General features: G+C 42.6%; 3 protein-coding genes and 1 long non-coding RNA gene across 7 annotated transcripts; 1 reads left to right on the top strand and 3 right to left on the bottom strand.

The window, feature by feature from the left end:
- Positions 1-29,449: 29,449 nt before the first annotated feature.
- LOC135254433 (uncharacterized) lies at positions 29,450-94,230 on the bottom strand. 3 transcript variants are annotated; one of them, XR_010329886.1, is made up of 5 exons: positions 94,069-94,230; positions 92,762-92,940; positions 40,938-40,999; positions 36,290-36,392; positions 29,450-30,160 (listed from the first exon to the last, which is right to left on the bottom strand). It is a non-coding gene; the product is annotated as an uncharacterized LOC135254433 (long non-coding RNA). The 3 variants fall into 3 exon arrangements; XR_010329885.1 differs by having other exon boundaries at positions 92,762-92,943; XR_010329887.1 differs by having other exon boundaries at positions 92,762-92,897; positions 94,089-94,229.
- LOC135254432 (homeobox protein HMX1-like) lies at positions 41,568-44,163 on the top strand. The gene is made up of 2 exons (XM_064334562.1): positions 41,568-42,395; positions 43,119-44,163. The coding sequence occupies exons 1-2, from the start codon at positions 42,107-42,109 to the stop codon at positions 43,736-43,738; spliced, it is 909 nt and encodes a 302-aa protein (XP_064190632.1). The 5' UTR covers positions 41,568-42,106; the 3' UTR covers positions 43,739-44,163.
- A 436-nt stretch (positions 94,231-94,666) lies between the features above and the next one.
- LOC135254430 (carboxypeptidase Z-like) lies at positions 94,667-105,790 on the bottom strand. Of its 2 annotated transcripts, none has more exons than XM_064334561.1 (11): positions 105,237-105,790; positions 104,369-104,404; positions 103,112-103,486; positions 102,637-102,852; positions 101,504-101,700; positions 98,901-99,062; positions 97,289-97,447; positions 96,930-97,065; positions 96,440-96,579; positions 96,193-96,292; positions 94,667-95,836 (listed from the first exon to the last, which is right to left on the bottom strand). In XM_064334561.1, exons 1-11 carry the CDS (start codon positions 105,328-105,330, stop codon positions 95,496-95,498), a joined length of 1,956 nt encoding a protein of 651 aa, XP_064190631.1. In that variant the 5' UTR covers positions 105,331-105,790; the 3' UTR covers positions 94,667-95,495. The 2 variants fall into 2 exon arrangements, with proteins under 2 accessions (XP_064190631.1, XP_064190630.1); XM_064334560.1 differs by having other exon boundaries at positions 101,471-101,700; positions 105,237-105,788.
- Positions 105,791-106,301: 511 nt separating this feature from the next.
- On the bottom strand, positions 106,302-112,983 carry LOC135254435 (G-protein coupled receptor 26-like). The gene is made up of 3 exons (XM_064334564.1): positions 110,839-112,983; positions 110,397-110,510; positions 106,302-109,679 (listed from the first exon to the last, which is right to left on the bottom strand). Exons 1-3 carry the CDS (start codon positions 111,504-111,506, stop codon positions 109,442-109,444), a joined length of 1,020 nt encoding a protein of 339 aa, XP_064190634.1. The 5' UTR covers positions 111,507-112,983; the 3' UTR covers positions 106,302-109,441.
- Positions 112,984-116,924: the final 3,941 nt, after the last annotated feature.

The following is a 116,924-nucleotide window of genomic DNA, read 5'->3' on the forward strand; positions in this document are numbered from 1 at the left end:
TCAGCATACACTGGGTCCATAGTGTGGCACTAAAAAATATATATAACAATAAATAAAAATATAAAAATAAAAAACAGGGAACCAAATGTTCAGTCAGTATCTTCTTGTATAAATTAATAGAAAAAAGTTTAAGAGCATCTCCTCTCTGACACACTGCACACAGCCACTCAGTTGCACGTAGCAGATTTTTATATTGTGCTGCGTCACCCTAATCCAAAAAGACCAGCACAGACAGCGGCCTTGTCTGCTTCTGCTAAGCAACCAGCATCGCAGGGATGGATTAAGGATGCGGGTGGGTTTAATGCTGCTCTCCAGATACCACGGACACTCGTAATCATGACCTCCCGGACCCGGAAACTGCACTACATACACTAGACCCGTCACCTCGGAATTACAAGTCGGAAAGTCGGAAAGTCGGCTATCGTTTCGCAACTCCGAGTTGCCCAGTAGGAGGAAACTGACGTCATTCAAAATGGCAGAAATGTCGAAACACACAACGACGGTAACATCAGTTAACTCCTAAGTTTTTCTATATCTATTGTACTGTTCCCGACAAACAGTGTGTATTACAAAGTAGCTTTGCCACCTTTGGTGCTCAGAAAGTGTCCGACCTGGTGACAGCTTTGAGCCAGCCGCCAGGTTATTAACGGTTGCTACGGGGTAACCACGGGAACGTTCCGAGCTCGCGACTCCGAGCTCCCACGTCGAGCTGCCAAGTTCATGTGAAACGCGGTACTACAGCGGAGCAGAAATTAGGATGGGGCGCAGCACGTGGGCCTAACGACCACCCCAGTACGGGAAACAGCTCCGGCCTCATTTAAAATGAAAGGCGTCAGTAGTCTGCCGGTAATAGGTTTTCAAAGTGAGGGTTTTTCTTTGCAGAAATTCAGCTAATTAACACACTGCCCACTTACAGTACATTCCTTATGGTTTTAATTATTTTTATTTATTTTTGTTTTTTATTTTTTGGGGGGGGTGATGGGAGGTTGGGCGAGGGAGTCGTTTCTGTGGCAATGAATAAAAACGAGAATCCGTTTTTCTTGTCGACATTACAGCGTTTATTCATGCCGTACCACAGAGTAAAATTGAAGAATTGATAACTTTTGCAACGAAACACTGCATCTAACTTCATTAAAAACCTGTGTTGGTGGTCAAGGTTTTCTCCTCTTTTAGACAAGTCCAGTTCCTACGAGGCTGTTATTGAATTTGCTCCCTAATCTTTGTGAAAGCATGAAGCAGCTGCATCATTGGCCTTCAAAGACTTGAAGGTCCTTACATCTTTGGCTGTCAGTTCTGTTTTTGATAGATAAATTGCTTTAAAAAAAAAAAACTATTGCCAAAGCCAGCAAGATAAAATACTTAAGATGACATGCATATACAATATATGTACACACAAATTAACAACCACGCGTCAATAAATAATGACCCCTAAAGCACACTTGGGAATCAATAGCTGTTTAGTTTATGATATTTTATTTATCGTTTATTTTACGAGGCAGGCCAATTAAGATCAGAATCTTGTTCACAATGATGGTGTAAAATTTCAATGCGGTGTAGCATATGTTGGTCAAACCCAGTCAGACAGAACCGGTGCCAGAAACACCGCAGTCGTCCCAAAGGTCATTCGATAGCTGATATGTACGATCAAACCTGCTTATCATCAACATCCATTCCAGGATGAAGACACCATTGCCAGGAACCAAGTGCTTTGATTTAATCTGGAAGGTAATGGAACGGTATACACTAAACTAGCAACTGAGACACCAATTAGCCTGGCCCGAGCGTTCGAGGAGGGTCAGGGGGGGGGCCGTGTCTGGTGTAAACATACCACACTGCTTTGGGCACATCTGGGGCACGGCTGTTGTTCAGTGCACTGGGTCGTGAGAGAATGCTAATTACAAACTTCTGGAGCTCGTCACAGTGTTCTGTGTTCCACACCAGCGCAGGTGTCCTGTGAGATGATGTCATTAACCCTGCCCCCCCCCCAAAAAAAACCCTCCAAAAAAACAAAGCAGAATTAGCCGAAAATGCCAGAAATTTAGGAAAACAGAGCTTTTTTTATTGGCAGGAAGTCCCCAACGTTCTAACACAGCCTAATGTGGACGGCGAATACACTCATCAAACAACCCCCCCCGCGACCCACCTGTTTGTGCGGGGAAATGCGGGAGGGAAAGATTTATCTCATGAAGGTCTCGCATAATGACAAGCACACAGCGTGAGTCACGGGAAAAGAAAGATCTTCTGCAAACTACACGGCGGATAATTGCCCGGTATAATAAGGGAGACGCAATGGTGGAACGGGGATTGTAATAGAAGCCACGGGGATGATTAAAATGACACTCCGTGTGTGTGTGTGTGTGTGTGTGTGTGTGTGTGAGACGCAACCGGTACGTGAGCAACTGGAGCAAGGGTCATATACAGCAGAGGAGATAAACAGAATAAATTGCCTTGTTTGTCCTGTGATTGGTAGGAGAAACGGGGGACGTTACCCCACGTTCTCGCTCTCCTGCTCATGGGTAATCACGCGTTGGTGATGATCCGCTGAATCACACACTGCTCACGCAGTACTTACGTGTTACTCACGCAGTACTTACGCATTACTCACGCAGTACTTACGCATTACTCACGCAGTACTTACGCATTACTCACGCAGTACTTACGCATTACTCACGCAGTACTTACGTGTTACTCACGCAGTACTTACGCACTACTGAGGGGCGGCAGTGTAGTGTAGCGTAGCAAGGACCCGGTCTTGTCACAGGTTCAATTGCCAGGTAGGACACCGCCGTTGTAGCCTTGAGCAAGGTACTTAACCTGGAGCAAACAAATGTTTGTTACATTTGTTAGGCCTGTTTGTTGGCGATATACTATATCAGAGCCATTTATCATATCACGCATAGAGAGAGAGAGAGAGAGAGTGAGAGAGAGAGAGATAGAAAGTCAGAGAGAGAGAGTCAGACAAAGAGAGAGAGAGAGAAACAGAGACAGAGAGACAGAGTCAGACAGAGTCAGACAGAGAGAGAAACAGAGACAGAGACAGAGAGACAGAGTCAGAGAGAGAGAGAGAGTCAGACAGAGAAAGAGAGAGAGAGAGTGAGAGAGAGAGAGAGAGAGTGAGAGAGAGAGAGAAACAGAGACCGAGAGACAGAGAAGCAGAGACAGAGAGACAGAGTCAGACAGAGAGAGAGAGAGAGGGAGGGAGGAAATGGGTCATGCCAATGAGCGTGAGCGTACAGTCGGGAGACTGCAGTGTGCACGCCACAGCACCATTCATCATAATTATAGCGGCGTCTCGGCTACATGTTCCCCTACATTAATTAGCGGGTACATCCGTGACCACCGCGGGTGACGCGGGGGGAACATTACGCACTGCACTACAAGCAAAATTATGCCAACCTTAATTAGAGCACAGTTTAAGGGTCGGTCACGTTACCGGGATCCTCTCTTTCCTCGCTTTTTTTTTTATTGCGGTGGTAATGATGTCGCTGGAACGGGGCAATAATTTATCAAAAAAAAAAAATAAATGAATGAAAACCCACGGCTCGGAGGGCTGGAAAGTGAAGCCCGTTCCCCCGTCATCAGAGACAGGGAGAGGCCCGCGCCGGGGCCCTCAGCGGGCGGCCAATCAACGGAGAGGAGCGCTCGGCGAAGGCCTCTCTCTCTCTCAAAATGGAGTACAAATTACTCGCCGCGGCAACGAGGAACCATTTCGCGCCCGCCAGCACTCCATTCTCCCAGGTCCCTCAGACCCTTAATTCCGGCTCTACAGGTCTGAGAGGCGCACCGTGTTCCCGGAGACGCGTTAAGCGCGTCACAGCTCGCTCCGTGGAAAGAGTTAGGGTGGGATAATTGGCGTGGTCGTATGCGCAAGCCCTTTCTCCCCCAGTCCTCAGGAGTTCAGCTCGATCATCTCTGAAGAGGCCGGAGAGTATTGTTCACCTACACGGGGCTCAAATTAGTTTTTATTTTATTTTTGAAAAATAATTTCCTCTTGAAAATGTCCAGCGTGATGCGAAGTGCTGTAAGAAATAACGATGACTGATTTACAGAGATCACGCAGTGACGCGCTGAGGTCTGTCCAGTCATCCGGAGAGCCAGGCCTCGCACAGCGTTCTCCAGCAGGGAGACACCGCGTCTGGAGTCCGCTGGCGGTCTGGGGCTGGCTCCTGCTTCACGTTCCATAAATATTTCACCTGTCCCTGAAAACTGCACACGGATCCAGTGAAGAAATGGCACAGGCAAGGTAAACCGAAAACCCCGAAATTCGAAAAATCTGTCGCTGCCAATTTCCGGGACGAAGGCTGAAAAATCTACTTCCTTCAAGGTTCCATTTTCAGCTCCACGCAAAAAAAAAGTTAAGATCTGAAACAATCTAACCAGTCACTCGGCTCTGTAGTGACAAGTTGACAGTTACCCCCGGCCTGAAATGAATGTATCTGTGCTGAGATTATAGGGGTGGCACTAGCAGGGGTGTGTCCGAAATGTGTGTGAAAATCTTTGGCTGAAATGCTCGTTTCACTCATTTTCACAGTCTTCGCTCAAAATGGACATTTTCTTTTGGCAGTTAAAGGATACTGTCTTGTGTGCGCTTCGTGCTTCATGTGAGTTCACATTTTAAAAGGCACACGCTGCTACAGCAATCACTCAGTGATTTTATTTCAAACCTACATGAGCAACATTTCAAGTCCAGTGGCGTAATATTTTTTTATGTACCCAATCTATTCTGTTTATGAGACATAATGAAGAGTGAAAAATATTCTGTGACAAGGAGTGATTAATACACAACTTGGACAGATGGACATGGTTTAATCTCTCTCCTCCAAGGAGAAAAGTCACTGTCATCCTACAAAATGCAAGGAGCAGTTCTTTCAGCAGCAAACAGGGGTTTTTTCCTTTTTTATTATTGAAAAAGTGAAGCAGACAAATGATCTTATTGGCCGTTACAGGGTGGAAGCTCTGCAGCAAACAGATTCTAAGTGATCATACTTCAGTCTTACTGCTTTAAGGTGGAATTGCTTTTGATCTCAACAACTGTTTAATTATTTTTTTACCTCACACAACGTACAGCGGTAGAGTGAGGTGGCACAAAGATTTAAAAAGCAAACTGGCACCTACATAAAACAAAACGGAAGAATAAAGACAACTTAAAATGAACCTTATAAATAAGGCAGATAAAGTGAATCACTTGCTTAACATTCATGGCGGCACAGCTGGGCCTGTACAGCCGCCATCACACGAAAATAAAACAAACAATACATTAAGGACATAATTATCATGCATTAGCAAAGGTGTCCAGCGAAACATGCTATGCCCAGATCAACTGTGACAGGACGCAATGTAGGTTTAATTGAAAATACGAAGTGTGGTAATATTCAGCCAAAGACAGCAAAACGCAGTTCCTGCAGTGACTAACAGATAAGAGTACAGCTGAATCAGCTCTTCACGGGGCTGCTGAGAATGCAATAATAATCAGTAGCTGAAGGGCTGGAGCAACGATGACTTCACAACTTCACAAGACTCACACCTCACACCGTCAGTGCATCCACCGACTCATACTCCTGAGCCAATGGTGTGTGAAGTACTGTCACTGTAAGGGGAGAGAGAGGAAGAGGGATGGAGAGGGAAGGAGGAAGGGAGAGAGACAGAGAGGGGGGGAAGAGAGAGAGAAGAATAGGGAGGGGAGAGGGAGAGAGAGAGAGAGAGAGAGGGAGAGAGAGAGATGCAACTAAACTACAGCATTTTTTTTTCTGTGTTGATCAATGAAGAGTGCCCTAATCTTGGATTGCCACTAAAATCAAGAAAGGTCCTCCTGCAAGATGTAAGATGGGGCAGGTTCAAGAAGTCTCCTAGCAACTGTGGGAGGTTGCAAGGAGTGAAACAGCCATGTGATGAAATTAAAAAAGAAGAGTGCAGCGTCCCTTCAGAGGTTTCTGTGCGAAACTGTGTGTCTTTTACCGGCCCTAAACTGCGTGAATCTCCGAAAGCCTCGACGCTCTCAGACAATACAAATAGGGCATCGAATTCCGTTAAGCTTCAAAATGCACGCAGACTTCCGCAAGAGAGCATCAAAGGGGAAAGATAACCATCTGATAATTTACCACCGAGCGGCGCGAAGCCTGACAAGCTAAACCAGAGTCTTAACGGCTCCCCACAGCGAGTCAACAATGTGCCCCCGAGTCTCCAGAGATCGAGAGATCGCTGGCAGATCGCAAACGCAAAAATAACTGTGCAGAGAACGTTGGTCAGAATGATAGCGATTCTCTGACTCGTTTACAGCTTGGCTGGTCCGTAATGGGACGTAGTAACCAACTGGCAGTGAACCCATCTTAAATGACTCGGAAAGAAATTGTTCCAGATGAACTCAGCAGTTTTTAAAAAAAATTTATTTATTTTTATATGCATTTTTTTAAAGAAATCCAAGCATTTCTACGTATCTGTATATATTATTATACTTTTTATGGGTGATGTAGAATGGAAAATGCGAAGTAAACTGCATTTCTCAATCCTAGTCAGCTAGACAATCAGGAATTCAGTGCTTGATGTCTAATTATAAATTAATGCGGAACATCTGCAGTTTCTGTAATTACACAGGATATCTGAATAACTCTATCCTTACCTCTAGTATATCACACCCATGAACTATAGCTCTAATCCTATTCTCACACACAAAAATTCTAAACTCTCCGTGTAATAACGCCATTTTTTATAATTGTGTTATACGTTTTTGCTTTGGATGCTTTTAATTAAATCTGCGTTTTCACAGAGGGTTTGGCATACCTTGAGCTGAAAACAATCCCAGCTCAGTCAAACCAATAATTACTTTTTTTTTTCCAGAGAATTCTAATAGAATAAAATAACCTTCTCAGCAGGAACTCTATGCAACTGAAACAGAAAAACTAAACTCTAGTTCAATCAAAACTATTTATAATAAATAGGCCTATTAGACACACAATGTATGCAATTTATGCAACATATTCAACAATGACACTGAAGGATGCCAACATTGTTTGTGATAACTGCTGGATTTTTGTCCAGTAAAATTAAGTTTGCACAGCAGGATTACAGTTAAAATGCTCCATACTAAGTCTCTTTCCGCACAGATCAATTTACAGCAATTTGTAGAGCCTTTACATAGCTCCGAGCATTGCCTTGCAATTCTATACACACATCTTAGATCGTATTACTCATTTTCATTTAATAATGAAATTGTACAAAATCTTTTTAAAAAGGGTTCCAGAAAAATAGATTATAGAAATTGTTTATGTGAACAACGGTTTCGGTGCTTCTATCAACGTCATTATGGAGACTGGATTGCGCGATTTATAGGTAAATTGGTTTGAAGTGCAGATATAACCGTTACCGCGGCAACCGCGGCTTGCCGTTGGAGCCTACTGGCGCGCCAGCAGGGCTGCGGGAACTAGCAGAATAGCGGCTGTGTTCAGTGGGCGAATGAACCACGGCCGCGAGCAGCTCTTTGTCCATGATTACCCGGACCTTGACAGATTTCTCACTCGAGTCGCCGTTGTTCTCGTGTAGCGCAACTGACGCGCGGGTAGAACGAGCGCGCTGATGAGGTCACCACAGGCCCCCGAACGAGAGCCGGCTGTCAGTACCGCTGTCAAACATCCCAGGTTCATTCTCGCCAACGGCTCGCGCTATCGATTGTGAAGCAATACTACGCGCTGCCTCTCCCTATACAGCCACGGTTCTCTGGGCGGATGCTGTCCTGTGCTCATTTGCAAAAGAGGGGGAAAAGGTGCCTTTTAGATGGGGTCACACCCTAATATTCCAGAACATTCCCTAGTCCATACTGCATCTGAGGGCCTGAAGTACGTTCAGATCATACAAAAGATAAACCTGTTGAATAATGGCAAATGTGAGTCAGATGTAGCCTCAAATACCAGGTACCATTTTTTTACACTAAGCCCCCTCTGTCTCTGTTTGTCCCTGACGTTAAAGGCTGGAATGGATTTCACAATGACTGAGAACACAAGCAATAAATGAATAAATACAATTTAAAAAAATGTTTCACAGTCAACTCAAAAACAATGAGCAAGATCTAAATGGACGCATCAATTTATTTGAACGTTGTAGGAGTAACGCTTACAGCAGTTCAGACTCTGGCTCTCTGCTGCCCATGAATAGTTGCATTATTAATAAAGTACAGTAAAAAAGGACAAAGATATTTTATGCTACATAGTGCTATGAAGAATTTAACTTTATACGTTATATATGTATTAAAATGGAATATACTTTATGTACCTAAATCTAAGGTGTATCCCGCATACACACGCACAAATACACACACGAGAAACGGACGCATGCATGCTGGCTCCCACACGCACACACACACACACACACACACAGACACAGTTTATTGCTGCACAGTAATATAACAGTAAATGCCTCCATCCTTCTCTCTGCACTTTTATATATAATCTAGTTTCTCCTCCATACACAAAGGCCATGTGAAAAAGAAAGAGGTAAATAATTCCAGTCCTTTAACGCAGAGTCAATAAGCCAGAGGCCTGTGATACTGCTGCAGAAGAATCTTACTTCCACCACAGAGCTCGCTTCCACCACTCATTCCTTGAATAAGTGCCACAAACCCCATATAATCCAAACACAGTCTATAAAAGCAGAGCAGCACAATATCGATCCTAACGTTCCTTAAAATATTAGCGGCTGAACAAAACAAAACAAAACAAAACAAACAGGAAAGGGAAACACACGTCTGTCCTGCCATTTTAGAACTTTCTTCTCAGCTGTAATCACAGCTCAAATAACCTCTCAGCAGAGCTGTTCTCTCTTCCCAAACGCTTAACTGCATCATAAGCCATAATAGGCATCAGCTCACTTGCAATTCCCACACAAAGTCAGAAGTCCCAGATGAACATGGTAGTACCTGCAGCCCAGTTCGTAAATGTTTTCGTACCTGCAGTGAAATTTGATGTCCATTTTGGGAGGCAGAGAGGCATCTGGCTGCTTCTGCATGGTGAGGCGGGAAATGACCTGTGAACACCATGTTTTACGCTTTGTAATAAAAGAGCATGTAGACTGGCAACCCGCTGTATCACTGCAATATTTATTTATTTATTTATTTATTCATAAATAGAAATTTGGCATCTCCAATCCCGCCTGAATTTGGAATGTCCGATTTGCGACCTGCGTCCAAGCATGCCCACACACGCACGCCCCCGCTACTACTGCTGGCTTGGGAGAGTGAAGACAACTCGTGCTCCTCCCCTGAAACTCACACGGTGCCAGCCAGCTGCTTCTTTTCACACCGCGGCCACCAGCTGGGCACGCGCAGAGCGGGGGCGGAGGAGAACCAATCACATACGTGCGTAGAGACAAAGCCACAGGCACCCGGACGGCCAATGTCATTCGAGCAGTGAACACACCTGTCCCCGCTGACTGAATCCCTCCCGTGTCTCTTTTGGGCGATGTGCAGCCAATCGTGCGCCGCCACCGCAGGGCTGCCGGCCACAGTCGGCACGGACACGGGCCGGGTTTGATCCGAGTCCGCGGCGCTCGCTTGTGCGCCGCGAGCGGCTCTTTTACCCAGCAGCCCTCAGTGTCGCTGCATTACTAAGTTTCAGTTACGTTTAAATGCATCATTACACAGAAACGCAGAACAAAGAGACAAGCAGACAAGCTTCCCTGGAGGACACCTGGGGGTTATGTCAAAGCTGAAGCAAGGTTCCGTGAACCAGAGAGGAGTGCTGAGGGTTTACAGCCAATCAGGGACATCACTAGGAATTCTGGGACCCCTGAAAGAATATTTCTCTAGCCCCCCCTTTTTTTAATAAAGCTAATTAAACGTTATTAGCTGTGCCTGCCCCCCACCCAATCCGGGCCCCTCCCATTACTGACTGTGACCAGGGCCCTCTGAGGTCAACATAGCACCCCCAGGGAAGAGAACCCAGAGGGCTGACCAAATATAATGGGCAGGGTGGGGGTGAAATCCTCCAGAGCCCAACACCTTTTAGGCCAGTGCCCCCCTGCCCCTATGCACCCCCACCCCCCTAAACGGACGGAGGGCATTTCAGTGACATGCCTGTGAATAACATTGAGGGTCCCCCCAGATATGAGAAAAAATACAAACAAATAAATAAATAAAATAGGAGATTAAAAAAACAATACAAGTAATACATTTCCACCTTTGTATATTTATTTAACCACCGGCTGTTTTTCCCTGTCATTAATTTAACAACACGCGGTACAAACAAACCCCAGACCAGATAAACACGATTTATGCTACCCTTCACGTTGAACAGCCTCTCCTGGTAACGCTCTCTCTGCTCTTCGAGATGGAGAGGGCAGTCGAGCGGCTTTTCAAACTGATCCGAGTCCTGCCTGCCCGTGATTGGTCCCTCGCGCACGGCTTTTATCCATACGCGCATTAAACCAGGAGCCTAATTAGTCCCTGAAAACACTTCCAGTCTAATGGCTTGAATACGAATACGATGCGAGATGTGAATTAAATGCGCTTTTGGAGATACAGTGCTAAAACAGGGGGAGAAACAAGGCCTGTAACACCGTTAACTGAGTCAGAGCCGTGCTTTTGGTGCTGTACACTGTATATCCATTAAAGACATGAGAGTGATGTCAGCACTGGGACCCGTGAATATTAAGGGCTGTTGTTCCATATTTTCAAAACGAGTGACCTGTCCAGTTTCGTGCGTTGCCTCAACATGCACTCACACACACCGACATGTGCACAGACACACACACACCCACACCTGAGGCAGAAGCATCACCTCATGTACACATTGTTCCATTAGTCAGCAGGGGTCCAGTAGTAATGGAACAGGGACAGAACTGAAATAATGGGTCATTGTTTTGTTTTTGTGCCCTGCCTCCTTCCTCCTCGCCAGCTGAGCCACACATCCTTCATCATCTTCTGAACTGACTGCCATCCCGTTCCTCTGCGTGCGATTTCAGTTAGCATGTGAGCCGTTAGCTCAGCTTGCACTGCTGGGTCCAGCCCAATCAGATTCCTTTGCCCAATATCCTTAAACACACATACAAAATTCCTGCCTAAAGACACACATGCAGACATTAGCATGGGTACGCCCAGGAGCAGCTTGCTAAAGATGCTAACTACATCACTACAGGTGTATTATAACTCTTTAAACCTGCTGAACACAGCCGTAAACTTGCCTCGACCCTCAGACTTATCGTTTTCATAACCCTAACCCTAAGTTGAGCCCTAAAACGTAATTGAAGCCATAGAAACTTTTGAAAACATGTGATTACTCATTTAAAATTGTGGATAAACTAAGTCAAGACTGTGAATTCCATAGTACAAATGCTAAAAAATATATTTGAGGCCTTAAAAAAAAAAGTATATACTCCATATCTTTTTATGGTCATAGGTACCTATACTAGTATATACAAAATTTTTGGCTCGTCCAAAATCAAAAAAGAACCAATGTCCTAACCTTTCTTTAACCTGCTGAACACAGCCGTAAACTTGCCTCGACCCTCAGACTTATCGTTTTCATAACCCTAACCCTAAGTTGAGCCCTAAAACGTAATTGAAGCCATAGAAACTTTTGAAAACATGTGATTACTCATTTAAAATTGTGGAAAAACTAAGTCAAGACTGTGAATTCCATAGTACAAATGCTAAAAAATATATTTGAGGCCTTAAAAAAAAAAGTATATACTCCATATCTTGTTATGGTCATATGTACCTATACTAGTATATACAAAATTTTTGGCTCGTCCAAAATCAAAAAAGAACCAATGTCCTAACCTTTCTTTAACCTGCTGAACACAGCCGTAAACTTGCCTCGACCCTCAGACTTATCGTTTTCAAAACCCTAACCCTAAGTTGAGCCATAAAACGTAACTGAAGCCATAGGAACATTTGAAAACATGTGATTACTCATTTAAAATTGTGGATAAACTAAGTCAAGACTGTGAATTCCATAGTACAAATGCTAAAAAATATATTTGAGGCCTTAAAAAAAAAAAAAGTATATACTCCATATCTTGTTATGGTCATAGGTACCTATACTAGTATATACAAAATTTTTGGCTCGTCCAAAATCAAAAAAGAACCAATGTCCTAACCTTTCTTTAACCTGCTGAACACAGCCGTAAACTTGCCTCGACCCTCAGACTTATCAATTTCATAACCCTAACCCTAAGTTGAGCCCTAAAACGTAATTGAAGCCATAGAAACTTTTGAAAACATGTGATTACTCATTTAAAATTGTGGAAAAACTAAGTCAAGACTGTGAATTCCATAGTACAAATGCTAAAAAATATATTTGAGGCCTTAAAAAAAAAAAAGTATATACTCCATATCTTGTTATGGTCATAGGTACCTATACTAGTATATACAAAATTTTTGGCTCGTCCAAAATCAAAAAAGAACCAATGTCCTAACCTTTCTTTAACCTGCTGAACACAGCCGTAAACTTGCCTCGACCCTCAGACTTATCGTTTTCATAACCCTAACCCTAAGTTGAGCCCTAAAACGTAACTGAAGCCATAGGAACATTTGAAAACATGTGATTACTCATTTAAAATTGTGGAAAAACTAAGTCAAGACTGTGAATTCCATAGTACAAATGCTAAAAAATATATTTGAGGCCTTAAAAAAAAAAGTATATATTCCATATCTTGTTATGGTCATAGGTACCTATACTAGTATATACAAAATTTTTGGCTCGTCCAAAATCAAAAAAGAACCAATGTCCTAACCTTTCTTTAACCTGCTGAACACAGCCGTAAACTTGCCTCGACCCTCAGACTTATCGTTTTCATAACCCTAACCCTAAGTTGAGCCCTAAAACGTAATTGAAGCCATAGGAACTTTTGAAAACATGTGATTACTCATTTAAAATTGTGGAAAAACTAAGTCAAGACTGTGAATTCCATAGTACAAATGCTAAAAAATATATTTGAGGCCTTAAAAAAAAAAAAGTATATATTCCATATCTTGTTATGGTCATAGGTACCTATACTAGTATATACAAAATTTTTGGCTCGTCCAAAATCAAAAAGAACCATGTCTAACCTTTCTTTAACCTGCTGAACACAGCCGTAAACTTGCCTCGACCCTCAGACTTATCGTTTTCATAACCCTAACCCTAAGTTGAGCCCTAAAACTAATTGAAGCCATAGGAACTTTTGAAAACATGTGATTACTCATTTAAAATTGTGGAAAACTAAGTCAAGACTGTGAATTCCATAGTACAAATGCTAAAAAATATATTTGAGGCCTTAAAAAAAAAAAAGTATATATTCCATATCTTGTTATGGTCATAGGTACCTATACTAGTATATACAAAATTTTTGGCTCGTCCAAAATCAAAAAAGAACCAATGTCCTAACCTTTCTTTAACCTGCTGAACACAGCCGTAAACTTGCCTCGACCCTCAGACTTATCGTTTTCATAACCCTAACCCTAAGTTGAGCCCTAAAACGTAATTGAAGCCATAGGAACATTTGAAAACATGTGATTACTCATTTAAAATTGTGGAAAAACTAAGTCAAGACTGTGAATTCCATAGTACAAATGCTAAAAAATATATTTGAGGCCTTAAAAAAAAAAAGTATATACTCCATATCTTGTTATGGTCATAGGTACCTATACTAGTATATACAAAATTTTTGGCTCGTCCAAAATCAAAAAAGAACCAATGTCCTAACCTTTCTTTAACCTGCTGAACACAGCCGTAAACTTGCCTCGACCCTCAGACTTATCGTTTTCATAACCCTAACCCTAAGTTGAGCCCTAAAACGTAATTGAAGCCATAGAAACTTTTGAAAACATGTGATTACTCATTTAAAATTGTGGATAAACTAAGTCAAGACTGTGAATTCCATAGTACAAATGCTAAAAAATATATTTGAGGCCTTAAAAAAAAAAAGTCTAATATATCATATCTTGTTATGGTCATAGGTACCTATACTAGTATATACAAAATTTTTGGCTCGTCCAAAATCAAAAAAGAACCAATGTCCTAACCTTTCTTTAACCTGCTGAACACAGCCGTAAACTTGCCTCGACCCTCAGACTTATCGTTTTCATAACCCTAACCCTAAGTTGAGCCCTAAAACAGTAATTGAAGCCATAGGAAACTTTGAAAACATGTGATTACTCATTTAAAATTGTGGATAAACTAAGTCAAGACTGTGAATTCCATAGTACAAATGCTAAAAAATATATTTGAGGCCTTAAAAAAAAAAGTATATACTCCATATCTTGTTATGGTCATAGGTACCTATACTAGTATATACAAAATTTTTGGCTCGTCCAAAATCAAAAAAGAACCAATGTCCTAACCTTTCTTTAACCTGCTGAACACAGCCGTAAACTTGCCTCGACCCTCAGACTTATCGTTTTCATAACCCTAACCCTAAGTTGAGCCCTAAAACATAATTGAAGCCATAGGAACTTTTGAAAACATGTGATTACTCATTTAAAATTGTGGAAAAACTAAGTCAAGACTGTGAATTCCATAGTACAAATGCTAAAAAATATATTTGAGGCCTTAAAAAAAAAGTCTAAATATATATCCATATCTTGTTATGGTCATAGGTACCTATACTAGTATATACAAAATTTTTGGCTCGTCCAAAATCAAAAAAGAACCAATGTCCTAACTTTCTTTAACCTGCTGAACACAGCCGTAAACTTGCCTCGACCCTCAGACTTATCGTTTTCATAACCCTAACCCTAAGTTGAGCCCTAAACGTAATTGAAGCCAAGAACTTTTGAAAACATGTGATACTCATTTAAAATTGTGGAAAAACTAAGTCAAGACTGTGAATTCCATAGTACAAATGCTAAAAAATATATTGAGGCCTTAAAAAAAAAAAAGTATATTCCATATCTTGTTATGGTCATAGGTACCTATACTAGTATATACAAAATTTTTGGCTCGTCCAAAATCAAAAAGAACCAATGTCCTAACCTTTCTTTAACCTGCTGAACACAGCCGTAAACTGCCTCGACCCTCAGACTTATCGTTTTCATAACCCTAACCCTAAGTTGAGCCCTAAAACTAATTGAAGCCATAGAAACTTTTGAAAACATGTGATTACTCATTTAAAATTGTGGAAAACTAAGTCAAGACTGTGAATTCCATAGTACAAATGCTAAAAAATATATTTGAGGCCTTAAAAAAAAAAAGTATATACTCCATATCTTGTTATGGTCATAGGTACCTATACTAGTATATACAAAATTTTTGGCTCGTCCAAAATCAAAAAAGAACCAATGTCCTAACCTTTCTTTAACCTGCTGAACACAGCCGTAAACTTGCCTCGACCCTCAGACTTATCGTTTTCATAACCCTAACCCTAAGTTGAGCCCTAAAACTAATTGAAGCCATAGAACTTTTGAAAACATGTGATTACTCATTTAAAATTGTGGAAAAACTAAGTCAAGACTGTGAATTCCATAGTACAAATGCTAAAAATATATTTGAGGCCTTAAAAAAAAAGTATATATTCCATATCTTGTTATGGTCATAGGTACCTATACTAGTATATACAAAATTTTTGGCTCGTCCAAAATCAAAAAGAACCAATGTCCTAACCTTTCTTAACCTGCTGAACACAGCCGTAAACTTGCCTCGACCCTCAGACTTATCGTTTTCATAACCCTAACCCTAAGTTGAGCCCTAAAACTAATTGAAGCCATAGAAACTTTTGAAAACATGTGATTACTCATTTAAAATTGTGGATAAACTAAGTCAAGACTGTGAATTCCATAGTACAAATGCTAAAAAATATATTTGAGGCCTTAAAAAAAAAAGTATATACTCCATATCTTGTTATGGTCATAGGTACCTATACTAGTATATACAAAATTTTTGCTCGTCCAAAATCAAAAAGAACCAATGTCCTAACCTTTCTTTAACCTGCTGAACACAGCCGTAAACTTGCCTCGACCCTCAGACTTATCGTTTTCATAACCCTAACCCTAAGTTGAGCCCTAAAACGTAATTGAAGCCATAGAAACTTTTGAAAACATGTGATTACTCATTTAAAATTGTGGAAAAACTAAGTCAAGACTGTGAATTCCATAGTACAAATGCTAAAAAATATATTTGAGGCCTTAAAAAAAAAAAGTATATACTCCATATCTTGTTATGGTCATAGGTACCTATACTAGTATATACAAAATTTTTGGCTCGTCCAAAATCAAAAAAGAACCAATGTCCTAACCTTTCTTTAACCTGCTGAACACAGCCGTAAACTTGCCTCGACCCTCAGACTTATCGTTTTCATAACCCTAACCCTAAGTTGAGCCCTAAAACGTAATTGAAGCCATAGAAACTTTTGAAAACATGTGATTACTCATTTAAAATTGTGGAAAAACTAAGTCAAGACTGTGAATTCCATAGTACAAATGCTAAAAAATATATTTGAGGCCTTAAAAAAAAAAAGTATATACTCCATATCTTGTTATGGTCATAGGTACCTATACTAGTATATACAAAATTTTTGGCTCGTCCAAAATCAAAAAAGAACCAATGTCCTAACCTTTCTTTAACCTGCTGAACACAGCCGTAACTTGCCTCGACCCTCAGACTTATCGTTTTCATAACCCTAACCCTAAGTTGAGCCCTAAACATAATGAAGCCATAGGAACTTTTGAAAACATGTGATTACTCATTTAAAATTGTGGAAAAACTAAGTCAAGACTGTGAATTCCATAGTACAAATGCTAAAAAATATATTTGAGGCCTTAAAAAAAAGTATATATTCCATATCTGTTATGGTCATAGGTACCTATACTAGTATATACAAAATTTTGCTCGTCCAAAATCAAAAAGAACCAATGTCCTAACCTTTCTTTAACCTGCTGAACACAGCCGTAAACTTGCCTCGACCCTCAGACTTATCGTTTCATAACCTAACCCTAAGTTGAGCCCTAAAACGTAATTGAAGCCATAGAACTTTTGAAAACATTGATTACTCATTTAAAATTGTGGAAAACTAAGTCAAGACTGTGAATTCCATAGTACAAATGCTAAAAATATATTTGAGGCCTTAAAAAAAAAATATATATCATATCTTGTTATGGTCATAGGTACCTATACTAGTATATACAAAATTTTTGGCTCGTCCAAATCAAAAAGAACCAATGTCCTAACCTTTCTTTAACCGCTGAACACAGCCGTAAACTTGCCTCGACCCTCAGACTTATCGTTTCATAACCCTAACCCTAAGTTGAGCCCTAAAACTAATTGAAGCCATAGAAACTTTTGAAAACATGTGATTACTCATTTAAAATTGTGAAAACTAAGTCAAGACTGTGAATTCCATAGTACAATGCTAAAAATATATTTGAGGCCTTAAAAAAAAAAAGTATATATCCATATCTTGTTATGGTCATAGGTACCTATACTAGTATAACAAATTTTTGACTCGTCCAAATCAAAAAGAACAATGTCCTAACCTTTCTTTAACCTGCTGACACAGCCGTAACTTGCCTCGACCCTCAGACTTATCGTTTTCATAAACCTAACCAAGTTGAGCCCTAAAACTAATTGAAGCCATAGAACTTTTGAAAACATGTGATTACTCATTTAAAATTGTGGAAAAACTAAGTCAAGACTGTGAATTCCATAGTACAAATGCTAAAAAATATATTTGAGGCCTTAAAAAAAAAGTATATATCCATATCTTGTTATGGTCATAGGTACCTATACTAGTATATACAAAATTTTTGGCTCGTCCAAAATCAAAAAAGAACCAATGTCCTAACCTTTCCTTAACCTGCTGAACACAGCCGTAAACTTGCCTCGACCCTCAGACTTATCGTTTTCATAACCCTAACCCTAAGTTGAGCCAAAACGTAATTGAAGCCATAGAACATTTGAAAACATGTGATTACTCATTTAAAATTGTGGAAAAAATAAGTCAAGACTGTGAATTCCATAGTACAAATGCTAAAAATATATTTGAGGCCTTAAAAAAAAAAGTATATACTCCATATCTTGTTATGGTCATAGGTACCTATACTAGTATATACAAAATTTTTGGCTCGGGCCAAAATCAAAAAGAAACCAATGTCCTAACCTTTCTTTAACCTGCTGAACACAGCCGTAAACTTGCCTCGACCCTCAGACTTATCGTTTTCATAACCCTAACCCTAAGTTGAGCCCTAAAACGTAATTGAAGCCATAGAAACTTTCTAAAACATGTGATTACTCATTTAAAATTGTGGATAAACTAAGTCAAGACTGTGAATTCCATAGTACAAATGCTAAAAAATATATTTGAGGCCTTAAAAAAAAAAGTATATACTCCATATCTTGTTATGGTCATAGGTACTATCTAGTAATATACAAAATTTTTTGGCCGTCCAAAATCAAAAAGAACCAATGTCTAACCTTTCTTTAAAACCCGCTGAACACAGCCGTAAACTGCCTCGACCTCAGACTTATCGTTTCATAACCTAACCCTAAGTTGAGCCCTAAAACATAATTGAAGCCATAGGAACTTTTGAAAAACATGTGATTACTCATTTAAAATTGTGGAAAAACTAAGTCAAGATTGTGAATTCCATAGTACAAATGCTAAAAATATATTTGAGGCCTTTAAAAAAAGTTTCCTGAAAAAACTGTATATATTGCATATCTTGTTATGGTCATAGTACCTATACTAGTATATACAACATTTTTGCTCGTCAAAAACAAAAAGAACCAATGTCCTAACCTTTCTTTAACCTGCAACACAGCCGTAAACTTGCCTCGACCCTCAGACTTATCGTTTCATACCCTAACCCTAAGTTGAGCCCTAAAACGTAATTGAAGCCATAGAAACTTTTGAAAACATTGATTACTCATTTAAAATTGTGGATAAACTAAGGCAAGACTGTGAATTCCATAGTACAAATGCTAAAAATATATTTGAGGCCTTAAAAAAAAAATTTTCCTGAAAAATCTGTATATATTCATATCTTGTTATGGTCATAGGTACCTATACTAGTATATACAAAATTTTGGCTCGTTCAAATCAAAAAGAACCAATGTCCTAACCTTTCTTTAACCTGCGAACACAGCCGTAAACTTGCCTCGACCCTCAGACTTATCGTTTTCATAACCCTAACCTAAGTTGAGCCCTAAAACGTAATGAAGCCATGGAACTTTGAAAACATGTATTACTCATTTAAAATTGTGGAAAAACTAAGTCAAGACTGTGAATTCCATAGTACAAATGCTAAAAATATATTTGAGGCCTAAAAAAAAAAAATATATACTCCATATCTTGTTATGGTCATAGGTACCTATACTGTATATACAAAATTTTGGCTCGTCCAAAATCAAAAAAGAACCAATGTCCCAACCTTTCTTTAACTCTGAACACAGGAACTTGTCACCTCAGACTTATCGTTTCATAACCCTAACCCTAAGTTGAGCCCTAAAACGTATTGAAGCCAAGAAACTTTTGAAAACTGTGATTACTCATTTAAAATTGTGGATAAACTAAGTCAAGACTGTGAATTCCATATACAAATGCTAAAAATATATTTGAGGCCTTAAAAAAAAGTATATACTCCATATCTTGTTATGGTCATAGGTACCTCTAGTATATACAAAATTTTTGGCTCGCAAATCAAAAAGAACCAATGTCCTAACCTTTCTTTAACCTGCTGAACACAGGCGAAACTTGCCTCCCTCAGACTTATCTTTCAAACCCTAACCCTAAGTTGAGCCCTAAAACATAATTGAACCATAAACTTTTGAAAACATGTGATTACTCATTTAAAATTGTGGAAAACTAAGTCAAGATTGTAATTCCATAGTACAAATGCTAAAAAAATATTTGAGGCCTTAAAAAAAAAAGTTCCTGAAAATTGTATATATTGCATATCTTGTTATGGTCATAGTACCTATATAGTATATACAACATTTTTGGCTCTCAAAATCAAAAGAACCAATGTCCTAACCCTTCTTTAACCTGCTGAACACAGCCAGAACCCTCGACCCTCAGACTTATCGTTCAAACCCTAACCCTAAGTTGAGCCAAAACTAATTGAAGCCATAGAACTTTTGAAAACAGTGATTACTCATTTAAAATTGTGGAAAACTAAGCAAGACTGTGAATTCATAGAAAATGCTAAAAAATATATTTGAGGTTAAAAAAAAGTTTACTTATCTTGTTATGGTATAGGTACCTATACTAGTATATACAAAATTTTTGGCTGTCAAAATCAAAAAGAACCAATGTCCTAACCTTTCTTTAACCTGTGAACACAGCCGTAAACTTGCCTCGACTCAGACTTATCGTTTCATAACCCTAACCTAAGTTGAGCCTAAAACGTAATTGAAGCCATAGAACTTTGAAAACATGGATTCTTTAAAATTGTGGAAAACTAAGTCAAGATGTGAATTCCATAGTACAAATGCTAAAAATATTTGAGGCCTTAAAAAAAAAAAGTATATACCCATATCTTGTTATGGTCATAGGTACCTATATAGTATATACAAAATTTTGGCTCCCAAAATCAAAAAAGAACCAATGTCCTAACCTTCTTTAACCTGCTGAACACAGCGCTGCCTCGACCCTCAGACTTATCGTTCATAACCCTAACCCTAAGTTGAGCCCTAAAACTAATTGAAGCCATAGAACTTTGAAAACAGTGATTACTCATTTAAAATTGTGGAAAACTAAGTCAAGACTGTGAATTCCATAGTACAAATGCTAAAAAATATATTTGAGGCCTTAAAAAAAAGTAAAACTTTCATATCTTGTTTGGTCATAGGTACCATACTGTATATACAAAATTTTGGCTCGTCAAAATCAAAAAGAACAATGTCCAACCTTCTTTAACCTTGAACACAGCCGTAAACTTGCCTCGACCCTCAGACTTATCGTTTCATAACCCTAACCCTAAGTTGAGCCCCAAACAAATTGAAGCCATGGAACTTTGAAAACATGTGATTACTCATTTAAAATTGTGAAAACTAAGTCAAGTAATTCCATAGTACAAATGCTAAAAATATATTTGAGGCCTTAAAAAATATATATTCAATCTTGTTATGGTCATAGGTACCTATACTAGTATATACAAATTTTGGCTTCAAAATCAAAAAGAACCAATGTCCAACTTCTTAACCTGCTGAACAAAACTGCTCACCCCGACTTATCGTTTCATAACCAACCCTGTTGAGCCCTAAATAATGAAGCCATAGGAATTTGAAAACATGGATTATCATTAAAATTGTGGAAAACTAAGTCAAGACTGTGAATTCCATAGTACAAATGCTAAAAATATATTGAGGCCTTAAAAAAAAAGTATATACTCCATATCTTGTTATGGTCATAGGTACCTATACTAGATATACAAAATTTGGCTCGTCCAAAATCAAAAAGAACCATGTCCTAACCTTCTAACTGCTGAACACAGCAAACTTGCCTCATGACTACGTTTCATAACCAACCCTAAGTTGAGCCCTATATTTGAGGCCTTAAAAAAAAAAAGTTTTCCCTGAAAAAATCTGTATATATTGCATATCTTGTTATGGTCATAGGTACCTATACTAGTATATACAACATTTTTGGCTCGTCCAAAATCAAAAAAGAACCAATGTCCTAACCTTTCTTTAACCTGCTGAACACAGCCGTAAACTTGCCTCGACCCTCAGACTTATCGTTTTCATAACCCTAACCCTAAGTTGAGCCCTAAAACATAATTGAAGCCATAGGAACATTTGAAAACATGTGATTACTCATTTAAAATTGTGGAAAAACTAAGTCAAGACTGTGAATTCCATAGTACAAATGCTAAAAAATATATTTGAGGCCTTAAAAAAAAAAAGTTTTCCCTGAAAAAATCTGTATATATTGCATATCTTGTTATGGTCATAGGTACCTATACTAGTATATACAAAAATTTTTGGCTCGTCCAAAATCAAAAAAGAACCAATGTCCTAACCTTTCTTTAACCTGCTGAACACAGCCTTAAACTTGCCTCGACCCTCAGACTTATCGTTTTCATAACCCTAACCCTAAGTTGAGCCCTAAAACGTAATTGAAGCCATAGAAACTTTTGAAAACATCTGATTACTCATTTAAAATTGTGGAAAAACTAAGTCAAGACTGTGAATTCCATAGTACAAATGCTAAAAAATATATTTGAGGCCTTAAAAAAAAAAAATGTTTTCCCTGAAAATATATGTATATATTCCATATCTTGTTATGGTCATAGGTACCTATGCTAGTATATACAAAATTTTTGGCTCGTCCAAAATCAAAAAAGAACCAATGTCCTAACCTTTCTTTAATATTTAACCCCCTTCATGTAAAAAGGACAGAGACAAAAAAAGGGGCACAAATGTTTCGGTCTGGCTCGGCATGGCAGCAACATTCCTTAAGACAAGCTGCTGGGCCGAAGAGAGGAAAAAATGATCGTCCTTCCTCGTTTGAAAGAAGGAAAGAAAGAAGCGAGAAAGAAGTAAGAATCCTCTTGTCAGGAGTGCAGATTACCGAGATGTCTCGCTTTTATATCGGTAGCCTTGAGCCAACATAATTAAGTTTTTTTTCTTTTCTTTTTTTGTCAGCGCAAGGTCCTTCTTTTCGACTCTTCAACACAAGTAGCCTCTGTAGAGGTTTTTTGCCACGACGCCGTTCGCGTTGACGCAAACGGGGCGAAGGAGAGGAGCGGAATTCGCAGCTGGATAAAAAAGTAACTATAGCGAGCCGCCTCATTGACACCAGGGCTGCGCGACTCCCGGTAATACCTCGCATTCACACGCAGATGCATTCATAACCGAGCGTAATGTACCGCCACTTCAGACGCTGGCTAAATGTTTGCGTGACCTCAGTTTTTATTGAGTGCCCACGTGTCCCACTAATGCAACCGGACTGTAGCGGTGATAATAACGGTACTTAACATATTTCAGCGGTTGAAATTTTAAATGTCTGCACCTGGGGCCTTGATCGCACTGCACAGCTGTTCGCAGGAGCCCGGCTGTAATCGGCCTGAAATGCGCTGAGCTCGCCGTGTGATCGTCGGTCAGTGGCACTGACACTGGTCACTACTGGCTGCTCTAATCACTGTGAGTGGCACAGATGGTTTTTTTTTTTTTGCCGGTTTTACCGCTCTGTGAATTTTGAGATGCAGCCAAGGTTGGCTGAAGCTGAATGAAAGACAGAGCAGTTGGCTTCTGATACACACCAGGGAAGAGACAGAGAAAAACTAAAGAGAAAGGAGAAAGAGGCTAACGAGCTCTCCTTCTGTGGCAATGCAACGGGAAGCAAACGACTCGCTATTGGCCATTTCAGCACATTGATCGCGCTGCACCTTCAGTTCAAGCCTTAAGTGATGAAGGTGATCATCATCAATGATCGATCATCAGTGACCACAAGGGTGATCATTACTACCTCGACCTTCAGTAACAGAAGCGGCCAAATGAATCCCCCCCCCCCCCCCCCCCCCCCCGGCTATTTTTTGCTGCTTCTTACCAATCATGTTGATTGTTCTGCTGTAAGGTGCGATATGAAAGGGTGTAAGACGGAGTGGGACCTCACTTCCTCAGGTCATGGCGTTGGACTGACTATGTTTGACTATGACTGGCCCTGAATACCTCCCAAAAAACAAATATTGCGCCAAATATTGGGGGGTGGGGGGGGGGGGGGGTGGACTGCAATCCCGGATCGGGGAACTTACAGCTGCAGAAACGTACATTGAACATTTTTTACAATTCAAATGTGCTCCAGAATAAATTTAAAAACGTGAATAGCGCAGTCCGGGGGCAGCTGTGTCCCTAAATGACTGCGGAGAGTGTTTATGCAATGTGATGTAATGCTTATGCCAGCAGCCAGCTCCGATACCCATCTACGCCGGAGGTACCCATCCATAATGGCTGGCAGCGGGACGGAGAATATATACACTGCCTACCGCCGCCAACCAAGCATGCAGGCACTTCAAAATAAATGTCTAAATCTCAGGGCATCGGTTAGCTTTGCTCACATATTTCTTTTGCAAGTGCATCCTCCCAGAAGATAAGAAGTCCAAGAGCATGCTGTTTTTTTAAAATAATCTTTTTTGGCTGGACCGCAACAGCGGGGCCAGCTCTACAAACGCGAGTGTCTGTGATTGAGTGAGTGACTAAGTGACTGAGTGAGTGAAGTTACATCATTGGTCGGCTGAGTTATGACGTCACACCATTGGTCGGTCGGTCCAGCCATATACTAGGTTTTGACCTGGTCTTGTTTTTTAATTTTAATTTTATTTTTAATCTGCACTGACGTAAAAAAAAAATGCTGGAAACCTTACAACTGTGGATAGCCCCTTTCTATGGACTGCAGAATGTGCCCATCCAACAACAAAAAGAAAACAATTCATATGACTTAATGTATTCAGCAGAAGTGAAATCTATACAGTATGTGTGCACTCAAATTCCACATGTTCGTCCGGCCAGAGACGCTAACATGATGCTACAGGGCACCAGCCAGCTGAAACGCTGCGCTGTGGACGCCAGGACGGTGCCGCTCAATTGAACGAGAGCTCAAATTAACGGGGCTCCAAACAGGGCGTGAAGGCCGCATTACTTCCGTCAGCGTCTATTGATCTGAAATTCAAAAGAGAAACGAAAAGGTCCGAGATATTGACTTGCATTACGGTGGGCATATCTTTCTGTTCTGGAGATTACTTTGTGTGATCTCACCTCATCCTTTCCCCAAGACAAAATTTCTGAGGATAAAGGATAACTAATGATTTCTTCACCCACCCCCCCCTCCATTTTGGTGTGATATCCTCTGTTTTTCAGGCGCTTGCTCTATCTCAGTACTGGGTGGGGGGGGGGGGGGTGAACAGACAGGCTAGCTGTACAATAACAGCAATAACCCAGCCTTCCTGTCTAATACATTAGGCACTAAGTCCAGGTCCTGCTCCGTCAATCAGATTAGGGTCATAACAGTGCTTTTAGGAAGGACACCACTGTGTTGAAATGACGGATGTGGCCTGCCCCCTCTGGAGCTCTTCTCTGCCGGGACCCCAGGGGTTGTCAGGGCTGACCTGAAACAGAGGCACCTTTTCTGGCCTCCCGTTTGGGCGAATTTCAGTCCTTTTATTTGATGGACGGATTTTTAAAAAAGTGTCACTCTTTTCCATTTGCAGCTGTGTGCGGTCAAGGTCAGCAAAAAAAAAAAAAAGTAAGACGTCCATTGGACGAGATGCACTTTCATTCGACAAGATACAGGCCGTGTTCGAGCAAAGTGTGGCCTGCACCAATTCAAAAGAAAATAATTGATTTTATAGTGATTACATCCTTGGTACACTGTTTCTTCTGCTGTGCTGCTTCTACTTCCTTTACAGAACAAAGACGTACATCGATTGCGGACTGGGCGAGAGGGAGGGGCCACTGATTATCATGGATGCCACGCGTGTTTTCATTTATATACATCTTTTTTTCATCCCCCTTGGTCACATCCACACGAATAGCTCTTGCAACACAGGCAGTCCAAAGCCTGGTGGTCCAGGATCGGGCACGAATTAAGCACCGGGCAATGTCGCAAAGACAGTAGATAACATTGTAGCCTCACGACACAGGAATATGATCGATAATCAGGAGGTTGCAGGTTTGAATCCCAGGTCAGTCAAAGCCGTTGCAGCCACCAGCAAAGTATTTACCCCCAATCGCTCTGATGAACAGATATTTACCAGCATATATACACGACAATTAAATTATAAGGTACATATTATGCACTGAATAAGGATGTCTGATAAGAAATATGACGGACCCATGATTCAAAGAGATTGGATAGACACGTGTATTTTTGCCCTTTTGAATCATTCGGAAGATTTGTTCTGATTCTACCAAGTACAGGAAAAACATACATTTGCTCCTGCAGATTCTGTTCCAAAGAGTATCCACAACGGGGTCACAGAGTTCATTTGGTAATTGGAGCAGATACACCTGAACAGAAAGTGACAGGGAAGGTGGGGGGGGGGGGTCCCTGCTGGTCTGACAAACGCCCTCATCTGTGTGGTAACTGAAGACATCTCTGTAAAAATAAATGAGTGCAGAATCTCATTGACCCGACTCCATGTGCGGCTAGTCTGCCAGCTGTGCTCAGCCCAAAAAGGACCTGCTTATTCACTCCCTGAATGATCCCAGACGTGCCAAAAAGATTTTTATTTTTTATTTTTTAAAAGACTCCACATTACAGTAAAGTACGATGACTCATAAGATTTTTCTCTTAAGTAATTACTCCACATTCTTGCTGAGCAGGAATTTTAGCAGAATGACAGAAATACACCAGCTCATTATTTATTTAAATCCAGAGGAAGTTAGGCTCTTTATCCATTTGCAGCCATTTTGCAGAATTAAACCCCTACAATGTTCCCTCCTTAAAATGACAAGCTCAGCTATCACTAAAGTGACAGTGCCTGCGCCCCCGCCCCCATCCACTCGAATATTATAATTACTGTGGTCGTTCCATTTTTGTTTAGAAAATATCCAAGTGAACTTTAATAACACATATAACGGAATATTATAAATCATAGCCTTCTGTGCCTTGGCATTAAGAGGAGACATTTGAGAGCACAGGTGCATACACCTACCAGGGTGCTTCAAAGGACTGGGGGATGTACTTTAAGTGAGGGTAAATAATAATGGTTCATCATTTATTTACCTTTCCAAAACTCAGAATCCCACACCGTCTTCTGACTCTCCCTTAAAACACACCTTTTCAACCTGGCATATGAGCAATACCCTGCAGCTCCCTCACCACAACCCCCCCCGCCCCCCACCCCTCAACACACACACACACACCTTTCTCTTTTCATCCCCCAGTCAGCCCCCTTCTACCCTATGTACACTCTGTCTCAAATTCTTTATTATTTTTTTAAGATATTGTAAATCATCCTTTAATCCTTGAAACATCTCTATACAAGGGCATAACTTCAGTTTGAATATTGGGGATTGGCGGGGGTGGGGGTGGGGGGGGGTTTGAAATGCAAAAACCCCAATGGTGAGCCAAGGTCAGCTATGGTGCAATACCTGTAATGAGTCGCAGATGGAGGGAAACTGCAGCATCCATAAAACATAAGGCCAGCCTAGAACCGTAAAACAGATCACAGATTCATACACACCCACGTGAAACCATTAAGCGCACTGTAACGATCTGAAATGCAATAGCAAAAAAAAAATGTGGGCGGCAGTGTAGCATAATGGGTAAGGAACAGGTCTTGTAACCTAACCTTGTAATGTCAAATCGGAGATTACTTCCTGAATTCCCAGATGGAGGCCGAAGACGACTGACCGGGGTCTTCATCGGATGCGGGCACCTGCGGGTCACCTTGATCCTCTCAGGTCATCTGAGGTGACCCAGCGTCATCTGTGCCCCTCTGTGCCCCCCCGCCCCCTTTTTTAACAACGCTAAAAAGGTATGTCCTGAGCTCCCTCTAATTCTGAGAACAAGGTTACTGAGGTAAACCTGCGTTCTTGTGTGCTCATATAAGGCAAAACACTGGGCTGAATAACCAAGTGCAATACTCTGTATGACACATAGCGAAGGGAGGGGAGATATCCGCACACTCACTTTTTTATGAAGAAAAACATCCAGGGTAAAAGGGGGTCGCAGCGTAGGGGTCGCGGGTGATTTACACCTGGTTTCCACGGAAACCTGACGGACGTGACCTCGGGGGCAGCCAGACGCCGCGGCGGACGGAGAAAACGAAATTACGCGCGGGGGCCTCGTGAGGAACGAGAAACCCCCTCAAGCAGCGTGTCCTCCAGACCGTCTGCGCCTCCACCGTCCAGGAGTAACGGGGAGGAGCCAGATAAGATCAGCACGAGCTCCTCCGGGAGAAAAGGGCTCAGCCACCAATCGGAGTCGAGCATTTACCGCCCGCGCTCGAGGCCCAGAACCTGCGTTCGTTACAGAACCAAAAGCGCGGGGCACGGCCCGAAACTGCCTCCTACAGGTGGCAGGGGACACCCCTAAAGGTCTACACCCTGGGTTATCAACAGGGGAGTGCAATGGCTCTATATAGATAGATTCCACTGACAGCATGCACACTCACAGTAAGATCCAAACCGCTTTCTCAAAGATAGCATGCACATTCAGAGTAAGTCAGCGTGCGGAGGAGAAAACCCACAACCGACATGGTCATCGCCAAGCGTTCTCCAGTTAAACAAGCCAGGGGCCTTCGTAACATAAAGCGAGTGTGGTTAACTAAAGAGAAAGGGAACAGGTGGTATCAAAGAAACGGTGGCAAAAGCATTCACAGAATGTCTTGTAACACGCGTGTCTTACAGAAAAGATTATCGACCAGCGTCAGTGAGGCAGCAAGGTTACACCTCGCTACACACAGCCAAGAGGCCATCGTTCGGCGGGCGGGGGGCGGGCGGGGGGGGTGGTTAACCGCTTGTTAATATGGCGCCAACGGTTTTTCCAGTAGCCTGGGCATTACGTAACCCTTCAGCAATTTCGGTGCGGCTCCAACGGCCTTCATTCCAGAACGGCTTCGCCCCTCCAGAAACAATGGCTTTACAACAGCTCCACCTAGTGGACATAAAAAATAACGGGAGGACTGAGCAGAACAGCCCGGCGGACACATCATGCTCATTCTAAATATTTATTTTCTTAAGTACTGCTTTCAATCAGGGCCGACTGAAATTCTCCACCAACACCAAACCGGTGATTTGATAATATACAAGTAGGCAAAGTTTCATCGTCCGCAGAAATATGCAAATAATGGAAGCACATGAAGATACAAATACCAATAATTTGTATCTTGACATGGTCTGTTCGGTGATTTGTGATTTTAACATATCTTTGACATAACTTTTGTTATATCACACAAGTATGCATGCATGTGGACACACACACACACTGAAGATCACAAGCCTTACATTTCATATCGCCATATTAAAAACATTAGCCTAGAGACTGACCTCAATGGTCATTCTTTGATGTAGCCACCAAATAAGTGTCTGAATAAGAGTTTATATTTCACATAATTTACCTTTGTCTATTTAATGATTGCTTCATGTGATACTGCAGACCTGGTTTGCCACTACAGGACGCACGTGAACCAAATGACTATTTAGCACTGCTGTAAACAGATTATCCGCACGATTACACCACCTCTCCTGCTGAGCTCAAATGTCTTCCTAACGCGGATTCACAGCTTAAACGCCACTTCTCATTTCCCCCCAAAGATGATTTAATATAAAACGTACCCAAGCCTGCCATGCCCGTGTAAAATATGTGTACTCTGGCACCCTCTGTAGGAGAAAAAAGGTATTAAATAAACAACAGCATTTTAATACTCCAATAATTTTTGACTACGCGTTATAAACAAATGGTTGCATTGGATAGAAATACGATTAGAATTTCACTACAGAGCATCATCTCAAAATCACAGCTTAAAAAAGAAGAATTTTACACCAATAAAAACCCTTGAAAAGGTATATGCCGTAACTTCCATGTGACCAGACTGGGGAAAAAAAGCTACTGTGAAAATTTTATTATTGAGCCAAAAGAATACAGCTATTGTGTCTGTTTTATAAGCAGTCCGTTATCAAGCCAAGCACAACTCTCGCTGAAAGCACACTTACAATGCAAGTCAATGGAACATACAAATCTAATAAGTATGTTAAAATATATTTGATTTGATTATTAAAAGTACATTTGATTACTAAATAGCAAACGTACGAAGACAGTGGTTGCTTCCATTAAAGATTTAAAAAGTCCTCTAATCCAAAAAAAAAAAAAAAATAAATAAAAGACATCCTTTTCTCTGAAGAGTTCCTGATTCTGTTAATAGTGTCCTTTATGGGGTAACTGCATTATCCATGTAAGCGCACACCAGTCTATTCACAGCCTTTTTGGTGAATAGATTTTTCCTTCTGTCACAACACCAGCGAGTGCAGACGACGGCTTTGTGTTTGCTCAGACAGCGTGAAGGGAGGAGACGTGCTGGAGGATGGGAGCCAGAGACGCAGATCTCATTTCAAGGTCGAGGGACAACAAACGGGACATGTTCCTTAGGATTTTTCTTGGAGAGGACACTAAAACCTCCACCCAATACAACGTGCTAATATGGGGTGGGACTATTTGATCTTTTCCCAGAGTTTGGGGGGACACCCCCCCGCCCCCTCTCCCTTGGATGTATGTCCATGATTGGACCTGACATCGGAATCCCTCTGAAAAGGCTCACTGTCTGGGGAAAAAAAGAGCAAAGTTTGGCTATCCAATCAGTGACCAGACACCTTGGTGCCCGTAGCAACAAATACATATCCAGCGCTTCCTGACCTCCAGCCTGTTACTGGCTAAAGCGTCCAGTAATACTGAAAATATGCACGGGTATCTTATTATTTTCAAAAAGGTATATGACTGTAATAATAATTCAATACCTTTGCCACACCGTGCTAAGCAGCGCTACCATTATCCAGTGACTTAAGCAGCTGCTTAGAGCCATGTGACCACCAGGGGGCCCCCTAAGTACAATTCTCTCAGAGGAGGCATTTAACAGGACAATGTGAAGAACAATTGGTGAGTGGATCACTCCATTTTTAAACATTAAGTATTTTCATTGTTTTCAACTGTAAATTAAAAGGTATATGTTAATAGACTGTATTTCCACCACTGTCTGGCAGTCGCCAATAAGCTGATGTGGGTTTTTCTGTAAAATAAAAACGAACCCGAGGTTTTGAGACATGTTTTCCATTTCTCTTGCCAGGGTGTCAGCAAGCTTGCTTGTCACACACTAACAAGCTTGTTGTGAACTCGCAAACTGGACAGAACTAGGTTAGGATTATCCAGTTTGATTTCAATCCTGCCATCTGAATTACTGGTTATTAATCATGGAATTACCCTGCTTCCTTTGGGTTACATTACAGGCAAGACTCTACTGTGCGACATTGGTTGCAATGACACAGCGAGCATTGCAGTGAGAAAAACGATCCTATGTTTACATTGTGAGGATCTGCGTTGTTCGGCTTATCATCATTTGGAAACTTTCAGCCAATCAGATAAGTGAACTCTCACCCAATCAAGTAGTGAACTCATGAATATTAATACATGCAACTGAAATGATATGTTGGCTACGAGGGGAGAGAGGGGATGGAAATTACATTATCTAAAATATGTAGGGACATTTTTCATTCAAATACCCTTCACTCATTTAATTTGTAGATATTCAGGAATGATTTAAATAGCAAATAAAGCTGGTTTATGGGGACTTAAAGATCAGAAAACATTCTTCCACAAGCTCCAGCTGCCAAGGAATCAGCTTTATTTATTTATTTATTTTCACAAACTTTTCCATCATTCATTATTACCCTTCCGATTTACATTTAGTACATTCCAGTTTACATCAGTGTTACATGTACAATTTACATTAGTGTTACATGCACAGTTTACATTAGTGTTATATGTACAGTTCACATTATCATTACATGTACAGGTTACATCAGTGTAACGTACAGTTTACATCAGTGTTACATGTGCATTTTACGTTAACCGTCATTTAGAATAATAGCAAAAACTCATTATTTTACAGCCACCCCATAAAATAACAAGATTTATACAGTTTTTACCTTCATGAAAAGTTTATTTCACCACTGGCAACATTGCTGCCATTGTATTATAGGTCATTATTTATCTTATTTATTTTATTTTCAATGCAGTTTGCAAATTTACAAATACTATCATGTTTAAATTACAATTTTTGTAACTTATAAAAAAATTATAAAACCACGGATGACCTGAAAAATCTTTAAATTATTTTATCACATGTATTGAAATTCTGATTGAAAAACTTCCTTAATAATATCAATATGAATGAGAAAAAAGGGAAAATAATATTCAAAGGACATCCACAAAATGTGCAAATAAAGTTTACTCTAACCTTTTGAAAATGTTCTGGAAATTAAACATTTCTATCTGCATACATATTTATACTTGATATACATGTATTAAAATTCAGAGACAGTTGAAATCATAATGTGTAGCAACTGGAAAAAAAAAAAAACAGTGAACAGGTGATTTTAAGTTTTTTTAAAGATTTAATTTAATATATTTAATTTGGAAAGAATATTGAACAAAACAAAGGGACAATACATTGATTAGTTTACTCAAATTCATGGTATAGCTTATTTTTGAAAAATGTCATCTTAATGAATCACCAAGTTAATATTCTGTAATAATATTTTGATGCAAAATAAAAACCTACAGACATTTGGTGAATGACTGCAGGATGAATTATCTTGACAACATGATTATGTTTTAATAATAATTAAAATAATATACTTATGAATAATAATTAAAAAATCATGGCTATGAACTCATTTTATATCGGCTACACACAAATAAATATAATTTTACAGAGATTACGTACATCTATGTATAGTATACACCCATATATGAATGTATTTCTTTCTGTATTACTTGTTGGGCAATTGGCCTCACCATAGTATGAATATTTCATCTGTATTGATTTTATAATTGTCTCTTTTTTTATATTTAAATGATCGCCTGTTATTACTATGTCTAGACAACTCCTACCTCGTACAGTTCCTTCGGCATGGGAAAAAGCAATATAATAATGTGAAGACGAAAAAGAAGACGACGACAGAAGAGCATCATCATCCTTGTTGTTCTATTGCTGTTGTTGCAAGACCTATTACTGTAAGTGTTCTTTTAGGATGACAGACGAACAGTCACTCAATTACCCTTTTCCATTCACACAAATACACACGCAAATACAAATATTCTTTCCTGGAAGATATTTTATTCCAAGTCTACGAACTATTTCTAAATTAAACGGCAAAATACAACCCCAGCAGAGGAAGTTCCTGTGCGTTTTATTGGACAAAGCTTCAAACGCTGCCTGTTTGCACATCTTTACTACAATGTAGCTTCATGCACATTATGCTTACAATAAAACTTCAGCCTTTGCGTTTATATGCTCTGTGAATTTGCTCATGTTTTTTTCCGGGATTAAAATCGAGTCTATTGCAACTACATCGATATTAGTAACTGTTAGTACTAACTGCTGAACTGCGTACACTTTAACAATATCGTTCTAACCATAAATATAAAACTTAATACGATCAATACATATGGATCTCTCTCCGAGTGGCTTGAGGCAGGCGCCAACAAGCCCTTAACTATATCACTTCAGCAAACTTTACAATGCAAAAAAATCGATAGGAATAGTCTGAAATTTCGCAGAGCAGTTCTCTAGCCTACACTTTTCAGTCGCGTGTTGACATAAATTCCTGGGAACTTTAATTGAACAAACAAAATCGTGCGCTTCCCGCCTCATGAATAAATTAGAAGCACTTTGAATGCTTTAAAGCCCGGAGCCGTTTTTTATTGCTCCACCCTCAATCGACTAATTGGCTAAAAAATAAAAAATAAATAAATCTCTTCCACCCTGTCACAAGGAATAGGGCCAGCTCGGACTCAGAGGAAGACGCAAAACGCGGTTCCCGTTGAGCGCGAGAGAACTCGCGTGACAAAAAGTGGAAAACAGGAATCTCTGAAGCAGCCAGCTATCCCCGAGGCGAGCATTAAAATCCCACTCTTACATCTTTTATGTCGTTATTGGTTTACTTCCTATGCCCCATCTTAATCCACAGAAGTTTAATCATATTGGATCTACGTCAGCCAACAGTAGGCTACCAAAGTACTGGAATTCCAGCTGTAGGCCAGCACGAAAAAGCCTACATAGCCTAATGAAGAATATTTTATTTTCCGATTCCGTAACATGACTTCCACCCACGTAGCACGTGACCACTGTCTGCAACCTCTGATCCCATTCGCCCAGGTCCCGGTTTCTTCATTTTGGCGTCTAAGAACATGACCTATTTCCAGTCGGGGGACGTACTGTAGGCCCAATTTCAAATCTTATGAATCTAATAACAAGTTAACAAGAATGAGGAGGAGGGCGACGACGACGACGACGACAACGACAACAACAGTAATAAACGAGTATAATCTTATCCAAGATTAACAACGAGGTCGACATTTATTTCTTTTAATAATTTACTTGTTATACAGTTTTCTCCCTCGGTGAAAATTATAGCTAATATTCCCGCCGACACCCAACCTAGTGGGTTGTGAGCGCTCACTGAAATTAATGAAACTTGAAATACGACAGAAAAGGAAAAGTAATTCATTAAGACGTTGCGGAAAGTAATGTTATTTGGAATCGCATTGGACGGAATATGGTACCTAAATTCGTTTTAATTGTTCAATGCAATGAAAATGATCTCATTATTGCATATAAATGTAGTCTTATATAATACTACACATTTTCTTAGTCACGAATAAGTATAGTTCTTATCCACATTCAGAAAATGGAACAGTGATAATATAACTATTTTTCAGTCAAATCAACTATAGAGAATAGAGATAGAGAATCCTACATTTTATTCTGACGAAGTTGGCTTGAATATGGGAGCAAAACTGGGGTAATTAATTCTGCTGAATTGAGTTGAATTTTAATTCTTCTTTCGGTACATAAGTGTCACATGGACTTAAGCCAATGACTTTCTCGGCCCGAGTGCGGCAAGTTGATCATCAACCATCAATGATCAACTGGCCGCATTTATATTGATAGCCATCAAAACTATATAGACTGTGTCCGTTTCAATGATTAAAATTATAATGTCACAATAAACCTACCAAAATAGACGCTTGCATTCTATAGGCCTACTCGAATGGGTCTTACGCACTGTATTATAACCGTTCCTCTGACGTAACTACACCTCAAGGATGAAGCCTTTTTATTGATTTCACAACAAAGGAGGCTCCTATTTTGGAAGAAACCCCTACCACTAAAAGCCCAGGGCAGAAATTCAATAACTCACCGGTTTGTGGTTGGCCTTAGCGTTGAATAATAAATTTCATCGGGTTTTCTTTTTTTAACTCCTTCAACATTTCAAATACGCTTCTATTAGATATATAAATACACAGGCAGATAACTTTTTTCGATGTGTCAATAAACTGCCAAGGAAGAAGTTTGAATTGCGTGCCAGCTGTCTCTAATGTTTGTTAAAGTCGAGATGCATTAAATAGACCAGTATAATCAAATCTACTGGATGCAGTGCTAGATTCTAATCGCACGTGACAATCTTGCATTCTGATTGAATGACAGGACAGGAGTTCGCCTTGGACTTTCAGCAACGAATTTATGGACATCTTAGACGCTGACGTCACTTGTTTTAACACTGAGGCTTTTGTAGTGACAGATGCTGTTAGTTTGGTTACCAAAAAATGTTATCTTCAACAGAAATAGAACTGTAAAGAGTACAGATAATGACAGCAATATGTTTCTTTTAAATTGAACTGAAAACATTGTTTGTATTCGTGGTAAAAAAAAAAAAAAAGTGTATCTGCAGAACTATAATAAAGCAATAAGCCACAAGAGGCCGTGGTTTACAGTGATTTTACAGTATTTTATTATTATTATTTTTTTAATGGCCGCAATTTTTATGAGGGTATAAAATGCCAATAATATCGAATGATTATTATTACATCTGTAAATTATATTCGTGTTTATAGGCACCATTTTATATTTTGTTTTACATTTATATTAGCTTATTACAATAAACATTACTAAACTCAAGTCACTATTACAAATATTTTCACCAACTGCAGTGGCACACTTTCATAATAATTACTACTACCACTACTTTCTAACCACTATTAACTACAACCTAGATAATAACAATAACAATACCAATTACAATTAATTAATACTACTACTACTAGCCTACTATAATAATAATAATACCAAAACGAATAATAGCAATAACACAACAACAACAATAATAAGTATTATTATTATTCTTGTCGTTATTTTTATTATTGTTGTTGTTGTAATTATCATTATTATTATTATAATTATTGTAATAGAAGTAGTATGGGAAAAGAAGAAAATCCGTATATGGTCAAAAATCAATTATGCAAGCAGCGCATTTTTTTAAACGAACCTGGAGGGAAATAGTTTTCCCATTTGACCACCGTTCCCGGCACTTTCAAAGCTTACTACATATTTGGTATTCTTGCAGTAAACTGGCGCATTGATCTAACTTCCCATAAGCCTCTTTATTCTAGTGCTCAGTCTGAAGTGTAGCCTGTTTGAACTGCGTGTATCTGCGACCCTGTCCCGCCAGCCGAGGCAGATTATCTAAACTGCATGCCCGCGTCTTTAAGAGATGGACTGGAAACTACACAGGACAACACACGGAAACATAGATATCTCTAACCTAATTTATGCAGTAATAATAATAATAATAATAATAATAATAATAATAATACATATGTTTGAAGTACTTACCGTGTACCTTCGCCGACTTTGGGGCGCGTGATCTGTGATTGGGCCAGGCGACGGTTAAAAAGTCAACCTTTATAATCCATCGTCTGCAGCTGACGAGTTCGTCCTGACAGAGGTCAACATTCCGTAAAGAGGTTAAATAAACGGACAGTTGCACTTATTGCCTTCAGACCGTGGACAGACATTCAAGCACATTGATGTTGTGGAACTGAAAATTAGTTTTTTTCGTTGCTAATGTTTAAGCTATTTAAATGTGAACGTAAATGTAAACGAAAACGCAAGGAAAGCACCGAAACAATGTGAAATCATGGCATGCAAACATGTGCGTCAAAATAGAAATATAAAATAAACAGTTTATACCAGGATAAAGCCGCGTTCACTACTCAAATGTTTACTATGGCCAATTAGATACCGGAACTTACTGAATTCTTAATCCAAATCACTTTCCGGCAGTGATTTGAATCAAGAATGATTAGGTAAATACTGGTTGGGAGTTTAAAGGACAACCACAATCATAACTGTCCAACAAGGAGGCACTGGCTTATCTTTATACCACACAGTGAATTTTTTATTCTTTATATTGCACAGGCACTAACATACACTGAGAGATATATACCTGCAGGTGCTATGGGGTGCCTACAAATAGCACAGAATGAGATGAGAATTATACCGGAAAACACTAGGATCACTGCTCGTGTAGAAGCAGAAGGATGAAGTGATAGATCCATAAATGACACGAAACCTTCACAGATGAGGGCCTTCTGCTTGGCTTCTGCTTGGCAAGTGTTGGAGTTAAAATGTATGGTTTGATCATAATTGTATTTACATACGAGTATTTTTACTAATACAAATAATTTTAATATTATATTAACTAAGACAATAACTAATCAGTGATAGTCATAATTGGTATTAATCACTAATACTGCAGTCTGGATAAAGGTAGCCTAGATTGGGTGAAGGAGTTCTGCTCAGACTTTCTCTCCACAATAATAAATTCTAACCTTAACCTTATTTATCAGTAGAACATAACATGTGATGATTTGCTAAAGCCTAATGTTAACATGGGCGATGTAACATATGATAAATACACAGAGGGACTGCCCCTCTGTGGGATTTTGGACATACATCTTGTTGTGTGAATTATTGAAATTTTTTGTCTCTAACTCTATTTCAACCAGCTTTTAGGGCCTTACACATTAGTGGCATGGTATCTGCACAACTGTACAAAGCAGACACACGCGGTTAGGGTTCACAGACCTCATCAAGATGGCGTGCTTCGCAGAAAGATGAGCCCTGACCCGATCATCCTCAGGACAATAATTACTTAAACAAGTCTTTCTCTCAACTCCCAGTTAAAAAGCAGCACCGGATAATCCCAAACAGCCAGCTCTGACCCAGAAAAAGCCAAATTAGGTGTGAGTAACTAGAAGCCTGGGTCAATTACTGAGGTGCTTCTGGAAAAATTACAAGGGGAAAAACACTCAAAATATCATTAAGCCCAGATAACAATAAAACTGTACTGTGTAACAATACAACATATTCATACATACAATACTAGATCACCAACATAAATGATATCTACAAATTTAATCAAATGTTCCAAAGAAATAATGTGAATACTGCACAATTCTTGATCTGCAAAAATATGTTATTTTTAGAAATTATTTGAATCCTCTAAAACAACTGAGCTGGTATTGAGAGGAAAAGTCCTAGGCACATTGTCTGGAAATCCTGACAAGTGTTTTCTAGTCTTACAGTGAAAGCTCAGTATGCCTTTGGAACTGTTCAGTTTGCACAGCACAAGGCAGACCCTTCATTTGTAATTTGATTTAAGTACATACACTAAATTACAAAGGGCATTAAAGTGAAAAAAAAGAGACAACAATAATTTTGCACTGTCTGAACAAAAGCTTACATATTCTTGAGCCCTTTTTAAGAGGAGTGGAGCATGCGTAGTTTATCAGAGCTCACTGCCTGACTCGCGGGAGCTTTGGGGGGCGCGGGGGGGGAGGGATCTATTATCCAATTAACGCTCACATTATTCAATACGAAATCTGCCTGCAGTGGCGACACAAAGTCTGTCTCGGAATGTTAACCTCCGCTAATGCTGGTAATGGAACACAGCACAGCGTTATTAGGCGGAGTAAATCATTAATGCTTGAAAAACAAAGGGCGGCTAAATTGCTTTTTATCCGCAGACGGCAATCACGACATTATGCCCTTGTAAGCACCGTAAGGTACCCAAAGTATTGTTTGAAATTGCACTATTAAGAGTCAACTATGACATACAAGCTCTCACAAATGATAAAAAAAGGACTGAGAGTCTGATCAATATTACCGCAAAGTGAACTGACTGCAACTCTCGGGAATGCATTACACAAGTGTTTCTTCGGTCCTTTACAACAATCTTGTGGTGACAAAACAGTAATACAAATTATATACGTATGAAAGCTTAAGGCTTCTCTGAGAGTTAGTTAGAGACAGAGAGAGAGAGAGGAAAACAAGGAAGGGTTGGTGTTCATTTAATTTAGCCATTTAGTTGCACTGTTGTTAGTCAGAGCCTTGACAAGGAGCCTGTGAGCTAAATATGGGCAAGTTGATGGGCAAATATGGGCAAACTTTCTTTCTGAAACTGCATGTTGCATTACTCTTGCAGATAAACCATGTGTTTTAACTTCTTGACCACCAGAGGGCACAATATCCACACATTCTATCAGTATCGTATTCACTCCAGGCATGTCAGATGAATTTATAAATAAAACAAATGGGGTGAAAAGGGAAAACACAGTAGATGAAATCATATTCTTAACACACACAACAGCTGTGAGGAATGTCATACTTAAACGTCTTGGTTATGCGGAAAATAAGTCCCAGCCTCTGAGAAGCAGTGACAGCAGACGTAAAGACACACGCAGACAGGGGTGTCCGGTCTTATCCTGAAAGATTACCCTTGTGGGTGCAGGTTTTTGAATTAGCCCAGCCCAACGACACCGGATTCAACTAATTATGGTGTGAAATCAAGGACCTTCATAAGCAGAATCAGGTGTGTGGTTAAGTGTTGGGCTATAACAAAAACCAGCCCCCACACCGAACCTTTTCAGAGTAACACCGGACGCCCCTGCGCTAAAACGAGGCCATGTGACTTGTTCAGCAGTGAGGCACGGCATTTTGGGAAATGTATGCATCTGCTCACGGTAACCCAGGGTAACAACTGGGACCCCAAATCCCCAGCCAAAGAGGTGGTTTACCAGGACAGAGCTGAAGAGTCTGAAGAGCGCACATGGGCAAACAGTAAAGGTCACGCCAGGGCGTATAAAAATCAGCTGGGTCACATGACCTAAGAGGACAGAACTGTCTGCCCACGGTGCTGGGGGGGCGGTGGGGGACTAAGAGCGGCGATGTACACAGAGAAATACGAGCTAAGTAGCTAATCGCGTCCAATCACAGTCACAGGGAGATCCAAGGAAGAGAGAAAAGGCCAAAAGGAGATCGCAACTAACGCCAGCCTCGCGTGGGTGAGGCAGTGGGTGCAGAGTTCGAACCCGAGCTCGCAGGTCAACGCACGGTGTCACCCTCTTCAAAACGACAGAGCATTTCTTCACCAATGCTTTTTCACAAACAGAAAGCATTTTGCTTTACGAAACAGAACTGAGTGAGAGGATTAACAGCAGTACCTGTCATTTTACAGGTTATGCAAGTGTCATGTGCAATAATTTTGAATTGATCTTTTCAGCTTCAAGTGTATGTGTCTGTAGAGGTGTATGTATTCATGACAATCATATGCATTTACTCCAAGTGCAGGTTACTAAGAGAAGGGCATGCTTTATGAAACTTAGGATGTCTCTGTTTTTGCATAATTTATGGTCTTGTGGACACACTGAGACATTTTTTACACTCCAACTTTAGTAGAAACAACAAAGTTACAGACTTGTTTATCTTCTTAACTTCTGCTGCTACTACTAAAAATAATAATGTGATTTATAAGGACTTTTGAGTTTCAGTTTTATTTCAGTCTTATATACAGTATAAGAACACTACTAACACATTTAGTTTCAGTGAGTGCCTAACCAATGTAGTTACAATAATTATATAAATGAGGAACAATCAATAAACCAAATCTAGTGGGGGGATATATTCTCAAGGCCTAGCTTAAGATATATCTTGTCCAACATATGAGATGTATTTATGCGTTAGTTGTCCATTCCTAACGTGTATGAATTTTATATGTTGGCTACATACATATCTGTCTTATTTCAATAATTACCCCAGAAATAAAAATATTCGCCAACCCCCCCCCCACAATATCGTCAAATCATGTTATGGACGGTTTGTAACTAGTACTATACATGAACAATTAAATGGACGTTGCAGTTATTTTTCAGTATTTTCATTTAACAAATGTGACTCAGGTGATAATAAATTCTTCAATTTTATATATAGCTAAAAAAAAAAAAAAAAAAGATTAACTCTAAGCTAGTGGCTTCTGTAGGCCTATTCATGTCACCGCTTGATCACACGATGTCTAATCTACGCAGTAAATTTATATTTAGGCGACTTAAGCAAAGTAGAAAAATCAGCAGAACCAACGCTTGCACTCGAATTTTAGTACCCACCGTATCTCGTACGTGCGCGACGTGGAAGGGACACTTACAGTTTTTAGGATCAGCCTGAGTTGATCCTATTTAAAGGCCATCGGTAACTCGTCCTGCATTCCTACAAAAAAAACAAAAAAACAAAACACAAATTGGTTACGTTATGTGCAAGATTACTGCATTTGGTAACAATTGCTCACGTTCTGAAATATTAATAATGCCATACAATTAATTTAAGCTCGTTAACTATTCCATCAAAAATAAAACTTCAAGAGGACACGTTTAACGAAAAAACAAATACAATTAATAAATTTTGCACGATAAAGGAGCGGCTTCCAAATGCATTTATAAAAACAAAATACAAATGTTTGAAGAAAACGCCCATTGTATAGTGGGCTTTAAAAATAATAAGAAGTTCAATCAATTTGTCACGCTCGAAGAATACATATACAAAAATAAAACCGATTTCGCGGTTCAGTAATAGAAAATACTTATTCGGCCTACCTTAATTATTAAAATTAACAAAACGGGGCATAACAACTCTGTTAGAATAGGGTAGTATGATGTAGCTAAATAATTTAAAAGCTCAACAATAATAAGCAGTGTGTTTTTGTAGTCAGAATCAGACAAGCTGTAAAGATGAAGAAATATCACGGAGATCGGAGCTCGTGGGCGTCCAGCGTGTCTTCCTTCCTTCCTTTAACGGCCAGATGCAGAGACACATGTAGCCAATAGGAGGTAGCCTACTCTAGCGCGCTCAGCGAAAACTCTTTCACTTTCTGCGGAATTCGAGACAAAGATAGCGCTATCTGTATTTTGATTTGCTGCCTAATTGACCCAAATAAAGCCTCTTGCTGACATGATTCCTCTACCCCCGAGGCACGCTATCAAGCAGAGAAGTGAATTCATTGCAAGTAATTCCCTTTCTTGAGTAATCCCGTTCGCAACCGTCCAATCGCAGAATGCCCTTTGCTTGTTAAGCATTTGGACTTGACTCGCATTTTTCTCCCTTTACCATTACCGGGGGACTCCTACGTCGCGGCGCTTCGGACGACCCGTGGCTGTTCGAAGGACTTTCATCGCGAGAAACAGTTGAAATGATCGGTCGGAACTGGCAAGACGCGCAAAAAGGAATCTTCTACTGCACGTGGAAGTGATAACGTCGCCAAGTAACCGGATGCGGGTGCTGCGAGGACTTCGAAATTGAAATTAAATAGAAAAAAAAAATATGCCCGACAATGCGTCAGACAGCCAGAATTCAATATCACCGCGGGTTTCTTCGTTTTTCATCGAACATTTGCTCGGCTCTAACAGAAATCAGGACACAAAAGACGATATTCGCAATAACATCACAGGATATTGGCGCAAAGAAAATATTTCTCACAGCGGACGTGCCGTTAGCCTTCGCAACCAAGTATCCGGCGATGGACTCCCACCGGACAGCCGTCCCCAGCGCGACTCGTCGTTAAAATGGTGCAAAACAACACTGAACAACAAGGCTTTAGGAAGGCCCAGGAGTAAGTAAGAGTTGTTTCAATTATATTTTCCAAGAGGACATTATCCTTCGCAAAGAAAGCCCTGCACCGAATAGACCTATATATCTTACCACGTAGCTTAAGTTTTTGTTTTGTTTTTGCGTAGGACGCCTAAAACTACTACTATAGACGGGATACGGGCTGATTTGCCATATGATGGATGGCAAGCACGCAGACAGCGTCACAATGGTACCTCCAAATGATTAAGCCGCTTGGCGACTCTCCGCACGCGATTTGTGCTTCATTAGGTTAAACTAACAAACGCAGCAAGGGCGCGCCGATGCTCTTTTTTTCAAACCAACACTGCGGCTCAGTGTGAAAGGGTTCCCAAACACGTTGGCTTGGGTTGTCAAAAAGTTTATTTAACCCTTAAAAGTTTGAAGCAAATTCAGAGATTCATCTATGGCGCATCCTAACACAAAATAGGCATATAGTTTAGACATAGGCAGACAATACACAACTTGCCCTTAGAATGCTACATCACTTGGGACAATAATTTTTTAAATAATGTCTGGGAAGAACGATATGATTATGACTATGTCTAATTCAGTTGATTGAACTTTAAATGTGTGGTGAACGATTTATTTTTATGGCGATCTTAACTGAGACTACTGGCTGTTTGTCTTTCAGATAACATATTCGCTATTATTTATGTTGTTAAAAAATGTTGCCGTGCCAATTCACAGTTGTGCGCTCATTTTCTAGGTCCAAAGGAGGGTCTACACAGTACACAATGTTCGGATAATCCCTGCAGTGATCTGACAACCTGCGAACGAGATTCCCCGGTCGGTTCTGAACCTGAGGGGCTTAATGACGACACAGACAAGCCAACGGAAAGCGGTCTGACAGGTGACAACGAAGAGGAAACTCGACACGCTTTCGAAGAACGAACCGAACGGGAGGCTTTAGATCGCGGCTCGGGGCGCAAGAAGAAGACCCGAACGGTGTTCAGCAGGAGTCAGGTGTTCCAGCTGGAGTCGATGTTCGACACGAAGCGATACCTGAGCACGTCCGAGCGCGCGGGACTGGCCCGCTCGCTTCGCCTCACGGAGACGCAGGTCAAGATATGGTTCCAGAACCGAAGGAATAAGTGGAAGAGACAAATGGCGGCAGACTTGGAGGCGCCAAGCGCGTCTCATTCAGCTCAGAGGATAGTCAGGGTTCCCATTTTATATCACGAGAGCTTGACGCAAAGCGCGTTGGGCTTTGGGTTGCCGCAAGTGTCGCCCCCAGTGCCTGGATTTTTCACTACCGCGAACTGTCCAATTTCGTCTTTATCCCATTCCGTGTCTTTACTGAGATCACAAATGACTGGCCTTGTATGATATTAAGCCTAAAGAGCAAAATGTCTAGAACTGAAGGATAGTGGGCTATTATTATTATTATTATTATTGTTGTTGTTGTTGTTGTTGTTTTATCAAATAGCTGCAATACTTTACAGGGCCACAGACAACTTTCCTTCAAAGAATACAAAACGTATCAATGAAGACCATGATCATATACATAAGTAATAGTAATGAAAAAACTATTTTTGTGTATTTTTCCTACTTTTGTACGCAATGCTCTGTTCGTGGACACGTTTGTTTCCTAATGAGCGTCTGTGCTAATGGCTCAGAACATCCATGTACGTTATGATGAGGATAAGAACATTATTTTGTAATGGAATGCTGTGAAAATACTGTCTTCAAACTTTGTCACTTTTCCCACAGTATCAATTTGAATAGTCTCCAATAAAATAAGACGTTACTTATGATGTTGTCGACCCAGTTTCCGGCCGAACTCCCACGCGGACACTTCATTTCTCTGAAGAATATTCCACCCCATTAGTCGCTCTCATGGTGATCGACGCGTTCTAAACTTCCTGTCTGCAACATTTCCTCGTATGCAAGTGTTGGTGCCATTATATTAAAACTATAATGATAGTAGTACATCAACCACACTTGGGTTGATCGGAAATTATAATAACTTCAGGGAATTCTTAAGTGTCTCACTTTAAACCTCAGTCTATTGTGCTTACTTTTCAGTCACTGTTTTCAGACAAGCAGTCAAAAACATTAAAAAAATTTTTAAATAACTTTTCATAAATGGAATGACACTTATTGATTCAAATCAGTATATAAGCAATACATCTACACCATATATATATATTACACACACACACACTATATATATATATATAATATATACACACACACACAATGTATTATATATATATATATACACACACAATATATATAAATATATATATATATATATATATATATATATATATATATATATATACACACACACACACACATATACATACACACATCAGTATATAATAATAATATTTATATATACATATTTTTTAATTCTAACACTGTTAACACTGTTCTAAAGAAGAATCACCCATATCCCTACATATAGGTTCAATATTGTGTTAATTGCAGGCTGCATTGTCTACATGCAACACCATCATTAATAGAATTATAACGTTGGAGCAGAATGGATGCATGCAGCATCACCTTCACATGCCGGTGGATGTTCCAGCCACATTTTTGACAATCATTAAGAGCTAAGAGAATACATCATATGCTTTACGTATTGTCACTATTAGTAAAGTACCAAGTATAGCTGTGTGTAATTGTTATAAGGACAGACTGCGCTCATTAATAATACGTAGAAACTTGAGGAATAAAAAGCCAACGATTAAAACAAAGGGGGGAAAAGTAACAAAATATATAAAACATTGCCCCGCTCAAACATTTCTTGTAGCACAAGAACTTCACAGCACAGCCCTATATTTTGCATGATCTTTCCAATATTATAAACTTATTTATTCATTTTTTTGTTTATTTGTTTATGGTTAATCTAAAAAAAAAAAAAAACCCAGCTAAATAAAGTAGGTGGAGATTCCTTTCAAAATACAGGATAAAGGGCATCTTATTTTCTAAGAATGTCTGCTTTGGGCTTAAACACCACTAAACACCACTTAAGCATAAACAAAATTGCTAGGGCTGCATTTGGTCACGGATAATAGAGTAGGAAGTCAAAAGTCAAAAGTTTGCTATTTAGAATTGTATTATGTTGAGCTACACGCCGGAGTAGGTTACTTAAGGGTTTCTTAAGCAACGTATAAACTTAAAACATAGCGTAAAGTATTGGAATAAAGTAATAATATCACTACTACTATTAATAATAATAATAATAATAATAATAATAATAATAATAAACCACACTTTCGTGTCTAAATATTTAATATATGTATTATACTAGGCTACATGAAAAACAAACATATTTAATATGCAAGCGACAGAACGCGTGGGCTTATTTGGTTTAAGTGTATATAAAAACTCAGTTAATATACTATTGATTATAATTAAGACGCGCATAGGGCAATAAGCGTTCACCGCAATTTCGGGCAAGCAACCACCCACGACCAGTGAATGAAAAGAAAATCAATAGTAGTAAACACTACAATCTTCTATGACTAAAACGACTCATCAATAATCGGTTGTGCAGATTCCTTGTAAATTCTGTTTAAACGTAGGTAATAAAATAGGGAGAGGAATGTCAATTGAATCCGCCCTCAATGGGGTGCTAGCCAAAGATGCTAGCACTAAAGCGTATAGCCAACAGAAAGCTTACACTTGGATGAAGGAGCAGGTATTGTCAATGGCCTAATTTCCGCATTTAAGGGAAATGCGTGCCGAAAAAAATCCCCACATTTCCCGTGGTATAGCGTGGTAAGACTGCATTAATTATGATTGTGCACAAATTACAGTAATTTGTAATTTAGTAAATTATCTCATGTATACCAGCTGCACGAAGGCAGTAACATTCAACTCCCGCCCTCTCGTTTAATTGGCTGCCACATTCTGTTTACCATTTGACCATTTGATGCCTGCGAAACCACGCTCTTCCGGTTCACAGAGTAACTGTCAGCCGCTGCTACACGGACCCACTCGCGGAGCGATGGTGCTTGGAGAATCAAGACGCTGCAGCTGTCTGGGAACGCGGTGATAAACTCGGAGCGCAGGGAATCGTACAAAATATCGGAGAATATGAACAAGGAAGAAGGGGCGCCATGCCGACCAGCTCCCTTGAAATTCACAATTGACAATATTCTAAATCTGAAGCACAACAGCAAGGAATTTGCAGGCTGCCATCCCAAACTTACGAACGCAGCGGACAGCAAAAATGATTCTCAAGACCAACTCGAAGATCACGAGATTATGCGCAGGCACGAAAACGACTACAGACTGCACAAAACAGGTATGACTTCTTTGCCCCAGCTAAAGTTCTTTCTCAAACTGCAATTTATTGTCGACACGGCCAGGCAGCGTAACAAAATATTGCTCGATTCAAATGAAGTAGCATCGCTACTCTGCGATTATGTTTGCTTATATTCAATATCGTGTATCAGAGCATTGTATCTACCCATATAATGTCGTTAACGTTTGGCAACAATGCATTTACGTGCTGCCGTTTCATTTCACAGAACAAATAAACACACGCTGCTACAACGCGACTGCTCGCGCTCTGCAAGTCTGCAGGGAGGATGCCCTAAAGACCAGTGACGCATGTCCGAGAACAGACATCGGGGACAGTGGTGACGACGGGTCGGCGAAGAACAAAACCAGCAAGAAAAACAAAGTGATGGCGAAAAAGAAAACGCGCACCATCTTTTCCAAAAGACAGATTTTCCAGCTGGAATCTACGTTCGACATGAAGCGATACCTTAGCAGCGCGGAGCGGGCTTGTCTGGCGAATTCCTTGCAACTCACCGAGACTCAGGTCAAAATATGGTTCCAGAACCGTAGGAATAAGTTGAAACGACAGATATCCACGGAACTCGAAGGACCTGGCGCCGTGGATCATTTTGCTGACGCGGCGAAGACGGTGCAACTTCCGACACTTTATAAAGAGGGCAACATATTGGGCAGATGCTTGTTACCGATGCCCCTTCCCATTGTATATCCTGGAAGCAGTACGCCTTACCTCTGTTTCTCTAACGCCAGTAAATATTTTAGCCTTTTCGATGGAGATGTATGACTGTTGCGTATCTGTCTGGAAAGTCACCCCAGAACGCACTCCAATGGCTAAGATCGGCATACAAAACATCTTTGGTTTTTTCTTTTTCTTCTAGGTTCCACTGTTAACCTCCGCTGTAACGTGTCGGGTGCATTTTTAACTCTGAAAGGCAAGCAAAGAAGGCACCCGTAACATGGAAAGGCATTTTTCATTGCTGCAAATTCCTGGTACGAGATGAACAGTATTGATCAACCCGATATTCCACTATACTTTTGCTCTTAGTTAGCCTATACCCGAAGTGTAGCCATTTCAGTGCAGTCTGACACAATAGCTTGTAGCCTGTACTAAGTTAATGGACTACTGTATTTATTTAAAATAGCATATCATATCATGTTCACCATGTTCACAATGGTTTCTGTTTGCTTACTCAGAAATTATTATTATTATTATTATTATTTCATTTTTATTAAATAATTGAACACCGCCAAAGATAGTTCGATCTTTGCATGCATTTACATCATTCGATTTAAAAAAATGATTCCTTCAAAATAATGCAACTTAGTATTTAAATGAATGTACAAAAAGTTAATTTTGTTTTTTTTATTTGAAGCATGTCTTTTAAATTGTATTTTAAATAGAAACATAGCCTATAGTTTTCTTCCATGCGTCCTATGCCCAGGTAACACTATTTACACTGTCTTGAAAATATTAAACCATTAATTTTAATATAGAACCTAACGACTAAAATTTATTTTACTTATTCATTTCCTAATTCAGTAAAATGCACGCTTTAATTAATATATCGGATGAACGGTGTTGTGGCAAACTGACATATTCGGTTAAAGTTACAGTAAAGTTTGCCTTTTTTTCACGTTATCTGCGTCTTGGAATCTTATGAAAATAACATTAATGATGCCAATATTGAACTATATTTCAATAGTTTCATGAATAAAAATAGGCTACACTAGCCTGGTTACTACCACATGGCGCCTTAAGGTACCCAGAATCTCAAAACCTGTCCGCGAGGAAAACAGATGCTATAAATCATGTGCAGGTTACGGGTCACATGTCTGCAAGGTGAGTCCAGAGAAGTGTCATTAAGCCTACAAGCAAGGACCTTTTGTTGCGCACGCGTTCAATTATGCATTTGTTTATCCGCCCAAATGTGTGAATAAAGGTTGCGTGCCATCATTCCCTGGAACGGATAGGGGCACGCGATGTTAGCAGGTTAAAGCGAGAAACGCGAGCGCGCAAATATGTTCCCCAAAGTCTCCGAGTTAGAAGACTGCGACGCAACTTTTGGTATTCTAGTGTGGAACAAATAAAATAATTCCACGCCGGTGAATTTGGTTATAATCTGCTCTCAGAGATATAGCATTTGGTGTGCTAATGGCTTGATGCGATTCAAGCGAATGCACGAAGTATTTAGCAGAACAAAAAACAATAATTTCAAATCAAAATTATACAAGTAAAGCTTGAGGTCAATTATTCCACAGTTACTTAGCTATGGTCGTCAATTTTAATATCTTGATATGCATATATTACAAATTTGATTAGCACCAATCACAAATTGCATAATTGGAGTTGGATGTTGGGGAGGGAATAGACCACTATTAGACCCATACAATTATAGGTTTGGAACGATAGACTACACGTCTAAGTTCCAAAATTTATTGGATACCCGCACAATATTGCAGACGACATTGGTGGTTTAGGTAGGCCCTTTCCTGTGCTATAGGACTACACACAGAAAGCATGACAATGCTACTGTAACTGGCAGCGGACACAATCTATGGATATTAAGTATGACAAAATTAAAAAAATTAAAATACACCAATATTTATACTGGTGTTCTCTACATTTAGTAATAGGCAGGACAGGAAACACGCAGGTGAGAATTTTGCATTTTTAAATAGACTGTAAAAAAAATAAAATAACAATGAGGCCCTAATAAATACCAGATATTATTCTTAAAATAGATTACGGACCAAGTTGTTTTGCTTTTACAACAAAAACGGGAAAAGAGTCTTGTTACCATGGCTAAGCAATGTCATGCGTATTTTCAGAAATTGCACGGTACCTAGGAAAACGAAGCTTTATAACACGTGAAAATAAATAAATAAATAAACGTTAGACTATGGCATTTGGCACATGGCACGTAAATATAATCGAATTCATGAAAAAATTCACCGTGGAGTTGTGAGTGGCTACTCAAAAATATTCCCGTAGACCTACATCAGCATTTACGTAGCCTTTCTGGTTCAGCTGATCTCGGCTAAATTGAGTTCCTTGCTACTTCGACCATTTTCATGCCTACATCTGGTTCATTCAACAACTAAGAAAAAGTTACACTATTTTAATTTAATTTAATTTAATTTTGGATTAAATCAACTAACATCCGCTTTGAATGAGGCTGCATGTAGATAAGCCTGTGTATTAGTTTGCTTCAAGTTGATTCTCTGCAGAACCCACAAAAACATGAAATTCATTTTTCTATTTCATGTTTTGAAATACTTCATAAATACGTCTAAATGCAGGTATTTTCCAAATGTCAGTGACAATCTTCATAATCTAGCTTCCAACAATGTTCTTAATGACAATTAGAATACAGATATTTCCTAAACCAATCAAATTATAAGCAGTTAATAATGAAGGGTGTTCACAGGACATAACAGAAAACACCTTGGTAGTGTGGTTATTTCTTGGTTAAAAGCTGAATACACAGTGGAGTAGGTTCTCAGGGCAAATTATAGTTTACTAACAATTACATAACATAACATAATGATGAGAACAGGCCATTCAGCCCAACAATGCTTACCATTTCCCTGACTAAATTAGTGCTCTGATTACCTACAGGCTAAATAGTATCTGACACTGTATCAAGCCTAGTCTTGAAAATCTAGTCTTTGTGGATAGCAGGAGGGAGGACACTGTATTTTTCTGTGACTGAAAAACACTGGGGATATTAATGGAACTGTATTTTGAAATTCAGAATGTTTATGTTTTCGGAAACTGCCTGGTACAGACCTAACAAGGCCTAGGATGTGTCTAGATGTCACATTTCTAACACTGAGTGGGGTACTCATTTGTGAAATGTTAAAAACAGAGGGAACTCCCTTACGTTGCATGGTAGTGTATTCATGCATACATTTAGATTGACAGTCAGTGGAAAACCACTCAGAATAAATCAATCTGAAAAACAGCACATCAAATTTAAACTTTCAAATTCCATTTGCGCTATAATGACAATGAAATGGAAACTGCCTTTGATTTGAACTTCCATGGACAGCATGTATATAATCGGAAGACACACTTACAAACGTTAATATAGCCGAGCTATTCGGAAGGGGGAAAAAACTGGGCACTAATTCATAATTGATTAATTCAACTGGCGCCTAAAATAATTTATATATCATTTTGAGGGAGTAGCCAGCCAAAAATGGCTTCAGACAGACAATAAGAAAATAACAAAAATCACAAGTCTCCTAGACCTCACAGTGCAGAAAACTGGGAAGCAGAAACATCCAGCAGTGCTGTAACTTATTTACAAGGGGGAAGTCTATATATTTGCAAGGGAGCCTGTGGCTCCAACAAGCATCATCCACAAATTCACCAGCCTGCTCAAGAAAATAAAACATGACTTTCGCATTTGCTCTGCGTGTTTTAAACAAAGCGGTATTTTAAAATTTTGCGAAAGGAATGCTCGCCCATGGCTCCTGGTTCACTGGTGGTACCCCAATTCCCCTCGGCCCCCCAAACGATTTCTAAAACCACACATTTCAGAAACCCTGACATCCGCGGTGATTCGCCAGAAGAACAGCCGCTACATGCAAAGCTGTGGGGAGCCGAAAACCACTACAATGTTTTCAAGGCATTTTCTGGTACAAATGCGCACATCATCTTCAAAATAACACAATGGAACCTTTTTACTGGGCACACTGCCTGCGCTGAACAATGATGCTTAGAGCTCTTGTTCCACTGGGGCAAATACTGAGGTTTAATACAAGAATGTACAGGATTATAAAGATGGTTTTTAATGGGCACTGGAATTTGTACTGATAAAAGGTACAAATGCTTATATTGCTTATAGGCCTTTACTCAGTGCAGTTATCTAGATAACTCAGTAATCCTGCTTTGTGAAACAGGGCCCGAGTCTTGCACAGCATAACTGCATAACCCAAGACATTTTTCAGTATTTGATGAATTTCCCCCTGGATACCTTTTCACATTAACCTGTCCTCAGGAGGAGGCCATAGCAAACCTTCAGTGGAGGACGACGCAGGTAAGGAAAGTTGTAATCTTGCCAGGTAGACCTACTGACACCACACAGGTGATCACGGCACAGGTTCACTGGAGGCTCGCTGTGTCAGTATCTCTTCTGCTGCTTGACTGACCTTCAGAGGAGCCTGTGCAAGTAATGTGTCCTTAGTGTTCACTTTGCAACAATGTTGCCATTATGAACCAGAGACCTACATTCCACAAAGATTGCGCAATCATACAGCATGTATTGTGGAAGATAAAGATATTCAATGCTGGATTCAACTGGAGTCAAATATGCGACTGAGAAGGTATGCGCTTGCATAAATTTTGTCAACATCAATTAGCGTATTATAGCTTTGTTTTTAACTTTTACTGAAACACAAAAGTATGAAAATAAGGTACTGTGGTTTTTTTTAAATAAAAAAGGACAATAAATTTGAAATTTATGAAACAATCCATCCTTATCTCAGTGACAAAAATGTTAATTTCAGCTATTAACGGCTGCATGAATTGAACAAAGACTCTTCAGCCTCCTTTGAAAAACAACCCTTGAGTGGGGATTTCAAACTGGTCCTTTGAGAGCAAAGGGGAAACGACCAAAATCAATGGAAACCCCCCCCCCCCCCCTTCACTGCCTGCAGAGCTCTACTGAAAAGCATATTTCTCCCAACAATTTATCGGCCAGGACAGGCCTTTACCCAGCCAGGATTACACTGTAACCTATCTAACGGTTATCTGCTGTAAGTAATTCAGTCAGACTGCATCGCGGCCCCTCTTCCTTGTCTCCTGTTCTGCTCAGCGGGTCTAACCCCGAGTGGCCAGGCACCAGGGGGGCCTGATGCAAAGGGCACGGATAAGGAGATAAACGTCTGGGATCTCACCAATACAGCATCGACAAATTCCTCCAGGATTAAAAAAAAAAATTATAATAATCTTTAAATTATTTGATGCATACAGTGCACATTTCTGAAATGCATATTATCAAATAAGTCCACAGGATTGCATTGCATCTTACGTCATTAAAAAAAATATTTCATTAAATATTCTTTCAACAAATACGCATTGTACTGAAGACTAAGGTGAAAACTTTCGAAACTTGTCCTGCGCAAACTTCTCTGCCTCTCCGTGTGCAAAAAATGCATTGTTTTATTTAACTTAAGATTTATCTTAACTTCAGTTCAATTTTACTAGATATGAGGACACAAAAGGGTTCCAAGAGGAGTAGATCTAAGGGTTCTGAGGTGCCAATCCAGCCTCATCCAAACAAATATAAAGAGTTGTGCCACACGAAAAGAAAATCAAACTACACTTTGTGCACGCCGGTTTATAAATAATGCAACCACACGGTGGAAAATGTCTATTTCAGCACACACACTATAAAAGAACATCCATATTCTTTTTCCAGATTTCTATTTTAAATTTGTGCGGTAGCTGTTTTATGTATCGGAAAGTGCAGGGTGTCAACTTGTCTGGTCACGTCGGCTGCCACCTCATGCACGTAAACACAGGGCACTTGGCAACATCAGAACAGAGCAGTTTTAAAAGTGAATTGCAATCTTTTCTTATTAAACTGACAGCATGATAGAACCTGATCTTTACATGCGAGCACTAATTTTAAGAAGGAATAGTTATGTTTTTTCAGCACTTACACAATGTTGTGGAGTTCAGAGGCTGTAGATGATAGGGTGCATAGTTATATACTACTCATTAGATGATAGCATTGCGCAACTACATTGCCCATAATGCACTGCACAATTTGTCCTAACATGAAGGCATATGAAAGAATGTCCTTGCCTTTAGATATCCCTCAACTAACAAACAACATAACTATGTATTATGTTGTTTAAGTGAAGGACGTCATAAGGGTAATTCAGTCTTTTGGATACACACATATATATAATGTTCCTGTAATTGGGATCACATGGCCTGTTTGTGCTTCTGGTCTTATAATGTGGCTTGGGATTTAGAGAAAAGGAAGGCTTATGTCCCCAGCGGGCTCAAACTCCTTGAAGCTATGGCTGTTTTGTGAGCTGAAATTACAGCAAATGTCAGCGATTAAAGCGAAACAATATGGTTTCTGACTTTGGACGTTTTGAAAGCTGACTACAGCAACCTCAGAAAATCATACAAAACTCTTCCATGTGTTTTTACATTCACTCACCCTGTAAAGATACATATTGCAAAGACAAAATGTAATTTTGTAACAAATTAATATCGTTCTGAATCAGATGTTCCCGCATACATTTTTTATGATGGCTTCTTCAGAACTCTTTCATTGTGATGTCACACAGCATCTGCTCAATGTAACTCATTAGCAGTTGGTTACATCCAGAAATGAGTGAGCACGGAAAAGCATTTGCGTTCTAGGCGATGTTTTTTAGTTTTAAAAAAAGTACAAAAGTTAAGAACCTATTCAGCCAAACGTGAGACAGCCAAAGATGCGCATGTACAAAATGATCGCAAAAAAAGAGCAAGTTGCTCTCCCCATAGCCCTCGCATACAGTAAATACTTGGCATGTGGAAAGAAAACACATTATTTCCTAGTAAAATACTGGAATTAACAGAGGAATCAAGTACTCTTCTATCAACTGAGTAAATCTTATTGCCTGTGCGTTTATGCTTTAATCTATAAATCAATTACGCACAGGCCAACAATAGATTTGTCACCACGAGCCTATAAAACCTTAAACATGGCGTCCGAAAAGATATATATCTTGTATATCTATAACATATATATCTACGTCAAATGGTCTGCTGTCCCGACATAATTTTTATACATACATGTCAATCTAAAATCCTCTAACACAAATTGCGTATCTGCACCAGCGAGTCACGGGCGCCCCTGCTCCCAGTTTAGGACCAGACGGCAGCAGCGAGAGTTCCGCGAGGAAGGTGGCGCGCGATGTCCGTGGCTCCAATATTGAGTTTCCGCCGGCAGTCTCTTAAACCCCATTAATGTTCCTGATCTGTTAATGGTCAGGGTGCGCGTGCGAGCCGGCAGACTTCCTGTCTCTGTCGGCGAGCGGTCGCGTGCGAGCGCAGGGCAACCTTCTGTCGCCTGGCAAACCGCGCGCAGACCACAAGGTCCAAATGACCTTCAGCCACTCTCCGTTGTTTTCGGAGTTGTTTTGCATCAGTGATTGTCAAGAGGGGAGGAGGGGTTGGGGGGGATAAAAAATCTATTAAAGGCCTTTACCTGATCAAAGACCTTGGGCATTGAAGACACACCATCTGTACGCATTTAGAGATATCCATGACTACAGTGCATAATGGATGGTTTGTAGCGCTTATTGATTAATGTCGCTGGTAGCTATAAAAGACACGGCGCTCTATTAAAGCGCAGTCTTGAATTTCGTGAAGTTACTCGACGCCGTTCCAAATATCGTCAGCGTTATTTAGTTTTTTCCCACCCAGCTCAAGGGTTTCAGAAACTGTCATCACGTCTCTGAAGTTTGACAAATAATACGCTCTGCTGAGCACATGGTTCCAATTCAATGCTAAAATGGCACATTTTTCAGTCTGCTGTCTGGCATCACAGCAGCCCAGAATAAGAAACCATTATCCCTGAAACACTTAAAATCCATGTTTAATTTTCAATGAAGTACACGTAATAAACAAACGAACAAATATGTTGCTGGTCATCCTCATTAATTATTCTTGACAAAATCAAACATGACATATCTTAAGCGAAGTCACGCTTGCATTTTTAAAAACTGTGCTATGACATTTCTGAAGGTCTAACTGCAATATAGTATACCCAATAAAAAATATATTTCGCAAAAATAAAAAGTAAAAACATTTACATAAAAACATCAAAAACCTCCCATGTGGTCGTCTTTAAATACAAAATGTATGTGCACTCGTATTCATTGATACAATAATCAGTGTAAAGGCAATATTTTAAAATTAATATTTTTTTATAAAGCATTTTTCTTTTCTAATAAAAAATGAAATGCTGCAGTACAGTTGATAATAATTCCGCATTTTATCACGCGCGACTTCAATGCGCTTTCCCGCGGCACGCATGGTAACGCGTGATCTTATCGCCATGTTTAACGTCTAATAGGTTGTTTGGGTGCAGGGGGCACAGCGTCTCCTAAAGTGCCCTTTTACCGCCGCTGGAGACGGCTCGAGTTTCGGGACATTCTGTCAGGCCCGCGAGGCGAAGCTTCCAAAAACGCTCAGCGGCTCCAGCTGCAGTCTGCGCGCGACCCACAGTCTGCAGAGCGATGAAGCGCGTCCGTTAGGTTACAGTCAGAGAAGGCGGGAGGGCCTGGAAAAAGGTGGGTGTGTGCACGCACACACACACACACACACACAACCCTGTCACAGTGCATCAACACTATGTATTCCAAGAGCCTGGGCATAGAGCATGACCTGCCCCCCTCCAAAGAGGTTGGAATACCCAACCTCCACCCCTGTCCCCACCCCCACCCCATCCTAAGCTGAAAGAGGAAGAAGCTCTGTGCCATATAGTTTGTACTCCTGTTAGAAACCCCAAAAAAGCCCCATTAATTTTTACTCACAGGGTCGATGGGCCACCCAGCCCAGTTCAGAAAGGGGAGCTGAACTTGTTTGTTCGTGACTACAGGGCCCCTGTGGGTCAGCTGTGCCTCAGAATCACCCCTCAGAGCTGACCTGCCTGCCCTCTCCCAGCGACACCACACAGACCACTGTCTCCACCAATCAGACTGACACCTGCATGGAAGGCCACTGTCTCCACCAATCAGATTGACAGCTGCATGGAAGGCCACTGTATCTGCCAATGAGACTGTCGGCACCATGGAAACAGGCAGGCGTAAAGGTGAGGCAAGATCAGGATCTCAAGCCAGCTTTAAAAAAGGGTCCCTTTATTCTTTTCTACATACAGAAGAGGTATTATTTTAGAAGTAATTAAAATAAGACATCAAGTGTTGTCTTCAAAAGAACATACCTCATGCCCCTGATAATAGGCGCTCAGAACAACTTGGTATTACAGTCACATTGTTTTGTGGAATACAATTCAGCTTCTTACAGTACCCACGATTATCAAAGAAAATGCTTCTCATGAACGCGACAACAGAACAACACCCCTTCCACCCTAAACACCCCATCCAACCACACCGCCCTCACAAATGCACACACATCAAAACGGAAAATGAATCATCAGGCCCATTAATAATTAAAGTAATTAATCAGAGGTGCAGCAAGAGTACGTCCCTGAAAGTCTCACACCGCCTCCATTTCACCCTGATGCGTTTCTAAAGAGCCCCCCGGTCCGCTCGCGCGTCCTCCCCCCTCCGAACGGAGTGTCTGCTGCCGGCTCGTTAGCCTTGCGTCCGATGTGGCTAACTGCGCGGAGTGTTAATCGGACACGCATCGAGCCTGGTTTGGGGAGGAACTCGCGGGGGCCGCGAGCGCTATTCTGGGTTTTTGGCGGGAGAGTAACAGTAGGGAGGCCCCCGGGGTCAGTTGGGTCAGCCGCGCCCGCCGGGGGGGTCTGAACGCCTCGGACCGCATGGTTCTGCTCAGAGAGCAGAGGGACGGAAGCGCGGAGGCCGACGGTGTTGGCAGAGATCGCGAGCCGGGGGTGCCAGCGCAAGAAAAACTAAATCGTAAAAAGCTATCCACGCCGCGTGAATACCGAACAATTAAAATGTATTTCAAAAAAATAATTATAATCTAAAAAATACATTTTACACCAAAATTGTGTGGCTGTGTCCCCAAACGACCGCACAGAGCGCTTGTGCCAGCGGCCAGCTCTGATATCGAGCTCCGTGTCATCGCGAGCTCGTGCAGACGGACCCGGCGATGGCCGCTTGTGCCCGAGGGCCCAGCGAGGTGAAGAGATGTCAAACACCAGAGTGACCGGAGGTCACGACCCCGCCCGCCCCCTGCCCCTCAGGCCGCCAGACTCGCAGTGCAAGGAAGGCTGCCAGATGTCGCCAGGCTCCGAGCCAAAATGGAGGTCCTCTCCAAACAGGCCGCTCGGTTCAGAGCCGAAATGGAGGTCCTGCCCAAACAGGCCGCTCAGTTCGGAGCCAAAATGGAGGTCATTTTTTTGCAGTGATTTTGCTAGACAGGTTTCGTATGGTTTGTCCAATATACTTCTGTTCACCACCTATCTTTCAAAATAAAAGTTCATCTTGCATTAAAGGAGTAAATAAAAATTATAGCTAAATTTAAAGACCTGTCAATCAACACTGAGGATAAATTGCAGTCACACTGAATCAGGAGGGCACTAACTTTAACTTTGCTACATATCACACGCACAGCATATGTGCTCTCAGCCAACGGTGAGATCCAGTCTTCACCAAACCTCCCACTGTCATTTTGAGGGAGCTAATGAAGACAAATGAAAAACGAAACGTAGACAGACAGCCTGAACGATCCTGAGAACTAATGACTCTAAACAAGTCGTCAAACCCCATGACTGAAACAGTATTTGTCGTTCGGAGATGAGGTGCTAACTTAACTAATGGGTTGCTCTTTTTTTGCAAAACACACATTTTTTCCCATTAATTTTGGTGATTGCATGTGAAATTTGGTGAAAATGTTGACTGAATGTACACAGTGGTGTTTGACACTTGCACTACATGCAACGGTGGTCAATGGAAATGTTACTGTATGTCTTCAGAAAGTATGGTGTGCCATCCTAACTTAAATGTGACATGTATGAGAGTAATATTTTCCAGATTATTCACTTGATTTTATGCACATGAGTAAGCTAAGCCTACATAAAATATATTTTGATTTGGACACAGGGTATAATGAAACAAACTGCGCACAACAGACAAATTCAGCGTGGTTTTGTACAACCTCCAAACAGCATTATCGGTAGCAGAAAACTGCCCATTCCAGAAACAAAGACCCTGTTTCTCTCTCTCTCTCTTTCACACACATACACACGCACAGACAGAGAGAGAGAGAGAGAGAGAGATTGCATTAGCCCATTAATAAATTCCGTAATCTTACAATAAGAACTACGAGCAAAATTTCATAAAATGGGAAGAGATCCTCATCGAAGGGTGGAAAAAATCAATCAGTGAGTGAGTGAGTGAGAGACGGACCCAGAGTTTTCCCATGAGCCTCTCTAGGGTCCTGGGGGGCGGGCCGGTAACAGGATCTCCGTGACAGCGCGCATTACAACATAAACAACATCCTATTCGTTAAGACCTGAGAGGAACCCGGGGCGCTTCAACGCTCCCCGAAGGATTTCGGATTGGCCCATTGATCCATTAATTTAGAGGACTTCTGAGGCCCGGAGAGATGAAGAGAGCAGCGCCAAATTGAAAGGGGGCTAAGGGCTTAAAGAGCGCCCCCGTCCCGAAAAAAAGGGGGGGGGAGGTGGGGAAGAAGCAGAGGAGGAGAGTGCCTCCGCACGTATAAATAAAGCCGTAGGTCATCCTGCTTGGCGAAGGCCCCGTGCACTCTGTCCCAGGACCAGTTTGATTTCTTTCTTGTCTTCTTCAACCAAACTTGCTCATCTAATTTCTTCCCACCATGCCCAAATACAACTCAAATACATTTTTGATCTCTTAATAAAAAGGGAAACCCCTTATCCAGCTGGCCAGTCCCAAAGCCAACCTGAAAAGGGTCTTCCTCAATCCCGAAGCATCTGCCCCAAATCCGAGGTATCTGGAAGCCCTCTCTGGCAGCGGATAGCCGCTGGTGCATTATGGGATGGATAGGTTAAGCACGCTTACGTGGTATTAAGAGATAACGCGAGGCGAAGTGGTATTGTCGCCAGAGGTCAGAGTTCGGAAAAAATAAAATAAAATCACAGCATGGTGGACCCCACGCCCCAAGCCCTCGGATGGACAGACAGACAGACACATCCCCTCACTGTCCTCGCCATTTTAAGATGACTCTACACTTACTGTAGAGGACTGGAGGACCAAACAAAAAAAAGAAAAAAGAGAGAAAAAAGAAAATCGATGTACAAGCTGAAGAAGACAGAAATGTGAGCCGCCTAATGGACAGAGAATTAAGGTGACTGGGCTTAGGGGATGAAATTCATATTAATATGGACATGCAGTGGCCATCCTCACCCCCCCCTGGCCACCCACCCCCCATCACAGGTCAGTTTGACAGCTCATCCGCTGTTAATGGACGTGTATCGACAGGGCGGTGTGAAACCACAGCCAATATTACATGTCGCCTGGTGGCGCGGAGTCTATGGTTTTTATAGATCTCTGTTCCAGCGCCACGGCACTAACAGGCTCAAGAGTGCCTTCTCCCCCCCCCCCTCCCCTCGCCTCACCCCCCCACCCCCTCGCCCCCCTCGCCCCTGCCCCCCACCCCCTCCTCGGTTTGATCAATAATTTGTTTTTAGTAGAACATTACCGGCACATTAAGACGATGTGTGAGGCGGACGGAAGGGAGCGGGGCGAGAGCTCTTTAATTAATAAACATGTTCCGAGGCATGAAGTGGGACACGCTGTGTGCTCGGTACCGCTCTGGGGCGGGGGGGGGGGGGTGGGGGGGAGCGGTCCGCCGCGCGCGGAAATAGATTCCGCCCGCTACTTAGTACCTACTAAAATTATACCTGACAACTGGGATTCTCAGCCATTTCCGTACTTGGGCCGGGCACTTTTTTATTTTTTAAATGGTGCACGCAAGCCAAACATGTCCCTTGTGCCATTTATAAAACAATAAAGAAATAAGATTCATTTTATATTAATGGGTGTGAATAAAGTAGGTGTGGGCTTAGAATATGAAGATCTATATCCTGTCGGTCTGTCGTTAGTGTACTGCTGACACCGTGCAGATTTAGGCCTCTAGCAGAAACAGAATATACTGCAATATATTGGATATATGTGGATTGCAATAATAAATATATTTCACAGAGCTGTATCAAAAATACATTTCAACGTCTGAAAGAGGTGATCATTTATTGTGTAATTTATCTTTTCTGATAATATATATTTATTTCAGTATGTTCTATTGCTGTTAGGGTGGACATAGTCATAACTCGTGATACTTTTTTTAAAAGATCAGCTCGCTTACATGAGACTGATTCCTTCACAGAATGCGATACACTGCAGAACATGCAGATATTTCTCCAGCTGAACACCAATCTAATCTGATCTAAACTGAAAGCATAACAGGTCACGCCAAAGGTGACCACCAGCGTTTCAGAGTCTCAGGATCTTGGCATGCTCGCATGAGTGCACACACACACAGGCCAAGTGGGCAAATAATCAAAATCTAAAACACAAAAGGTGTTATTTACAAATGTGCCCATGTGACCTGCGCATATGGGAGGGTACCCAATCAAAATTAATTTCAATTTTTTCTGGCGCTCAGAATAAGCCACCACGAGCGTTCTGAAATTTCACGGTAATCGGGTTACACAACCAGGAGTTTAACTCTCAGGGCAGATAAAAAAACACTGCAGAGATCCAATGCTCAGTCTACTCTCAGGCCTTGTGTAATCACTCTCAGTAATCGCATCAAAGGCAAGAAACAGCAGAAGTTCATTAAATCTGATATAATCATACTTTTATAAAAATGTAATGGCCATGCAAAAAACATTCTTACTGTAAATTAACTGTGCTTAGCTAACAGATTACATTTATTGTACTTTACATGGAAAAGAATAAGAATGAAGCTTAAGTTTCATACATACACACAGAAATGGAGTGTGACTATTTAATAATCTAGTGATATTAATATTGGATGTTTTTCATATATAAATAACATAAATTTTATCATATGGTGAAACTAGGTGCAAAAATAATACATATTATTGTCCAATTCATTGTCCTATAACGTAATGTACTGTATACTGTAAGATAAAATAAAAAAAAACGGCAACTATTTCTCAGTTTCTCATACACATATTATTACAACCTAGATGGGTTTAAGAAGGAAAAGCAAATGGAGTCAAAGTGCTGAGACAGACTTTTTTTTGATTGACATTATTGAGTGCACATGCCCCTCATTATCCTGACCTCTGACCCCTTCCTGTTGGCGCTCACAGAAGGCATCCCCGTACCGTCAGGGGAATCTCAGATGAAAAGCTGATTGATTCCCATGTGAGAAAGAGACAGTCCTTCCTGTACGTCAGTGAGAGACCTCGGCATTCAAATCCACTTTGGTTCAGCTGTCTGCTCATTTAAGAACATTTAAGACAATGGCTGACATATCACCTGCATATCACCATTTTCTGCACAAAGTAATCTACTTTTTAAAAACCACAAAAAAACTAAAAAAGTCAAAACACATCCAGCACTCAAACCCCCACTCCTCACGGTCACTGCATAATTTACCCGCCCAATATGAAACCGCACACATAATTTAAGAATATTGTATGAGATCTTGAAGTCAATATAACTTGCAGAATTGCATTGGCCTAAAAGCTTCGGTTGAGTCAGTGTGCCAAAGTCTAAAACATTAAGCTGACGACCATCCACCTCATACTCTTAATCAGTAAGACAAAGATACGCAACACCCCTGTGATAGAAGTGTGTGGTTTAAACAGAGAATAAGCAGTCCTTTGGGACACATACTGTATTTATAATCGCATTTGTGATTCAATGTAGGAGAAGCAATTACAATGCGGGCTTATGTATTTCAGGCTTGAGTACATCTAAGATGGCCGCACTGTCACTACCCCTTCCTCTATTAGCAGTTTTTAGTTTATCTTTCAACAATTATTCAACAGCTGCTATCTTACAGAACAGTAAAAATAATAGGACATCCAATGACAAGGTGACAGCAAGTGTGTGTACTTCTGCACCAGGGTTGGAAATATATAAATTAGTCTCCCAAAACTTGAGAGGTCTTCAGGACCACGGACAGTGGTGGTCTCACCTATAGCCGTTCCTCGCTGACTGTTTGACTGGCAGTTAGCCCAACTGTACATTGGCTTCATTGCGCCTGATTATGAAGACAATAAAAATTCTGAATTCATACAAGGGGATGTGCTGTGGCCAGCCAACAACAACAACAACAACAACAACAACATTCAGCAGCCTCTCCGACTCAAACGGAACCAGGCTCCGGAACCCAATGGCGGTGAATGATTTCCGAATCCTCTGCACAGCGGAACTCATGTCGGGGGCGTTCAATCTCAGTGCCCCCCCTACCCCCCCGCCCCCCCGCCCCCCGCCCCCCCACTGCTGTGTGGAACCAAAGGGGGACAAAAACAACATTGCGCCAAGACCCTTAATTGGACGCATTTGACAACAAGCTCTATGTTAGGGAAATGAACGCATAAAAAAAACACATCCATGTTCTGTCAGAGACCATGTCTCCCACCCCCCCCCTTTACATTATTTGTTAATGAACACTATGAATCAATCAAATTAGCAAGTGGCGCCATGCCAGTAATGATATAAATTACTGGGCTAGGGTGACATTTCTGATGGAGGGACCACCAGTGTGACACAATGTGTGTCATCTCTGCAGTTCTGTCAGTCCGCATCAGTGTCTCTCTCCTTGTGGAAGGAGACTCACACAGGGCAGCAAGACATACGGGACGTATGCCTGTGCTTTATTCAAATATTTGAATAAAAATATGCTTAGATAAAAATGTTTTTTTTTGGCTAATGTTCATGATGAGTGATTGTAAGTTCACTCTGTATAACCTAGAGCCCTAATCATAGTCAGATGGTGTCAGGTGATTCATGGTCTTGCCTAACTCCAGTTCTTCCCTGTTAACCTATCGGATGGCACATCTTGTGGAACATATATACGTGGGTGTGAATATTTGTCCTATTAATATAAATCATATCATAAAGCAGAGATCAATCCAAGGCCACTTCCTTGTTTTGTTTTCAGTTATTTTATCTAACACAAATCTAGATGGAAATGCTCACTGACAATTTTGAAGCTTGGATGCGAATAAATGTTGTTGAATATCAGATGGCAGCAAACTGTTTCTCATCGACTTAAAGGCGGAAACTTGACTCGTTGTGCTACGGGACCATAGAAGGCTGTCCTGAGTATGATTCCTAACTCATTGTGCTACGGGACCATAGAAGGCTGTCCTGGATGCGATTCCTGACTCATTGTGCTACGGGACCATAGAAGGCTGTCCTGGATGCGATTCCTGACTCACTTGTGCTACGGGACCATAGAAGGCTGTCCTGAGTATGATTCCTAACTCATTGTGCTACGGGACCATAGAAGGCTGTCCTGGATGCGATTCCTGACTCATTGTGCTACGGGACCATAGAAGGCTGTCCTGGATGCGATTCCTGACTCATTGTGCTACAGGACCATAGAAGGCTGTCCTGAGTATGATTCCTGACTCACTTGTGCTACGGGACCACAGAAGGCTGTCCTGGATGCGATTCCTAACTCATTGTGCTACGGGACCATAGAAGGCTGTCCTGGATGCGATTCCTGACTCATTGTGCTACAGGACCATAGAAGGCTGTCCTGAGTATGATTCCTGACTCACTTGTGCTACGGGACCATAGAAGGCTGTCCTGAGTGCGATTCCATCAGGATGAACAGCTATGCGTGATTCAGGCTAATCTTCCACGAAGGTAAACAGCCATGAATCACTGAACTCACCCTTTCTGACAGCTCCGTGTCTGAGCTAGTCCAAACAGCTCAGCGTTCATTCAGGAACATGATCGAGGAGGAGGAGGTGGAGGAGGACATGGAGGAGGAGAGGATGAGGAGTAGGAGTGGGCACAGTCCACATGCACGTGCACACACACGTACAGACTGTCACATACATACAGACTCTCACAAACACACACACACGTCACCACAGAAATAAAGACTGTCACACACGCTTGTGCACACACACACACATGCGCATACATACACACACACACACACACGCACACACACGCATACACACACACACAATAGATCACAAGTTCACTTTCAGTTAAACATAACATACACACACTTATATATACATTTATGGTCAGAGTCAATCTTACAGGATATGTGGTAGCAGTGATCAACGAGAGCAAAGAACTGGCAATGACAACATTCCGAATATCGGTCCCGCATCACCATCCGTAACATCAGAGGTGAACAAACCGTCACCTCGCATAACCTGTTCACGTAAGGACTGGAGATGCCCAATAAGCACAGTCACTTTTCCCTGTCAAAAAACTGTCACGTCAAATAACGTGCTCAAAACCATTCCGTGGGTTAGCACATGCCCGGAGAACGGCATGATGATTATGGCATGTCAGCACGGCAGTGATGTCGTCAGTAGCCAACGTTAGCGCTTCTGAACTAGCGCCACATTCTTCTCCAGCATTGCACAGCCAAACCACAGTCATTCCCTGTGACTGTGTTAGGAAAACAAAACAGACATACTTAGGCTTTGCATTGTGTTATAAAAGTATCAGTGTTCCTCATTTGCGTGTAATGGTTAAACCAGTGTTTACGCCAAGTTACATTCACTGCAACACCACTGCAGTGTACTCCATACACGCACGTGAATTTAACAAGGCTTCAGGAAAAATGAAGTGAGGAAATCTAGAATAGAGTTCAGACCACTCAGTGTAGCCAGAAATATTCATGTAGTTGGGCATAGAACTAGGCGGGTCAGAATTACATATAGGTGGACACTGATAATTGGGTGTGGTGGTTCAGCCAAGGTAAATGTGTGGGCCATTTAGGATACAACTTAGGTGACCGTGGTCTGCGGGGCCAACCCCAGCCCACCTGTTCCTGCGCGGTCGAGACAACCGAGCAGGGGTTCACGAGTCCAGCACATCCACTATCATACCAATGCCACTGAGCACCTCAAATCTGTACGGAACGGCACTAGAAGGCAGCGTGCTGAATGCACTTCCAGGGTTCCATTACGTGCTCACACAACAGGATGGGTACGAACACGGAGCAGACTGAGCTCCGCACCCAACGACTTTCCCACCACGGCCCCCTCACACATCTCCCACCCCCCCACGGCCCCCTTGTCCCAGGCCTGGATGTCCTACGCTTTTAACACACACAAAAAAAGAAAAAAAAACCCCAAAGCTTTTATGCCCCGTTTCAGCCTGGCTTCATCACAGATTCAGAGCCCTTTTCTACATTACCGCTTCCTCCGCTTATCCCTGTCAGTTTGAATCAAACGCACCCCCTTCTCCCCCCGGCGACTGCAGCCTCACGTGGTTCCCACTCGCCACCGGCTATGATTCGGGAGTTTTAAAGTGGCCTCTAATAGCTCCCGATAATTGTAGATGGGGAGAGAAAAAAAAAAAAACTATTCCCCGGAAAAAAAAAATAAATAAATAAGATGAATAAATAAAAAGCTTGTGTCCGCAAAACGCGCGTAGAGGGGAGGGCATGTGTTCCATAATGAATATAGATTGGATGCTGAAATATTTATTTTGCGGAGAGAAGTGGTCGGCTAAATGGCGCTTGTTTTGGAAGCTGGGACGATAGTATTAAATGGATAAAAAAATAAGAAAAATCACGTCTCGAGCGGCTGTGGAAAATCCCTGGGCTTCCGCACCTGCAGCGCTCAAATTCCGACTGATGTCATCGGACCCGGAGAGTTCCGCGCGCTTCGCGGTTCCTCTGCAGTCAGAACTATGCAGGCGGACCGCGAGATCGGCCGCATAGTCGCACAGTCATCAAACAGCCGCGGGAAAACTGCGCTAAACAGCTCTCCGTTCAAACGCTGTTTGTCCATTACCTACATCGTTGCACTAAAACTGACTGCAGCATGTTGTTGGAAACAATATTCCTTATGGATGTTCTTTAAACAATGTTCCTTATAGATTTTCTTTAAAGAAGGTTCCATTGAGATGTACTTTAAACAAGGTTCCTTATAGATTTTGTTTAAACAAGGTTCCATTTACATGTAGCCTACTTAAACAGGGTTCCTTATAGATATTCATTCATTAAACAATGTTGTTTATGGATGCTCTCGGTCAAAGGAGGTGTGAGGCACAGAGGTCCAACACTGGAACACATTAACTTACTTGGCACTTCCAGCCTCGCATTAATGTAAAATACATTCATCGCAATAATAAAATAGTCAACATGGGAATTAAATCTAGCAGCTTCACTCAAATGCTCTAACGAGAAGGTAACTGAGCCACGTGGATCTAGATCCAGCACTAAAGATAAAGCTTAAACTCAGGTCAGTAATCAGCTCGGTTCTGCAATCATAAAAAGAGAAGTGTCACAGTATTAACCACAAAATACCACAGGGGAAGAGAGCTAACTAAGCAGGAAGCAGTGAATAATATTTCACAGACAATGCATATTGCTTTTGACAAAAACAGGACATGGACGAACATTGGGGTAAAAGATATTAGGCTTTGGGTCAACAAGCATTTTAGCAGTGGTGAGGAATACAATCTTGTCGTCAGTAAGAATGCACCAGAAAACTAAGAATAACATTGGGCCTGGGGTGAGCTTCGAGATTCAGTGGTCCATAAAGTTTTTATACATATCCAGCTTGTTTGGAGTTTACTGCCACATTTAATGCTCTTCAGTCAGTTCACAACACAAGACAAGTGCTCCGATGATGATGTATTCTATACTTCAGCTTTTTTTTTCTCTTTAACACAGAAGGTGATAGATATATGCATGTTTTATTATACTATAATCAATAGAATATTTCAGCCAAGTCATTATAAATTAATGATGCTACTGCACTTCACAACAATTAAGCTCGTGTACGACACGAGAGTGAACGGCAGATCAATCATTCTGAAATTTATCTGAGCGCTGGGGCATACAATAGCCTTTTCATATCTTACATATAAAATATGCAACAGAAGAAAAACATGCCGCACAAAGGAAAAAGGGCAGGTAAAATTCCCCTTGAACCGATATATCTCTCATCTACTCATTACCACACAACTGTGTGCTTTCATAAAAGTTTATGGAAGACAAAAGGGAGTTAGGAGATCAGCAAACATTTCTGTAAACCTGCATAACAACAACTTTTTGCTATGCTTTTGGTAGGTGAACCAATATGGATTGTCACATTTGTCACCCAGTAGTTTCACTGGCCAAAACTGAATTTCAGCCATAAGGAGAGAAATCATGTGCGATGAGTGCGATTGAAGATTCCTTTGGTAAATAACCAGTTTTCCGAGGACTTGCACAAAGGGACTTTGCAGTACATTTTCAGGCAGCACCCGAGGGCATCAAGAACATTAAAACTAGACAAACCCAACTGAAAAAAAGTCAGTTTTCATTCAACTGTAACCTGAAATGCTTCAATGACAGCACTTATAAATCATTAAATCCCCCCTCTCTCTATTCATCCATCCATCCATCCATCCACACACACACACACACACACACACAGTATACATAGAGGAGTGCTAGGGGATTTGCTTCACGATGGGAGTGTGTTCATGCTAATAAAAGGACAGGCCTGGAAGTGCTTTATCAGGGACATGGACGGCACTGCTAGCTGCACGTACGTGAGTAAATGCTAACGGTCCTTGCGCAGAGCGGACACGCCTTCCAGATGAACCCTTTCCCACGCGTTTCTCTGCAGCGCGGGTCAGTGCTGTGCCTCCCAGGCCATCACAGCGCCGCCTCCACGGCAAACAAACTGAACGATTCCGCAAAGCCACCGTACGTTGAATACGGTAAACGTCCAACGCAAGGAGAAAATGCAACGCACCTCCTCAATCCAATTAACGAGAAAGGGAATTAAAAAGAAGCCTGACGCTAACACTGCACACATAATATGAGAATATGACTGTATGATATGATATGAAGTCTGCATTATAATTCTAGCATTATGGTTTGAAGCTTTTTTTTTATTCTCAGTGATTTCAGGATTTTACACACACACACACACACACTCACACTGTCAGTTTATCTAAGGCTTTTTTGCCCCTCACCATCTGAAGGCTCTAATACAGTAATAATTCTGGTGCATTTTGCATGACCCTGGGGCTTTTGGCTTGGGCCTGTCCGTTCCCCTCACATCACCCGGGCCCACTGGAACGGTCCCGGGCTGCAGGTTCTCTGCCTCCCCTGGCAGAAAGGGTCTGTGCCACATAACATGCCACAGTTACACTGGGGCAACTAATATTGCGTAGACGGCAGTAACAGGAGGAAATAATAATAAAAAATAATAATAATTATTCTTCATTAATCCCATGTCCGGGCAAATTTCACTGGCTGTTTGGCATTATGCATACTGTAAAATGAACACAGCACAGCACGGCACAGCACGGCACAGCACGGCACGGCACAGCACAGCACAGCACGGCACGGCACAGCACAGCACAGCACGGCACAGCACAGCACAGCACGGCACAGCACGGCAAGCGCGGCACGAGCACAGCACAGCACGGCACAGCACAGAGAATACATGCGAGAGAAGAACTTGGATCCAAACAACTTGTTTGTCTGCCGATTCTCTTCTAACAAATAAAAAATGTACTTGGTTTGGATTCAGGTGAGAAAAAAAAGAACACGTGACACACTAAAAGGCCAGTAACAGCCCTGAATAGTTTTCACACTATCTGGTGGGAAAATGGAGGGAAAAATAAAAAAAATCAAGCTTTTCAGCAGCGCGAGTCACACCAGAGTACTGGAGTCTCCGAATTAGACTTCACCGAGCGACTCCGGACATAAATATTCAAAGTTCCTCTTTTTCCCCACCTCTGAAGAGGACTGGGGAGTCCTTTAGTCGATTAGTGTCTGTGGGAGGCATTAAATACTAAACAGCACTATATTCGAAGGAGCTGAGCGCAAGGTTGTTTTTTTTTTTTTCCTTCTTTTTTTTTTTTGAAACTTAATGCACATTTAATGAGGCTCCCTGGCCGGCCCGGGGCGAAATAAGAGGCGAATCACATCATTCAGAGCGACAGGCCGCAGAGTGAGCTATGAATTATTGCTTATTAAAAGGCCTGATTACGCTCGCCATTCCTGTGCAAGATTTATTAGACAAAGGTTACAATTCGGGGCTGATGGTAGGAAGATGAAGCAGACCGCAGGTAAAAGGATAAAGCGTCTGTTTTCTCCAGACAGGCCGGCTGCTGTCTTCACAGCGAAACACAGAAAAGGCTTTAGCCCCAAAAAAATTCTTTTTAAATCCCTCATGCAAGCACAGGTGCCTAGCCAGGCCATACAGACGCTATCAGGAAAAACAATATGACTGACCACAACCTGTGTGTCCAGTGAAACATTTCCAGCTTCTGGTTACAATTTACTTTTACAATTATTTTCTTGTGGTAATAAATGCCTCAACATTTAATAAAAAAGTTAAAAGAAATCCAAAACTTAAAAAAAAAAAAAAAACTGTCAATTGTATTTTAATTTGTTTTATCAATGAACACTTGAATGCTTAATGTATACTTGTCTACCTGCTTAGTTAGCATATAGCTGTTGTCCAATAGTTTTTCCATACTTGTAAGGACTGTAGCATCTATTATGTTAGACATAAAGAAAAATTAAGTGAGAGCAGTTTTCTCAGTTTCTCAGCACTCAGTTAATCTCAGAAAATAAATTCAGTTACATCTAAACTTACAGCTCTCTACCAATCATAAACAGACCAGATGCATTTTGAAGTGCAGATACATCAACAGGAACATTTCAGGTTTGAGTGCCAACAAGTCACAACTGCTATCACTCAGCTGCTAAACTGACCGGTAATGGAAAATTGAAAAATTCAGAAGAATAAATATTAGATGTGATCCTTTTATTGTCCAGGTCTTGTAGTATCGCTTGTTAAGAACAAAAACTAATGTGCCGTAGAGAACTGCATCACTCAAGGGGCAAAAGCTGGGAGAGCTTCATTTTTAAGCCCTGCTTGAATGAATTTCCCCTAAAAAAAGCCCACAAGGTGTTTTTCTGAACAAACACTGTAAAAGCTTTCAAACCTGAATCTAGAATTTTCAGCCTAATCAATAATGTAAACATTTAAAAACTTGAATGTTCTGAAATGCATTTGTTGATGTGTTCAAGTACTTCTGCCAAATTGCCAAATGTCAGGTATGTGGGTCAGAAGGTCAAATTTTACAAATGATATTTAGGTATGATTCTGTTTATGATTCGAGCCAAGAGACAGATTTTTAATTACAAAGTTCTTATATCACCTGAAAATGATTGTAACATTGTAAATGTTTAGGCCCTTGGGTAGGTTTGAACTGTCATTTGAGTCTGTTGAAAAAAGAAAGCAGTGATTATCAAACATTGTTTGAGAAACACTACTTCCATGTCCTTTTGTTTTTTAAATGAAAAATTAAACTGATGGACTATCCTGTTTCTTAATATTTTTTTCACTATCCCTTGACAACCCTCAAGCAATTTCTGTAATACATTCTTTGATTACAGTAAATGTGAAAAGATTTGTTGACAAGTGACAGTTCTATTACACAAGCGATTTTGTAGTACGGCCAGGACCTGAAATGGCATTCTCATTTTAAGCAGAATAATTTGACAGATGTGGAAGAGTCAGATAAGGCTGCACAATACTTCTTCAGTCCTTGCTCAATAAACAGGGAGTCAGATCGGCTGCCAGTGCAGACATCCCAAAATAACGAAGAACTATGTATTGCTGATTGTGATCTACTCAAGATTACATTTAGCAAACAATACCAGCGTTTGTTTGAACTTTTTACACACGACTTTGAGTCACAATGAATTCATCTCATCAACCCCAGAGCTTTTACTTCTAACAAGCTGTAAAAGAAAAACTACAAAACATTCTCCTGTGGCAAAATTGATCCTTTTCAGGTTAGTGATAGTTCTGAGAATCAAGTTGCGATCGTCTAAAGAAACTAAATTCTTCACCTTCGACAACAGTTTGGAGCACGGGAAAACTGAAATTTATATACAGTATGTATGTGTGTATAACCCTAACACACACATACAAAATGAATGACAGATGAATGCATCCATCCGCTTATTGAAAATTGAAATGAAAACAAAGGATAAACAACGCCGTTCTTGTCTCTGTTGTAAAGAAAGCGAATATCGCTCAGCTGCAGATAGTGCCAATAGTGTTCTTCTTCTGTGAAATAATTCCTGGACTGGGATGAGTTGCTCAGAACCAGGAAAGCAAAGGCCGTCCAAAAAGGGTCTTAAACACTGAGCGGGGAAATCTCCACAGGGCATTTAAACAATTACGCTGGAATTTTTCATTGGAAGTGATGAGCGACGATGACAATGTTCACGTTATCAGCGCTTGCGAATCTGGCTCGTTCAATACCGGGCCGCTCTCCGAGAACACAAATTACTCTAATCTCCCTAATGAAGCAATAATGACACATGACAAGTTTGACAGCCAAAATTACCCATTGAAAAGTCAGATTAATGTTCAAAGAAACAAAAAAAAAACATTTAAGTTTAAAGTTCAATACAACAGTATATTCTGGTTTGTTGGAAAATAATTTAATAAAAATAAAAATTGAAAGGTCAAACATTCTCCGTTGAGACCACTGGGGGTAGTCTGTAGCGTAGGCAACTCTCGACTCCCACTGCGAGACCAAAGGTTCGAATCCTCATCATGGCACTTTTCTGCACTGTGATTCCAGTTCTATCTGTAAATCTCTATCTGCATTCCCTCGACCTAACAGTGGGGGTAAAAAAACTGGTTTGGTTTTTAAATTTAAAAAAAAAATCATTCCTCCATTCTGAAGGCAGTTGGTTTCAGAAGAGCACCAGTGCTTTGAAACTGGGGGGCCAGAGGCTGGCTGCTTGTAAACGGCTAAAAGGAGAGCAAGAGATCGGGGGGGTCACTGGTAACATTTACAAATTGTATGAGTGATCAAAGTACTCCCCCCCCCACCCCCCGTTCTAGGTGTGGACTCGGGAATGGAATTAATTAGCCGTGTTCCTCTGGTACCACTGCTGCAGCCCTGGTCTTCTTCTTGCCAATCTGTGACTGATTTCGTTAAGTCTGGGGCCCGAACGCCCCTGGGGGGGGGCCAAATCGACTCCAACGTCTCCGAAGTCCGCGCGAGGCCCCCTTCGACCCGCGAAAATCTGAGCCGCGCAACACGCCACACCCGTTTAAACTGACGCGTTCTCTCTCTCCCTCCTCCGCCAACGCTTTGAAACAAACACCGCTCACCCGCCCGCAAACATACCGTGCACGACACCGTCTGGAAGCTACACCTTTTTTAATCTTTTCCAAAAACAGGCGTCTCGCGTCGCCCGTTCGATATATGTACACGCGAGCTCGCGTTTGAAAAACGACCGCGGAAATGTGAAAAAACAATCTCCCTTTGTCTCTTCATTTTCATGCGATCCGCCTCATTTTAAAGAATCCGCTGGCTTATGAACATAGTATTGCGTGTCAGAACCAACTGAACAATCAGATCAACGAGTTTGCATTCCACATGTGGCTGTTAAAACTGTCGGGAACATAGCTCTCCGTGACCAGAGCGGTTCCCTTGTACCACCCGCTCTTCATGGCGAACGTTCCTAGACTGCCTTCCTAAATTCAATTTTATGTGGACAAATTTTACAGGGTCTAAAGACGGATGTTTCCCCATGAGGGAAATCCATCTCGTTCTCCAGATGTTTCCCGAATTTCTGAACAGCACAGTTTGCTAAAGTCTTTGGACCGCAAGCGTAGTTTTAAGATACTTTGGCACAAAGAACGCACCCTCTGACTTCAGTGCACAAACGCCTCTAGTGTGTTTCAAGTTTCTCCACCCAATGGCATGTCCACAACCTTGATTTTACAGGCACCACCTCTGCATTTAACAAAGTCTAGAAACACCATCTGTGTCTCTCCAGCCCACACCGAGGCTCGGCTCTCCCTCCTTTAGAGCCCAGTAATGCGGATAGGCGCGCAGTAGCAGCACACGTACGTGTAGGCAAACACCAGGGTCCACGGATCACTGGGACGCCATTGGCCGCGACGCTAATCCCTGCAGTTTGTTGAGTGACTGCGTCGACCCCGCGGGGTGAATATTAGTCGCTGGCTGGCCATGCAAGAGCTGCCCTTCCCCCCCATGCCCCCCCCACCCGAATTACCACCTTCAAAAAGGGGCCACTTCCTGAACACTTTTCCCTTCTGATGTCATCTGCGGGACCCACCTCTGCCATATCCGCCAGGGGTGGGGGGGGGAGGAGGGGGGCACAGGGGTGGAAGGGAAGGGAAGGGGGGGGGGGGGGTGGGGGGTTTGGGGGGGCGATAGGGGTCTCCACGGCCCGTTGGCTGCAGTGACAATTAGTTGTAATTGGCGGACGGGCGAGGCCTTTGAAGACCCCCGGTTTATCCCTGGGCAGTGGTGCTGATGAATGCGAGGCCCTCTTTGAATTGTCACTGGCAATCGGACGAAGGTTAACATTTGGAAAAGCAGGTCTCTGTGCGTGGAGTGGAAGCCGATTGTTTGGCCTGAAGGAAAACTCTCACTGCTGCGTGTGCTTTGGTTTGGCTTGTGGCTTTTGTTTTTGGTTTTTATTTTAGCTGGCTAATAGATTCATAAATATTAATAGTTCTCATGTTCTTCACAGAATAGCAAAAAAATAGGTTAAATTGATAATCACAAATGAGAAACAAAGAATGTAAAATACACTATCAAAAAAACTGATTGATTACAGAGCTTTCACCGGCAGACCTTCAGCCGCCACAATAACCAGCTAAGGATAGCATGCAAAGTACATGGAGGTTCCTATACAAACACAACTCTGCATGCAACGTCAAGCTGAAGAACCAAGACTCCCACTGTTCCCGCTGCCCTAAAACCATCCCACATGCACCAAATTGCCACGGAGAGACTCTAGCCCCCCCAATGAACACCCCCTTTTGAAGTCAATGCGCAAATCGATTCAAGGTGATGAATTTGTAATCAGTTATGATGGATGGGGTGGAGGTGGGGGGAAGAGAAAGGGTTTGTGTCAGTTTGACTTTCCCCGGGTACGAACAGGCTTCGCGTTTATCCATCACCGTTTCGCCTCCTATTAGCCAGAGAAAATAAAGGGAATAAAGCAAACTTCTGTGTTTAAGCATCTATTGAACCAGACGCCAGATCGTTACGTGTTCAAAGACCAAGGGGAGCGGTGCCATGTTGCGTACGGCTACTCTGCTCCGACCGTGGGATGGGGGGGGTGGGGGGCTTCCGATCGTGGAATGGGGTGGCCAGATTGTGTGTTAAATGATTACGGTAATGAATAGGTGAAGAGGTTTCCCCAGCTATGGGCTGAGGTCCCGTGGAGTAAAACAGAACCAGGTTGGGGCGGGGGGGGGGGAGGTGGGGGGTGATGGGGGGGGGGAGGTTGCCTCGAATATCACACGCACTCTGAAGTCTTCTTTTCGGCTCCACGGAGCCAAATCATAAACATGCTTTAGTAAGACTCTGGGGGCTATCGGGTGATAATGGAGATCCCCCCTCGGCTTACAGCCCTGAGAAATGATTCATCCCAAACAGGACCAGAACGCCTCCATCGGTGTCACTGATCTTCATTTCCCTACTCTCATCACCATCAAACCCCCCCTTTATGTGCAGATTTTCTTTTCTTTTTTTCGTATTTCTGGGCACCCTCAGTCTTAAATGAAAATACTGCATTAGTAAACAACCATTTTAATAATTGGATACTCTGTTAAGTAATACCAATGAAAACTTAGTGAGAACACGAGCATTGTTGCTATTTTGCTATTGGAGACCGCAGTAAATACATATTCAAACGGATACACCATCCTCATAAGTAGCATTTTGTTAAATGAGTCTTTGCCACCTCCTATTGAAACTCATCAGCCTACATGCTGAGCACTTATCATCAAGATAATTCAAACATACTGCAATAGTGCAAATATGACATTTTACCAGACAGCCTTGGGTTTTTTAGATAAGTTTACCCACTTCACATAACACACACAATTATGTTGACAATAAAAGATCTTGTAGTATTGTAATTGAGGATCTGAAATACTGAAATTACAGGTAATTTTAATCAAAACAATGAAGTTGTTTGAGTAGGATACACAGAAGCAAAGACGGCACAGTGAACCTACACTTAGAGCCTGAGAGGTTTATGCGGCTTGGAGATCAAAGAACAAAGTTTCCAAAATAATAATCCTCTTACTGCAATTGTTACTTATGAAAATCCACTTCATCCCCGTTGTTCGTTGCATAACTGTTCACATGCCACATTCCTAGTCATAAAAATATTAATTTCAAAATGCCACCGAGAACAACTCAGAGTAGTACAATTATTAAATAACATTGCAGAAGTTCTACACTGTGAGCCATTGAAGGGTCACTCTCAACAGCAACACAGACACTGTACGGTGCATGGAGCAGTGTTTTCCCCACACAAAGCAATCCTGGGAAACAGTTCACAAAACTAGCACAAGAGCCTGCAATCTAACAGCAGTAAGGGCATGGCTTTCAGATTGCACTCTAAATTTGCCATTTAGAGCTGTCAAGAAAATGTAGAAAATTGGCAACACCGATGCTGTTCCTTAGGAAGGTGATGGCCCTTTTGTGGCTGATACATAAACATATATTGTGTCCACCAAAACAATATCAGTGTGTGAGTTTGCTTGCAGAAAGCCTGTACGATTACACCAGTTACACCAACAGAATAACTATGCCATCACAGCTTAAGTTTTTTAGAAAATACAGACATACTGTGTGGCTAAATAATGACCTTAGTGCAGAAAGACCGAACTGATATTTACTCCCAGAAATCCCCGTTCTGCTGAAGACCCATTCTCAAAGCGCGACGCAAGGAAAAGGTTGATAAAGGTCATGACTATTTGATGAGACAAACCTTAACCTTTTGAATATTTCATTTTCATTACTGTAACATGGCACGGTCTGCCTCTTGCTTCAAGGATATGAAATCTCTATTTTTTTCTTAAAACACACAAGTAAAAACAAATAACTTCAGGTCACATGACCAGTTTCCTAACTCCACAGACACAGCTCATATCAAGTGCACAGTCCAGTATGTCAAGGTCTTTTTTGAAAAAATGAATTGGGCCCCAGTGGTTCTCTGATCGTGAAGCTTTTCGTCTGTGTTTACAGCAGAAACGGCGTCATTTCAGGCACTTGAAACCCAAAGCATCTGTGCTACTGAACCCTAATGGACTCCTCTGAGACTCAGAGCAATGGCACTCTCACGTGCAGGAAACCATCTTCAGCGTAAAACTGAACGCCAGAAACAAAAGCACATTCATCAGGACAGCGCAGGGGCTGCCTTCAGATTCACCGGGGATTTCAACTGAAAAGTCAAATGAAAATACAGAGGTATGCTGCTATTGTGTGTGTGTGTGCGTGCTTTTATACATCACATATTTCCCTTAAAATTGACAAGATGACTTTCTCAGACTAGATACAGTACATTGCTATTAAACATTTGAAATATATTCAATATGGAGGGTAGCAACTACCCCTCTAATTTCACCCCCTCCAATTCATTCAACTGTTCTTCAAAATTCTAAGTTAGTGTTCTAGAACTCCATTGCCTTCCATTAGCAGCCATGACTGTTACATCAGCATTAGAATGTGCAGTTAAGAACATTCTATTTGCATATTTGTGATCCAAGACCTTAAAGGGATAGACTCTCTAATGCCAGTTGTGTTGAACCTTGTTGGCTCGGAGCAAGGCCTGATTTCGGTGGGGCGAAGCACGCTGATGAGCAAGCGCACCAGACAGGACCTGTCCCACCGCTGGAGCGCTACCCCCCCCAAGCCAACTCTTTCAGCGCCGAGTGCCAAACCAAAGAGGCAGCGGGGGCCATTTTAAGGTCGTTGGCGTGACAGTGGCTCGGGGCTGAACCCACTGCCTTACAGGATCGGGGGAGGCACCACAGCCACAAGCCCACTGAACCAGAATAATGAACAATACACACAACCACTGCTACCTACCTTCACCCTGTGGACTGCCTGCAACGCTACAAATATAGATCATTACAGTAATAAACGACTAGCGGCTGGAAAGTCCTAATTAAATGTGTAAGATTCGTGTTCATATCATATCATCATGACATTCATTTCATACTACCTCTAACTGTTGCATTTACATGGGAGGTTATCGTCCAACTGGACTATTAACAGTGATGGGAGTCGTCCCCCCCCAAAAAAACATGTGAGGAACCAGTCGTGTCTCCACGTGACAGCTGTGCATAATATAAAATAAAGACACTGCTGTTTCAATGAAAAACTGCATTGAAATACAGATACATATACAAGCATTTAAGCTTACCACATCAGTTTACCACAACGTCTGAATCAATGTCCCTAGAATGCAAAACAGAATGACTGTTAGTTGTTGGTAAATGTTTGCCACATGCTGCATAGCAACTGAGGCTAGAAGCCTTGAGTGTGCAGGCTGTGTCATTTTACCATCGGTAATGTACGTTAACCGAGCGTGCGAATGCCCGTGAAAAATTGCTGTTGACGCTTCTGTCAGGAAAAGTGTGAATCAGAAGGTGATAAAGAAAGAAAAAGTTAAAAACCTTACTCCCTTTCCTCTCAGCCAAAAACTTTTTTGAAGATGTACGTGAAGACAATGCATACATTTACCATAAAATTCTCCTAAAAGAGAAAACCTCGCCACACGATCGAATTCCGACCCACTTCCTCATTTAATTTGTGCTTTGTGCAATAACCGCCGGGCCCCAGCCGAGACAGAGACTCCGTCAGCACACTCACCGGCGTCGGTGTGGCTTACCCTCTGAGCAAACTCGCTAAATAAAAAATAAACACGATCCCATCTCCCTTTTTCTCCGGCTACACCTTTTTTTCTATCCGAGCGCGCGTTGCCATGGTGACGGCCGAACGCACATGTCGCATGCATGCGCGCGCAGTGCAGAAATGCGCTCGACTCCGAACGCTAATTCTGCATTTTTAATGCGGTGGAGGCCGGGGAGGGAGCCCAAGAGCACTCACAGGAACCCTGGAGAAGACACACGTTAACCCCCCCCCCCCCCTTCTCTCTCCCCCTCTCCTGATTCCACTTTACTCTGATTTACTTATTCATCCCTTCCTTCCACCACCACCCCACCCCACACCTTCAAAGTAGCGGGTTAAATCTAGGGCATCAGGCTTTTCCTCACGGAGACTGTATTTCTTACACACACGTATATAAATATTTGCATAACCCCTTACAGGTCTTCACATAAGCCCTCATCAGGGGCTGCTTCTTCATTCAGCTTCTGCTGATGATTTCATCGTCTCACACGTCCTGAATAAGACCGGATTTTAAACTTAAACCCTTAGACCTACACCAGTTTCAACATTACTGCTCTTCTTCATGGATGCATATGTTTCTCATGGTTTTCTGTAGGTTATCTATTTTACTGCAGCACACTATAGTAAATACACACACACACACACACACACACACAGAGTACCTCGGTAGTATTTGGGACATGTATGTCCGTATATTAAGATATTTGGCAATATTCAATGAGTACATCAGCTCTTTATCAATGAACATTGTGGCTGCTACGCGCTACTTCAACTTTCAAATACTGGACATCGGAAGATTCTACTCCATGACAAACCTCCGTGAACAACAAGCGATCCCATTGGCAGACTGGGCACCTGCTCCCGTGACCCAGCCAATCACACGCACTCGGACGCATCCGTCACCATCACGGCTGATTGGCTCATTCCTGGATAATCCCGTGTGTTATTCTAGGTACGGTAATGCGTGATTACCACTAACACACTAACGGGGAGATATGTGAAACCAGCTGGAAGAGACCCTGGGTCTTTGTATCACGCGAAAAATATGAGGGATGTAAAGCTGGGGCAGTGCAGCGAGCTAATGACCCGCCTGGAGCTCCTCCACAAGGCTTACCGCCAAGCATTACCGCCAACGTTAGCGCTGAAGAGCCTGGACCGCGGCAGCAGGGAGGGAGGGGCCCCACCGCGGGGCCTCCTTCAGTGAGGGAGGGGTTCACACCGAACCCGCCAGCGCGGGACGGGCGGGCCGACAGGGCGGGAAGAAGAAAGGAGAGCGGGGAAAAAGAAAGGAGTAAAAGAGAAAATAAATATGGAACGGGCAGAAAATACTGTCTATAAAATACTTTTTCATCAGAGAGAAGAGTGTTTCTACATAGTTGGATACATACATAAGAAAACTCCCACTATAACTGAAGTTAACTTCTAACGCTTTTGTCAGATGCTGCTCTGGGTGATCCAATCAGAGCTTTGTTGCCAGCAGCCCACTGCAGACCCAACCAACGCATTCCCAAGATTCATCAGCAGCAGCAAGCAGAGCCCTTCCCCCCCCAGCCGCCAACCCCCACCCCCCCACATACACTCTCCATCCCATGATCCTTTGCATGGCCTGCAGTGCAGTTCCCCACGCCACGCCTGACTGGAGCGATAACCGAGCTTGTCCTCAGCACTGAAGCCTGATGAACTAAAGGCCTCTTGGTGTGAGGTGGCAGTTATGCTAACCTGCGTCTTACAGGCTCTCCCTTCTGTATGGGGGAGGGAGGGAGGGAGGGAGGGGGGCCTGGGGAGGGGGGGTTTGTCCCCTTTTAAAATTTCTCTGAAAGAAAAAGCGAAAACTTCTACTGAATGTTCATCACCAGCTTCCACAAATACTTGAGTTTAAATACGATAAACAAAAAAGTAATTTATGGGGCAGTGCAGCTATACGTTTTTTTCATTTTCACAACTTCCAGCTGAAGTAGTTTTGCAAGTAATTGGATCTAATTGACAATTCCAGGCCATGGGCAGGGTCATTCCCCTCTTTTTAAAAGAATAATCTGAGCTTCCTTAATGCCAATCGTTCCCACCTCCTTCAATTATATTCCTCATAAGCTTACAATTACACAAACTGAGCTAATTACCTGTCACTGCTGTCTCGTTAAGTTTAGTCCCCGATTTATAGTTCGGTCAACAGCTCCTCCATTTCCACCTCCTGCCAGGAACGGGCGGGGCTGTCAGCTCACAGATTCACCCTGGTCCCTTCGGCCCATTGGGTCTCTGGTCCCTCCGGGTGATTGGACCGTTTGCACGAAGTGCTCATGTGACATCACCGTATTCTTTCTCTGATAGATGTGTAAAGGCACATGTTGAGCCAGCATGGATTCTTTGTGCCGTCCTGTGGACCCGAAAGCATAGAGCCCAGTCAGACATGGCTGACCTTTTCAAAAATGTTTGGATTCCAAATCAAACAAATTGTTTACTTTTGTCCTTAAGTCTGGTCTTTTGAGGGGATTTTTACAATTTGACAACAGACATGCCAACATGTTTGGATCAGGGACTCGATATAGCAATCCTATTTGTAATCAATAATAAATAATAAAATCAACACTTTAGTAAGCAATACTATAGCATTTATAGCAACCGTTTAGCCCACATAACTTTCACATCTATTGAAAATAACCAACTCTTGCACAGATTTTCTCCATATAATTATTTCTCATTTTTTCTTCATTTTATTCGAAAGGGGTCCTTTTTTGATGCAGTCAGACAGCTCGTCAACTGGCGATCGCATCAGCATGAGCTGAACCGTGATCTGATACGGCGCAGAAAGAAAAGTTACATAATTTTGAGTCACAGGACTGCAACACAATGAGAGTGGCTGCAGACGTGGGGGGTGTGTGTGTGTGTGTGTGTGTGTGTGTGTGTGTGTGGGGGGGGGGGTGAGGAGGGTTTCAGAGAGCAGCATCGTCTGAGCATCACACACTGTGGATGTGAATAATAAAATAACGCACGTGACCCACGTGCCCGTGCTCTGTGTATAATGTGGACACTGTCTCCGGGAAGAATAAACCCCAGGCATCTCAAAAAGGCCGCACGGTTGTGTTGTGTTCTGCCTGACACAGTGCAGTATTGCTCGCTGCCTCCCTGGCCTGGACACCCTTGTAAAAGAGATATTCATCTTAACTGTTGTGAAACAAAAAATAATTTTTTTTTTTTCATTAGGAGCTGGTCACAAATGCTGATAGGACAACTGGAGTCAATGCGTGTGCCGAGCAGAGATAACATATCAGTGGGGGTGTGTGTGTGTGGGGGGGGCGGTTGGTGTTTTAAACCATGGGTGTACGACGATCTGCATGCATATTGCCAACACAGACATTCGACAAGTCCACAGCAAAGCCTCCTCTCCTCCTGGGCAAAGGAAGGAAATGCTTACAGATGAGCTCCTGAGGTTCCGATATGAGTGTTTTTTTTGAAGGGGGGGGGGAGAGAGTGAGAGGAGGGGGTCTGGAACAGCACCAGCACTACTTTTGTCTTTTTTTTTTTTTTTTTGAAGAGTAAATCCTCTGTGTTTCTCGGCTAATTAGCTTCCGTCTCGCCCCCCCCCCCGTCTTGCCCCCCCTGTCACGTCCGTAAGTGCAGAGTAGCAGGAGCTCAGCCGCCGGCCCATGAGGTCATCGCTCTCGCCCGGGCCTGGATTACGGCACCGGAGGGGTCCGGAGGAGCGCGCATCGATCCGGCCCGGCAGCGGCGGCCACTTTAAGCCCCGCCCACCAGGGCCGCCGCTCAAACCGCTTAAAGCCGCCATCCTGTGCGTCTTCCGCCATCTTTAACGAGCGCCCGAACGGCTTCGCGCTGTACGACGCGACTCATCCCCCGCGTTATCAGCTCAGCGCACCCACAACGTGAGACCGCTTCAGACCGCTAACGCTGAAGATCTAAAGGGCATACGCGGGGGATTTCGTGCGGAGCCTGCCGAGACTACAGGGCCTGTTAAACCTGCACTCGCTGCCCGCATGGGGAAAAAAAAAAAAATCAAAATGGCTGACCATCCTGGCACTGAAGCTGAAGGTCGGGAATGGAGAAACTTCTGGAATATTAGCAGTTAATTTAGTCATTTCTCACAGCCAGTGGGGGGTCATATAGGGGGATAAGTTGGGACGATTCCAAGGGCTCTGACTGACAGGGGCCTTCCAAAAAAATATTAGAACATCGGATCTTCTGGGGTGGTGGGGCCCAGTGTGAGATATTTTCATGGGGCCCAAAACCCCTGGTTGTTGCGCCCCTGATCACAGCACTTCCAAGCATAGACCATGGGGGGGCCAAGATCACATCGCACAAGGACGGCATAAGCCCAAAAAGAAGACTGCTTGCATTTGCGCACCCTGCACATTCTCACAATGCACTGCAGCAGAAAACGGCACCGAACTGGAACTGGAATCGTCCTGTCGTTAAAATGGCGACTTTAATAAACCGCAGCTGCCAGCACTCAAGCAGCCACTGTTATGACTCGGCGTCAAACCCCCCCCCCCCCCCCAATAGTGTCACTGACCGCGTGAACCGCTAACCAGGAAAACTCCATCGGCCGTAAACGGTGGTCTGAAACGCCGCCGCTCTCAGCTGCCACGTTGCTTCCTGAAATATTTGGCGGATTCATCCCGGCTATAATGACGCCACTTGCTACAAAGAGCCGCGGTGTCACATTCGGTTGAAGGCAGTCCAGCCACATGATTCGTTCAGACAACAAACACACCCTCCGGAGCTCTCTCACCCCCCACCCTAACCCCCCCCACATTCGCTCACGGTGACTTCACCTAATTCAGTCTGCGCTCGGGCTGGATTTGTGTAATCATGCAAGGGGGGAAACATCTTCAGACCATTCTCAGCTTTGGAGTGTTAAGAGAGTGGGTAGTCCACATCCCACGTTAACTCTTCCATCGCGCGTGCAGCTTTGGTGAAACCTTAAATCGGTTTTCCAGCGCCGAGCGATGCGTCCGAATCCTGTTCTCCCTAATCAACCGCGTACCTCTCTCCGCCGTTACAGTTCAGGACCCCAGGATGTGAGTTTCTATTGCCGGTATCTGCTCTATACCTTTGTTCATCTCCTCTCTCGTTTCCTCAGGGGTGACGTTCGCGTAATCAAAGGGCATCTTTTCACGGCCGTCGCTAAAGTGGCGGAGTGAATTTAATATCCGATTGCGCTCGGCGGGAACATGCAGGGAGAGCTCTTGCACTCGTTCGGGCTGTTATAACACGGCTGAGCCGGACGCCGTAGTTTAGTCGGTTAAACTGCAGTGTCCGCCGGTGCACTCACATGTGCCAGCGTGACAGCTAAAGTAGCCGCGTGCGCCGCGGCCATGTTCCCCGCAGCAAGCCCACGGGCCTCCCCCTCCCCCCTCCCCCCTCCCCCCCTCCTCCGCCCGTCCACCCGCCCGCCGCTTCCGTGCCGACTCCTAAAGTGTTTTAACCACAAGGCATCCTCCCGCGTCGGCGCATTAAGCCACACGAGCGAGCAAGAGCGAGAGAGAGAGAGAGAGAGAGAGAGAGAGAGAGAGAGAGGCACTTACTTCAAATCGCGATTTATGTTTTATTCCTCCCGCAAATTTCGAAAGCGTCTAGACTGAAGAGCGGTGAGCTGAAAACTTGGGCTCGTGGCGCGAGGGCTCGCTGACTGAGAGAGAGAGAGGACCGCAGCTTCCAGCCCGGCGGAGATCCTGGCGAAGGTGACGGCCTCTCGGTGGAACCTCCAGTTGCTTCCGGAGTGCAGGGAATAGTGGAATGCTCACAAGAAGTTGATGTTCAGACTGATTCACAAGGTGAATAAGTATAAAGGGGCCCAGTATCTTGCCAGTGGTTATTCCACCATTGCCCACTTAGGCAAACATGTAGCTGAGAGTGTAGATGTGAAGAGGATCATGGGAATGCACTCCCTTATTCACAGTGACCCCGCTTTTTGGTTTGTAGCTAAAAGGGCCCTGAGCCCATCAAATGCACGTTGCTCAGTATCAGGGCAAGTCTTGACAAACACATGTGACCACTGCCAAGCTGGAAAAAAAGTTTTAGAATCAGAGTTTAAGGGTCACCCTACTCTAGGAAAGGCATAATGCTCATGTTATTATATATTTTTCCATTGACTCCTATGAGGAGTTCACCAAGCAGCTTTTTTTATTTTTTTATAATTTAATGCTTAGTGTATAAATTAAGATTCATAATCTTCAAAATGACATGGATTCCATAATTTACAAAACAGACAAATCCTCTTCATTTATCTTAGGTTCCAAGCATGCATTTAATTTACAGTTACAGCAACGCAATTTTGTATGGCTGAGCGCTTGAGACTATTCTGCATTATATAAGAACATCAGAAACGCTGAGAGGAAGAGAGTGGGACAGCACTTGCCTCAGGGCGGAATCTAATTGAACTAAATTTACTTCTCTACCTTTCAGAAAAGCTAAAAGGACTGTATAATGAAAAAAAACTGTTTTATTCAATTGGTACTCCATTATAAGCCACTCTGAGCAGCACGCTGCAAAATACACTATAAAGCTCTATTTATTGAACACTTAGAGGCCTTTTAATTTGTTAACAATTCATGGACCACATCTGCTGTGGACATTTCTGAATATGTGTGTGTGTGTGTGTGTGTGTATGTAGTAATTTTACTGTTATAAACTCAAGCACAATTTTGAATGAAGGCTATTTTTACCATAATTTCCTTTTCCAAGTGAGTTCCACAGAATGTCCCATTATATTACGAATACACACACAAAAATCTAATTTTGCACTGCATTACCCTTAATTAATTATCCTCAACTTAGTATCTATTTTGTAATTTAGATCCCCAACACATCAGGGGTAACTGTATAATTCAGCTGAATCTGGGTTGCTTCTCTCCAGAATTGGACGTTTCACTCAACCAAATGATCTAATTATGGTTCTTTTTTCAGCATCTGTAGTCATTACTTTTTTCAGTTGGCCCTTTGACTTGAAAGTGTTATGCAGCCTCTAAAATTAATTCTAGAGACTGCATAATACATTTCATCATACTTAACAATACATTATAATTGCTTGAAGTTGAATATAAAAACTTTCTGGATATGCATTGCAACAAAATGCATCCATATTTTCGCTAATGATGCAACAACATAGTTTCATATTTATCATTTATGATACACAGCATTGGGGCTTAACACAACTGGACTAGTGTTAGTGTAAAAGATTCACTTGTGAAAAATGAGACAGAACTATTTTAAAGGATATTGTTGGGTGTGCCTGTATCACGCTGGGTATTAAAGTAGTGCGAGAGCATATCCCGTTTGCTGACTTTTCCAAGAGGCCCAGAGTGTGTAATTTCAACCAGGACTTGATGGATCAAACATGGATCATACTGAATGCCCTCACAGATCATTCAAACTAAACTCATGCTTTGGCATAGTATCTGATAATAAACAACAGAACATAGATCAATGATTCTAATGTATATGATTTCAACAAAGGTTACGGGGGGCGAGAGGGGGTGTATAAAGCTATCCGTTATCTCGATAGCGTTAAAAGATTATTTCAGAGGTGAAAAATGGCAGCATACTGTTCAGTGAATCAGTCCAACAAATGGCAAAAAAAAACCCTGCGATTTAAAGTCACTTCAGAAAATGGCCTTAAAATACTATGAACAGAGGCAATAGGTACACTATTTCGTACTTAAAATACATTATTTGGGGGGGAGTATGGAGTGTATTTGCCTCTCAGAATGTGTGTGTGTGAGAGCTGTGCAGAACACTTGTCCTTCTCCCGACGCCAGACTGCTGGGACAAAAATAAAAGCGTTGGAAAATAAAAATCTAAACTAAATGAAATCAACACTCTGCCCTTGATAACAGACTGAGCAGTTAAATTACTTTTGGGGTCAGGTCCAATCTACAGGCCTCTTTTCCCCTTCCTCTAATGTGTGGCGACTCAAGGTCCTCGCGGTCCTGGAAAAAAACAAAATCACACAAGTGGAAAAAGAAAAATCACCGAAGTTCCCGTCGGATGTCCTTTGCGGCCATCGCAATGACCACGTTCGGTCGTCCAGTGCGTTTTTCCAAGAAAATTAATTCCGCAAACGAGCAGATTTTACAAGACCCCCCCCCCCCCACTCTGCACGACTTTGTCTGTTATGTTTAGGCAACAAACAGAAAGAGTGACATCACCTTACCCTAGCTCAACCTGCACTGTTATAGTCGAGGAGTTTCTAACAATGCCACCCCTTTTTGTCCCCTCTGGGCTTCCATGGATTCGCTCAACTTTACTCAGGATTCTGTAACAAAGCCCAGGGCTCATCGCCGCCTGCTGAAGAGGTTGTCTGCACATGTACAGGCACAGTAATTACTCCAGCTGAACAAGCAGACCCGGATTGGAGATGACACTGAACCATTATCAGAAAATCAAGTGCTGTTTTTTTTTTTTGCAATTATGCTAGTATGGCTGAGCACGGTGAATCGGGTCTTTGTTTACTCGGGAAAGTTAATTTACCCACAAACCGTATGACTTCTACAATCTCGACACCGCACAGTGAGACAGTTCTTTGTGGGGACGATTTTTGGCCAAGGTGCTGGTTCTACTACAGCATGCTGTTTTTGAACGTGTATTCATTAAAAATGATAAAGACAGAACTGCATCAGACTATTCTGTAATTTTTATTTTTACTGAATACGTTCAAGTCTGTTCATCCCGCTGACAAACCGAGTAATCTCCTCTTGTTTGGATAAAAACTAAAGACTGAGATTTTTAAAAAGCAATATGGTGTACTTTGGTGGATTGAAAGAGTTCAAATAATTTCAATAACTTCATGAAAAGGTGCATTCCAGCTGAGATATGAAGCGTTAGCATTACTAGCAGCGGCCTACCTGCCGATTCGCCGACACTAATCCAACATGGCAGCCCACAGCAACGACACCCCAGTCTCCCAGCCTCCCCAAGCTGCCGCTGACCCCTGACCCCCGACCCCGTCTCACATGGGCAGCCGGGGGATGGGAAAGGGGTCAGGCCACGGCGAGCCTGCTCTGAACTTTCAGACATGTGACCTCCTCTCCCGCGCGGTCCGCTCTCGCCCAGAGAGCACACGCCACAAGCCCCCGCGTTTCCACTTTGATCAGCACACGCCACGCTCAGTTTACCTTCAGCGTGCGTCCAGTCAGGTGTGCCTAAACTACCCCCCCCCCCCCCCCTACACACACACACACCCTTACCCACTGGGCACACACACACAGGTCTCTCAGCTATGCGCCAAAGATGAATAGATTCATGTTTCTCCTAAAGCATATATTCTCCCCCTCACCCCCATCCCACAGTGTTAAATGGAATGCACTGAATGCCTATTGCATTTTAAAAATATGGTAAACGGTTCATTCGCAGTCGCACCTGCACTTCTCTCAAGGTGGCGATTATGCCTTTCCTTCATATGCGTGTCAGAATCAGTGGATATCCCGTTTGGATGGGATGACAGACTCCACATTTTTTTTCATACAGCAGTAAAACGACTATCAAATGAACAATGGCTTTTTATGCAGCGTACTCAGCTAGTATTTCTCATTCCACCAAGTTTGGCACAAGTGCCCAGGACCGCACAAACAAACTCCTCACGACTACAGAGGGCGGAAAGTGGATCGAACCCGGTCCCCTTGAAGGTCCTCCCGCACATCCCCCAATCAAACCACAGTTCGAGGGGGGGGGGTGCGCATTTTTTGGGCTGAGCTGTCGGTAAAGTGAAAAAGGAACCGCACGAGTTTGTCAGTCCGCCTCTCTTCAGGAAGCCAACGGGGCTCCCAGCGACGGGCCGGTTCCGCCGTACGAATCAATTTGTCTCCACTGACGGAAAATAATTGCAAAGCAAACAAATTATCCGCGCCACACTGAACCTGCCCCCCCCCCACTCGAGGGGAAGCGGTGGCGGGCTGAAGAACCGCACGGCTTTTTAAACACACAGCTTTTCTTTTCTGTCTTTTTTTTCCTCACCATCACGCCGTCTCACAGATGAATTCTGCGCCGGCTGGAAGTGGAGACACAAGGCCGGGAGACTCTTAAAGTGGCGGCGCCTGCATTATGCATGCGGGGCGTTTCAGACGAGGCCCGGTGCGTGGCCAAGCGGACGCGGATCGAAAGCGACAGCCGTGCAGGGCCGGCGCGAAGTCAGCAGACCGCGGGCGTCAGGAGCGTCCCGTCAGCGACGCGTTCCCACCAAAACCGCTAGCGCTGCCGCCTAGGGTTCGCTCCAAACTATAACTGGAACCGTTTCCATTTTGAGGTTCAGCTACAGCTGATTTTGACCAACCCTTCAGGGGTAGTCTAGTGCAGAGTGACTACAGTAAGACTTCTGTACCCACTGAAGAAAGGGTTCCAAAAGGTTCCTCTGTGTCTCCATAGAGAGTTCTTTGCCAGGCTAAATCTGGAAGCTTTCACAATTTTCACACCTACCAAACAGGGTTCCACAAATAACATAAAAAGGGTTCTCCGATGGAGATAACCCAAAGACTCCCCCCCCCCCCGCCAGGTGAAAAGGTTTTGCGCCAAAGTGAAAAACCTGCAATCACTTGTACATACAGCAAATTTCCCCGCTGTGGGATTAATAAAGCATTATCTCATCTTATCTTAGACCCTGAGCGAGAGATTGCCATACAGTCATAGGCCTTGAGTTAGACTGTCATACAAACATGCCCGAGAACCCGACAAGATGGAATCATAACCAACAAGCTGAGAGAGAACTGTAATTATCCCTTCAGAACCGACACAGCAGAAGTGGTGTGGACCGCATCTGTGCCAGCAGCCCAGGTTCGGGTCATGTGACACGCGCCGCCCCTTCGCGGGCGCAGCCACGGAAGCGCCAGCGCGGGACGTCCCACACACGCAGCGCTGGGGAGATGACAGATGGACCCGCAGGTTGTAATCCAAGCCCCCACATTAGCGGCCTTAAAGCCGAATTTAAATCTTCGAGTCACGGCCCTCGCCAACCCTCGTGACCAGCGAGCGAGCGGCCTTTCCGCTTTAAACCCGTCCTGCCAGGGCCGCGAAAGCGAGAGGAGTTAAATACAGATGCAAATTAATATTTCATACGGCCCGGCCGCTCCACGGTTGCACGTACGCTCTCTGTGATGGGTTTTTAGGGTCTGCGCGATTCAGCTGGCCAGGAGCCACCCTGCATCAGCCATAAATTAACACACAGTGCATTTAGGATTGACAGAGTAACAGAATATCCGCGTTCATCCTCGATGTAAACTAATTATTTGACAGATATGATAGGCGCTCTGGCTTGCGGTCTCCCCCCGCAGCACTCGGCTAAATTTATCCGTCGGTCGTATACAAGAGTAATCACGTCGAGTACGGAGCAATCAGGCGGTTAAGCAGATCAACAGAACTGTGCGTAATACCTGTGTGCGTTCATGCAAGGGAAATGCAACCAGTGATTTACTGTATTCCGAGCCATGTTGTTTAAACACAGGGTTACATGGCAGCTCGCACCAAATTCAGGCTTAGTATTAATTAGAAAAATATTACTGAACATGCAACGTATGTCACTGGAACGGGACAAAAGAAGCCATAATCTGATAATGTTATAGCAGATATTTATGAAAGGTATAAAAAAAAAAATGTACCAGATACATTCAGTAATGATGGATTGGGATTCAGCCAGCTTAATCTTTGTGTACACATATGAAATATAACCATCATCGGTCTCTCGACAGATAAAAAAAAAACATAAGAGATCATACAGAGGCCAGTGCTTGGAAACTGTCCAATCTCTAACAGTCGTCTGCCAGGTCAGACATACAGAGATTTAAGGGGAGTATTTTAATCTATAAAAGTGCGTTTGTCCATATGGGTCAACGCATGTGTAAAAATGGTACACTAAAATTGTTATTAATGTAATCACAGTATACAGTGATTACATTCCCACGTGTGCACAGAAAGCAATAAACACAATGTCAGAAAATGATAAACAAATAAACTACTCCACCCTGCAAGAACAATCTCTCAATCACAGATTAAATGCTCTGCATATTTCACAAATATATTTCAAAAAGGTAAACTGTGCGATAAAACCAATAAATCAATAAAAAATTGACATCATAAATTTAGAGCCTAATTTACAATGCTTTGTTGCCTCCAGAACTGTATTAGGGAAGTCACAACCCACTCAATCTCCCTTCCCCTTTCTTTTAAATTATGAGAAGTGTTCTGCAGAACCTGCGTTTAGATTCTGAGAGATGGCTCATTGCTACCCTCCCAGCGGTTCTTTTTGCGTTTCTCGTTTTCGGTCAGAGGAGACACCGGTCGACAGATTTGGGGTCGGGCCCCGCCAGAATGACCGTGCACCCCACGGCTGTTCTTGGTGCTCCAGCTGAGCACCCCAAACTTCTGTCAATACATAAACATGGCACTGGGGTTTCCCCAACATGCCGCAGTTTAAAAAGTTCAAACTGAGTTCATGCTGAACGGTAAAATCAGGGGGAATAAGTTCAGTGTCAAAGGCTTTGAGGAGCTGCAGACGCGGCTCGATGAATCGCCTTGGTGTCCGTTAAGAAATCGGCCTTTTCGAAAAGTGCGATTACGATTCAAGAATCCGACATCTTGAAATTTACCTGCTGATCATTTTCAACGAGTGCCATCGAGGCAAACAGTCTCAGCGCTTCACCAGCTCACCGTCACGTGTTGATTCTGGAAAAAAAGGTGATGAACCGGGGAGAAAAGAAACGGACGCACGTTTCAGACCGCTTCCGTTTCCACACATCCCGCAGTTTATGTTCCTTTAAAACACTCGGGCCATCTCAGCGGTGTCCCGAAAAGCAATTAGCAACAAAGGGCCGATTTCACAGGCAAACAAAGAGCCACTGAAGCTAAATTTATTGGAACAGCGATCGCTGAACTCCTTTCACAAATGAGGCAAAGCATTTTAATCAGTTACGCAGCGAGGGCGCTCCCAGAGGAACCCTAAAAGAGCCCAAATAAACCTGCCAGCGCAGCGGCTTCAGGCTCACCCCTTTACACCTGCGCCTCAGTGACAGATAGAGACCTGATCTTAACCGCCCTCATCAGTCAGCTTGGCAGTTATTACTCCACAGCTCAAGATCTGACCAGCGCTTCTTGTGTGCAGTTAGTACCCCTACGTGGTTCTCAATTTACGAGCGTGTGACGGCACATCCGAGTCAGAACGCTTCAGAATTTGAACCAAGAAGCAGGAAGCGACTGATACCCTGTCCAAAAACCTTGCTGAAGTTCCCTGACCAATCAGATGTCACGGGTTCCTGTGATTCTTTAGTTAGTATTTACAGCTTCTGTTTTTCGGGCCACAAGTCAAACGCAGGCATGACCCTCCATGGCATGAAGCCAGAGCCTCCAACCAGGGGCAAGATAATTACCTCACCTTTCCACCATCAGAGGGCGCCACAGAGCTGACTCTTACGTCTGGATCTCAGTCACGAAGTTCACAGCACTGAGGACCATACCATTTTAAGATTATTATATTTACTGACCAAGCAAAGTATTAAACGTGAGCAAGTGTTATTTTCACATACACATCTTGTACAAGCAGTTTACTCAAGATGACCCTAGGAAAATAAGGAAATAGGCCACACTCCAAAGTAAGTGAGCTTTCATTTTCCCTCTGGGTTGTAAGATCAGTGAAAGTAGAATCTTTCCACAATCAATGAAATGTTTCCTCAGAGGGCAGAAAGGTTATGGGAGACAAGAGAACTGTTAAAAGGCACACTTAAGGCTCAGCCAGCTGGCTTGGCAAAGATGTCAACAGAAGTACTCAAGATGTGCAACCTACACTGTCCCAGGGAATACAAGATTAGGGGGAAAGCCATTTTTGTTGATGGTTGTTCATTATTGAGCTTGTCTTCTTCTTGGCAGATTTATTTGTGAATGAATGGGGACTGGGAAACATGAGATTGTACGAGTATAAAAACCTCACCTCCCAAGAGCAGAGTACATTCAAACTGGTGCGATATGAGAGTATGGCCGGACAAAATGACATTTTGCAAAAAAAAAAAAAAAATAGTGAAATTGAAGCAGGCAATACAAATGTGATGCAGAAAAGTATCTTCACTTAAAACAGCATGACGGTTGGCCACATACTGAAGAAGACGGTGTACAGGTATGTTTTCATACATGTCCATCTGTGTGCATGTCATGAGGAGAGTGTAAGTTTTAGTTTTCAACCACTCATGACTGCCACAGAGTCAGTCTAGCTTTCACCAACAATCCCATTTTCAGATCACAGACACAGAGACAGTCGGGCAGCTAACTGGGAAAAGAGGAACCCGACACTGGAAAGCAAATAGGAGCTTTTTTTTTTTTCTGGTTTCTGGTTTTGTTGGGCAAAAAAAGCTTTTTAATAAAAAACACACTTTGGAAAGGTTCTATCACCCGAGGAGATCTCTGAGAATCGCCGCGGTGCTTAAGTATTACCCTTACACAGTGTTCCAGATGAATATGTAAATAAATAATACACCGCCATAAAAAAAAAAAAAAGAGGCAGTTCCTCGACAGCCGCTAAAACGGAGCCGCGCTTCCACTTACCGCCAAGTGGGGCCGCAGACCATCGAGGCCTAAAAATCACACCCTTCTGCCGAACCATGTGGCGCCCGTCAGGTCCTGGTGGGTGAACGGCGCCTGCAGATCCCACAATGCCCCGTTTCACAACGACGACAAAACACTCAGCTCCGCCAACGCTTCACACGTCCCACATTTCACGCGTCCTGCTGAACGGTATCGCGTTTAAACGCTTATTGTACAAAATACAAAATATTTTGACATGTACAAGTGCCTACTGACAGAGAAATCATGTGCATAAAAAAATACACTATATACTGAAGGAAAACATGGCCTTACATTCATAGTGCTACTTTTTTTAAAGACATGGAACCATGTTTACATTCTGTGAATTCCCAAGAGCAAATTTCACGCCCATGTTTACCTTTGCAGAAACAATTCTGCACATTTTAAAACTATTGGTCTACATTTAAATGCAACATGATTACATTCAAATACAGTATATGATTACACTATTCACAATCATAAATCATCATAAACACTCTATCGCACTTGCATTAAGCTGATGTTTGACCTGTACCTGGAAGCTGTCACATACATACATATGTTTTGAAATTGAAATCGTTGTTTGAATGTGTTATACAAAACAAAAAGCACAGTAGCAGTTAGACTGACGCCTTTGGCTGCTACTCCACCTGCTGGAAGGGTTTCCTGTGTTATAGTATCAATACAGGATTGGGAAGTGGACAAATCTTTAATTATACTCTGGCGCCCCCTTCTGGCGATTGCTAATTTTAAAAAGACAACGAACACGAAATGACATGGCCTGTACTACGGGAAAAGTAGCTTTAGCCTGAACAGTATTATTACGTTATGTTTTAGGTCGGGCCAGGCTACACACAGATCTTTCTAGAAATGTCGTTTGGAATGCTTAGGCGTAGGAAACATTTGTTTGTAAGGAATGTTCAGCGTTCACTGTTGTGAAGGCGAAAGTTAGGTAGGCTACTATTCTATCCCTTGGTATATGAGAAAAGAGCTTATTTTTAAATGAACGTGCCTTTGTTTTACCAAAACATGGTAAACACTGCCTCCCTTCTGTAATTACAGAGACGAGTGGCTAACAATAATCAGGCTCAACCGTTCATTTAAACTGTAGAATTCGACAAATTCAGTTAATGAATTTGGCTGTGCATCAATGTGGCTGCACACAAGTTAACACAATCTTCTGCAGCTGACACGCAGGGATCAATATTTTAAAAAAATATTTGTTTTCACAACTGCGGTTGTATGGCTTTATGCGTGCAACACATGCCTTCGAACACTTGCTAACTTACCGGTCGTTGTTGCATTCCACACTTGCCAAAACATCCACTCGTTCTCAAACGAGATTCAGGACGGATATCCCGGTCATGTGGTCTAGCCTCCCGGTTCTTCAATCGAGCTTCATCGATATATCAGGCGAAAGCAATCACAATGGACTAAACAAACGTCAATCAATACAATATAGGTAACAAATGCGCCTTTTAATTAATCGTATAGCTTGTTATAAAAAAAAATTATCCCTAAAGCATTTGTTTTAATTATCGTTTTGAAATTAAATCCAGTTGCACCCATCGTTGTATTGACTATATAAAGACATCATTTTTGAAAATCTTGGTACCATAATCAGATATACAAACATTTGGGCTGATTATAGCCTACACAGAGAGTATAAACCTCTGGTTTAACGCACAAGACTTCAAGATGTAGAATGCATTAATAGAAATAGTACTGTAACTAATACTAATTAAGCATTTCTCTGGTATAGTATGTAAACGTGTTTGAAACACCTGAAAAGTATAATGCAGTAGACTGATTTCAGTTTATTTATTTACGTGTTAAAATGTATTTAACTTTTTTGGGAAGTTGTGTTCAGCAATGAATTGGCCAGGCAAGGATACATATTTTAATTTATATTTTGAAAAAAAGTGGTACAAAAAGGCATTTTTTCAGTCTTCTACAGTGCATCAACAATTATTTTCTCGCCATGTGTCATGTCATGTCATGGCATCATGTTAAAACTTTTTTATTTTTTTATTTATTGCCTCATATAATACTTTGGTTTTTGTATTAAAACATCAAGCGAAAGACACTGCAAATATCAGAACGTGAACTAACTGGTCATACAATGTGAATATTATCCAAAGCCTGTCAGTACAAAACTTGAATCTTTGTCTCCATGAGTGAAAACGGTGGATTACAAAATGACAATATCTAGTGTCACAGAGCACCCAACTGAGTCTACCTGGCAGTTATCCAAGTAAAAAACAAAGCAATAATAAAAAAAACTGCAGACAACATACCCAGTCATCGCTGGCCAGAGATAAGCCGACACTACCCTGCATGAATTTCAGTAAAAATACCAAGAATCACCTTATGGAAATATACCATATTCATAAAGCTGTCATTTACACAGCTGCATTTGAGCAGTAATGCTGTAAAAGAAAAGGAAAGAGATCACATCTATGCAATTTCATCTGCTCTACCTGGATTCAGGGATAGACCTAATGGTGCCGGTGCAGTATAATGGTTAGGGATCTGACCCCACAACGCCATGGTTGTGGGGTTGATTCCCAGCTGGGCTGCTGCTGCTGTTGTGCTGTTGAGGTACTTAATCTGAATAGCTTCAGTAACACATACAGCTGTGTAAAATGAGGTGTGTGTAAAAACAGGCAGGTTTGGGGTGTGGGCGGGGGGGGGGGAGGAGGTTTGGGGTGTGCTGTTAGTTCCTCAGGAGCCAGGTGGGGGCTGATGCTCCGAACTGGGTGAAGTAGCCCCACCACCAGGGCTTCTCCTGCCGGGTCTCCCCGCCGCCCACATGCTCGCCCAGGGAGTAGCGCTCCAGCTGGTTGAAGGGGTCGAAGCGGTCGTAGGTGACCGCGTACAGGAAGTCGGGGTCGCCGGGCTCCAGGACGGCCTTCTTCAGCACGAAGTCCACACGGCCAGCCTTCTGCATCCGCGCGGGGAGGAAGACCTTCTTCATCACCCTGGAGTAGCCCGGCGCGGAGGCGGTGAGGACGTGCACGCCCGAGTTCAGCAGCCTCCAGTAGTCCCCGTCTTCGGCTGCACACAGACACACAGACACAGACACAGGGAGGGGGTATGAGGGAGGGTGCGTGGAGACGAAACAAGGGTGTCAGTTATGCACACCCACATACAGTAGTAGTAAGAGCAGTAGTAGTAGCAGTTGCAGTAGTAGTAGTAGCAGTAGCAGTAGTAGTAGCAGTAGTAGTAGTAGTAGTAGTAGTAGTAGCAGTAGCAGTAGATGTAGTAGTAGTATTAGTAGTAGCAGTAGCAGCAGTAGTAGCAGTGATAGTAGTAGTAGTAGCAGTAGAGGTATTAGTAGTAGCAGCAGCAGTAGTATTACACATGCAGGTGTGTATAAGGGCTTTCTAAGCCAATGAACGGTCGGCGCTCACCTGTCCTGACGTCGTGCCGGATCCCTCTAACAGATATCCTGGCATCTTTGATCCCGTTGCCGTCTTCGTCCTTCACCACGCCCTTGATCCCTCGATGTACCTGCGGGACAGAGAGAGGTGAGGCCCGGCACGCACATCCCCCCCCACCCCCAACGAGAGGCCCAAAACAGGAAGCGGGCGGCTCAACCCGGCCCGGGGAGCGGAGCGTTGCCCGGGGCGACCGAGCAGGAGGAGGAGGAGGACTCACCGACTCCATGAAGGAGAGCAGGGCCTCCTTGTTGTTCTTCCACTCGGTGTACAGCTCCTCCTCGGCGGGGAACTTGTCGCAGCCCAGCTCCACGGTGATCTCGAAGCAGTTGGTGTGCAGGTAGTTGAAGTCAGACATGCCTGTCATTGGAAGGGAGGAACCTCTCTTTTTGTTTCTTGTCATTTGTTTTTTCGGTCAGTCAGGCCCCTGGTGAGGCTTCAATTCCATGTCACTTTGCATGTTTGGTAAAAGTCCCTAAAGCTACAGAACTCTGGTACTGTAAGGAGGAGAATGTGGCTTGGTGGAGGCAAACATGGGAATAATTATTTTTCAAATATACAGCAGGGCTGGGGCGCTCCAGGACCAGGGCCGGGGACCCCAGCAGACCCGGCGTCTCTCCGGGACCGGGGCAGGGGACCCCAGCGGACCCCAGCGTCTCTCTCTGGGGAACCCAGGGGACCCTGCTACACTACGAGGATGATTGGCTCACCTCCCGCGAAGCTGTACCACAGGGCGCCGTTGACGATGCCCCCTTTCTTGGCGAAGGAGCCGCCGCAGCGGTTGGTGTTGTTGTCGGACATGGTGGCGTGCGCGTCGGCGTAGGTCCGGGCCAGCTGCTTAAACATCTGCAAGCAGAGGCTGCGCTGCATGTTTCTGTCACACGAGACACTTGTATTGTGTAAAAAAATAGATATATAATTTTAAAAAACACTGCTGGGTCTCAAGAGGTTGAATGGAGACAAGCACCAGCATGAGCACTTGGTCAGATGCAGCCAAAGCCTTTATAACTAAGCCTTATAGGAATAACTGACTTTGGCCAGTGTTCAATCAACATTGAAGGGAGGTAACCTGTTCATCAGGAGTAGGAGAAAACATCTTCTCTTCTAGCGGATGTTTGGAGAAATCGTATGGATAGGAGACCACAAGTTCCCCTCCGTGCAGGCTGGCCGACTGGACGAAGGGGATGGACCTTATCCACTTCATCACCGCGTACGTTTCGGGGGCTACCTGCATTGCACGGGGGAAGGGGGGGGGGGGGGTGCAAACGCTGTCATTTCTCCACTCTCCTTTGTCTTACCTTGTGGTGACTCAAGAGGCAGAATCGTGAAAAACGCTTTGCAGACAGCAAATCACTTACATCCATGTTTGCTATTTCTGAAAAAAGGTTTAATTCATTGTTAATAAAGCACTGTAAACTACCGGATGTTTCAATGGGATTCAGCTCCTTGCTTTTCCTCCTGTGCTGTTTCAAATCAGACAAAAAGCCTTGAGATAATCTCTCAAGCAAAGAGATGATCAAAGCAGGTTTCCTGAGACATAAAAGCCATCTATTGTACACGGGCTCCTGAAGACTGAGCACTGTACAGAAGCTGAATAGAGCTCTGAACCAACGCCCCGTCCGCCCCCCACTCCCAACCCCCCCAAAAAAGCCCAAATCAAGACCCATGTAGCTTTCTGTAAAACCGTTGTGACCACCATCCCGTCATCACTGACACTTCAGCCCTCAAAGCGAGATCTTTTGATCTGCCTTCCGCGACCCGTCTGCAGCTCTATCTGGCCCCCGCCCCGACATCAGCCGGCACCCGGAACATTCCGACAGGGACGGGCGGCGTTTTGGCGGTCGTATTACCTGGCGCTGACGGATGGGGACGGTAAAAAGGGATTATCGGACAGGTCTGAGTCAGCTCTGCCCGGAGCTAAGCTCAGCTCCGGGGCGGGTCAACGTGATGCACAAGGGATCCTTCTCTCATCTTTAAAACAGCCTTGGTCAGCGAGATTATGACACAGGAAGGGACTCACTCACCACAGTAATATCAATAGATGCTCAAACTTAAACGACTTTCTGCTATAATCGGGTAAGAGCAGAGCCGGTACAGAAGTACACGTGGTTTCTTTCAAAATTGGGGAGAATCTGAAAGTTGCTGCCTAGAAATGCCTCTCTGGTTGCTGTCTGATATGGTAAAACTGAGGGAAAGAATTTGGATGGACACTGGAAAAACATAAGTCTTCATAAGTCTTATAAGATCAGTCTTCGGCCTCATAAGATAATTCAATTTTTAAGTTAACTCTTAATCCCGTAATAGGAGCTCTCACAGTGCCAAATGGAATGATACAGGGTTACGGTACTTACCCATTGTGTGTAAAGAAATCAAGGTCCGTCCCCCCAACTTCCCCTTAAAAGTACACAGTAGGCTATGTCACAAACACTGCAGACCATCAACATAAAAGCGGCCATATCCCCTTGAAGAGTTGATATTGTTTTCAAAATTCTAAGCCAGTGTTCTAGAACTCCACTGCTTTCATTCATCAGCAGCGATTGTGACATCAGCATTAGAATGTTCAGAGAATAATTTTCTAATCAGATATGTGTACGGTGTGATCTCACACCTTAAAGGGTTTTAACATACAGTAGAGATGAGGGAGACAGGTGGAGTAAGGTAGGAAAAGACACAGTTCATACCTTACCATACCAGTAAGAGTCTGGGATGGGGATGTGGTCGGTGCGGTAGCGCTTGTTCCTGCGTCGGCTGTAAGCGATGGAGGTCAGGTCCGGAAAGTTCCGGTTCAGGTCGAGGTTCTGGGCGTTGGCGCGGCCGCTGGTCCACCCGTTGTACACGGGACCCTGCGCAAATTCGAGCACGGCGGCAGCAGAGAGCAAAGGATCATGGGTAAATTCAGGGGGCTCAGGCAGAGAAAGCGGTGCGAGCGTGTGATTGGATGAATCGATGGGGGTCGAGGGACAGAGACAGCGAGGAAACCTTCCCGAGCTCCAATCAGATTTCACATCCTGGAGACGGCATGCCCCAACACACAACCGACACTGACGGCGTGCAACTGGACACAGACACGAGTGGGCGGGGCTCCACAATGCCTTCTCAACCAATAGCAGCGCTGCTGGCTACTGCTGCTTTGTCACTGGACTGCATTATGTAAATAAATTACACCACCGCGCCTGCTAATTCAGCCATAGAAGGGCACAGAGAGGGATACTGGATGACAGCAAGCCCCCAAGAAAGAGTCTAATTGCACATAACGACCATTAATATGTAACTAAATCGACCAAGAGCCACGGTGATATCAGCTGTATTTACTTTAATGTTCTCTGGGCTTTGTTTTCAAATGACTGTGGCCTTCCCACAGGAATAATTTTAATAACCCTGAGCTTTAAATAGTTCGAGTAAATACATAAAATGATGGCAGCGTGGTAACCGAGCAACAGCGTTTTAAAAGTGCCCTTCAAAGTCGGTTAAATTGAACGGATTCAGAGCGGTGCTGGGCGGGAGGTGGGTGTTGAGAGGCATTCCGGAGCGACCCTTCGCCGTGCCCGATGGAACCAATGGAACAGCACGGTTCATTCGCCTTTTCCGAATTCGGTTTGGGTGAGACGAGGGAAACGGGGAACGTCGTCAGATTGGGAGAACCGCAAAGACGGTGACAAGATTCCCACTCTCTCCCGCGGAACTCCGTCACTCTCTATGCATCATATTTTGTCCCGGATTTTTTATTTATTTATTTATTTTTTTTTAAACAGCATAAGGAAATTGTGTTCGATCAATTTTATTTATGCATTATTCCCTCTCTATGTGTTATTGGTTGTTCCAATACGTCTAATGACCCTGCAACTTTGACTCTTTAATCTTATGCACAATATACTACTTTGATTTTCTCTCTACATCTTTTCATATTCAAATTATTTTTCAGAAATAACCAGATTATTTATGCATGCCAATGTGAATTATTAATGCTCATATTTTTTTTTTGATATTTGAGATTGTTTGTTTGTTAAATGTATCGAAACCAAAGGTAAATCATAAAGCTTTGTTCTGTCTAATAATTTTTCATGGCTGCGTGAAAAATATTGATGTTTGACCCTGCCAAATAAGCCTTGTTAAATACTGTTACTAATGCCTGTAACCACACAGCTCAATGCAAAACCATGCATTAAGATGGGCAGTTTTCCAAAGTAACGTACACCATATCCAACCGTGTTCAGCAGCTGTCCTACAACGGCTTTAGTTGTACTCTTATTGAGCACCTATTGATGATTCACCAAAATCTTGAGTCTCAACAGGAAAGTACAATTGCGTAACTGCACCAGACACATTTGGATACATACTGTATATTAAACATATAAAACTGCCCTCCGTAATGCAAAGCTTTGCAAGAACAGTATGATTTATGAGGCATTAGTAGCGGTATTCAATATTTTATTAACAGGCTATCCCAATGCTGTTAAGCTACTGCATATTTCACTTTGGAGAACTTTTGTTTCTTGGGGTTCTGTTTTTTTGTTTTGTTTTTTCTTTTAATTTGTTTTTTGTTTCTTGTTTTTTATTCAGAATTTCGTCCGTGGTGCCCACACATCGCAGAGGAGGAAAAACAAACTCTCTACTTGAAACTAATTAAGTACTAGAGTTCTAATATTAGTCCACTATGTTAATGGTAGAAGGAGATGAAACCACAAGGCACAGAAAATCTCCTGTTAGTTGAAAAATGTTTCCGACCAACAGCCTTCCCACTGCCAGATGTCCTGTGATGCTGGAAACGAGGGACCGATATTTAATTGGTCGCGCCTTTGCGAAATCTGGCTATGCTTTCTGGATTCGGACTGCGTTGCGGCAGTGGTAACCAGCCCTGTTCCTGGAGATCTACCGTCTTGTAGGTTTTCGTTTTAACCCAAAACTGGCACACCTGATTCTACTAATTAGCAGCTGAGAAAGAGATCTCTAGCTGTTGAACGAGGTGTGCTTTGTTAGGGTTGGAGTGAAAACCTACAGGACGGTAGATCTCCAGGAACAGGGTTGGTTGCCACTGCACTACACCTACTGTCTACTGCTCTGGGATACTGCATGCGGGCCGGTGTCCATTATCGTTGCGTCGAAAGGGGTGGGGGGCGTTTAGTTTAGGGGAGGGGTTTTCGGGTTGTCACGTGGACCAGAGGACAGTCTGGTAGTGGGCGGCCGGGCCTCAGGTGACGAGGCGACAGGACGACGCTCTGGGAGGCGGAGCCGCACTGAAACTGATATTTACTTCCTGGTTTTCCGGTTCAGGGTTATCCTCTACCTCAGCCGCGGCGCGCTCGTAGCCGTCGGGGTTCAAGGAGGTGAGGATGTGGACACGCGTGCTGTTGATGAGCGTCTGGATGCGCGTGCTGCCCAGCTCGTACTCCGAGCACAGGTACTGCGCCAGGTAGATCAGCAGCTGCCTGCCCAGCACCTCGTTCCCGTGCATGTTGGCAATCAGCTTCACTTCCGGCTCCACTGGGGGGGAGGGGGGTGGGGGGTGGGGGGGAGAGATCGCCATGGGAGACAGTGACAGAGATGCAGTCATGTGACCTGAAATCAACTGGGGGGTGATTAAAATATCTTACGTTACTCTCAAAACCACTTCAGGACTCTGGAGTTCCCTCTCAGGCTCTCAAAAGATTAAATAGAACATCTGAATTGAGATATCACGACATAAACGAGATGTCATGACATAAACGAGATGTTGTGAAATAAATGAGATGTCATGACATAAATGAGATATCATGACATGTAGGATGGATGCTCTAGTCGTGGTACTGTTTATCTGTTGCTTCTTATTTAAGTTCTGAACTGCTTTGCTCTCACTGTCACTTCTTTAGAATACCAATATAAATTCTGGAATAACCACAGGGAAAAATGATGATGTACATCAAATAAGAGCAAATTTATCAGTTATTGTGCATCTCTTGAGTAATCCCATCAAACTATGTCTGCACTGCAATGGCTGAGAATTTAATAATAATATCAAACCTTCTAATACTTACCTCAATTGTGAAGTCCCTTTGTAAGGATAAGAAGTAAGAGATAAGAACATGTATTTGCTATAAGGCCAAAAAAGATTTCAGAAGTACAACAATTACGTGGAGCAGAGACATTTCTCTTGATGTATGTATCACTCTTTACAAAAGTGAAAATGACCGGTCCATCGTGATTCTTGCTAGTGAGAGTTTTCACCCACCTAGAAACAGGCTTAATTTTTGGTTAATACTGTCATTTACAATGGATTTGAATGAGGGAGAAAAAAATACATTATCAGTCAACAGGCATTTATCTCTGTTAACATAACACAGGTGTGGCTCCCGGGCGAAGTAATAGAACAACAAAATGGCGTGTTATTGTTCTTCATATCGTAACATCTGACACTGAGAGGACATCGGAAGCAGCACTCACAGAGGTCGTGTTGGCCGGGGTTATCTGAGAACTCGATCACCAGGAGGTCCTTGCCCTCCACGCTGCGGCCGATGCTGTACGTCCTGGAGATGTGGGAGCACTTCGCCGCGGTCTTCTTCAGCACGTTGATCATCTGCGCGTTCGATTGGTAGGTGAACTGGATGATGGTGGAGGGCTCCTCAGGGGAGAATCTGGCCAGGGCGACCTCTTGCCTTTCTGAAATGGATATTAATATAGACATGTGTGATATTAAAGCAAGGACCACACAGCTGTCATTGATGCGAAGGACCGTTCAGCTACTTGAGTGCTAATAGCTCCCCCTTGTGGAGAATCTTCAGCCTGCTAAACATGAGTCTGTGAGTGAGTGAGTTACAAGCCAAGTGTGTGCATGCATATGTGTGTGAGTGTGTGTGTGTGTACATGTGAGTGTGTGCGTGTGTGTTGGGGGGAGGGGCAGATGTTGCAGGAGCCACACCTCTGAGCATGGCCAGCGGGTCGTAGCAGCCCTCCTCGTCGCTGACGAAGAAGCGGTCGCAGTCCAGGAAGTAGGGCCAGGCCATCTCGATGCCCTCGAAGGCGTGGGCGCAGGTCCTCCTCACCTCCTCGCAGGAGCGGCGGCAGGGCTTGACCACGGCGCCGCCCTCGCAGCGCGGCGCCAGCACCGAGCAGCCCAGCATGCGGATGTCCGGCGAGCACTCCCCCTTCAGCAGCGAGTGCACCACGCTCAGCAGCAGGTACTCCGGCCCCGCCTCCGCCTCCTCCCGGCTCCGGTGCTCCAGGATGTTGGGAAAGACGGTGTAGTCGTACGGCATGTCGTCGCAGTAGCCCAGCTCCAGCTCCGCGCACTCCGCTGAACGGGCACGGGGGAGAGGCGTTTACGTAATTAAAAAAACAAAACATTTGTTTAAACATGATCGTCATTCTCAAGTCTACAGCTAATAACACAAGGCTTATTTACCCTGATAGATTATCGTCTGAAAAAAGCTTGAAATAAATAAATCAAAACTTTTCTTAGAAAAACAAGAACACAGTGTGAAATAAAATGGCAGGCAGCACAGCAGTTAACTCGCCAGAAAATGTCCAGCTGCACAGTTTTTATTTATTTTCTCAAATAAATGGTTTTTTAATGGTTTTTAAATGATTTACAGATTTAATCATTCACAGTGCCACAGGTAACGGCAGACAGGGTCTCCAGCTTGCCGGAAAAGACTCCCGGGGGGGTTTGGTCCTCGGCTGATAAACGCTTTCAGTGAAGCTATGCGGAGACGTGTTGCGTCCTGCGATTAGCGCTGGTATTTGAAACAGTTTTATGTCCCGGCCCTCGGGGCAGAGCTCTCGCTGTCTGTGGGCGGGAGTAACGGGGTGTCTGGTGCCTTTTCCCCGGGCCTGGGAAGGACCGGATTTGGGCCAAATCTGAGAACCTTGGACAGCTTGGTTTCGACTTCCTAGCCAAGCTAACCATTATTTTTTTATTTGGCCAAACACGAAATTTGATACGAGCAGAATTCTGAGTATTTAGCTTCCACCCCTGCACCCCCTCCCTCTCCTCTCCAAACAGCTTGGGTTTCTCACGTTAAATATCCTGACTGGGTGGGATTACAAAAAGGAAACATTCGTGAGGAAACTTGTGTAGTTAAATCACAATGGAAGCTCAGATAAGTGGGCCAGTGTTTGACCGTTATCGGCAAATATTTTAGTTTCAGTTTTCAACAACTTTAAAAGCAACACCTACGTTGTTCCTGAAAGTGCCCCCGGGACTTGCATCTTCCTAAAAAAAAAAAAAAAAAAAGAATAAATAAATAAATAAATAAATAAATACGAGCAAGTGACCTCGGTGTTACCTACAAAGTCTAACACTAGATGGAAGCAGAGTTCTTGTTAAGAGATCTCTCATTTCCACATTAGCAAGCAAAGGTTTACCAAAAGTTACTTGGATAAAGACTGAGGAGTTCGAAAGCAGTTCATACAAGCATATATATTGTCTTACGTACTTCTTATATTCAGTCATTCTCATATCAGACTATCGAATGAAAATGCATCTGCAAATATTTCAAAATTCATTGAATTACTGTATAGACATTTACTTCAGTAAGTTGTTGAGTTTTACACCATATGGTAATATAAATACGACAGATCTGCGAGTTATTATACATCAGTAAGCATCAATAATCAACACAATATTTTATTATTAGTTTTCTCCACTTCACTGAACAATCCATGCAGAAAGCAGTCATCTTCCCCGTTTATCTCCAGAATGAACACACCGAGCTGGAATTCACCTCTGAAATAAGACTGCAAATTCTGACTCAATGAAAAAAACTAAGATAAATCAAATCGCCTCATTCTTAGAGTGCTATGATGCACGGTGACAATAACGTGACCGCACATTATGGACGTTAGGATATTCCCAAACCCTTACTTATTACATCATTCCGAAGCGCCCAATACATATTTCTGATATGAACGCACAAAATATTTACGATGAGACACTGCAGAATTTGCGTCTGAAACTCTTAGGTGTGCAGCGTCTCAATGCGAAACGCACAAAAGTCGAACTATCCCGCTTAAAACTGTCCCGTTTTGTGGCGCTCATACTTTACCTAGAATTTCGTCTATTGGTTCGCAACGTGGCGGAGCACACCACACCACGGTAGCCAATATATTGAAGGCAAACACGAGAGAATGCATTTCCATCCGTTCGTATCCCACACGCGTTGCGATGTGGCAGTCGCGTCTTCGCTCTCTTCTTTTTAATTACCTACCGCGTAAACTTTCAGCTCACAAAGCATCCCAGAAAAAAACTGGGAGTTTATTATGCACATTACGGTCAAAAATCTCAAATTACAGAGGCAAGCGAGTTTAGACGGAAGAGGATAAGCGGAAAGACGCAATAAAACAACTGTACGTATGCCAATTGGATGCAACTGTAATTTACTAAACCCAAACTACTGAACTCTTCGCCTCCAACAAACTACGCGAAGTGGCTATTTGCCTTAGTCCTTCTACTTAACTTTACGGGACGACGACGTGTGCTCCGGGCGAGAATTCCGCAAGGTCTGGCCGACAGACATGTCTAGTCTCTGCCATCCTATGTCTGTGTGCGGGTTTGTGATTGAAATTGAGGATTCGAATTTAAAAGTGGTTCTGATCATTAAATAAAAAATAAAAAAAACTAATTACAACTGTATTTGAGTAGTAGGAAGTAGATTCTCAAATGCCTAAAGCCTAAAAAGTCTGTGTCATACTTAATGTTCTGCACTACCCCAGTCAACCCCGGACACTGCCCAGGGAGAATACCGGAATGTTTGTAACCATGGACGCATGTGCGTGGTTGCGGCCCTTTGCATCCATAAGGACGTTCATTTCCCAGGAGGCCCCTGGTTCTTGTTGTTTTAGGAAGGATATCAAGGGAGTAAATGAGTGCGCAACGCTGATTCGGTTAGCGTAATAAAAACTCCGGAGTTTGGTGTAAAATTTAACTCAGTGGCATTTAGCTAAATAGGCAACAACGACTAAAACGGAAGCCTTCTTTTCGATATTAATGGCTGTTTTGTACTTGAATTAAATTCAGGTTCTTGCAAAAAAATCCCTGCTTCTTTGTCATTTTGACGCATGTCACCCAGTAATGCACAACATATGTAAAGTAATTGAATGCACAGTTTGGTCTTTGAAACTTTATTGAACTTTACATTTCACAAATTAATTCGCTCATACGCTGAAACACAGCAGATAGCAGAGTGGGCTTTGTTTAAGTGCGCTAACTTCCAAAGAATCTAGACAGAAATAGAAATATGAACATATCGGCATGAGCCAACTCTTTTTGGCAAAATAACACTGTAAAAACAACAGTCAATTATCAATAAAATCTGGCACGAACACAACGTAATTAAAAGCACTTGAACAATAGAACATTCTTCACACATTTTGTATATTTATAATGTTATACATGGCTCCCTTCTTGGCTAAATGCAACAAATACATTTCAGTCAAATCTGGCCATACATTCAGGTAAGATAGAAGCTTTGATGTAATGATGAAAGTGATGATTCCCTTTGGCTTTTTAATAATGCAAAATGTTACATCATCGCCTCTATGTACTATAACCACTTTGCCTTAAACTTGGAGTAGCACATGTAAGCATGTGCCAGCTTCCAGTGTCTCATGCAGCCTTTTTGACAAGTCCTAGTCAGACTGGATAGGGGTTTCTGCTAAATGAAATATGCAGTGTGGTGATAATTTCAGTTGAACAGATACTCAGGTGTAAGAAACATTTTAAAACAACTTTCTCCACAAATGTGCTAAATTTGAGGCCAAAACACTGCTATGGAGTTCAATAGAGCAGGGCTGCCCAGCTCTGCTCCTGGAGATCTACCGTCCTGTAGGTTTTCACTCCAACCCTAACAAAGCACACATCATTCAACAGCTAGAGCAGAGCTGCCCAACCCTGCTCCTGGAAATCTTGTTGATCTTCTAGATATGCCAATCAGTAGAATCAGGAGTGCCAAATTAGGGTTTAAATGAAAACATACAGGAAGGTAGATCTCCAGGAAGAGGGTTTGGAAGCCCTGCTCTAGATGTTGAATGAGGTGTGCTTTGTTAGGGTTGGAGTGAAAACCTACAGGACGGTAGATCTCCAGGAACAGGGTTGGGCAGCCCTGGAGTAGAGCTTTCAGACCAATGGCAAAGTGCATTAAGATCCAGTGGACCCATGTAACATTGTGAACATGCGATGCTATTTAAAGCCAGGCAAGCAGAACGTGGTTGAGGTGGCCCACAGCAGGAGATACCTCTGAACATATCTTTTTTGTTTTTTTGCACAGAGATCAGTAGGCGTATCTGTTTGATGTCTTCTTTACCCCGCTTGCCCTGAAAGGTCATGGCTCCAGGCAACATTTTGCTGTGCCTCAGAGCTTCGTTGCGGGGATTTGCTTCCATTCAGCCAGTTGAGCATTAGTGAGGTTGGGCACTGATTGGGTGATTAGGCCTGGCTCGCAGTTGGGTTTCCAAACAATCCGACAAAAACCATTTCTATATGGACTGGTGTCTGGAGGCATTGTCATGCTGAAACGGGAAAGGGCCTTCCCCAAACTGTTCGGGAAGCACAGAATCATCTAGAATGTGATTGTATGCAATGGCATTAAGACCGGCCTTCACTGGAACTAAGGGGCCAAGCCAAAAACAGTGAAAAATAGTCCCAGACCAAAGGGTGTCAAGATACCTTTGGTCATTTAGAGTAGCTAATTTAGCCAGTGTAACTGGTGACAGTGGAAACCTGCCCACACATTGGCCCTACCGGACTGGAACTGGCCGCCCTTGCTGTACCCCTTACATGAAAGCAGTGATATAGTACAGAGGAAATGGTGCCTCAGTTCGTTAAAGAGCAGGAGGAAACCTTCACATGCACAGTCATGACCCACCCACACTCTCAGAAGAAAGGGTGCCCCAAGGCTCCTCTGTGTCTCCATAGTGGAACCCTGTCTAGTGCGAGGGTTCCATGCTGGACAGTATGGTTCAGTCTGGGAGCTTTCACACTTTTTACCTCAGAGGGTTCCACAAAGAACTAAAAAGGGTTCCCCTCCGGAGACAAAGAACCTTTTTTTGAGAGTGCACAACAACATCCATCCCCTTTTATTCAGTCCCTGGCTGTGGTGCTGTCCAAACAGCAGTTTTTAACATTAACAGGGCACCTGACCAACAGGCTGAAATGTGTGTGGGAGATTCCTGGTTATAGAATTCCTCTGGCCTTTTGCTGTCCTGACAGTTCCGGAATGCATTTCATCACCAGTGCCTACATACAGGCAGCAATCCGGCTCCTCTTCAGTTAAATGCAAGCCTGCAATGCGTACTGTGCGTGGTCATCTTCAAAGGCCATGTATGTTGTGATTTCCAAAATGAAAGCAGGAAAAATGCTTCCTGACAGATAAAAAAAACATTTGCTTTGAATACGTTTTTTTTTTTTTTTTTGTAGCCGGTAAGCCATTTTCCAGCTCAGAATAAACTCTATCAAGCCAGTGAGGTCATTCTCTGACCATCTTGCAGTTTTTACCCAATTAATTGATAGGGAATGATACATATTTGTCAAATACAGAATCTAATTTAAATTCACACAGCAAGATTCATTTGAAATATGACAAACAATACCGACAATCATATTTCAAGTAATAAGCAAACAAATTACACGGGCCCAGCCAAGCAGAGGATGGCTCTCCCTTGGTAGACAAGTTCCTACCGAGATTTCTTCTCTTTGTGCTGTTTCTCTCACTACCGTTTTAAGTGTTTATCTCCCAAATTGGGATTTTTTTAACTTCACACCTTCTTGGTTTTTGGGGGTACAAGCCTGGATTCTGACCAGTTATCCTGCTGCTCTCTGTAAAGCATCTTCATGACAGTTTTCTGTAAAAATAAAGCACTATACAAAATAAATGGATTTGATTTGATTTGAAATAAAAAAACTGGAAAAAGAGATAAACATTTGCATGTTTTCACTCTTTTAAATGAGACCTGTTTGACAATACAAGCCGTTTGCCTTCCAGCACTCGTTTCAAATTAACATTTTTAATAACGCAAAATTAATCTCAGATACTCTGGGGGAACATGGAATCTGACCCTGCAAGGTTGAATTGTAAGAGCTTTGACACGAGTCCCAGACTCTCTCTCTCTCTCTCTCTCTCTCTCTCTCATAGAGCCACTCTAGGTGTCTGTTAAACAGCTGTGCACATGCACGTGGCCAGGCACATCCTCTACAACCGTTCTGTCCCTCGCGCTGGAAGGCCGTGGCAAGATCTGCCCACGCGCAGAGTCTCAGTTAGCTGATTCTCTGCAAGCTGCAGTCGTTCTCTGTGTCCAGGGAATTACTGTGTCCAGAAGAAGGGTAGAGGTCCCTCCTCAGCAGTTTGTTGACCATGTTGACCAGGGCGTTCTTGTACTGCTGCCGAAGGAGGGAGTAGACGAAGGGGTCGGACGCCGGCTTTCCGTATGCCAGACATTTGCTGGCGATCCCCCACTGCGGGCTGACGCGCACGACAGGCAGGAGCTCGGCGAGCCTGTGAAGAGGCAAGGCAACGCGCGTTTCTAAATGTGGAAGCAGCACGTGCGCGTCCTCACGTTTCATTCGCTCCGGGGCTCGGGGAGAACAGAAGCGAGTCGCGTGCGCACACTTACACGGCAAATGTATAATTCATTCTTTTTTTTTTTTTTTTTTGAACGACTCATTCGTTTCGAAGCGCAAACTGCAGGGACTGCTTTGAAAAGAACCATATCTTCCCATTTGTATATTTGTACTCGGACCTCCTGGGAATATTCTAGGCTATGTTCTGAATAAAATTCATCAGAACTCTCATTATGTTAACTCCCCTCCCCCATAGTAGCATGGACAGTCCGCCCCGTATCATGAAAAATAAATGTGACACCCCCAATAACACGTGCACTACACTTCCACAGATGGATCTGTTGTTTAGATAGAGAGGCACAGTGCATACAGTATACATATTCATGGATGTGTTTTTTTTCAAATGCCTGATTTACAGATTAATTCTGTTGGAAATATTACAGAAATGATTATTATCCACATCTAATTTCACATAGTGAATCATTTATTTGGACACGTGTGGACTTTTTAACAACTTATTCATATGATTGTTTCAAAAATATTTCCTCGTCCTGTTTATGTGAATAATATTTGTATTTAGATGATATTTCGAGTTATTACTATCACCAGTGTGGGATTTCTGAGGCATTTATGGTTTCGATAGTCAACTTACCTCGTTATAACATAAGGTGCAAAACAGAAAATGAATGATCCGATGAAAATGCATATTTTCTTCGTGGCACGGCGTTTCCGTCTCTTCTGTTCCATAAGACACCGTTGTTTTACGCTGGAAACATTTGAAACAGATATGTTTTTAAAAAAAAATACATAACAGAAAAAGATGTAAGCATTTGTGTCCAAGTATTAGCAAACCAAAGCTGCTGCTCCTTATCCAGTTACCTGTGACTACGCCTCCACGCAGTATAGAGAGAATAAACCTTTATAGCAAGCAGAAGTTAAATTCACCAGTTTATCGTCACAATCTATCTGATCATTAAGGTAAGGGAAATTGTTTACCAGTAGATTGTAGGTTTGAATCCCTTCCAAGGCGCTAACTTTGCAACACTGGAGGAAGTAAATCGCATGCTAAGCAAATGAGTAACGTCATAAATTACCTTGGGTGAATGTCAACCAGCAGAAGCAGGGTCTGCACGGTTATGATGTCTATCCTCTTGCAGTGGAACCGCGCGACTTTTAAGACCTTGGAGTAGGTAAAGCACAGCGTCAGGAGGGAGAGGGCGAAGCTCGTGGCATGGAACACGACAGTGAACACCGCGAACTTCGTCCTGCCGCGGTCTTCGCTTAAATGTAAAGTGCAGGACGCGTAAACGTGACTGTAGTCGTACCAGGACAAAAGGAGCGCGATGAGGGAAAACGTGAGAGAATGGAGCCAAGAATAGAAAACCATGATCATAGCGTCCTTGTATCGCATCTTAGTGGAGTAAGTCAGTGGAAACACTACGGCGATCCATCTATCTATGCTAAGCGCTGCCATGCTCAGCATTGTGTTGGTAGTCAAAAAAGTCTCTAGAAAGCTTACAGTCTGACAGACGCAGTCTCCGAAAGGCTTTTGGTTTTTGATAACTCCAAACAATGTGGACGGCATGTTCAAAATTGTGATGAGTATATTGCAAAAAGAGAGGTTCAGTATAAATACGCCAGGCACCTGCCGACGTATCTCCGCGCTGCACATAAAACATAATAACACCAGCAGATTCGACAACAGAGAGACAATCGCCACCAAAATAATAAACAACGCCAAAAAGGATTTCACTAAGTCCATTTCTCGAGCCAAAGTTTCACCAGCGCAAAATATCTGCTTTTATAAATCTGTACATCATCCCCTGCATGGTCCTTGGACGCACATCCTCAATACTTTTTAATTCTTCGGTTAAAAATATAATATTCCAACAAGTCTCGTCACCTCAGCTGTCGTACGGAGCTGTCCAGAGTGCTGAATCCAGTAGTCGCGCGCTTTCTTTCGTTGGCAGATCATTCCGCTCTCTTCCGCCTTTCTCTTTAAAAAAACAAACCAACCTTCACGGGAGTTTGAAAATTGTTTTAAACACAACAGTGTTTTCTTTCTCGTATTCCCCTGCCGGTATGAGCGCTACAACACGAAACACAGAGACAATGTGTTTCATACAGGTATTGCCAATGCCTTTATTCACAGATCATGCGCAGAAAAGCCAAGCCGCAAATCACGCTCACTTTCACGTGTAATGGTCTGTTGATCGCTAGAGTGACGATTCTGCTACGTTTTCACAACAGGGGAAACCTGGTTTAGGGAAATAACAGACGTCTCGCGCGCGCACAGTAGGGTTCGTTATATTTCAGTGTTTTTTTTTTTTTTTTCCGTTGCTGCTCGGTTATCAGTTGATTAATACTTTGGAGACCGGAGAATTTAAGGGTGCTGCCTGATGTTCTCGCGGTTTAATGGAAATCCAGTTCTAATAAAGGCCATCATAACTCACAGCCCGTGGCCTAAATAAGAAAATGGTTAATATAGGTTGTTCTGGAGAAGTATGTCTACTGTTTTCCTCCATTTTGACTGATAAACCAGCATTGTCAGATTGTGTTAATCTTTTTGCATAAAGCAATATTACTGTGGCAATGTGTGTTCATGGGAATAATGTGTAATGCACATGCAGGTCATACATAGTATAACGTACAGGGTTAATTCAATTCAATTTACATTTGGTCCCACACTCTAGAGCGGGACCAAATGTTATCTGTTAAGTGTTGAATTAACACTAGGCATTTTACGGTGTAGGCTTCTTCTCACTTGCACGTTTTGTTTTGACAATAATTGCCAGAACATATTGTATCTTAATAAAAGCAATAGTGGAGTTCTATTTATGGAACCACGCGTGTCTCTTCATTGAAATCATTGTTTAAATCAATATTTCAGATTGAATTAGTATAATGTCACTTGCCATTATCAACATGTCATATGAATGTCAGAAGGGTAAATCCACCCTCTGGCTTGCTACCTAAGGCAGATCTCTTTCTCTCTCTCTCTCTCCCACTCACTCACTCCCACTCTCTCTCTCCCCCCCTCTCGGGAGGAAGGAATAACCTTTTAATGAGGTCCATCATCCTCATGTCTTACCCTCTCAGTTCTGGATGTCAATCACATTCAGTGACTGCTTGAAAACGGCTATTTTTAATATTGATCATTTAATCAACAATGCAAGTAAAACCAAATGAACTCATTACCTTAACATACTCTAACCTATTTATCATTTTTAAAATCATTTATGGATAAACACATGAATGACAGCTAATATGATTTTTTATATGCTATAATATAATCTAGGAGTTAACTTGGGTGAACTATGGCAGTTTACCAAATAGGTCTTAGTACAGTAATAAAAGCAAATCTCACACTGTGACATTTGCTCTTCATGTGACATGTCAGCGACATGAGTGACTCAGTCAGCCATAATGGTGTGCTGTTTATAAAATATGATATCCGAGGGAAAATTATGTTTTAGACCGTTCTCTTTTTCAGCCGCATAGAACAGTGTTGACGTGAGTCGCACACTCATAGTTGAGAGGAAGGGGTCCGTTTCTTGTGGCTGGTCATTAATAATGGACCGGAAAATAATTGTGAAGTTGGCTGAGATTCAAACCATCACGTGCCTCAGCAGGACACTACAATATGTAATTCCAAACCTTTTTTTAAAAAAAAAAAAGTAAAGTTTTGAAGTGAATATGAAGCGACAATCCCAGATAATAATATTTAATGAAATGCCCGCCAGACTCACGAAAATAAGAAAGAGGAAACAGGAACTAGAACTGTCCGAAGCCTTCAATTTAACTGGAAAAGTCCGGGGTACAGTAAATAATTAACTAACCTCCACACACAGACACACACACACACACCGAGGTGTAAATCAGCAGGTGTAATTAACGTGACGAGCGGGCGCGGGCGCGGTTCGTGTGGGATAATTGATGTGGGGTTAAAAGGAGCAGAATTAAAAAGCACGGAAATAGAAGCGCGCCGCGCGCAGGAGGGACGATGCTAATGGGGATTTCATTAATCACTGAGAGGGGCGCCGGCTCTCGCCCAGCCTCTGCCTGGGGTCACCGAGGCCCGAGTCTTTATCAACAGCAGTCGCTGGCTGTGGATGACCCCCAGGTGACAGGGTGATGTGGGGTGCGATGCCAGCCATTATGAATTCAATTTTACTTGAATTTGACTTTTTACAGAGCACTGTACTTTGTAAAAAGTACTGAACAAGAGAAAGCATGAGGTAAGCACAATAGTGCTTAATATTGTTGCTATTATTGTTATATCAGCTGTTGATCACAGTCGTTACTAAATGTAATTGAATTTTTGAAGTTTTCTGAGGGCCATTTGCATAAAACTTTCTGAGAGCATTTGTGCATGTGTGTATGTGTGTGTGAGCGTGCATGTATATGTGTGAGTATGTGTGTGTGAATGCACACGCACAGGATAACCTGTAAGATGAGAATTTCATACTTCATGGTCTCCAATATCAGCTGTAAATCGGATGATTGAAATCACGTCATGCGTTCAAGTTAACCTCATCTACTACTTCAGATACAGTTATATAAACCTTATGTCAAAAGGTGGCTCATGCCTGTGCATGATCCTTGTGGTACAGTTCTTGCCCAGCATGGATTTCATCAAAATAGATACTTCCTTTATCACAAGAGGTGTTGATCTCACACTTGAGTTCAGCTTTTATTAGAGGGGCAGGACAGTTTGAGTTTGAAAACTCTCTCATGGCCTGTGTCAGCACAACACTTTTCTCTCAGTCTGCTGATCAAAATGTTGTTTTGCATGGCTTCAGTTCAGACCAAATGGGCTCTCTGCTCAACCGCTCAGTGGGGGGGGGGGGGGGGGGTGGTTTGCCAAGGGTTCAAATGTTCATAATCAGTTAGTCATCAAGAGTTAAAAACGGGACACAGTTTTTAATGAATTGATGCTACACGTTATCAATCAATGTAGCATCAATTTAAATGATTGTCTTACCATTTTTATGCTCTGAAGCTGTAGTTCGCCTGCAGTTTAGTCAGGATTGGGGGGGGATATAGGAAAACGCATTGTTTTACAAGGTATGAAATACGTCCCCGAAAAATTATGTTCACTCCATAATGATAATGGTGGAGGTGCTTGTTGCTTTGCAAGTAGCTCAGGTGTATAAACCATAGAAAAACCGAGAAATGCATCTTTGAAAGATGAAATCCATTCATATACACATTTCAAATGCCATCTCTTTCCAAAGGCTGCCCATCCCCGGATATTGAGGTTCTATGTCTTTTGCATATTTCTTTCTCGAGCACAATGGCAAGTGTCACGCATTAGCATTTCCTTTGTTTAATTGCACATTTCAGCTGCGCTCGTCTTCACTTCACGCATCTGCATATAAATGCAATCGTGCCTGACATCCCAAAGACGAACGGTCGCATTTTTCTTTACCCTGTAAGAGTGTGATCAGACTCCAGGCCTGAGGAAAATCCAAGACCATAATGCTATTTTTAAACCGATTATCGTACATTTTGCCGCTGAATGTGTTGTCGTGTATGCAGTTTTTTTCCCCCCCGCAAATTCACATGCGTTAATGTGCCTGAGTAGTGTCCTGAGGCCGAGCACGAGGACAGCTTGATGCCAGCGCACCCATCCATTACATGGCACACCGCATCATTACGAGCAGGTCTAACATACCGTTTATTCTGCAGCACATTTAGTTTGGTTAGCTCACAGCCGGCTTCGTAACAAGGCAGTGGCGCATTAAATAGCGTGCTTGAGTTTATCTTGAGTTTATCTCAAGCATCTTGACATGATATTGGACTGATTTGGCAGTGGAGGGAAAGGTATTTTTGGATATGACCACTGATTAGGGATACAACTCTGTGTATGTGTGTGTGTGTGTGTGTCTGCAGGGGTGTAGCGCAAAATTCTGGGCCCTATACATGAGCAGTCTCTGTGGGCCCCCTTCCTCTCTTGATCCATGTCTCTCACGCATCATTCCAGGCTTTTCGAGGGCCCTCCCCCCATTCGGGCCCTGGGTAGTCAGTCCCACTTTTCCCCCCACTACGACGCCCGTGTGTGTGTGTGTGTGTGTGCATGTGTTTGTGCATGTATTCGTGCATGCCTGCGTGCATGTGTGTTTGTGTTTGTATATGTGTGTGTGTATGCATGCATGCGTGCATGCATGCCTGTGTGTATGTGTGTTTGTGTTTATATATGTGTGTGTGTGTGTGTATATGCATGTATGTGTGTGGACACTGAGACATTAGGGTTGGTTTTGTAATATGCAAAACAGGCCCAGTCAAAGAGAAATCCCACCACAGATATAAAATAAATAAATCCATATGCTTTGTGCTGGAGCAGTGCTGTGCTTTGATAACGCTCTGAATAATTTTCCCTTTCTTATTTGATCCAGCGCACCCAGGCGGCTGACATTTCCCAATAAATCACCCCCCTCCTGCGAGGCTCCCCTCCCCACGGGCGCCTCGATCCAGGAATAGCCCGCAGGAAACCCCAGCCGCACCGGCACATCCGTCAATTCTAAACCAAAAAAAAAAAAAAAGAAGAAGAAAACGCGCACGAACCAGGGTGACTCCTCCAGGAGGCGGTCGATGAGGGGGGAGGAGGACGGCACCGCAGACGCACCGTGCGTTTGTTACGCCGATGCCTTGTGAGGACGTTATGTCATTAGACCCCTCTCCACTTCACAGGACCCCTGTGAATATGAGAACAATGCAACCAAATATATGGTTCAGGTTAATATGAACATTCAAGTACTAAAACAATCCATTTCTGATCAGCTGGAATTGTACAAATGTATGCAACTGAAACTGTCATCGCTCAAAACTCACTTCGTTTTTTTTCTTGTTTTTTTTTTCTTAAAAGCATCAGATCAGACCAACAGCACTACCCTACCACAGGCCTAATCAGCCTATACATTAACTTCAAACGGCTTTGAGGTTTTGCTTTTTCTTTTTTCTTTTTTTGCATCTGTGCGGCCGCTGCACAGACGGAACAAATTCTTCATTACATCCACCCAGGCCCCTGCTTTTACTGTAATTATCTGCTCTCAAAGCTAATGCTTCTCACGGTAATGATGCGCAGACTTTCACATGGCGGGCTGCGAGCGAAGAGAGAAACATCCTCTCGGTGCTTCACGGGTGGCCCGCCATCCAGAACCCTCTATTCAGGAACATT

This window comes from Anguilla rostrata, chromosome 5 (genome assembly GCF_018555375.3).
Source record: "Anguilla rostrata isolate EN2019 chromosome 5, ASM1855537v3, whole genome shotgun sequence".
Lineage (NCBI taxonomy): Eukaryota > Metazoa > Chordata > Actinopteri > Anguilliformes > Anguillidae > Anguilla > Anguilla rostrata.

What these genes read in the sequence shown, in the direction of transcription:
- LOC135254432 (XM_064334562.1), top strand. Translation starts at nt 42,107, where the DNA reads ATGCCCGACAATGCGTCAGACAGCCAGAATTCAATATCACCGCGGGTT. An exon ending in GGCTTTAGGAAGGCCCAGGA is followed by an intron (nt 42,396 to 43,118) that starts GTAAGTAAGAGT and finishes CTCATTTTCTAG; the next exon opens with GTCCAAAGGAGGGTCTACAC.
- LOC135254430 (XM_064334560.1), bottom strand. Translation starts at nt 105,330, where the DNA reads ATGGAAATGCATTCTCTCGTGTTTGCCTTCAATATATTGGCTACCGTG. An exon ending in CTGAACCGGAAAACCAGGAA is followed by an intron (nt 99,063 to 101,470) that starts GTAAATATCAGT and finishes GAATTTGCGCAG; the next exon opens with GGTCCCGTGTACAACGGGTG. An exon ending in ACTCTTACTGGTATGGTAAG is followed by an intron (nt 97,448 to 98,900) that starts GTATGAACTGTG and finishes CGTGCAATGCAG; the next exon opens with GTAGCCCCCGAAACGTACGC.
- LOC135254435 (XM_064334564.1), bottom strand. Translation starts at nt 111,506, where the DNA reads ATGGACTTAGTGAAATCCTTTTTGGCGTTGTTTATTATTTTGGTGGCG. An exon ending in CTGGTTGACATTCACCCAAG is followed by an intron (nt 110,511 to 110,838) that starts GTAATTTATGAC and finishes AAATGTTTCCAG; the next exon opens with CGTAAAACAACGGTGTCTTA. An exon ending in GCACCTTATGTTATAACGAG is followed by an intron (nt 109,680 to 110,396) that starts GTAAGTTGACTA and finishes GCCTCTTCACAG; the next exon opens with GCTCGCCGAGCTCCTGCCTG.